Source organism: Rissa tridactyla, chromosome 13 (genome assembly GCF_028500815.1).
Source record: "Rissa tridactyla isolate bRisTri1 chromosome 13, bRisTri1.patW.cur.20221130, whole genome shotgun sequence".
Classification (NCBI taxonomy): Eukaryota; Metazoa; Chordata; class Aves; order Charadriiformes; family Laridae; genus Rissa; species Rissa tridactyla.
The window spans coordinates 11208282-11326196 of record NC_071478.1 but is presented as its reverse complement, the minus strand read 5'-3'; the positions used below and the strand labels follow the sequence as shown (position 1 = coordinate 11326196).

The following is a 117915-nucleotide window of genomic DNA, read 5'->3' as shown; positions in this document are numbered from 1 at the left end:
TATTGCAGAGGTGTTGATGGGCCTCAGCCACTGGGCTGAGTTTGTGGGGAGAGTACACAGGGCAGTTAGTCTGATCCCATCATCTAGTGAGCAAATGGACCAGGGCAGGCTCTGGAGGCACCAGGAGCTTCACCTTCAGCCTTGCCGAAGGTGCCCAGTGTGCACCTTTGCTTCTTTTGGCAGCAGTGTATTGCACTAAGGTAACGTAATTTTACCTCAAGCTCCAACATGTTCTTGACACACTGAGCTACCGTCTGTAGAGCCTACTTCTCTGACAGTGAAGCTGGTTTCAGATGATTGGTATCAGTCATGTTTGAGGAAAAAAAGGTGGTTGCTGGTTGAAAGCCAGCCCTCATAACAAGCCTCAGGATCCTGGGGGTGAGGAGACATTCCCAAAGAGCACCATCATTTACACATGCTGTACACATGCTTTTCATTCAGCAGAATAAAGTTGGAGATGCAAATCAAGGAGCCATCTTCTGAGAAGACAGAGATCTCCCTGCTGAAGCAGGATTCATGACAGTCTGGGGCCAGACTAAAGAAAACAAGGTTGCTGCCTTGTCTGTGGCAAAAGAGCACATTTGTGGCATGAACAGCATTTCAAGCGTTGTGTTTTCTCCATGCCTCCTTTTCTTCAGTGACGCTTTCCATTGATTGAGGGGGAAGAAAAGAACATCATTGGACAGAAAGCCAGACATTTCTACTCAGCAAAGAAAAGCTAACTAAGATAATGACCCTCAATTTATCACTCTTTATCTCATCTTCTAAAAATATAAACTAAAAGAACCCTAAACATACACCAAACTCCTGAGGCATTCTCATGCTAGCGTCCTAAGCATCCTCCTTTGCCTTTGTCTTTACACTGTTCAAATTACATCGCAACATACTCGAGAGAATGCCTCCTTCTGCTGGTGTTTGCTTGCAGAGCACTGTCTACAGTCACCAAGCTCTTATTGTAATAAATAAGAAGTGCATTTTGCATTTCCCGACTCTAAATTAAATTCAAACCATTGGACAAGTGTCCAAGAAAGTTTCCAAGAGAATGCAACCAAAGGCCAAACTGGATGTATTTCATACACCATTCATCTTCTCCTCCAGTCATGTTTATTTATAACCCAGGAATATCAGTTGTCTCTATATGATAATCAAATCATAAAATTATAAGCAACATGCTGGGAATTTATTGTTCAAATCTTCTAAGAGACATGGCTGTGAGTTCCACAGATTTTGGTGCTCATGATCCATTTGTCTCAGTACAATTTTTCAGAAGCTGAGAAATACTAACCTTTGCACATTGTTTTCCTTTGCACACAAACAAGTTTTCTTTATCGAGGGCTCCCACAAAAATCAAGTTTGTATAGTTTTCAGACATCTGAAAAAACAGATACTCAGAAACCGGAAATTTTGAATAACTTCTCATTCATGTCTGTCTCTCTTCTGTTATTTCTCAGAATTCAGAATGAAAGTGAAGCCTATAAACTCCTCTGACGCAGGAAAACTAAACTCTGCTTCTTTTTCTATTGAAATCAGAAAGGGAAACATACTCTAAAATTACTCATGGACTTAAGTTCCACTGCGATTAACATTTAAGTACCTTCTGAATCAAGGCTTTTTTGTTTTCCTGTTAATTTCAAAGAATGCCAGGGAACAACTCTCCTGGTTCCAGCTGAGAAACTTGGCAATACTTCATCTTAAATCTTGAAAACACACTTCTGGCTGCAGCTGTATTGGTTACACAGATTCTTCCTACAAGCCCTGAAAGAGTTTGAGGATGATCACAAGCAGTCCCATATGTTAGGAGTGCGCAGCAGGGCAGTAACAGGTGACTGGAAGTGGGTAAACCTACGTCTTGAAGAGGACATGTATTAACAGTCCAACGCTTACTCTGGGACTCTTTTCCTCAGCCACACTAACTTTCAGTTTCACACTGTGGGAGATCTTTCTTTGTGGGCTCCAAGCACGAACAAAGCGAAAGCACTTGAGCAGGACATTTGCAGGACGCGCACCATTTCTCACATCACTGAAATCTACAAAAGGACCCAGCAGAATCTCAGGGACTCCTATATCTTTGTTGAATTTTCCTACATTAACTTTCCTGCTGGTTACAAAGTAATGCCTGAAAGAAATGCTCTGTTAAACCCAAACCTAAAAATCCTCTATTCTTCAGTTTGATCAACGTATTGAAAGTCAATTATTTGCACGGCTTTACTTACTGGGACACACGGCACAGACCACTGCTCAAGGGAAACTCTTCTCCATCAACTTTATTTGATGAGCATATCCAGGCACAGCATCAGCATTTTATTCTTTCTATTACAGTGCAGCTACACTCAAGATTAAATTAACAGTGAAACCTTCTGACTCAGTCTTTAACTCTTGAGTGCTCTTCTGGAGCAAATCCAGCAGGAGATGTTTTCTTAAAGACTAAACCTCATTAATATAATTACTATAGCGGCTGAAAGTACTGACACTGGAAAACAAAAGGGAGCTTTGTGTGCAACCAAAGACACCAACAGTAAACTCTGTCTGAACTCTGTATTGACTAAATTAGGCCAAAGTATTATGATAGTGACACCAAAGGATATCCGTGGAGGGTTTTAACTCACATGAAAGTACTAAACTCACTGCAAGTCCTAAACATAACATATTTATAGTTAAATGCACATGTACCTATATGTATCAACCTACACAGCTGCCATCATATGCTTTGTAAGATCTCAGTGAGCCACAATCAGTGGAATCATGGTTCACTGCCATGCTCAGTTCAAGAGTTGCCCGGATCAGGGTTTGCTCGCTGGGTCCTGTGCAGCCTGGAGGTCCCTTGGTCTGCACAGAGCACAGCACGAGGCAGCACAAGCCACTCTGAACGTATGAGGGAAGCAGATCAGCTGAGGAAGCTGATGCATGATTTTGCCAGGGATCTCACAGAGTGAAGAAAGCAACATACCCAAATCTTGAGCTCTTTAATGCCAAGAGCCGTAGAAGGATGTTCTGAAAAGGGTGTGCTGGTTGAAACACAGTTGGCAAGTCAAAAAGGAAAACAATGAGGACAAAAATGCACTCTTATCAAATCTCTGGCTAAAACTAAATTAAGGGCAGTGGCTGACAGGACGAGCAGCAGAGCATCATCCACAGGGACCTTGATGATCTTCAACAGAAAAACCTCATGAAATCTGGTAAAGACTGGGCAAAGGTCTGCCCCTGGGCACAATAACACCATGCTCAGCACAGGCTCTCTTGTGAAGGGCCTAGGCTTGCAGCAGGAGCCAGGCTGACCACGCACCACAACACGCTTACGCTGCAAACCTGGCCAGCAGATACTGGACTTCTTCAGGAGTGTGGTTAGCAGATCAAGGGAAGTTATTTTCCTCTATTTCAGGCAGCACCTGAAATAATGCGATCTGCCGTGAGAGCTGAGCCCTGGGAGCTCAGGAGTTGAACAAAAGGAGCCTGTTAAAAGTCAAATTTCTGGTGAGAGGAGCTGCAACAAGTGCAGAGGGGAAATACAGAGGTATCTCCCTGCCTGGGCAGTGGTGAATCCTTAGGTCAGCTTGAGCTGTCCTCTTTAACCTCACACAGATGCTTTGGAAACTCCTCTGGTTTCAGTACACCCATTGCCAGGGGAGGCTGAAAGACCTGGGCTTGGAGTTGGGCTGGGCTGTTCTTCATGGTGGAGAGGGATATATGCAAATGAATAAATACTGGCAAGACCCACAGGCTTGCCTCTGTGTCCTCTCCTAAGCCCTCTACCTGCTTCTCCAGCCCCTGTCACCCTGGTTCCTAACTCCGTCTCCACAAAGCAGTGACTCTCCCCACCAAATATCCCCCCCTCTCCCACCCCCTGCCATCCCCACACACTGTGGGTCCCTGGTCCATGCTCCTGCCTCACACAGTCAGCCGATACACGCTAACACCACACAGGAGATAGAGGGCAAGCACTCCATAGGCTGCACATACTGAGCCTCAAGCAATTGTGATGTTATGTCTGCATTAGGTTTTTGGTGCAGCTAGTACAACTCTCCTTTTTTTTTTTGTTTGCTTTTTTTTTTTTAAGTTCGTGATACATAGAAACAATAGGGACTTTTGTCTTAAGAGACCATCTAAAAACAACCTCATCCTCTCAGAAAGAGGAGCAAGGAGGGGAAATATTTTTTTAAAAATCCCCTAAATGAGAACTGAAAAGAAAATGAGACCAGGCTTTTCTGGGATTCCCAGGTAAATGACAGAGCTGTACTGTTGCACAGCAAGCATTTCCAAAGTGCTTAACCACACTGAAATCTTTGAGTCAAGAATAAAGACATCTGGATTTCATCTCCTCTCCAAAATGAGCAGGAATGCTTAATCAGAGAACAGACAGAGCCAAACAGATCCCACTTCCCCCTGGAGACAGCAGGCCCCTTCTCTGCCTATCCCTGCAGCTCTTCCTGAGAAACGAGAGCACACACAGAGCATCCCCACTGGAGTTTTGCAGTTTCCTACCATCATCTCATTTGGAGACAGTGACATCCACCAGCATCACAGCTGGTGCTGAAAGGGGGAAGGAGGGAGAACCTGTGCAGCTGGTGCAGAAAGGGTAGGAACGGACCAGGACGTGCCACTGGGAAGCCACAAGCTGCTGGAGAGACTCACACTTGCCATAGACTCCCCTCCCATGGGTTCCAGCTTAAACACAGCCTAAGCACTCAGCACTGCTGCCCGCTCTCTGCCACACTTCCAGATCTTTGGGAAGGATAAATCCTGGAAATACAAGCCAGATGTGTGAGTGCTGGAAGTCAATAAGGATCTCACGAGAATGAGCGCATAAACAAACACAGTGCAAGCTGAGTTTCTCTGCATGGGAAGGGGGTAAGAGCAGGTTCTTAACCGCCCTTGTGATCCTCATGTAGTTCACAAGCAAAGGAATGAAGAGGCTGACAAAAGGAAAAAAGCAGCTCCACAAACAGCCCGTGCCATGTCCTGGTGCAAAAAAAAGAGGGTTTTTCTGATTGTGCAAACACAGACATAGTCTCATAGCTCTGTCGTGGCCCCAGAGATAACAGCATTGCTTCAAAATGACTTCCCTTCCTTCTGAATGGCCCTGGGAGCTCGTGTGATACAACCCTTTTCTTGTGCAAGAATACAAGAAAGTGTTTGTTTTCTTCACCAGAAAGTGGAGCAGCAATATGCAGGAAGGGAGAAATTCAGTCTTCTGGAGTTTTTTTTCTGTCCTTTTTCCCTGCTCATCTTTCACTGCTGTTTTACTTTGGAAATTCCCCAGTGTTCAAATCCTTTCAAGAAATGGTGTTTCCAGGCTCTTGCACAATTCCCTTTGGAGCTGTTCTACTATTTATCCTTAACCACTTTCCCACACAGTGATCACTGCAAATGGCTTCTTTCTTCCTTCAAAATTTTACACCCTTTCCTCTAGGGACGCACTGATATTATAGTCCCAGAATTTACTCAGCTGGAATGTGGGGTAGAAATTACAAATATTCAACTGTTGCTCATTCATGAGAATGAGCAATGGGAATAGAGAAAAACCCTGCCTCCCCACATTCAGAACTGGAATATTAATCTTTGTTGATGTTAAATATGTAGTGTAAGAATATCTGAGCTGAGCTGGATGAGTGCTACATATTTTTATTTCAAGAAAATAAGGTGTTTTCAGAATTTCATGCATGTTCTTCCCTTCTTTTCTAAATTGTGTATTTAATTTTAAGACCTTTCTTTGCACAACAGCTGGTTAGTTTTTTTGTCATATTGGAGTAAGACATTTTCAGCTTATCAAATTGGAAAATGCAAGTAAGTTATTATTAGCAATAAATTCTAGACAGTTGCAATTTTCATAAGCCCTCCCATTCCCTCCCTTTTTTTATATCCAAAATCTGTATTTGCTACTCACACCAGCACTTAGGCTGGTGAATGCTGTATGGGATGCTATGCATAGTACTACAGAATTGCCAAGACAATGTTGGAACATGCCCAAAAATATCTGAGCTGATAAATACATGCTGAATATTCTTTCAGAGACAGCAAGAACCTATACACCTGTTAACTATAGATAGTACAAATGGAAAAAGCAGAGATATGGAACACAGAAACATTTAGAGCAGTAAATACAGCTCGGTGCTTGCCACCTCCTGCAAATCCCATGAGAGCGCTCTTGGCAAGTGGAACAGTGCAACAGCAAACATTAAAAAATACAGTCCTGAGCAAGACTCCTGCTGGGTAAAGAAATCAAAGTCCCAACAATGACATAGTCCCTTTCCAAATCATGTGGCAGTAGCTATACCAGAACTGTATATTTCATCTCTTTGCTTTAATTCTGCTTTACTCACCACGGCCTTCTCTGGATTCAAACCCTAAACTAGTAATGCACAGACTTCCACAGAAGTCATCAAAAGAAAGGTAAAAAAAGGTTGACTGAAGAAAACCTAGAGATGTTCTTTTTTCTTTTTTTTTTTTCATAAAAAGCAGAGCTACTCACAGATGGGAGCAGCAGCATTTAACAAAAGAAAAACAGACCAGTTTCTACATGGTGCACCAGGGTCAGTGTAGAAAGGCCATAAAGTAAATAATGCACACAGAAACATCTGGGTTTTGTCTGCTGCAGATTAAACGACTTCCAGCAGTGACCGGTCAGGGGTTACTATTTTAATGAAAATTAAATTAATTTGAAAGCTTTGTAGCACAGAAAGAGGATCTCAGCGTGCACCTCCAGAGCTTCATGCTAGCAGTCAGAATGGCACTGAAACAAAAAGGAAATTGACTTGGTCCTTCAGCCTCACACATCATCCTCTCTGGAAATCAAGAAGCCAAAACCCAACTCCAGGTGCCACAGGCATGGGACTAATTGTATCTTGGTTTCCTTTCTGGCCCTCTTCCCTGTCTGCACCAGCAGCTTTCACAATACTTCCACTTTTAGTACTTAGTTCAGGCAGTGTTTTGGATGCTGTACACCAGTAGTGACCAATCTTTCTGTCACTTCAGGCCCCAGGATTTACAGAGGGTTGAGATCCACAGCTCTCCTATCAGGTGACTGCAGGTGCTCCCATCACATAGACAGCATCTGTCCTCCTCCATGCTGCTTTCCTGAGATCCACATCATGTACACACAACCTTGCCAGATGGCAATCCCTGGTGCAGCCTCTTGAGTGCTGCATAGCATTAACACCGCCATAAAGCATGCAGTCCCCAAATCCATGTGGAATCCATAATTGGTTATGGACATCCTCTGGGTTGCCCAAAAGCATGAGCAGTGCCTTATTATTAAAATTTCATCTCTCTTTTTTTTTGGTCACTTGGTGCCTGGGGCACTCCCTCCCTGGTAACTCCCTCCTGGCCATGCCTCTGCCGCAGGGGCATTTCTTTATTTCAGTAGCTCTGCCCAGCATCTGGAATGAGGAAACATAGTCCTTCAAACCCAGGCAGCCATCACCAAGGGGTACTCCAAGTCCAAAAGAAACGCTTCTTCTGGACTCAACCCTCAGCAGGCTCTTTGCTCCTGCCAAAAGGCAACCACCACTTTTCTTTCCTTCATTTGCCTGTTCCCACTCTCCCCAGCCTGGGGTGACTGAGAAGAGACAAGTGATGCTCAGTTCCTGGATGTCAGTCTCTATTTTCATGTCAAGTGCTAAAAAGGTGCCACTTATTAGCCTTGGAGCCAAGTCAGACTTCCCCTTTTCTGCTTCTTCCTCGAGGTCTGACATTTGCTACAGAGCAAGCCCAGTCTCTCAGCAGACTGTGCAAGTTTTATATTTCCTTTCCTGACACTGAAATTTAGTCAGCCTGAACAGTGTTGGACACACACATAAACACATACATCACACACACATTAGTGGCCAAGATTGCCCAACACAGTGTTTAGAGGTTTGTTTATCCAAAGCCAAACAAACAGCCATTTTGAAAATATAAACTCAGTAAAAGCAAAAGTGCTTATATTCAGAAAACTTCTCTGCTCTCCTGACATTGCTTAGAAAGAGAAAAAATATTAAAAAAAAAAAAAAAGAGAGTTCAACATTCTAATGTAAAGACATTTAGTGCAGCCCTGTCCTGGTTTCATGGTCATATATACTGTTTCATCTGAAGAATATTTGTCTCATTTGCTTGCATTCAGTTTCCACCATTTCTATACAACAGGCTTAGATGTTGACTATATTTATATATGAACACAAAAACAGACAGATGGGTCAAACTGAGAGCCCCATAGCTCAGTATCCCAGTGGATACAGTGGATGCCCAGGGAAGACTATAGCAGGAAGAATATAGCAATGAACATGTAATGATTTTTCCCCTAAATGCTCTCCCAGTCTCCAAATACTTGCAACTCAGAAACTTCCTGAGCAACAAGTACAGTCTTTATATCTGGTAGCCCTTGATAATTTAGTTTCATGAAGCTCTCTAATTTCATCCAGCTTCTGATTTACTGGATGCTGAAGGTTTTCAGAGCAAAACACCGAATACATAAAAACTTATTGTTTATTTGAAAGTTAAGGAAACTGCGTGGTTTTTATCTGTTTTTTAATGCTGTTACAATTCCAAAAGCCATAGCACCACAATAAAGCAGCTTAAGTATTACGCAACATGAGCTATCCCTACCAATTAACTATTGCCTTAGTATCTGCAAAATTGTATTTCCTTTTCGAAGTCTCAAAGGCAATCTTGTGATTCCTCTAGGCCCTATTAGAAGACCAGTTTCTGGATTTGGAGATGAAGAAAGAGTGGGAGTGACCCACTTAAAAACACCCAACGGCTATCACTCCATCAGCATCGAGCACTGCTTGAACATGACCTGAGACTTGGTTCGTTCTGGGCTCTATAACAACATCTATAGTAGAACATTAACTGGGCGCGTGGAAGCCAGCTGGTACAGAGCAGCCATGTCCAGGTTAGTTCTAAAACCGAATGGCGGCAGCAATCTGCCTTTTGAGACTACTTCCTTGACTTCCCTAACTGCCAACCCACACCCAGGATATCTCTGAGGAAATTGCTGGTTGGAACAGGCCAAACTCATTATTAGGAATGTGCTGGCAAGTTTGCCAACACCAATGGTCATGTTCCAGTGCCTCTAAACCCACCTGGTTATGCTTGAATTTATAGAGAAACAGTCCACATCTTCACTGTGCTGCATCCCTTCAGGCTCTTCACCCTAGGGCCCCTAGACTGCTGTCATTCCAGCAGCGGAACAAGTGGCAAGTCTCCCCTTTAGAAAAATAGGACCTGTCAAAGTTGCTGTATTTAACCTGAAAGGATCACTGTCTCTTCTCTGTTTGAGGGGACTCTTGTGCTGTCAGGCCTGTCACCTCCTGCTGCACCTTCTGTGAATCCAGGACAATAAGGTTACCAGGAAAAAGCCACTCTCAAAGCAGCACTAATACTTTTACTGAAACCCACTCCCCTTTAACACCCTCCAGTCTGCAGCATTTTGATCCCTGAAGGAGGAGCCCATGAAAGGACCTGGAATAAAGGCTTTGGGAATGTTACTCTAAATGAACAATCAGAGAGAAAGAAACCCGCTGAGACCAAAAGAGCTGCCTGTACTATGAAGGACCCTTTAGGCAACTGAGCCAACTTTTAGGGGCTTTTCTGAGAAACAAGTTGAAGTACAGTCACAGCCCAGCAGGAGTCCTGGAATATGAACTAAAAAGGCATTGATAAGAAGAAAGAAAAAGGGAGATTTGAGTAATCACTTAGGCATCCAAAAACACACGCTTTATCTGTTCAACCATAACCCTGCACCTACAGTTAATGTTTAGCTCATGCCCTCATGGATGTGTTGGCCAGTTAAATGGTATCTCCTGATAAATGCAAATATGCCATAACAGAACAGTTAACAGAAACATGGAACCATCTCAAATCACAGCTTACAAATGATAAACTTAATTTCCCACGACTCACTAGAAACCCAAAAGCAAATTCCTATCACAGTTATATTTATGTTGACACTTGAAGTCAACTGAGATTAAAGGTGTTAACTGATGAACTGATAATCACAATAGAGGCAGTGACAACATATGTGTCTCACTGAAAACACATGATGGACTGGAAATCATTTCCGACAGAGAATAATATTTATGTCATACTATAGTTAAGAGCTACTATCCATAATAGCCAGCTTCCACATGAAATTAAAGACGAAACTTGCTTTTGAGTCCAATTAGTTACATTGGTGGTTCTTCACTGATTCAGCAAAGTGGGGATTAACAGTGACTACTTGCTGCACAGGACAGGTGTCTACATTTTTAAAACTACTGTCACAGTAGTATCCTCAATAACAAGGCTAAAAGTTGGAACTAGCCTCAGTCTCCTCCTTGCTCCCAGCTGATGCCTATTTATTTGTGACAGCACAGCATGAATTCTCATCCTGCAAATATTGTTCTTGTAAGAGAACAGAAGCTTTGTTTTTCTTGGGGTTGTAATTTGGCATCTCTGATCAGCCATAAAGTGTCAGCAATAGTAAAATGATATAAAAGAAATGGAAGTATTTAAAAGATAACTAGTGAACTTGTGATTTTCTTCAGGGCTGATTTAACTATGCTCTAGCCAGAATGTGGACAAAGCAAAGGGATTCTTGTCAAGGGGCTGGCTTTTCAAGACACTGCCAGGAGCTCCCTAACAAGGAGAAATGCATATGACCACAGCTTTACATATGCTGAAGAACTAGCACTCCAGCAGCTCTGCAATACACAGCAACATTCATGCAATCTGACATCAGAGAGTCACCTTTTCTGTGCTCCTTGGTGTTTAGTCACTTCCTTTTACAGAAGTAACAGGAATGTTAAATCCAAATACTCTGAGAACAGCAGAGAGCAATATAAAATGGCTGGCAATAGGTAAGGAATCACAAAACTACAGTTCGAGGATGGTGATAAAGCAATGTGAATGCCTAGAGGTTAAACTACCAAGGGCAGGAAGTAAAGAAGCATGAACTGGAGTCTCTCAGCACGCTAGATATATGAGACATGAATACTAAAGGCTGAAAAGCAGAACACATTTCTGGGAAATAGAGAAGAGTTTTTTTAAAAAAAGATGCAGGCTTGAAAACAAAGTTCATTAGTGAAACTGGGAACCCTGCCCTCTCCCTGGACCTCTGTGCAATTCTAAATGCAATTTGATAGCAAGGTCCTTTAGAAGGATGCAACGAACTTAATCTCTGTTTACATAGGAGAGTAGCTCTGTCCCAAGAAAAATGAGTGGGTGTTGAGGTTGTATTGTGTTAACCCTGGTTGTGCTAGGGGAAAATAGTCATGGCGTCTTCTTTCCTCTCTAGCAGTGAGAGCCCTAATCCTTTGACTTGGGTGGATCCCCGCCAGGCATCGAGGGCTACTGTGCAGGCACAGTATACCTCTGGTTCTAGTTACACTTCCAGTGCACTGTGGTGCCCAGCCTAGTGCTGGCATGCACACCATCCACACTTAGCACAGGAAATACAACTTAGAAGGAGCCAGAAGGGTACAAAGCTCAGATTGAGGAGGTCTCCACTGTCCCAGCCTCAGAGCCACTTGGGCCTACCCCTCACCTCCCTAGGCTGGCCCTTATCCATGCGGCATTCCAGTTCCCCAGGCAAAGGATCACTCAGGGGAGAGCCCTAGTAGGAGCACTCACTTTACTTTGGTATCCCTTTGAACTCCACACTTACTACATGTCTTGAATTCTCATTCTCAGAGCCCTAATCTTGACTCTAAACCTAGACTGGGCTCTAAGCCAGGATCTCTAAACCAGGATCTGGAATAGGCTGCCCAGAGAAGTGATGAAGTCTCCGTCTCTGGAGACATTCAAAACCCACCTGGACGTGTTCCTGTGCAACCTGCTCTAGGTGACCCTGCTCTGGAAGGGGGGTTGGACTAGATGATCTCCAGAGGTCCTTTCCAACCCCTACCATTCTGTGATTCTGTGATCAGCCACATCCCCAGGTCACATAGTGTTGAGGGAACCCTACTAAGAGCCTTCCAAGTATTTTGGCAACCCCTTTTGAGCGCCCCTCTCCGACTGCACATCTAGGATTTCACTTCCTTAGATTCCTAACCCTAACCCTGTGTCTGCAGCAAGTCTTCTGCAATGGCATATACCACAAAACTTGTTAAAGTTTAGGTGGAGATGGACCCAACAGTCCCCAATGGCAAAGCTACTGCTGTTCTCTAGTAATGCTTTGATGAGTACCCTGCACTATCAAGTGAGTTGTATTATGAGAAAATCTATGCATGAGCCATCAGTGCCTCAGTGCATTTAGAAATTAATATTCCTTTTAGTTAATAGATTGTGAGATGAGGACACCCACACGAAAAAGGCTAAGAGAACTTCCCCAGGCTGTTCCTTAAGTGTTGCTTCGATAACATTGAATAATTTTAAAGGCACCTTTTGCGACATTCACTATCCAATATTTCATATTCAGATGCACGATTATAAAGTTTTAGTATTTTGGAGAACAGAACAATGTGATGTTCCATTTTTATAATATTCCTGTAAGCCCTCAGAAACCATCCTGCACCTGATATTATCCCACTAACCTCCCTACATTTAGTACAGGGTGACACTTAGTGAAGAACTGCAGGGTTTATTTTAAATCTGGTCTCATGCTACAAAATAAACTTCAACCTGGGAAATCTGGCAATTGAGAACTTCATGTGCATAAGATGAATTGTTGGTTATCTGCTCCAGCTAGCTCTGTGTCATTGCTTTCACACATGGCAGGCATGAGCCTGGTGACACTGGCTGACAGTTTGCTTTAGGTTGGCTCTAACACCAAAGGGTGCAAAGTAATAGAAGAACAGGTCATGTCCTGCTGGGTCCCAAATTTTAATTCTGGGTATCATTTCACAATTATGTTCAGTACTTCTGGAAATACACCAAGAAATATGGTTCAGGATAAGAACAGCCTGTTCCAAGACAGTTTCTCTCATCTCAACATTTCAAATGCTCTTGAATGCTTGGCTCTGCATACAAAGCAGAAACTTTTAATTCCATTCTAACGTTATGCAAGTACTAGTCTCATACGACTGTGAAATTTTATCATGAAAATTTTGCTTAGAGACCTGGGCACTTGGGAAAAAAAAAAAGGCAAATAATAGATAATGTGAAATCTGATGCATTAAAAGTGGTGTTACATGACCACCATTAGAAAAGCAGCTTCAAAACATAATTTCTCTTGTACTGCAATGAAACACATCCATCTTTCATTTTCAGGGAACAAGAAAGTACCAGCTTCTGAAAAGAAATTACAGATCATATCAATCCAAACTATCTTCAAAAATGTATTTGCCTGAATACAAATGTCCAAGCCATTTCTGTAAAGATCTTCATGCAAGTCTGTGCTCTCCCACACAAATAATTAGGTCAAATAAAGAAAAGAGAGTGGAGAATAAACCTGTGTAAATCTTTGAAAGCTGAATCAACACCAGAAGTTCTGAAATGCAGTGCTGAGTTTTCTAGAGGAGCAGGTGAGGGGAGAGACAGAGTCAAATCAACAGCATCCATCTCACAAACTCAAAAGGATTGAGAATCCAAGCTCAAAGACAATACTGAAACTTATATGAAGTGATTATCTATGACAGATGTTCGTTTCTAGGTCAAATACACATATACCCCCAGTATTTCACTGGTAGTCTCATAGTAACTGAATCTATATTCTTCTAGTAGCAAGATGTCTCGGGATGCAGAGAATCTACTCATAGTCCTTTCCACACATCCTTTCAACTGACCAGCAGTAATGCCAACTTCCATGATTGTATTGCAAGATGCGCAACATATAAAGTTTCTTAGGGATGCTACACAGAATTTAAAAAAAATCTAGAATCATAAATGCTCCCCTGACTAGGAGCACTCAGATCTAGTAGTACCAAATCAGAGTCAAAATAAAGTGTCTCTCCCTCAGATATCAGGGATCCCAGTCCCAAATCACAGTGGTGTAGATCAGTGTAAGCGAACAAATTCCAGAAGCCATTTCAAGGCTCCCCTTCCTAAAACTATTTCCAAGCTAAGTTAAGCTGCTCAATAGCAGATGCTTTTACTTAAGGAAACTTCTGACAGAGAATACTTAGCTTCCTTATTCCTTATCTTAAAAGGTCCACAGGCTAATAGTGTTGAAGACAATGATCTCCCAGTACTGAGATCAACTCAGGTTCTTCCACTGGTTTCTGCAGACCCAGAGCCCCATCCAATATTCACAGAAGCTTCTTACAGGAGTCTCAAGAAATAATTCCTTTCTAAATCAGGGTATCTTCTTTATTTGCTCTTTTTTTTATTTGCTCCCACGGCGAAGGTGTCAGGAGGGAAAACCGTGGTTTGTTCTCACACTCTCTGGGAACTGCTTTCATCACGCCGTGAGCCTTGGGGCACCAGGCTTTCCTAGCAACCCACACTGTAACCCATCCTCCTTCATGAGCTCTGTGCAAGTTTCCATTCACGCATACTTCATCTTGCTTGTCAGGCTGAAGCACCCAATACCTAAGGCTTTCGACTGTCACCTCCTGGCCACTCACCCCAGCAATTTACATTGATTTCTTTCATCTTGACTGCCAGGAGCTAAAAACTGCATGTTCTAAGAGCAAATGCTTCACATGGGTAAATGACTGCAGAATCAGAAAGGATAAAGATGAAAGCCTGTTGGCAGACAGCCATTAGTGGGAGAGACATTCTGCTTCCCAAATACTGCTTTCAAAAGGAAAGAGGAAATTATTAAAGGTATCATTAAATAGATTCACTGCTCTTTAAGAACGGCAGTATCTGGTTTTAACTGGAAGGATAAAAATAACACGAAATACTTTATCAGTCACAAAACCAACCAGCTATGGCTTACTCCATCCATATTATGGCTCTGAACTGCCTCCCTTCCTAAGGCTATTATTTATTCTTTATTATATTTCATTTTATTAAGCAGCTTAGAGCTGCATTTACTTGTTTAGGGTTTTTTTGGAGTCCTGGAGTTATAAAAGGACCTGAATGCTAAACTAATCCAAAGACATCTTGCCATGGTGACGGCTATATAGGATCCTTGAGAAAACTCAGCTACAACACATCCCCTAGATAGAGAAGCTGCCTTTCAGGCACACAGAAAGAGCAATCACATTTGCAGGTACACAGCACAGCCTAGCAAGGAATGTCACCGTCTCCTTTGTTGAGGGACACTGTTGAATATCATGCAGTTATGGAAGACACTAGAAAATGTGTCGGAACACACAGAGACATTTGTTCTAAATGAGGACAATGATTACCTGACAGTCAGATTCTCTCTCTACGGCCCAGGCTCTACAGCTGGAAATGCACAGAATTTAAAGACCGATTTGGGGCTCTGTAACAAAGTCCCCAGTCAGAAGAGTGTTTCATAGAGAGCTCACTCCTCCCCTTAGTATTACATGGTGCAGTATGCACATCCAGTTGTATGATGGAGGTGCAGACAAAGGCAATCCTCCTTCTTCACAGTGCCCACATCTAGCCCTGAGTGTAGAACTGCAACTCAAATAAGAAAAGGTGACATTGTGGTCAATGGCATTTTGCAGAAACCTGGTGAACTGAGCAACAGGAACGTCAATTTGGCAAAGTATAAATAGCAAGCAGAACTCTAACTGCACGCTTCAAATATTAATCAATACTGAGGAATTCATGCTTATCTTACTGCATCAAGATCTTGCTGGGGAAATATCTAGAAACAAAATGAAACCATAGTTACCGGCTTGAAGTGTCATTTCCTTCCAAATCAACAAGAAAATCTCGCAAATGGAACAAAGTGGTTTTCCCCCCAGGCTAACTTTGCTAAATTAAAAATCAGAATACGGATCACCAGCAACTAGAATGGAAAATGGTACATTAAGTGTTGCTTTACTTCTCAAAGCCCAAACCCTAGACTTCAACCTCTATATTAATAAAGCAAACCTCAGAAAGTAGTTTCCATAGTAACGCTCACCATATTCAAACTTCCTCAGACACTGGGTTCAAGAGTTACTGTAGCTCCCTGCATAACGCATTGTGTTTATATGCTCTTCCACCAGTACTCATATTTTATCCCAAGTGTTGAAATCTTATTATTACTTATGCCTCAAGCTCCTGCATTCATGTGATTATGCAACAAATCCAGTTTTAATTAAAAACAAATTTCTAGCACTTTATATGAGAAGAAAATCTTCAAAATGGGACTGTTAAAGTTGCAAAACTCGAAGTACACATAAAAAGGCACAAAATACACTGCTTATTAAATCAGACAAGACTGTGGGAGGCAAACTGGAGTTGGGACTACTGATATGCTGTCAGGCAACATTTTAAGCAATCTCTCTTTGGAGAAGCTAGGCAAAAATGTAACAAAATTGCAGAAATTATTAGGAGAAATTAATGCATATACACCAATAGAAATTAACTGATACGTAAAAAACCTCTGTCTTCTTTCTCTCTCTCTCTTATATATGGTGCAAGACTTGAAAGAACACTTTTCCCTGCAGAGCTGTCCTATTGCTTTCCATCAACCCCTGGAGATTACACATCTCAGCAGGTAGCCATTCCAATGCACTATTGTCCTCTGCTTCTGCGTCTTTTCAAACCAAAAGTTACTGCAATTTTTACTTTATATTAAAAGACAAAGAAAATGCTCTCTGATCTAATAAAAGAGCCACAACATAAGAGATAAGCTAGAGCAATATTTCTATGAAGCCTTCCATTTCTGTCTGAGACTGTCCTGGCATCAGTAGTGCACAACTGCAGTAGTCTCATATTTCTTAAGGATAAATTTTTATAATCCAGAAAGGAATCCACAAAAACTCTTATCCTTTGAGAATCTATTAGTTTTCTGTAAGATCCTGCTACTAGGTATGTATTTAACCTGAGAGCGAAGTTTAATATTTAAAATATTTGTCCTGGCTAATTAAATGAAACGTACAATAGACTGCTCAAAGAGCAGTACACTAAAAGTAGGCAGACATACAGATACATTGCCCTGCAATGGTTAAACATATCCTGAGAGCCTGCTGAAGTTTCATTCAGAAGAGAAGCCGTTATACACAATGAGTGGGTTAATGTTTCCTCAGGCTACAAAGGAAGTCTCATATTTATCCACATGAAACTTTGACTTACAGCCTTAGCAGGTCTGTTCATGTTAGGGACAGTATAATGTTGATGTCTGCATGAGCTGGACAGCTTTGGAAAAAGAAGTTGCTTCAGTTGGACCAGAAAAATTATCACAGTTCTGAAAATTCCCCTTTTCTTCTCACCTATGTGACTCCAGGCTCTGTTCCAGCTGAATTCTCATTAACTGGTAATCTGGTTTTGCTCCCATCACAGCTGAACAGACTATATGTTTTCTAATCATTTCATCCACCCCTAATATACCAACACCCAAACAATTCTCCAGCCAAAACAAAACACTTGACAGAGTTCTTTGGTGTTACGACACTCTAACCTGTCCTTACACGAAGAGATTAAATTGCACAAGCAACAAGCTCTATCCAATTTATCAGAAACCTATGCTGTTAAATTAGATTCTTTCTAATTCATCTTTTTCTCTCAGATTCATTGATTACCCTAATCAGGTTAAAATTATAGTAACTTGTTCCCAGCGTGGAGTTGTTTGTTGCATCTCAGTCAGACTTCAAGAGAAGCTGGAGTGCCCAAAAGCTTGTCTGTTTCTCCCTCTGATATCCATTGGCTTTATAAAACATGGCATCTTTCGCTACAAATACTGCTTCATTTTAAAGTGGGTAAGCCACTTACTAAAGCGTTGATATAAAACTCTTCCTGTACCCAAACTTCCCACTGAAGTCTGTAAAATGCAGTGGAGGCCCCATATGATTTAATTCAAATTTTTTAGTACTGCTTTCAGAAAAGAAGGCTGTATGAGCTCCAGAGACAATATTGCGAGTACCAGAACCACACAAGTCTGGTTTCTTACATATCCCAGATGTTTAACCTGAGGAGCAGTAACGGTGCAAGCTGCCATCGGAGGATTTAGTCTCTTTTCTTAGTGGATTTTCTAGTGATGAATGTTGCATTAGCTCCCTCTCCTACGCACAAATTGCTTGCGCTCTACTGAGTCATTCATCTTCATGGCAATTGTATGAGCTTAATTACCTCTGTAGAGTTTGATTGAAACTGTAATGCTGTAGTGATTACACCAAGGTGGCAAAATACTGGGTTACCTTTGAAGCTACCTAGGAGAAGTGTTGGTATGGCAGAAGTTAGTCATTTCAGCTGTGTACTACTTTGCCTAACAGAAACCTCTCTCACAATGACTGATAAAAACACATAGCAAGCACCAAAGCAGATTACTGAATGGAATTCATGCTTTCATAAAACAGCTCAGTCTCCCACTACCTCAGGAATATTCCTCTCAGGAAAAACATACCAACAAACCAAAAAAGCCCTTCTTGTTGCTGTGGCTTAAAGACAGCTTTAATTTAGGAGAAAAGGAAAAAGGAAACCTAGGTAAGTCTGGGCTTCCGTCTCTCCATCTGCAAAATGGAAAAAAATACACATACAATTGTGATAGATACATTTGAAAATGCTATATGTACAGGTGGATAATGGACCTATACCATTGATTTCAGTAGACTCCAGAACAGACCTATAAATATAAACAGACTGTCATTCCACAGTTGTCCTCAGCAGTTCCCCTAGTTCTTAAAATAATTTGATAAATTTCTCTCATGCAGCTATTTTATTAATGTGCACAAGTGTTGCTGAGCCATCCCTACCAAGCACCTCCATTGTTCTGTTTCCACTTCTTCACGCGGTCATTTATTTCTTGTTGTTTTCTTTCTCCAATTCTAAGACCTACTGAACATACATGAGGTCTACTGTTTCCTTAACTTCTGGAAATCATACCCATAACTTTTATAGCTAAATAAACACATTGCAGAAACTTTGCCAGCAAGTCCCAACAGCTTTTTGTGGAGCTAAAATAGCTCTTTATCCCCACCTTGAGGAGGGACCGACCCTTCAAAGAAAAGTGTTCAATCACTGCCATACACAGACTCCATTTGAAAATGCACTTTTAAAACATTGCCCGTATTTCAAATATGTATATGCATCACAGCAAACATAGCTCTAACAGTTCTATTCAATCACACTTTTATACATGTCAAAGAACTCTTCTGTCATCCTTTACCAGCTTACTATATTCAAAATACTGGACGTTTGTTTAAAAAAACCATACATAATATAAAAAAGGAAAGGAATAAACAAATCAATTGCCTGGTAGAATTCCAAATGGGGCCATCTGTTAATTTGTCTTTTCAGCAGTCAGGAACTGGATTGCTCTACTGCCACTGGAGCTGCTGCCTTCCCTCCTCTACTGGCAGCCGAGATCAAAACGCAGTTTTGAGATCCAGTTAAGGAAAAGCAGATTGGAATGGAAGCACATGATCAATACCGAGAAATAATGTACCATTTTTAATTCTGATCCTGTAAACTTTTATGTAAGTATTGAATCATTTTACACTGGTTAATAATCCTATTAAACTGGATGAATAAAGTCACCTGCAGGGTCAGAGCTGATGTTACAAAAGGAATTCCTCTGTCATTCTCTCTAACACAATTTTTTACGCTTTGTTTCAGTATTAATGAGAGCAGTGGAGTATGAGGCCACAGCATTTTGTTTGGCCTCCTACACAACCTAAACCGTTCCATTTCATTCAACTATTCCTGCACCTCCTCACGTAAAAGAATCAAAATGATCAAGAAAATCTACATTTACCCACACTGATCTTTTCTGACAAACCCTGTAGATCTTGTCACAAACAAAACCAAACTTGTCTGGGCAAGATTATTTTCTGTAATCACATTTACTGGTGTTAATTATATAGCTGTCTTTAGTATTTAATAAAATAATTATTCTTTTCTAGACCTCTGACTGGAATTCTCTCTCTGAATATTGGCATAACATGAGCATTCCTTTGGTTTTATGGAACTTCCCCAAAATTCCCAATTTTTAAAAAAATGAGCAGCTCATAGTTTTCCTGCCCATTTATTTTTCTTGCACACAAATTACTGGAGCTTTGTGATTAAATATATCATCTTGCTTCCTTCTATATAAGAATTATAGGCATGTACCAAACTCTTTTGCATTATTAGCAATTTTAATTTTACTTTGTGCATCTACCAGTGGGATATTACCACCATAAGGATTTATTTTGCTCTCACATTGAGAAGCGATTCTCAAATTGAGAAGTGATTATCCTTACCTCTGTAAACGTGTATTTTTCCTGGTGACTTCAGCTTCCCTTATAAATTCTCTTAACGTGAAACATGTAATTACTGTTTCCTATTGCTCAACTGATGTAAGCAGCTCTCATTTCTAACAGCCTCATGTCATAGCTGCCTATTTTCTGATGTGGTTTTCTGACCATTTAATACACTTCTATTTAAAACCTCTTACTTTTCCTTCATAGTATTGTGATGTTCTTCTAATACCCTGTTTTTACATTCACCCATAGTTTGGATGACAACTGTCCTTTTGAACGGTCAGGAAGTATGTATTATCAACGAGGCGCGTCTTTGTCCACACTGCTTTCAAGTCGGTCACAAGATGCTCTCTCCAAACACCAGTTATCTGAGCAAACGATGGCTTCACCCTCACCACCACCCAACCCCGAGCTGCCGTGGGCTTGTCTGACCGCCGTCCCTTTTGCCTGGCGATTCCGTTCATTTTTAACAGTTCTCCAGATACGTCCGCAAAAGAAACCCCCGCATCCCCCCACGGAGATTCTCGGGAAGGGGCTGAAGCCACGCGGGCCGCGGGCAGGACCCTCCCTCAGCGCCGCCATGTTGGAGGGGGAATGGCGGCGGCCCCGTCACCATGGCAACAGCGCCTTTCCCCCGCTGGGCGCGGTGGCGTCACGGCGGCGCGCCGGGCGCCAGCGGTGACGCAGAACTGCGGTGCCGGCGGCCGTGAGGGAGCCGGTGCCGCGGCGCGGGCGGGAAGCGCTCGCGGCCGCTTCCGCTCCTCTTCCCGCAGCGCGGCCCCGCGGCCGGGGGGAGCGGCGGCATGGCCGGCCCGCACCTGCAGCAGCCCAGCTTCCTGCTGGTGGGTGGCGAGCGGGGAGGCGGGGCACCGAGCGGCGGGCAGGGATTGCCGGTTTCTGGTTAACGGCCGGCTCTGTAGCGTGCCTGTGAAGTTATAAGGTCGGTCGGTGTAACTTCAGCATGTCAACAGAAGTGCTGCAGCGGAGGAGCGGCGTAATTTGGGGCGGGGGGGGAGGGTTACATCATGGCCATGATAAGTATCGGCCTTTCTGGCAACGGTGATGTGATTTCCCGTATGGTTTCTAACAGGCCACGTTGAAGGCAGATTGTGTGAACAAACCCTTCGTTCAGAGGTGCCACGACCTGGAGAGGGTCATTGAGGAGTTTCCTGCCAAGGTGAGCAGTCCCTGCCCTTTCAGAAATGCACTGCCTGGTGTATTTCAGGAGCATTTGCTTTTTTCATATCACTATTTTCTTTGTTGCGATTTCTCTCATCAAGACTTTTGAGGCCCCCAGGTGAAACAGTGGGAATCCAGTATTTCCTAAGAGTTAAGAGCCTTTTCTACTCATTAAAAGATTGTTTCAGTTGACTGCATTTCATTTATAACTTTCAGCCTCGATTTACAAGGAAAACAACTTTTGAAAACGTGACCAATAGTTGCATGCAGTGCTGATCAGTATCCTTGCAACTTTATTTGGATCAGAAATCAGGATAGATTTCCTGTTACTGCCATATTATAATACAATCTTTTGAATGGAAGCTCTGCCCAGACAGTGGTAAGCTGGCAATAATCATAACTAATCGTGTACTGTTAATAGCTGGCAGACAGTATCTTTGTGCACTCTTTTTACTGCCCAGATGAGGAATTGTACACATTAACTATTTGTGTCTGTTTTCCCTAAAGGAACTACATGGCATCTTCCCATGGCTAGTGGAGAGCATTTTTGGTAGCCTAGATGGCATCATCGTAGGCTGGAATCTTCGCTGTTTGCAAGGAAAAACAAATCCTACTGAATATCCTGTGGCTTTGGATTTCCTGGATCCCAGGTAAACTCATTCATTTCAGCACAGATTAAAAAATGTACAGGGAACAAAGAACCAGCGTTCGACCTTTTTCCATTGTGCAAACATATATTCACAAAAGTGAGACAGGAGAGGGTACTTACCATGGATTTTCTTTCTGATGCTTGCTTGCAGCGGCCCAATGATGAAGCTGGTGTACAAACTCCAAGCAGAAGAGTATAGATATGATTTCCCAGTCTCATATCTTCCAGTGAGTAACTGAAAAATTTGTAAGAAGATAATGTAGTTGTTATTGCAGCTATTGGAACTTTGTGCACACTTTATATGTACAGATCAATATAGGCCAAGGTATATCCTCAGTGCTCCAGGTTTAAAGCATACTCATTTCTTTAAAAGGTTGCTAGAGGAGTAGAGTTCCCAGCCATAAAGTCTGTAGGAGATGGTGGTTGTTAGTGCCTAGACATTTGTGCTGTTCAGCGAAGAAAGTTGCGTTGTTATTCTTATCCCATCCCCAGAGAAAGTTGTGTGCTTTATCTTGGTTGCCACTAATTGCAGGATTGAAAATAGTTTTCCAGGGTCGTCACAGAGCAGTGCCTTCCCTGGCAGCACTTTGTGGCCTTGTGTTTGAAGACTGACTGCTATCCTGGATATGAAGCATGACATTTCAAACAAAAATGTGTTATCTGCAGAGTTGTTTTGTTATGTTTCTTCCATTACTACCAGCTACCTGCTATCTAGAAACTGATTCAGATAGTTCCACAGCCTTTAACAACAGGAAACATCAACTGAGTGTATAGTAATTGCTGGTCCACAGCTCAGTTACCCTAAAAAAACCATCAGCCATCAGGCAAATGGTCTTCTGATGCTCCCACTCCAACTGGCAAAGTCTTGGTGAAGGCTGTTTGTTTGGTTTTTTTCTTATACTGAATACTCATATTCAGTGAGGAAGTTGGCAGTTATCTAAAGAGTATTCATTTATACAAGGAACTACTGCAATGCAGTAAAATCCCACTGAGCTGAATGTAGATATGATCCCAGAATGCTGGAATGCAGCAGAACTTCACTATCTGAAAACATATTGTGTGCTGAGTAGCCTGATTAGTATTTCATTACTCTATCTTTCAGGGCCCCGTGAAGGCTTCAATACAAGAGCAAGTCTTACCTGAATGTTCTTTATACCACAACAAAGTCCAGTTTCCTTCATCTGGTGGTTTAGGTTTGAATTTGGCTCTTAGTATCCTTTTAACAGTTGTATATTTAATTCCTTTTAAATATCTAAAACTGAGAGATTGCGAGCATTTCTGTTGTCTGTTCATTGTGTGTCCATGGTAAATCACGGTCATGCTAAAGAGTCTGGGCTGATTAGAAATGTTTAGATTCCAATGAAAAATAAATTTATCCTCCTCTTATAAACCCTTGTGGGGGAATTTCGGGCCTTATTCAAGTCAACAACAAAATTCCCAGTAGTTTCAGTAGATCCTGTATTTCACAATTTTTGTTTTCGTAACTACTCATAGTTTATATAATATGATAGGAAAAGGGCATGTTAACTTTGCAGCTAGGGTACTTGTTGGAAGCAGTCTAGCTGCAGCTGCACTGGTTTCAGTTTGAGATAGTGAAATGTGCTAAGAAGAATAATGCAAACACACCTTGTCACATAGAAAAAACCTCAGTTACCAATGTTTGAGTCAGGTTGGAAAGCAAGAATGCAAAGCCAAATCTACTCTTAAGCTCTAGCAAGTTAATTTAGCATTGACAAAATAAAAATTTAATGTCTCATCAGCATCCCCAGATATCTAACAGCTGTACCTGTTTCTTATTGTCTGTTCCTTGACTCTGTTCTACCAGATCCATTTGAATATTACATGTTCTACTTTGCAATTAGTTTGATTACACAGAAGGTAAGTACCATTCACAATTTTTCTCTTAAAATAGTATTAGCCTTTCTTCACAATGCTTTAAGGGCTTGCTGAGATGCTGTCCAGCTAAATTAACAATAGTTTTATTTATACTTCTAGAATTTGTTATTGCTTTGGTTCGGTTGATGATGTAAGACTGGATAATAAACAAAATACCCACCTTAGATATACCAGTAAGCAGTTTGTCCAACAACATGCCAACATGGAGCAGCCAATGGATTCCAAATGGGTTTCCTACCCCTCTGTCCAATAACACCATTTAGACAGTCATAGCTGCAGTTTTGTGCTCTGGTGTCTGGTTATTTGGTTCCTCTCCCTGTTGTTACCTGTGCTGTATAACTCCTTGGAGACAGAAGTAGAGACAGTGGCCAGTCCAGCCCGAACCATGACAACTCTTCTCCTAATTGGTTACATTCACTACTACAGCAACACTTCTTTTACAGTTAGGTAATTTACCTTTGCTCCAAAGTGTCTTCATTTTCAGTTTACCCTTTATAACCACTGGGCTTCTGCTTATTTATACTAAATGGCTCTGGCTGTGTAGCAGACACTCCCTAGCAGTGCCTTAAAGTAACAGTACTTAACTCCAAGTATATCCTTGTGTCTGTTTCAGAACTCAGCTGTCACCCATCATGTCAGCCCTTCCAACAGTGCTTATTTCATCTTGGTGGACACGTACCTGAAGTGTTTCCTACCCACAGAAGGAAGTGTCCTTCCTCCACCTTATTCAAGTCCTGGGGGAGCCATCCCTTCCCCAACTCCCAGGTAATGACTGCAGTGACAGAGGCAAATTGGGAATAGTGCTTACAAAATACGGCTTGTTGGAATGAAATATCTAACAAGTAGAAAACACTGCTGCTCTTTATGATCCTTGTACTTATTATATAATTACAAAAATTAAACAGACTTAGGTTCACTTAATTTTACCATAAAGGTTTCATTTGGAAGTCTGAAAGGTAGCTATTATTGGAGCAGAAAAGGCACATACAAAGCAACAAAAATTCATCATTTCAGCAGCTCCAGTTGTGTTTTGTGCCCTGCAACTGGATTAGGACAGATCTGACTGTAACTTCACAGTAGTTTTTACTATTTTCAGATACATATGGTATGTGGTAAAGATGGCACTGGTATTAACCACTGTTATAAGGACACTTGCAACTTTCATTAATGTTGCTATAAAGCCAGACAACTTGGCAGTTGGCCATTTTGTTTCAGTTGCGAGCTTGCCATCCTTAATTGCGTAATGCTTTCATTACCTATTCTGCAGTTCTTTGAAACTGCTGCGTCAGGACCATGTCTGTGGTTATAGATTTCTTAGTTCATAGGTTTCTTAGTTCATAACTTCCCGATATAAAAAACCAAGACACATTCGTAATCAAATTGTATAATGAGTGACTGCATTTCAGGTGACATTATGCATGGTAATAGATCAAGCTATTTAGCCACAACTGGAAGGAAGAGCATGGAAGATTTTTGACCACTTACTGGAGTTGTGTGTGTCTATGTGATAATGGCATACAAACAAACTCACAAAGTTGAAGTGAAAATTCTCCAATACAAGAACCCAGTCTTTCGTTCTTTGTAATGGCTAAGTGTGTGAAAGTCCACATTTTCAAAATTGGTTTTGCTACTCAAAATTATAAAATGTTATCAATATTAGCAGTTTCATACTAATGTAAAAATAAATAGCCATTCTATTTTCTATTTTTAAATACATTTCAAATATAATTTTCGATGGTCTGTTGAGCCCTAGCATGTACGTAGGAAAATGCAGATCAAATGAATTATGAATATGGAAGGAAGAGTGAAACCAAATAAACTGAAAAGGAGGAAGTATAAAATCATGCATTACTGAACATCAGGTCTGTGTTACACTGGTTTAATGCAGTATGCATAGTGATACAGTGTTTGTTTATAGTTAAAGTGACCAGTAATTATAACATCTTGCAGAAGTTTAAGGTATGTAATCAGTCGTGCAAGTTTTACTTCTCAAAGACTGTTTTCCATTTTATAATCCAGTGATTAAAAGCAATGATATATTTCCCTGTACTAAGCCTTACTGACCTCAGTATTTCCATTCATTTGTCTTTAAAGGTCTCCACCAGTGCCTTTCACTTCCTATGGCATGCATCACACCAGCTTGCTGAAACGGCACATTGCCCATCAGCCTTCCGTGAATGCTGACCCAGCTTCCCAGGAGATCTGGAGATCAGAAACACTGCTTCAGGTAAGTTGGATTTAAGGAAGAAAAAACCCCACAACATTTCTTGATGCTTAGGAATCTCTTCTTTTTAAACCAGAGACAGTTATGCTATTTGCTTTAGCTTGGTTTTGGAATTGAGCAGTGCAGCTGTTGCTTTCTGTTAGTGAAACAAAGCGGCACTGTGAAACGTTAAGCTGTAGTTTAGAAAGGCACTTAATATCTTTTTCTAGTCTGCGTATCTAACAACTGATCTCAAGCATTTGAGTAATTTTTTCCAGAAAAGTTTCTAAACCTGATTTCTTTTCCTTCCCTTTCCCTCCCTTTCATCTAACATCAATTCTATGCTCTAAGCAAAGGTTGAGCACAGAGAAGTTGGTTCTGTTCAACCTAAAGGGAAGGGAAAGGAGAATCTGGACTTAACAGTTGTTCTGAAGCAAGTTCCTACCATGTTGCTGAACTGAATTATTGATGCTTAGCAGGTGCTAACTGTCTGTTTACAAGTACAGCTTAGCTTTCAAATTATATACTGTGGCCTTCTCTTATATCTAGCTTGTGACTGACACACAGTGTCAGTGGATTATTTCTTTTTCCCTAGCTGAGCAAATATTTGTTTTTCAGATCTTTGTTGAAATGTGGCTTCATCATTATTCACTGGAAATGTATCAGAAAATGCAGTCCCCTCATGTCAAGGTAATAGTTTGTACTTAATTCATGAGCATCATCTGACGGTTGACCTCTTATCTTGCGGTAATCTCTTATTCTGTGGAGAATTTTTTTGGTATATTGGTGCAAAGGAAAGAAATAACTTATCAGAGTACCTACATGAGAGCATCAGAATTACTAATCCAGTTATGAAGAATGTTGTGAATAAGTGTGTCATCCAGATTTGCCTTCATTGCAGAAGTTGTGTTGTTTTGTTGTTTGGGTTTTTTTGTGAAAGACGAGTTTGTGGGATGGTCACAACAATCTGAACACCAATCATCAAAGTACCAATGATGGGGAAGATGCCACTATAAAACCATAGTATTAAATCCCACTGGGGTAATATGGATGCTAAAAATTATCTAAATTGATTTTCAGCAGTGATAGCAACTGTTACCGAAATACCAATTAATAATTTCTAAGATTGGTAAGCACTTTTTTTAGCATAAATCCAAATTAAAAAAGGAAATCTTACTAAACTGTCCTTCAGGTTTAAGTGAATAAACTGGTTTTTTTCCATATTCCAAAATACGCTTTTCACCATAATGGTGTCAGAAGCAGTTCTGTAGCTACAGAATTCAGAATATCTTACAAGCTCTTGCTCGGATAATACACTGTTTTAAGCAGTTTGTGGTGGTCTGTTCACCAACAATCTACTGCATGTAAAAACTAAGTAAGTGTTGGGGAGGCTAAGATCAAAGCACTATATGTGTAAAGGGAATTTAAAGGAGAAAATGTTGATCCTCTGAATTCCCTCTGCGTCACAGTGGGACTTCCACAGAAGGGGAGAGAAATATAAAAGCCACTCAGGATTTATTCCTGTGTGAAGGAGTAATAAGAGAGTTGATTGACCAAGAAATTCGGATCCTTTGCTCCACAGGCTATAAAATAACAAACATATTTATATTTTGCTAGGGGAAAAACATTGGAGAGCTGAAGTGGGATGGGGTTTGTCTTTTATTTTTGAAGTTGAGGTCAAAATGCAAACTCACTAATGTTGCAAAGTCTCCACTTGGGACTCCCAGCAGCATGGCTGTGCACCTGTGATGGAAAGGCTTTGCTTGAAGTACCTTTGGTTTGTCTGTCTGTTCAGTCTCTGTGCATCAAGCGCTGTGCTTAGGCCAGAAATTATAATGGCTGCTTTAAACTTCTCTCCTCTGTTCACCCTCTGTATTTCAGATGCTCTTTTCTAACACTAGGGAGCAAAAATTTAGACAATGACTATGAATGTTATGGTCAAATAGGGCCTAGGTAGATCTTAAAGTTCTCTAAAATCATCACTTCTGGATCCTCCACAAGGTGTGTTGAGCCACAACATGAGGCCATAACTCCCCTAACAATATTTTAGTTTCATCTTTGATGGGGAGCGTGTAAAATAGGAAGTCTTTGCTCTTTGGGAGTTAAAATGCCTGAATAGGCAACTGGAATTCCCCATGACATCTATAAATGGATGAAGAATCCCTCCTGCAGGTTCCAGAGCAGTTGGGGACAGGACTGTTCATGAACCTGTGATGCTTAAACTAAACTTTGTAGACTGGTCACAGGGTGGGCTGAAGGAGTATAGTCTGCATGATAGTTCCTCAAATGAGAATGCAGAAATCATAGAATAGAATCATAGAATGTGTTGGGTTGGAAGGGACCTTTAAAGGCAATCTAGTCCAACCCCCCTGCAGTAAGCAGGGACATCTTCAACTAGATAAGATTGCTCAGAGTTTTGTTTTAACATGAGGGTTAAAGGGCTTGACTGGAAACGCAAGATCACCTTAAACCTTGTTCTTAAAATTATTAATAGTTACGCAGGTTCACTTGATTCCATTTAGCCTTCTGTGCGTTTGGAAGGAGGGGTAATTAGTGATCATTAATCCCTGGATCTAGACCTGTTTGACCATCACTGACTTGAAATAGCTACATACCTGTATTGGAAGGTGGGATGACATTCCACAGAACTTGCTCTTTGTCCAGCAGCCAGACTTGTTTGCTTGGATGGGCCAAGCCAGATCCCAGATGTGTAACTTGCCTGTGAAGTGCCTCAAGGAATGATAGATTTTTCTTAAACCTTGTTAATGTCATCACAGACGTCTCTTTACAAGTAGAAGAGGGTGGAATGAGAATGAGTAATAAATAATTTCTTTTGAGAAGATGTACTACTTCTACTGCTTTGAATTCTTTTTGGGTCTGGTGTGAACCTGAGGTTGATACTACTTGCTACACTGAGTTTCACTGTTTTCCCCATTAACTCAACTATTTTCCTGTTCTTTTACATTGTCTGTTCACTTTCTCTTTCTCAGATCATCCAGAGCCCAAGCGTGCAGCATCTCTTTCCCCATTCCCTTCTGCTGTAATCACAATGAACCCTTAAAAAGAAGTTGTTTGATAAAACTTTATGTAATGCTTCCTGACCTTCCAATGCCAGGTGCCACAGACCCCAGCACTGCATGTGGAACGCCCATTAGATTGCCGATTCCTGTGGTAGGGGAGTTGATTATGAAGCAGACGATGTGTTCGAGCTGCTGGGGAGCTTGCAGTAACAATCCTGCCACTCTTCGAAGAGTGTAAAACCAAAAGATACCAAACTGGCACTAGAGGAGACTGGGTAGGGGCTGTTCAAAGACAGCAGAGGTGTGATCTGGAGAGTTAGTTTAGACGCCTGACAATAGTCATTGGGATCTGTGTAGTGTACATTTTTTGTTTTATGTTTTTCATTAATTTCATACATGTGTGTCACTGTTGCTACAGTATCCTCTTCACCATCACATTGTCAAAAAATACTCTCCCTTATTCATCCAAGAAGGGATCTGTCTGAGACTTGCAGAGATTTCAAGTGTTAAGGCAAGATGCCTTTTGCATCAGCATATAACACTGATGTTATATATGTCTTTTGCCTTTTTATACACCTCAAGTTTCTCTAGTAGTAAAAGTAATTTCCCCTTTTGAGGAAATTCACGAGACCTGCAGCCTTCCCAAATGGCCTTTAAATAGAAGGAGGCAGAGGATCTCTCCAAATCAGAAACTTACTGGACAGGCTCACAGTGATTACAAATAGCCAAACTTTTTTCTTCCTGTTCCTTGGAAAGAAGAAAGTATCAATTTGGATTTTCTTCCCAGTATACAAACCCCCCTTCTCCAGCAGCATGGGAAGAAATGACAGTTTTCAAAATAGTATTGAAAAAGCTTGCAGAATATTGAACTCCTTTACTCTGTTATTTAATGAAACACTGTAACAGTGTGTAAATCCTTGTTGCTGCAGTTCAGTTAACTTCTGGAACAGGGAGTTTATTTGGCAAAAGCTCCATATGCCCTACCAGTACTTGCTCTACGGTCAGCAAAGAGAACCGCCACTGCCACTTACAGCTATACTTTTTTGACACCTGGTCCCAATTGTATTTCAAAGTTGATAAAGGGTATAAAAGGCTCTGGAATCAATCTACTGAATACCAGAACGAAGAGGATACTGTGGCTGCAGTTGTTATTGTGATACATTGTCCCTGACTGTATTTGTGATGGTCATTTTTTCCCCCCACCCTTCTTCCTTGGGCTCATTCTCACTTTTTTTTTCTCTTGCTCTCTTCTCTCCTTTTTTCCCTCCTCCCCTTCCTTTTTGTTTCTGTTGTCTCAGCTGGAGGTTCTCCACTACCGACTCAGTATCTCCAGTAAACACCACGGTAGTCCTGCCCAATCCAGCTACCAGGCCCTCCACGCATACCAAGTATTATCATCTTTTCATTTTGTTTCCTTTTTAAAAAATCTTGTTCCATCATATAATCTGCAAAGTGTATTGGTGCTAGCTGTACAACAGCTTTTTCTGCTAAGGTGTGGGTTTACAACTTGATTAAGGGCACTGCATTGAGATTTACTAAATTTTCAGTGAAAACAGATACTGAGAGGTATTAGCAAAGGTCTTGGAGAAAAAAGTTAAAATCTAGCATATTATGAGGTCTAATTGGGAACTCCATTTTTAGAAATGCATTGTTGTAATGCATTGTAGAAAGAGGTTTATCAGCTATGCTGACATTTTTTTGACACCAAAACTGGCTTCACCGATGGCAGATTTCTGCCCCTCACAGCAGTCATTTCAGCAAACCTTGCATTGAAGAGGAGATCAGAATTTGCATGGCTGTCCCCTAAAATTAAGGTAGGTAACATCTAGGATTTTTTAGCCAGTGAAATGTCATTGGTTAGTACTAAATTTGTAGTGGCAATGTGAACTTGACTGTTCAGTTTTGCAAAAGCACAAGTGGTACATTTGCAGATTGTTCAGGAAATGTGCATGCAAAAACATTCCTGTTGGAACAGATTGCTGATTCCTCTTTTCCTACTTCAGCCCTTTATTCATTGGGTCTTCATTCTGGGAGAGGGGAGGGCTGAGCATATGTACTATAAAGCTCTTATTATACTATAAAGCTCTTTAGCACTACATGGAATTTTCCTGCTGTTTAATCCTTTCTTTTTTTTTTTTTTTTTGCTTAACTAAGTGCTATGATACCTCAAGGTACTGCTTAGAAAGGAAAACAGGAACTACTACTTGTCTTTAAATCTTTTTTACTATTACATTTATCTAATTAATGTGTTTAAGAAAAGAACGGTGTACCTCCATCTTGTAAGCTAAAGTTTGACAACAAAAACATCTGTGAGGAAAAATACTTTTTAAACCAGTATTGTTTCTAATGGTGCTGATCCAGGTGAAGAGGAAATTATAAGAATTGCTAAGTGGAAAAACTACTAGCATCACCTGAAACGATGTACTGAAATAGTGGTACTGGTGGTTTTGTAAATTCAAAAGGTACCTTCAAGGGGAGCCTAGAATTTTTTACAATTCTGCCCTTTCAAGGCCTATAGCAGAGTACTCAGCCTCTCTAATTGCTTTTGGAGATCCCAATCTAAACTCCTAGGACCAAGTAACTTCTCAGAGTTCTGCCCTCATATAGAAGCTCTCCTCGGAACTGTAGAAAACATGCTGACTTACCAGGAGCTGTCACGAACACAAAACTAGCCTTCATTAGAACTGGTAACAGGTTATCCACTCACTTAGAAGAGGCTCAGTTCTACCTGTACTACATGACTATATCATCATCAAGCTTTGACTCTTTTCCTGGAGCGTACTTTACAGTGTATTAAAAATCTTCAGAGACTGTAAAACCACTTCTGCTTTGCCTCAGGCATTGCAGAGAAAAGATACAGACACACACTCCCTCCCCACGCCCAGCAGTGGAAATGATACAGACACACACTCCCTCCCCACCCCCAGCAGTGGAAATACTGTTGATTGGATTTCAGAAGTGGAAGCTTTTTGTATAAAAATGCCTGTCAGTCCCCTGCAGTCATATTCAGCATCTTACCTCAGCATGGAACCCTGGAAACATCTTGCAGCTATTGTCTAACACACTCTTCCAGCATCTTCTGTTATATTTGCAGCTGTAACTTTTTGCAGCTGTAACTTGTGTTTCATGTACATTCTTCCCAACTTCTGAGAAACATGAGAGCTATGAAACTTAGAATACAAACGATATCTTAAAATCTGCCTTCAGCAGTGGATTGAGTTTAGTTCTCTACTCTTAAAGCAGATTACAGTAGTAAAGGAGTTAGTGCTTTGTTCCCAGATTCTGCAGCAGACCAGCTGTGGTGCTGGGCATCCAGGAGAACTAGCTCTTTTTTTACCTCATTCATCTCCCTGCTATATCACACACTCACTCATTTATTAGTGACATCACTGTGGCCCACCATTGCTCCTTCTGCTACTCCCCCCCAGGCTGCTTCTACCCATAATACCAGAAGCAACAGGATCACGCAGGACTTGAAGCAGTTCTTACTCTTACCATAACTCTTTCTAGAATTATTCTTTCTTATAAGGCAGATGAGTACCAGCATAGGAAGGAGAATTCAGTAAAGCCAGTCAAGAGCATAAACAAAGCATCTGTTGTGCTGTCCACAGCAATGAACTTATAACTGTAATGAAAGGCTGAATATTCTTTTTTCAGGAAGGGGTAAGTTGAAATCTACAAGTTATTCTGTTCCTTAATGCTAGCCTGAAATTCAATTCATTAGAGTACTGTAGATATTTTTTCTTACAATCACATTATCAAAAATATGCTACTGTTTCTTAGTGAACTGATGTCAGATGATTGCTGCAACTTGTCCTGAGGAGAAAGTCTGTCTAGAGTCAGGTGGCTCCAACTACAGTGAAGAACCTATAAGGAAGAGAGCATTTCTTGTATTTTGATATCTGATTTGAGCATATAATTTTCCTGAACTATCTCCTGGACATTTAACATATGATACTCATTGTCTTCCTGTCATTTGCTTTGAATCTAGGAGTCATTTAAGCCCACTGAAGAGCATGTGCTAGTGGTAAGGCTGCTTGTGAAACATCTACATGCTTTCAGCAACAGCCTGAAACCAGAGCCTCTCTCCCCTTCAGCCCACTCCCACACAGCCAGCCCACTAGAGGAGTTTAAAAGGTAGGTACATGAGCAGCCAGTCTCTGAAACATACAGAGCTTTTCCCTGAGAGGTTGAATTAGGTTGTTTTGATTGCTAAATACAGAAGTACATTATTAAAAGTACATGATAGCAAATAGGTTGTGTTTCTCACATGCACTAGACTGGGGGGGATGCGACAGCTTCAGGAGGGGGGATGTCTTGCTATTGCTCTAGTCTATATCTTGGCACAAGAAAGAAAAGAAAATGCTACTAGAGGATTCTGGCCAAGCTTAGTGCAGAATTTTGTATTTATGTATTTCAGTTGAAATTCAGTAGCTAGAATCAGCTTCAGTTAAGGAAGAACTCTCTGTATCTGCGTTTGTGGAAGCGTGTTGGGTTGTAGGTTGGTGGGGTTGGGCTTTTTGTTTTTAAAATTTGCTGCTAGTTTCTACATGTGACTGTCTTTGAATCTGTTTGCAGGGTTGTAATTCCTCGGTTTGTCCAGGAGAAGCTTTATATCTTTCTGCAACACTGTTTTGGTCACTGGCCTCTGGATGCCTCTTTCAGAGCAGTATGTACCTGCTTCTCTTTCTAAGTCTGTACTCAACATAACTGGTAATTAGTTATTGCCTTTTAGCAACTATTTCTTGGTCTTTAAATCTTTTTTTTTTTTAGAGCAGTGAAATTCTCTATATAATATGTACATTTAATGTTAGAGAAAGTGCCAATTAGAAGTAAGAAGGAAGTTGAATCGATCTTGGTGAGAATTACTACAGGTTGTTGGCTGATTTTTCTGACACTGAAAATGACTATTGATTGAAAGAAGTAGGTATTACTCTGAAAACAGATGCATTCTTATTAGGTCCTAATTTCTTAATATCCTATCTAATACAATAGGTCATAACCAAAAGTAATAAACATTATTTTGCAATAGATACTGCAAATATGTACTGCAAGCAGGAAAAGAAATATATCAGACCACGACTCTTGGTAATTAATGTAGGAATTTGAGTGCAGAATGTAACAGGTCTAGATGTTGCTCACTAGACCTATAGTTAGCTATATCCCAGTGTTTGAGGTACACATGTAAGGCAGAATGTCAGAAGAAAAGTGGCGAATTTATTCTTGGCTTCACTGCAATCAGGACTCCACTGTGTTTCTTCAGGGTAGTAGGTCCGTCTACGCAGAAGACAAGAGCTGAAATTATTTTAATGTAGCAACTTGTTTACTCAGTTCAACAGAGATTCAGTGAACACTATCAGAGCTGTTAAATGCACCTCAAATATAACCACCAACTAAGTTTTCCTTTTTTGTAGTAGCTGTTTGAGTGCCATCTCATTTGGGTATTACAGAAGATCCAGATTAGTCCTAATGAACATGCACATAGTTTTTTCCCTGTTCTTTTTCAAAGATACTCAGATTACTAGAGAGCACTTTATTGCTAAAAAACTTTTAGGTGTCATTAACGTTGTATTCACTAGTTTTAAAAGAAACAAACCAAAAAGCCTTTCTGTCTTCCTCTCCAAAAAGTATTGATGCTCACGTGATTTTATGTGTGATTTTGCTTAGGTTCTTGAGATGTGGTTAAGTTACTTGCAGCCTTGGAGGTACGCTCCGGAAAAGCCACCACAAAGTACAGAGTCTTTACCTCGCAGCGTATCGGAGAAATGGTAAGAAGGAAAGCAGCTGTGAGTAATCTGAACCAAACCTCAAGTTTATGCAGATCCCAAATAAAACAGCAGGATTTCAAGAACCATCTGCCAAACTGAATTTGCTTCCTGTACACGATTAGAGATGATTTCTAACAAGCTTTTGTTTTGAGAGGAATATTCTTTTGTTTCAGTGCAAGTAAACCATCTTTCCAGAGACAGTAGAAAACATTCCCTTAATGACTCATTTGGCAGAAGACAAAAAACCAATTATTTAAATAGCTGTACTCACAAATCCTGTACTCACTTTGACAGGGCTGCCTTCATTCAAGAAAACCTGCTCATGTATACTAAGCTGTTTGTAGGATTTCTGAACAGAGCTCTTCGAACAGACTTGGTCAGTCCAAAAAATGCTCTCATGGTGTTCCGAGTAGCCAAGGTCTTTGCTCAGCCCAATCTAGCTGAAATGATCCTGAAAGGTAAATGGATATTTTGACATCTTATGCTGTCCTGTCTCAATCTTTCTTCACAATGGCTACATCTTACTTCAGAAGGTGAATAGACTTACTCCCATTTTCCATGCTATTGTACCATTCAAAAGCTTGTGTCTTCACTAATGTTTGTCATATAGGTTTAATATGTCTATAGTTCTTTTCTAACCACCATCACTTAAATGTCATTCCACAACTTTTCTTCAAAGAATAAAGAACACAATATTGTGTGTTTACAGTAAAGTCAGTTTTTCTTACACTCGTCTTACTTGATTATTTACCTCAGGATTAAAACTTCTTATGTCTCTATAGGTATCTATACTTAGCAAAACCGCTAGTCATGTATACACTTCAGGATAATTAGGATACAGTAATTTTGGGAGAGGCCAGATTTCACAAGTATCAATGTCTTAAGTTTCATGATTATCCGCTGCCTTTGCTGAAAAACAAGTTACAGGCTTAAAATGCTGTCTGTGTGGTCTGCATTTAAATGCACTCTGACATTTTCTGCTGTGGGCAGAGACGATTAAATGAAAAAAAAAAAGGCAATTAATGCCTCTTTCCTCCTAAAACTACCTGCCCACCTAAACGCAAGTTGCCCAGCAGACGTAAGATGCTGTGTGGCTAGACGTTCCCCAGACAGAAACGGGAGTATCACGTAACCATCTTCACTACTTTTCTCAAATTCCAGGAGAACAGTTATTCCTGGAGCCAGAACTTGTTATTCCACATCGTCAACACCGACTCTTTATGACCTCCACACTTGGCGGGAGCTTCTTTTCATCATGGCCTCCAGCTATTACAGATGCCTCATTTAAAGTGAAGAGTCATGTTTACAGCCTGGAAGGACAGGACTTCCAGTATAAACAGATGTTTGGCACAGAAGTCAGAAATTTGGTAAGCAACAAGTTTTTTGTCGCGCATCTTTCTGCTTTGACAGGTGTTTGCTCAATGCTGAGCATTCATATTACGAGAAGTTAAGAATGGAAAACTTTACACCCTGCACTACTATAGTTAAAGTTTACTGATGGTGAATTCTGGAACCTGACAGGTCTCAATCCAGCACAGCTGTAAAAATCTTGCTCTTTGCTAAAAGAAATTAATGTAACAGCCTGCTGCCTTGGAGTAGTATATTGCAAGTATTTTCTTTCAAACATGCTTACTGTGAACTTCTGATCCATTGTATTGATTAGTACCCATCAGCAAGTCAGATAAAAATCGCAGGAAGGAAAAAAAGCACCTGAAAAAGTTTTTTTAAATGCTTCACCAGCAGAGAACTACCTTTGCCCTATTGGAAACGCAACCAACAGTCTTAGCATAAGTGCATATGAACTAAGAGAGTGAGTTTGCTGGGTTTGCTCTCACCGCCAGGTATCAAGGCACAGTTTTATCCATGTATTGATGCTTAGTAGTCTTTTATCTTTGTCCCACACAATTCATTTTCTTTGGTTTAGGTATTAAAACTGGCTCAGTTAATTTGTCAGGCGCAGCAGACGGCAAAATCCATATCAGACCATTCTGCGGAGACAACGGCTAGCCAGTCCTTCTTTTCGTGGTTTAGATTTACACCGTCGGAGATGAATGGTTCCTACACAGGCAATGACCTTGATGAAATTGGGCAAGACAGCATCAAAAAAACAGATGAATATTTAGAGAAGGCACTGGAATACTTGTGCCAAATCTTTAAGGTACGTAAGAACTTTCCCTATGTGGCAGTGTGACCAAGAGTCAGGATTCCTTAAACGTACCTCTGCCACTGTTGTACATTGTGGGGTCACAAAGACAGCCAGAGACCCTGCTAGCAAATTTGTTGTAAACACCTTTCAGGCTTGACTTTACCTGACCACTTCAAAACCACTTTCAATATAGATAGAACTAGATGTTCTGTTCTTAATTTTTAAATATTAAGCCCACTTTGTTTCAAGTGAGCACTGTCCTGGCCTATAATTTATAATCAAACCTGTCTCTTGTACCTTTTCTCATGTTTACAAACAGGCAAGACATGGCTTAAATTTTAAAAACAGTCCAGTATCTTCTAAATGTAAAGAGGTATAAAAATACAACATGTAACTGCAGCTATAGGTGAATGGATGAAGTAGGCTATTTCTTTTGTTAAACTTAAAAGAAGATTAATTTCTCTGTCTGCCACACAACTGACCTAGGAGAAGGCAGCTATTTGACACCCTCGAGGCGTAAGGGACACATAAAACAGAACACCTCTGTTGGATTTGATGAGCAGAGACAAGGATTCTGGAGACTTTTATCTCCTTTTAATGTCTAACTGAGGTGCTGTTAAGCAGTTCATGGTATCTGTGCTGGCTGTCAAAGGGTTACAATGCTAAGGAGTTTGTGAAGGGAGAAGGAAACAAAACAGGAGGGGGCAGATCAAACACGTGCTTTAGAACTGTTTTATTCTTGGGTAGCTGAATGAAGCCCAGCTGACCCAGATGATGATGAAGTGTGGGACAGCTCAAGATGAGAATGGAAAAAAACAACTTCCAGACTGCATTGAAAGTGAGGATGGCCTCATTCTTACACCCCTCGGCAGGTACCAGGTAAGAGAAGAAAGATTTCATATAGCTACCCTAGATGGATCTTAAAAAAACAAATTGTTATTCTACATCAAGAGAAGTGCAATTTATCCGGGGCAAGAGAGAGATGCCTGTATAAAGGCACTTCAAATGGGAGCTACAAAATAAAGAGTTTATTTTCTTGTTTCTAGATCATAAATGGCTTACGTAGATTTGAGGTGCAGTATCAAGGAGATACTGAACTTCAGCCCATCCGAAGCTACGAAAATGCCACTCTTGTCCGCCTCCTATTTCGTTTATCCTCAGCGCTTAACGAAAGGGTAAGTACAGCACCGCCTCCTTCTATATTTTCTGTTGCAAATTCCTGTTCTTCACTGTGCCTGCGCATATATGACACTATGTTCTTGCTCTGTCTCCTTTACTGTTGTCTAGATGGATATTTCCTAATAGTATCAGCTTCTATACCTGTAGTTCTGCTTTTCCTACACAAAACATAAAGAATACATTTAAAATGTTATTTATTAATGTTTGACAAACAAAGGGAATATCATTCAAAATAAATGTTTCTAAAGCAGGAAAACCAAATCCTTTTCTTCCTATAGGTATGACAGATAAAAGGCAAGTCTGCACTTAAAGCAGTTCTACTATTTAAAAGTGTGTTTTGATATTTTTTTCCCCTCTATTTCCTATAATCCTCATCCTATAAATGAAGAAAACTGTAAAATAAGTTACACTTACTTTATGACAGTATTTGCAGTAGAATACTAATATTTAAACTTTTCATACCTCAGTTTGCTGATCAGATGGATGCGCTTTGCTCCAGGGAAGATTTTGTTGGTAGACTTTGTCGCTATCATCTTACCAACCCCCACCTCATACAGAAAATCAGGTATAGTCCCGTGGTGAAGGACAGAACAAACCAGAACTGGGGACCAAGAATCAGTCTGAGGTTTCTGGCTAGCTACAGGACTCTCATTTCTTTGCTAATGATCTACTTCATTGCATCCTGGTTTTACATTGGGCCAATAGGCTGCACATTCGTTATCCTGATTGGATATTTTCTTTATGCTGTAATAATGACTTTTTTCTCTGAAGGATGGAAACCACATGAACACTGATTTCCTTCTCTGAGCTTACACTTGTAAAAATAAATGTTTTAAGGATGAGCCTGGGATTCAATGACTAAAAATGTTTGAATTATCACATCAGATCTTCCTAAAGTATTTTTTAATATTAAAGTTAATGGAGTTTTATAAACAACGATGTGGTCTTGTAGAGTGAGTATAATCAATGTAAATTTTATTTTTATAAAAGTGTTCCTATGGAATGTAGCGAATGCCTTTTCCTTTGAAGGGGGGAATGAGCTATCAGTATTTATAATACTGAAATGAACAATGCCATATGTAGAAACATTTCTGTTTGAGCAATGACTGCATTGAAGCCTTTTGCACTGTTCTAAAAAAAGAATTAGCTGTAGGGCTTACAGGCAGAGAAGTTACAAAGGCAACAGAAACTGCAAGTGGACCAAGACATTTATAGGAAGTTGCACCAATAGGGAAAAAAAAAAAAAAAACAAACCACAAAAAACCCACAAAACAAAGAAGATGGGACAGGGCAGCACAAGTGGCATCTCATAGCCCAGCGTTGGGCTTAAACCTCCTCTTCCCTGCCTGAGGCCTCCCTAGTCCAGGCAGGTTTATGCCTTCTACCTCCATAAGCCACTTCTCCATATGTTTGCACCTCTTGTGTAGCCACTGTGCTCAATGGGGTATTAACACCCACCTGCCCCCCCATTTCTTATTATTATTCTTATTTCTATCAAGACAGATTACAAACTGTCTTGGTGCTGCTGGCTCTTTTGCCCTAAGGAAAGAGTCGGCCATGTAACAGTACTGGTTAGAAAATGACATCTTTCATTTGTAGACACCATTGCTAAACTCCTGCGCAGGTCTTCCAATTTGCTATAAGAACAGTAAAGACAGTGTTGCATGGGATGAAGAGCCATTTATGACTTCCTCCTCTAACCTTCAAAGCCTACAAGTTTTCCCTTACCATAGAACAAAGTAACCATCATCCAACAGACACAACACAACTAGTATCTAAGGATCAACGTGGGAAGAGCAGTATGATGTTAGCATCCAACACAGGAATAATAATAAATTTATTACAATAGAAACAAACAGATAATTCATGTACAAAATACTGATAGCATTCTGCTGCCTCAGTCAGTGCTTACTAAGTACCCACAGTTAAGAACATCCTAAAACTGATGACACCACACAGATTTACGAAAGTCATAGCTGCTCTTTAAGGTTTGCTGTGCAATACAGGGAGATGGACTGGGATATAATGGGAACATCTGAAATTTGAAATTATTCTGCATGAGGAAATTAAGAGTGAGCACCTTATAAAACAATCACACTATGCACGACATTAGAATTGCTTGTGGCAAATGTTTTCATTAGAAGTGCCCAACAATAAGGCAGCTGATGACTGACTTGAGTGCCCAGCATTGCCCAAGGCACAAAATATTAGTTGTCAGTTCTGCTCCTGAGCTATGTTGATTTTCCTTTTGTGTTTAAACAAATGTATGTAGCATAGAAGCATTTTCACTGAACAGCATCAACTTCCAAAGGAAGCCAGACACCACAGAGAGACTCTTAGTATAAGAAGAAATGCAGCTACGAGCTTGCTGGATTGATTTGTATTATACGGGCTTTATATTGTTGTGTTTCCCCCCCACACACCTTCAGGTACACATTTACTGAGTTTATAGAGGAACTCAGTGTGCACATTAATATCTCTTCTTTCTAAACACCTCACTCTTTTGGAGTGAGAAACGTGGTCCATGACAACCAAAAACTGCTTATAGAAAGTAGTGTTTAAAATAAGCTATAAAATACATTTTTTTTTTCTGTATTTGGTTCCCACCCCAAAGTATAATCATCCAGATTTATCTATCTATCTCACATATTTGAGGGATGCCTTCAAAGGCTGTAATTTATCCCATCTCTGGGCAAAGGTAATAGGCAAAAAAAGATTCCTGCAACCACTGAGAAATTTGCAAGCTCATTCTAGTTGCAGCCAATTTATTTCTGGGGCAGCATCAGGTCACAAAACATACAGTGTGAAAGGAATACTGGCACTGAGCAAACTTTGAAGCAAATTAGGACATTCTCTCCCTACTCCCTCTTATACCAGACTCCCTGATGGAAGTCCACAAATAGTTTCTTCTCTAAGAAGACAATAAAAACTCATCCTAATACAGTCTCAAGAACCATATATACACATTCTGTATATTTGAAAATGCTGGCAAAAGTCCACAGAGGCAGAAGATAAAAAGCATGAAAGCTAAATCTAACATCAGGTTCTCTACCGAACCTGACACCTAGAAACAAAACAACATAAGGCTTCTTTCTTCTGTAGTACCCTCCCCAAAATGTGATTTTCCAGTGGCATGTGGAAGAGGCCAGCTGTTGAGACCTTCTTTCTTGCTTCACGATTTAGAAAGTAAGATGTTATGCAGCAGAGAGGCAGGCCTGACGAATACTTTGTGCCCAGGTGTTCAAGAGTGCTGTGACTGAATGCTTGTCTGGAAGTTGCAATAGTTTTGAAGTCATGTACCGATACACTGACTGCAAAAAGGGATTGGCTGCTGGAAAAGAAAGAGAACAGATAAATGGAGTTATAATAAAAATAATATATAAAAAAAAAGAATAACATTAGGTGCTGACATTTCCCCACTATTACCGCATACACATGCCCAACAAATGTCACGCTAGCATCCTCATACCATACTGTCTAGGGTTTTTTATCCACAGAGGGCTCTGATCTGGATAGTCCGCTGGAACACTGAGCTGTAGTGGTGGGACGTTTGGAAGATTCTTGTCATCTAGAATGCAAACACACTTCCCATCAGAACAAAGCATTCCTTGCTGGACAGAGATGGGTTTTGTGCATAATTCAGCTTGTTTTCTAGCCTCTGAACCCCAAGGAGGAACCAGGCTGTAATCTTCATTTTTGTTGGAAGGTGGGCTCGTTCTCATTTTAACAACACTCTTAAATTCTCAGAAGAACCTGGCAAACACAGCTCCATCTCTCACATATTTCTTCACCTTGCCAATCTCAACATTTCATCAGCTGAACTTCACTAAGTTATACACCTAATTTTTCAAAATTAAGTGCCTTATGTACTAATATTCAGGACAAAAGCAGTTCAGATTTTTTAAATGAAGGGGAGGAGGAAAGAATCTATTTTCCCCATTGGAATCCAAGTGCAAAATAAGCTCATAGACTATAACACTTTATGCTTCTTCAGCTGAGATGAAAAAGCGATGCAATTTGAATTTCTATTTTAAACATACATCATTGCCGGTAATCATTAGTACAAATTGAAGTAGACCCAAAAATTAACTCAGCATTTCTCTAGCTCTGTCCTAGTTGTTGGAGGCAGAATGATTCTTACGTATCAGTATAGCTCAAATCAGGAATTAAGATTATTGCTAGCAACAAGTAATTTTCTAGACACTAAATGAGATTACCAATTGCAACTTCAGCACAAAGAAAGGATCAATCAGCATGAACAAAACCTCCAGGTGTACCCTGAAGCAGGCTGTGCCGAACATCATGACTAAGCAGTGCTATGAATCTGGTAAGTACAGACTTCACGCAGAAGTCACAGGTTGGCAAGATTCAAGACTGTCAGCAAAAAACTCTTCAATTTCTACAATCAAGCTCAGCACTTCTTTCTGAATTTGTCCCTTAGTTTTTTCTTGCTTACCTAGCTTGCATATGAGATGAACTGTGCCATTATTACTGCAGTGGGAAGGGTCCAGGTTCACCAGGAATTTAGGATTTAATCTTGCAACTTCCCCTTGTAAGACATTTGGTATAGTCTGTCTTTCATCCTCTTCATATTTCCGCTTTCGAGGGGAAACAACCGGGGCCCTGTGGAAAATACAGTCCACAAATGGACTAGCTGAAAGTGTTATGCCAACACTGCATTTGTCAAATACTTTACAGGTGTAAAAACACACACCCACCCATAAACCCATTTATTCTTTTAATAGTTTCCACAAATAAATATTTTTTCCTTAAACAATGAACATTTAAGACAGACAGCAGGTCAAGGATACATACGTGATCGGTGGTCCATGAATTGCAGTCATAGCTGGCATAAACGTACGGTAAAGGGAATGGTTGAAGACTGGTGAACGGATGTTGGCCAAAACAGCATCCAGAAGTGGCTGACACAAGTACTGCTGCTTGGTGGGGGGCACTGGGGGAGGTGGTGGAGTAGGCTAAAACACAAGAGAAGCCCCTTTTCTTTTAATCATCACCAAAAATGAAGTCTCTACTATTGATCTATTGATTCTGCAAAATTTTATAGCAGAAAACTTCCAATGCATAAAATGCAAAGGATTCTCAAAACTGAGAGGAAAAAAAAAAAAGGGCAAAAAAAAAAAAAGCAGTCTGCATTTCGGAAGCAGACTTCATTTAGGAAGTCTGTCTTGAAATCAGCTGCAAAAGTTCATAGAAAGAATTACTCAAGTCTTTGCACAAAGCAGAAAAATTTGAAAGTTCAGTTAAAAGATATATACAGGTGACTTACATGAAGTAAATGCTTGCCCATTTTTTCCTGTTTTCTTATTTTGTCCAACCTTACTTGAAGTCTTAACAGCATGAGCAACAAGAAATGCAAAAAAATTATCTTGCCAAATCATAAGACCTTTTGGAATTAATTCCTTATCTCTTGCTAGCACAAAGCATTACGTACCACAGCCATATCGTTTTTCAGCTTCTCCAGAGCAATTTCGCATTTCTGCAGTGTCTTTAGAGGGCACCTGCAGAAGAGGAGAAATTTCATAACCACAAAATGGTCTCCTTGGCTGAAGTGTTTCTGCTACCTGAGTCCCACAGCCAGCTTCAATGCCAACACGGCTGGATGCTAAACAACAAATTTCTGGAAAAGCTGGCAAATCTGATGTCTAGACAAAAGGAAAAAGAGTTACCGTTTGGAAGGGTCAGTCAGGATATCCAAGAGACTCTTCATTTTACTCAGATCCTTCTTTCTATCTGAAATAATATCAGAGACACAAACACTGACTACACGAATAACTTCCGTACTTGCAGACAGAAATACAGTATACTGCTAAAAGTGAAAACATGAGCCAACGCTGAAGAAAGTAGTGAGGATCAAAGATCTTTCATCTAATCATAAGTATATCCATTGTGTAAGCTCTATGCGTCTCAAAAACATCAGAAAAGGAAAAGTGATGAGAATTTAAGGATTTTGCTTCACAGTAAAATCCTTACAGTCATAGGCAAAAAAAGAGCAACTAACATTTACTGCAACTGACGTTCATGTTTAATCCCTGGAACAGAAACCATCACAAAAGGCAAGGTACTGCTGCTTTCATCAGAAGAGATAGTGGACAGAGAGAAATGCATGACTAAATATAGGGAACCTCACCTTCATTTTTATCTATTTTATTGATCATCCTCCGGAGTGGCTCAATGTATTTTGATAGCTGTTTGAGTTTCTCCAGATACTGTTGCTCCTCTGACTGGCTAGAACTGGCTGGACTCATGACAGAATTTGGATTTCCTGGCAAGAAGTAAAGACTGCATGTCACAGAGATGATAAAAGATACTGCAGAACAGCATTCTCACATTTCAGAATCTAGATCTGAAATGTGGCACTCTCAAAGCGTAGCTCACGTCAAATATCCAAATCCACAACTGGATGCCCTCCTCAGTTTAAGTGCTTGTCCAACCCTCTAATCTTTGTGCAGAAATAACATGTTCTGTAGACAGAACAGCAATTCCCATTTAATATAATTTTTTTCTGAAAAGGTCCAAAGTTTCATATACCCATTTTCTAGGTTCTCATTTTGCCATCACTCTGGTGCATTAAGCACTAAATCAATACACTGAATTTGCTGCAGTTTTCCTTAAGTCGGTGCTTTCCAAACTGCAGAGCACACAACACTGGTATGAGAAAGAGCCAGTATGTTACTTCCACTCACAGTATCAGAAACTGCTTATTACATCTGGGAGAGAGAAGAGCACAAGTGTCAGAGTACCCCTAGGAAGGTGTTTTGGAGCAAAGCAGCCTGCCATCCGTGATTAAGTGGTTACATCCTTTACAATTGCATGCTGTTGCTAAGGGTTCCTTCCTGCATGGAACCAAGGAATCATTATGCCTCTATAAACTCGCTCCATTAAATTAAGTATCATTCTTCTTTTCAAAAGATTGGGGAAGTCAGATAAACCCGTTACATAGCTCAGTGATGAGAAAAGAGGTTTCAGTTGATTTGGATTTGAGATATCCATGTTGTTGCGTTATGTGGTGCGTGTGACGTTCACTACTTGCAATGCTGGCTGCTTTGTAGAGCTCTTTAAAGTTTACATCATGTGAAATAATAACAGGCTTCCTGGGAACTATTACAGTTACCAAAACATACACCAACTCATGGTCTGCAGTATAGTTCTCAGATCATTTACCTGGAGTGTTTAAAGGACCTGGGGATGGGACACTGAAGTTCTGGGGTGTTCGTGCAGCTGCTGGGCTCTGGGATGGTTGTGGAGATGGACTGGGGAGAAAGCTGCTGGGTGATGGAGCTGGGCCAGAGCTGAAAAATAAACATAAAATCAAACCTGTGAGAATCTGGCAAAGAAGCATGATCAGCCTGTGAGCAGATATCCTTTTAGTAAGCATCGCTATGGCACTCTGTAGCTCTGCCAGTAGACTTTATTTAAAATGAGGATTTTCAGAGTGTCTTCGGCACAATCCCACCTGTGCTTTCACTGAAGTTAAAATTCATTCACTTCATTGGAAACAGAGTAAGATATACTGAATGCTTCTGAAAACCTCACCCTTAACAGCGTTGACAAAAGTCCTCAAAAGTTGCAGTCTAGCTCACCTGACATTTGAGTTTGGCTGAGAATTTGGCTGGCCTGGCTGAGGAGATGGCTGCGGCTGTGGTGGCGGAGGCATTGATTGGGGTGTTTGAGCTTGTTGGACAGGAGACGGGGATGACATCATGGTAATATTGTTCTGGCTGACCTGAAATGTGGAAGAAGATAAGATCAATAACAACAAAAGGGAGTACGGTATGGGAACTTAACTAAAAGGCTTTACCTATGGAGAGAAGCGTATCCTCAGGCCTACAAGAAATGAAAGTGTTAGTTTCCTGTTCCTCCCCATAATGACGGTCCAACCTGTTTCACTCTTGAGGCTCTCAGGGTAGTACTTCGTATCAGCTTTACTAGAAATAACCATTAAAACTGCACGTAATTTGAATAACTGTATAATAATTGTTTTTCATTTCCCAAACCATCATGTTGCAATTAAAATGTCAGAAGTGCCATCTGAAAAACCTGTACTTTATTAGAACTAGAGTAAAGAAGAGCAGAAAAAAAAAAAGACAGTTCTAACTGGAGAATTAACAGCCATAAAACCCCCTCCTTATTTTGACAATTTAATTACAGTCTTCAAAGGTCTGTCAGACTTGACTGTAGCTTCCCAACTGGCTTTCTTTAGGAGGAAGAAAATAAAAATAATTAAGTAAGCCAAACCACCAACATCTTGTTTAAATACTCAGCTTTGAAAATCTGGGTGGAGACAAAACACTCCAAACTGAATGGCTGGGTGGAAAAAAAAAATGAAGTAGCTTTCTGACCTTTGGAGAATGATGAGCTGTGCCTGAAGGACAAAAAGACGGATAAGAATGTTTCCAGAACAGCACCAAACTCTGGATAACAACTAAATTTATTTTGTACGCTTTAAAGTGTCAGAGCCAGATGATGCTCAAATTATAGCAACTTCTTGCATTTGTTCTAATGGAATTTTTTACCCTTGATCGCTTAAAACCAAACAACCAAAAAAAAAAAATCATGGCCAGGAGCATGGTATAGTAATGCAGTTATTAAGTGATCATGTTTGTTTAAGGCACATGCAGAGTTCTTATGACCTGAGGCTATAAATAAGTACATACACAGATAAACTGAATTAGCCCACAGAGGGCAGTAACTCATGCATCCATTCTGTAAATCATTGATTAGCACCTTTATGAATTAACAACTCTGTTTCCCTCAGTCTAAACCATTTTTAAACAAAGGTCCCAGTAAATCCAAAAGTCCCAGACACTTCACAGGCACTGCAATTTGGTGTTGTCCTTCACTCACTCCTTAAATCTAAATTATCCAACTGTTTCCAGAGGACATGATATTTAGCACATTAAAAAGAAGTAAGTATTGCAAGGTCTGCTTTTGCAAGTACACACTGAATATGACAGGAAATGCTTTGCTTGGAATACCACATTACAGCTATGCAAGAGGTCACACTCCACTAAATAAAAAAAAAAAAATAGCCCAAACAATCCCAAGCTAGTTGGAAACGTAAAACTACTAAGCTTGAAGATATTAGTTTATCATCCATTTAAATATAGTTTAAAAATCAAATGACATACTATGATTTTTTTTTTTTCAATCTTCAATAACCCCATTACCTTCACAGCCTCTCCTACAAAGATAATATCTAGAAAAGCGAGGCTGAAATGATGTTTTAAATCAGCCATTACATCTTCCTTTTCTCCACAATCAACAAATACTGAGACTGTGCTTACTGTTTTTCATAGGAGGTGGATTCTTCAACAGCGTATCTCCTCCTCAACAGCTGGAAAAGCATTTCTGAGATTGAAAAGCATGATCTGCCTCCCAAAGAAATGAAGCATTCACCACTGTTGGAAGGAAGCGTGGCAGGGGGGTTGGAACTAGATGATCTTTAAGGTCCCTTCCAACCCGAATCATTCTGTGATTCTATGAACACTGCAAAAGGCACTCCCTAATTTTTTTACAATCTATTTAACATTCTATTGAACAGCAAGTGATTTAGAACTTACTCATATGGATGCTGCACCCATTTTTCACCAAGTCAAACTAAGACCACTTTTGAGTGGTTCATCACTTCCTGAAAATCAGGCCCCTTTTAAGTGTTTCAAGTTGGTTACACAAAATTACTTCTGAAAACTTAAATCTGTGTTTTGCGAAGGAAGGAAGAAGGATTTCATTAGGTTTTTTGCCCAATTTAAGCTTCTGTATCCATTTCAACACTAAGGTCCCTTCACATTAATTTACTAATGTTGCCGAAAAGCAAAGATAACATGCAGCATCTACTGCACACATAAGCATAGAATGAATTAGGGTTTGGGGTTTTTTTGCATTACTCCTTCTCATTTAATTACATGCATAGGCAAACAGCCTTCCTTCTTGCAACAGGTTTGCTCTCCACCGGCTTCATTTCAGAATACCCAAGTCTAATATCTAAACTTCAGCAAAATTGAGACATTTTCAAAAACATGCACTCAGAAGTATGTAATTCTGAACTTACTGCCTTACTTTTCTTTGAAAGCAGTTAATTTGCTACATAGTAATTTCAGATGTCTCTCTGTAGAATAGATCTAAAGATGCTTTCAGCTTTAGATTTCTATCCTGTTTGCAGGATACGGATTAACAATTTAATGACATTTCAACTTCTAGGGAATACTCTTTCGAACTGACTCCCACTAAAAAGAAGGCTTAAAAAAAAAAAATACCCAGTAAACCCCAAGAGACAAAAAACCCCCTCCCTCTGGAGCTTTAACTCCATTACACTCATTTAGCTCCTTATTTAACCTTAGAGTTATGCCATGGTTACTGACCATTTGTACACCCTTCATCTTCAACACGCATAAGGAAATGCAAGTACACATTTTTTCACTGCAGGATGAGAGTTTCTGCATTTACAAGAATATTCATGGACAGCTATCACACCCCACTGAACATGAATTTCCTTGGTGACTCTGCAGTGACCTGATCAAGCCCTAATTTTCTAAAGTCTTGCCCAAAAGATATTTAGGCTTGCATGACAAAATTTTGCACTTAATACACACTAAATGAAAGCTGTTCTTAGTGTTTAGAGCATACCATGCTGGAAGATAAACTTAATTATGAGACCTACCTCCAGTTTGCGGAGTCTCAGGCAAGGAACTGACTAGATAAGGCTAGCAAAAATTTTTCAGCTCCTGGTAGCAAGAGTGTACAATATGCAGAAGCTAATGGCAAGGAAAAGGAGACTGCAACAAGGAAGTGATGGGTAATAAGGAGGAACAGTAGAAACATTTTCAGTCTAAGGGAAAACTCTAGAAAGCATTTAGACTACTGTACTTTCAGTTTTAGTGTTAAGCCAGTAAGCACAGCCTTGCCTACTCCATTGCAAATTGGGTTACTGCTTGACATGAAAAAAATGAAATTCTGCAGAACTTCAAAAAAGTTCAGCTACAGGTTTCCATATTCCCAGTCAGGCCTGTATCCCTTGCTTTATTCTAGTATTAACTCAGTTTTATCCCCTTCCCTCCCCCCCCATATTTTCAGTTTGCTGATGATTTCTGTGCCAACAATAAACTGGAAGCTCATACTATTGCAGACTGCAATAAATTTGTGGACAGAACTGGGAAGGTTTTGACACTAGAAATACAGGAGAATGATTGGTATTAGCACATTAGTTATCTAACTGCCAAAGCAAAAGCTGAGTATTAGTTTAATGTTTTAAAATTTCAAGATCAGCAGGTTTCTTGAGCCAATCCACATATGGTATACGAAACTTCTCTTAGGCGTTCAAAAAGTGCCACTAATACTGATTGTAGTTCATGTTAGGTAACTATTCAGGCACAAACTTCAGCTAAGAAAAAAAACCAAGTCAGTTCTAATTCTCTGGCAATTCAAAAGACCCAGAGATTGTGGAATACAATGCCATATCAGTAAATATATCCTTTGGACTGAAAAGACTGCAACAGCAAAAAAAACCCAACCAAAAAAAAATCCCACTGCAGAATCAATGAAGCCTTGTGACAAAAAAGGACAGACTGACATTTATGCCATATGAGGTAACAATAAATAGCCACACAGAATTGATAACACATCTGGTCCTTTTGTTCAAAGAGATTCTCCTCCAGTGCAATACCAAGATGCTTTTCTAAAGAGAAAAGACACTCTGAATTACCTATCACCAAGCCTAATGAAACAGTAGTTAAGGAAATGACAGACTCTTAAATGAGTAATTAATAACCAGATATATGCTACAGCCCTTTACTCCTACTGTGAACAGCTGCAAGGGCTCTTATGAGAAGGTAGTTATATCAAACAGACAATATTATTTAAGCATTTTATGATATTTAGAGGCGCACATTACAACATTTCTAATTTCTAATCCACCTAGAACCTGAACAAAATGTTTTGGCAGACAGCACTAGATATTCATGCTGATACAGAGCTGTCAAGTATATGGCATGTCAGACTGGCTTTAAAAACATGCTTCCCACCACCATTAAACTATGACTCACTCCCTCATCCTACCACCTGCTTTGGAGCCATTTTCACTCCAATCACTTTGTTCATAAAGAAATTCCTTTTCTTCTTCTGCCTTCTCTAGTTGTTCAGTCTTCTACATCATTTTCACAATCCTTGGCACACTACTGAGAGCGCTCCTTGATGACCAATTCACTTGGTGTCAGAAATCAAAGCTCCTCAATAACCACAGACAGGACAGTACTAAAAGATTGGCCTATGGCACTGAATGCTCAAACTAGGGGTCTTTTGTTATGACTCAAATATAAATATAAGCCAATCTAATACTTAAATATCTATTGGAAGCTCTCATCATCAAACTAAACATTGTGAATACTTCATATGGGAGATGATTTTCTCAGTATATATAAACTGCCACAGCGAATAAGGCTCAAACTAAATTCTTTGACTCAACAGCTATGCCTGGGTTTTATTTCAGTTAACATGTAAGCAATGACCAGGACTGAAATGACCATCCATCTTAAACCAGAAACAACAACAGATGTGTTTGCCTAGGTATATAGAATCTTTCTGGTCACTGTATCTACTTTAGCAAATTCCTGAGAAGAAAAGGCTGTGCCTACTGAACTTGGTGCAGCAGCACTAGGAAGCAGAGTTGCAGACATTCCACAGCCCCACAAGCAGCTTGCAAAGGAAGTAAAATGCAAAAAGTGAAGAAACTTTCATTAAACCTAGGAACAAAATGCAGTGGTATTAAGAACTAAAACTGCACCTGCTATTAAATTTGAAAATCAGCATCTAGAAGAACAAGATACGAGGTTCATGAATAACAGATAGAAAAAAAGCAGTTAAACACTATTCCACCATCATAATATGATACGTGTTTAAACCAACACCAATCACATCAGGCTCAGCAAACTTCTGCAGAGCAGACCAGTACCTTGTCTTGTGACTTACTGGTAAAAACTCAATTCTATCTCATTCTGGTTCTCCCCATTCCTGCTCCCCCAAAATGACACATTTTGCTTGCAAAACATGACTGTGATGTCTTTAGCAGATCTGGACCCGCACCAGGCAGATGCAGCACTCTGACCTCATGGAACTTCCAGCAACAGCTGGAGAGGTGCTGCCATGCTGCCTATACAGGTTCTTCTCTGATGCAGGTACAAGTGGAATCCTTCCGGCAGTTCCTCCTACACAACCGTGAAAGAAGAGAACAGCTCCATTTTTCTTGGTCCCTGATAACATCCCAAGAAACTACTCAAACTGAAATGAGCCAAGTTTACTATTAAAGAAAGAAGCACATGTACAGAGTATGAACACATGACAAGTAAGGTCCCAGACACAACTCAGCCAGTACAATCCAGTACTGACTTGCAATACTCTCATGAATGCACACTCGTGGAGCACAGACAAAGACTAAAGAGAAACCACGGAGTTCTAAAGTGAGACCTGAATCAATTATGAACATTATAAATGTTTTAAAGATCTATACCGCTTTAAAAATGCTTTATTTGATATCCCAAGGTCTCAGAAAACCTATTCTTTAAAAAGAAAAAGGATCCATAAAAAAAACCTAAACAGACCAATACCCTGAGTAACACCAGCAAGTTAGTTGTTTGATGAAAAAGTGAACTTCCCCTTGCTTGAAGGCAAGTGCTATACAATCACGTATTGAACGCTTTGCACAATTCCTGACACAATGTGCTTTGACTCAGTAAATACCTGTGGCATTTGCTGTCCGCCCAAAGGAATGGAGCTTGGCGGTGTAGCAGACACAGCGGTGGTAGGCGGGAACCGTGGTCTTATTTGCATCCCACCTCGGGCCATAGGTGCGGTGATCATCTTTGAGGACAGAGGGACAACAGACAAAAGTAATCGCAAAACAAGAAATGCAGTGCACTGGCAGGATGAGAAGCACATGCAACCTCCAGGAATTAGGGGGAAGAAGAGCATGAAGGGCAGGTTAGTGAGCTTTTCTCTAAAGGCTAACCTACCATGCTAGCTTGTAAATCAAACTCCTTTTTATCCCCTTTTTATCCATTTTTAGAAAGCATCTAGTGAATTCTACTTATCTTGAGAGAGCTGATATGTAGATTAAGATTCATGGGTCAAGGGTTGACTATGCTATCAGTTGCATCAAGGGCTTTTCCTAAATTTTGCCTGACATCTTGACTTTCCAGAATTCTTGGAAGTAAGTACTCCGAGACTGTTGTCAAGAATGCTCCATATAAGAAACTACATAATGCCATAGGTTTCTGACGTGCTTTCCCCCGCTGGGGACTCAAAGAATTTAGCAGTATTTGCATATTTTTGCATATTTCATTGCAAAAGAATTTGGGAGACAGTTCAACAGCAACTATCAGTAGGAATGCTCCACAGTGAGCAAATTTCAGACCAACCTAACCTACGACAGTATAACAATGACAAAGACAACAAAAAGTACTTCTGGGTTTGAAAAAGCTATTTCCTTCCTTTTATAACCCACAGAATAAGCCAAATATATCCTTGCAATTTCCATCATTTTGACAAATACCCATTCCTCTATTACTAAACTGTCCTAAAAATATTCTGAGTCCACAATCTGCCTCAAGCTAGTTCATGCACTATTTGATTCTTCTGATGTATAGACTGAGCACACCCTAAAGTACAATCATTTAGGACAAATGATGAAGGTTAGCATTAGAATCTGTTTGTATTTTAAAATAGTATTAGGACTACGCTACTCTGCAGTGTCTAGAAGTGCCTTTCAGAACCATCAGCCTGCATGAGCCACATAGATTTAATCATACATATCTGTATAGCTCTCTCTTACTTAAAATTTGATATTACACCATATATGCTGAGAATTTACAGAAAATATAGCATATTTTTGAGGTAGTATTTGGGCAGATTCACTTATCAGTAAAAGAGCTTCTGTTTGGTACTTCAAAGATCTACAGTAAAGTTCTCTGGGCTACTTTTTTTTCCAGCATACATATTACCAAGGAACCTACACAGGCCCTAACTAACCTATGAGTTAATGAAGTCTCCTTTCAGTAAATGGTTTGGGGCATTCTTGCTTAGTGTTCTATGTAAATGGACTGAAGCAGCCAGCAACATGTCTTTAGAAAGTCAGAGAATGCATGTGCTTACAACTGTTAAAAATAAATAAAATTAAATACAACACAGCAGGACTGAAAAAGGAAAGCAATAACTGATAAAGAAAACAGTGTCAAATTCAGCACAGCTGTTAGTTCACAACATCAGAGCAATGCAGTCCCTTTCCATCCAGGCAAAGAGGGATGGTCAGAGATAGGATTTCAAAAGGGCAACAAATGAGAGCGCTTCAGACATCATACACACATGCGCATGTATACACACAGCATGCAGCAGCCACCACAAGCAAACACAACAACCCAGCACTGGCACAAAGCACAGGTGGATGCTACAAAGTGCAGTGAAGAGCTACAGTATCAACATGAGAGCTGGTGAAGCAACACAACCCTAACAAAAAAGAAAAAGGGGAAAAAAAAAAAAGGGACATTGCTAGAAAAAAAAAATAAACATATCCTTCCAGGCACAATCACCCCATCTTAGACCCTCGTGAATGCACATGGATGTCTGGGGTGTGTGAACCCAGGGATGTTATGGTGACCCACAAATCCCATCTTGGACCTGTTTTCTCAAGCCACACCACCAAAGTGTGAAGATTCAGATTATTTCCTCAGAGGTCAAGGAAATTAGAAGCATATTCACAGTTTAAGTGCCTGGCAAACCACTGAACACCAACGTGACAAATTCCAATTCAAAGGCTTTCAGCTGTTTGTTATTTTGTGGTTGGTCAAACACGTATGCACGTGCATGCAACTTTGGTTTTGATTTTTTGCATTTTGAAATGTGTGCTTTGAAAAGGAAGTGTACATATAAAATGACACAAATTCCACTCTCTTAACAAAAGTAGTCTATTTTTCCTGTTCTCCAGCTGATTTATGTTTATGAAACCTGTGACCTTGTGACAAAGGACTCAGGAAAGGTGGTTCCCAAGACTGCATCTGTTTTACGCAAAGCAATAGATTAATGAAAGAGGTTTTGTCAGTCTAAAAACAGAAGACAACCAGAAGTGTTCAAGTTCTTTTGAAAAAGATTTAAAATGAAGGCAAATCCTCCTCTGCAAGTGAAATTGATTTATCTCAACTTACAGAATCAAGAATTTTACCCCATAAAAACACAGGGCAAGCAGAGGAAGAGAATCTACCTCCACCGTAAGATACAAAACCCATATTTGATAAAAATGAAGTAGAATATAACAATTAGAATCCTGAACCTGTAATTTTCTTTCACCTAAAATACAAAGATTCAGAATTCCAAAAATATGCAGCTTCTTGTATGCATATAAGTACTGTGCCGCTGTCAATCCACTAACGGCAGCTCTGATTTCTAAAAGCAACAGCCAATCTGCATTCTGAGCACCTGAAGGAGTTGCACCAGAACAGTGATTTAAACTTTATTGATACTTAACTCCAGTTCATTACAGATTTTCTCTTGGTGCTGCAAGCACTTGTGTGGCACTCTGTGGTCACTAGGACACTACTCACTTTAGTTATCAGCTTCACCTGTGAGTTACATGCTCACAAGGACTAGACACCCAAGCAGGGGAACATTGACATGCATAGTGTCTTTACAACTTCAGAGAACAACTTCAAAACTCAGGTGGATCCATGTTTAAACCTGGGATTGCTTTTACTTTTATGTAGGAAGAATGAACAGAAACTTTGCGGAAAAGGAAAAACACAGCCATAACAACCAAAATTCCAAGTTTGAAAGCCCCTAGAGATTAAGTTTAAATGTAAAAAGCAAAGATTAGGATAGGGTTTGTTTATAACAAAAGCTTCCCTGAACCAAATGAAGAAATCAAGGCAGATTTATTAAAAATGCTGGTGCTAGTGAAAAACTTACTAAATACAAACCAAAATCTACTCTTAAAAGAAACTTCTTATAGATTAAGGAAATTCCATATACACTCTCAATACCGAAGCTGCATTGTAATACTGTACACTGCCACAATCTGAAAACTAAAGATTATATACAGAGAGTATTTACACAAGTACAAGAAACCCATTTAATTATTGGACTTCACAGTGTTAAATGAATTTTAGTGGACTCATATTGCAATGGCATGAACACAAATGGAGTAAAATCTGTAGGTGGAATTTTCTAAACTCCATCCATGATAGATAAAGAGCAATCCCTGAGTCTACTATATGTCTGAATAAAGCTGCAATACAAAACCCACTGTCAACCATCTTATCACCTGAAACTTTTCAAATGCACCATGCTGTTAAGCCACTGGCATATGAATTCACTAAATGGGGCAAGAATTAAGTTGACTACATAAGCACAATCCATCTGCTTAGGAGTTGAAAGAGCACCGTTAAGTTAGTAAAAAGAAAAAAAGTCAGAGTCTCCTTCCAGTCAGCCTAAGTCCCTGCAGCTCCCACCTGGAAATTATTTAAGAAATAAACAGAAGTTTTAATTCACATTTCAACTGTAGAAAGAGAATTCTGCATCGCTGCCAGTATTGTACCAACTGTACTTACCACTGCTCAACTTTCACATCCTGTGTTGACACAAGCAAAAGGACCAATACAGAAACGGAACTTAGCCACCAACAAGGATGTACAATGATGGTACAAGGCACTATTCCTGATACAGGTCTGGGAGATGCATCTTGAACAACCAATTGTTACCACGGTCCATGTAAAAAGCTTCCAAATGTCTCACTACAACTATAGTATCACTTGTGCGCTGAAGGGGAAATGGTGCATGTAGACATGGAATGTCTGGGTATATGAAAAGAACTCTGCCATTAATCCTAGTAAACCTCATTTCACCTGTCTGCTTCAGTCTCTTCATCTACAAAGTGGTGATAATTGTACTTACCCATGTCTGTAAAATGCCTCAATATGAAACACTACAGAGGTAAGCCACGAAAGACTATTTCATATTCTTGTGGAAAATGGGATGAGAGGTTCAGCTCAAGCCATTCCCAATTTTTTTCCCCCATGTCTCCTTCATACCAGACACACATCAAGGAACAATCACTGGGGCTACAAGTGTATTGCAGGATAAGAAAATTGTGTTAGACAACAAGCTTTCACCCAGCACTTTTTTTTTTTTTAATGTAACTCTGCACTTGTGACACATGCCATTTTTTCTTCACAATTCACATCCAGAACAAGAGCAATCTATACTGCCCATTTCACTCAGAAGAGCAAAAGATGAAAGGAACAAGAGGGGAGTGCAAAGAGATTTCACTGTCTATACTATTTTTATGGTTGATACATAGAGATGGAAGGTAAATCACATGTGAGTAAAGATAGCAGGCAAAGATTCACAGTACAGAAATCAGTTTACACAACAAAGCAGTCACCTAAGAAAGTTTAACAAAGGAAGAGGTGATACACTCCAGGTACCAACAATCAGACTTGTAGTGTGACCACAGTAGGCCGTCTTATTGACTGTGCATTCCTGTGTCAGTACAGGAAACAATCTTACCTACTTGAGACAGAGAGCATGCACAGAGAGATTGTCAACGAAATCCTGCCTCTGACTCCAGGCAAAGGAGAAACAGCATAAAAGCCCATATACCCTTTATAAAGGGGAGGACCAATGCTAGACCCCCTCATCAGAAAGCCACCATAAACCCACCTCCATGCTAGTCTCTAGCATGCACTTGCTACAGGCCTGTAACTAGTGACACTGGCTCCTGGGTCCTTACCTGCCCTGAAGCTCCCATCTGAGCAGCTTGGGCCTGAGCTGCTTGCACTGCTGCCGCTGCCTGCTGCTGCTGGACCAGCTGAGCTCTTACCTTGAGTACAAAAAGGAAGAATGAAGTAAACATATGTACCTGATCAGGGCACGACACTTCTTTTACAACTACACTGACTACACTCAAAAGGGGTGTGAAGACAAGATCAGCCTCACATACATACTCTTTCTAAAGACTTTTTGAGCTTTCATTATGAAAGCAAGTTCCGATGTTTCTAACATTTGGAACTGTCTTCCTACAGACTGTGCACCCAAGATTTGATTTCTTCTTGCAACTTCTTTCCGGTTCTATCAGGTCTTCCTACAACAATACTAGATATGTCAACTTTCTGGCAAACATAGTTAACCATGTAACTACTGACTTCCCTCAAGCACACTGTATTAAGCACCTACCAATGACCAACATTTCAAATGTCTATACATTCATTATGACTGTCAGTGTGATGAACATGACATTTCACTAGTCCTAGCTTAGCTAGCAGGAGCACACAGTGGATATATTAACTCATGTATGTGGGGTGAATAATTTCTCAAGTATGGCTGACACTCCTTCCCAGCTAGGCCCAAAGAAAAGCAGGTCTTGGGATTACATCTGAGCTTCTGCTCAACAGCACAGAAAAAACTGACTGTAATGCAACAGTTCAAAAAGCTGCACCATCAAGAGGATGACCCAGCAAGAGGTTCAACACCATAAAACTATTGTCTTGTTCACATTCTCTTCAAGGCATGGTATCTTAACCTTTGACCAAAAACTCTAAACATGGCAGCAGAAGAAAAGCCAGCATGCTAGAGAGCCAACATTGGCTCCAGTCACATGTACTAGGCACTTCAAAGCATTTGCTCATGTCCTAGAACAGCAAACATCATGGAGGTGATATTTCCTTTAACCAGAGTTTGTTTCTTTTTCTTTTTTTTTCTTGTCCATTCAAGAGTAAGACAAGAAATTATTTTTAAATACTAGCTTCATAAATGGTTTTATTATTTCTCTAGAGTATCATAATGAACCAACAATCAGCTGGTCACTAGCCCTTACCTGCATTGCTTTTAATTGCTGGGGCGTAAGAGTAACAGGCATAACCTGACTAGGAATTTGTCCTGAGATTGCCTGTGGCTGAGATACCATGGGCTGAGGTTGAGGCTGGGATTGTGGTGGCAGCTGAGACTGTTGTGCCTGAGCAACCTGCTGCTGTTGTTGCTGCTGCTGTTGCTGCTGCTGTTGTTGCTGTTGCATCTGTTGCATCTGCTGTTGCATTACTTGTTGAGGTGGCTGTTGCTGTATCTGTTGTTGTGGTATTTGTTGCTGTTGTTGCTGCTGCTGCTGTTGCTGCTGCTGTTGTGCCTGCATAGCCTGTGCTGCCTGCAGCTGCTGCATTTGGGCAATTCGCTGTAGTTGCTGCTGCTGCTGCTGCTGTTGCATCTGAAAAGCAGGAAAAGCCAGATAGCTAAAGCTTCCAGCAACGCGATAGCAGCCTTATTTTTATAGCATAAACCAAGAGCAAAGAGAATCCTAGTACACCAGCCTGAGGTTTTAAGCCCAAAGGGAAAGCCCAAACTTTTTATCCACTCACTTTTCATATATCTCAACTCTACATAGCACACGTCCCATGGTTTCAATATTACAAGCTTGTCTTGCTACTAAAACAGTTCTCAAAAGCAAAGATGAAGTCCATCAGCTTCCCCTGTACAAATGGGCTCAAAAGCACTTCTTCAAATGTAAGCAGCCTGCATCAGCACCACTATTTACCAGAAACTGCACTAAAACATGACAGCTGAAGTTTCCTCTTCTGCTTTTATGCCTAAGGATGATACTTTTTTTTAAAGTGGCAATGTGTAATTCACACAACAACAAAACAGCCACTATTTCTAGAGTGCTTTTGGTTCCTTCCCACATCCGTTTTCTTAGAATGAAAGACTACCCTGATATTTATCAGATACATTTAAAGACATCTTTAGTATCTTTAATATCTACTATTAAAGTAGACAAAGAAACAAAGGTTTTAGTTGTCTATTGCTATGACAGAAGAAAGCAACCAAATGACTGTTAAGCCTTTCCTCTAGGAATGTAATATATTATTGCCAATTAACTTGCCAGTCTAAACTGAAGTCCTACCCTAAAGTGGAAACGCATTAATAACTGGCAGAGCTGATGTTAAGTACTTCCACGCAAGCCAAGCCTTACTTGACAAGTAACTGACCACAGATCACCTCAATTGCCATTGTAGTTGTTTGTCATCACCTGCTGTTGGTTTTGCTGCTGCTGCATCTGCAGTTTCAGCATGTGCTGTTGCTGCTGCTGGACGGCTTGCAACTGCTGCTGTTGCTGCTGCTGCTGCTGGGCCGCTGCAGCTGCTGCCGCCTGCTGCTGCTGGACCTGAAACTGTTGTTGCATGGCTGACTGCTGGGCTTGGAATTGCTGCTGCTGCAAAGCCACCTGCTGCTGCTGGAATTGTTGTTGCTGCTGCTGCTGCTGCTGAGCTATCTGCTGAAGCTGAAGTTGGGCTAAAAAGAAGGTAGACTCTACTTAAAACATGAGACCCGAACAGTGCGAGAGACTGTTACCCAGTATAACTCATAATAATTGAAGATAATCCCTAAAGTACATTAATGTTATTTGTTAGCAGCATATACTTTTCCTTCCCCAAATGGATGAGGCACATTAGCAGCAGAATTAATGACACTTCCTACTACCAGCCGTTAATTCTCACTGCCTATATTGAGTCAGCAACCTAGGTAAAGAATGTAAAAATGTGCAGGAGGAAATATACATAGAGGTCACCAGCAGGAAGCACCATACCCTTAGAAAACATGGGTGAGCTCTACAAAAGCAAAGTTCTGATGTTGACATCTTGTAGGATGAACGAAGCATTTTCTCATACGACAGCTAGACTGGAATACATTTATCCCATTAGGTAGCAGTATTTGAAATCAATTCTTCCTGCAGTTCACTTGGCTGATTTAGCCAGAAGCATGAAATCTCTTCAGCACCCCTTCCTTGTGGAAAAGATTTATGTACTGAAAAGCTGATCTAACAATTTCAGTGGTTAAAGCAAACCAAGCACTTACTCGGCTGAGTAGCTGTAGAGACACCAGGCATACCATGAGGGGCCATTCCCGAGGTTCCAGGAGGCTGCTGCTGCCCTGGAAGACTCATCTGTTGTCCCATTGGACCAAGGCCACTCATCCCACTCATCGGTGCTCCTTGAGCTCGGGAAGCCATGCCCATTCCAGGCGCCCCTGCTGGGGGACCCCCAGTTAGATTCTGCAGGGCATTCATTGGATCTACAAAGAAAATAGTTACCAATATGCAGCCAGCCATGCAATTGCCTCCCCAAAATCCTCTGTTCTCCATCATCCACTCTCTGATCTGTCAGCTTCAGACCATGACTAGATGCAACACCCCGAGAATATAGCATTCACTGCTCTGCCTGTAAGACCACAAGAAGCTTCTCGCACATCTCTGCCGCTCTGTAAACAGAGTGGAGATTATTTCAATTGCTTCAGATTGGCAAAGTTCCAAATAGATTCTAAATATATTAGAGAAAAGGAACTTATTAGCCACCTCTGAATTTATATGCAAGTCAAAACCAGCTGCCAAGAAAATTCCATGAGGATATACAGCTCGTAACCTCAAAAATCAAGACTCCACTGTGGATCCAATTAGCCTGTTCCTCCTGAGGTCAACATGGAGAAGCAGTGCTCAGACCAGAGGAAGTACTTTGCTACACAGTTCCCCCATAACATCAAGTTTATTATGCAGTGGATAAAATCAGTGCCTTTCAAGACAATTGTCATAATCTGAATCCTGGGCACTCAGAAAAGAGAAGTCAACAAAGGAATGGCAATTCAAGAGGGCAAAACACAATATGGGGCGCAAAGCAATATTAATCAGGTAAAGAACGCAACATCCCGTCTTTCTTAATACTTTATAAAATAATTTCCAAGTGTCTAGGCTGGATGTTAATCAATCACAGACATTGCATATTTAGCCTACAGAGGGATAAAAATAAAGGATCATACTATGTTCCTAACATACACAGCTGTAAGAATTATCACTGAGGCAGAAGGCATGATCAGATTTAACCTCAGTCATATGGCAGAGTGCATACACCCAACAAACACGTGTACCTCTGCTGCAACACAATGAGGAACCCAAAGCTGGTAACAAGAAGAAACCTGGACTGCTCAGCAGAACTCCTGTTCTTTCAAGAACCTTAAGGCCGTGAGCTAACAAAAGTACAAACAGGGAAACAAACAAGTCTCCTGCGTTACATACAAAGGACTGTCCAAGCCTGTCACCCGCATCACTGAACAACTCCAAGACTACCATGCCACCTTTTGTCTCCTCCATCAGCATTTAGTATTCCAGCTAGGGAATCCACAGCCTTCTTATCCTTAGTACACCACAGCCCTGATTTCTAAGCTATTCTATTTAGAAACGAAACGGGGGGGGCAAAAAAAAAAAAAAAAAGGAGCTCTTACCACTGACTGAGGCTTGAGATTTCTTATTGTCTGCAAAGGAAGAATAATTAATTGCCTTTGTTAATCTTGTCATGTGTAAATTTAGCCCTTCTGATATATTCTCTACAAGAAATACATTTACATAATAATTTAAAAAATTTTAAAAATCAGTCTACTATAGTTCTAACAAAACACATTAATCTAAGCCAATTTGGTAACCAGAATGCTACATAAACAATGTTAAGAAAGCAAAAATACAGGAAAAAATTAGGAAGGTGGAAAAAGTAGTAAGCTTAAATAATTTCTCAAACACTTTTCAATTATTGACAGATGTGTAAAAGAAACACTACTTAGAAATAGGCATGTATATTACAGGAAAAATATTTTAAAGCAACTTGTCACATGCAGAACCATACGCACAAACCCTAAAATTTACTTTTTTGGGAGGATGGGATGAGCAATCCCATTACTGAGGGGGGAAAAGAAAAAGCCAAACCGAAACAATTACTTACGAATATCTCGAAAATGGATAATAAGTCTGGCCACAAGAGAAAGATATTCTTCCTAAAGGTGAAAAAATTAGTATTTTAGTATAGGAAATAAAAACATTGCAACCCTGACTTTCTGGTTCTTCAGTATTCTTCCTCAACATAACATATTTACTTTACAATGGCTGTGGGCTTTTCAGAGGAGTTCTCTTGCAAGGAACAGCCTGTTCATTAACTGAACGACAATATTCTTATTAATAGGTCATTGCGGTTGATGGTACAAGAAGGCCAGGAAACCACAAAGTTCACTGGAAAGAACTTTCATGACAGTTACAATACCAGGATCACAATATGTGAACATAATTATAAACCAATACATCCATTTTCCACTTCTTATCCACTCTAATTCCTTTTTTAAGGATTGAACCTGCTTACATGGTACACTGACTGACTTCAGTTCTTCAACTATGTCACATTCATACTACAAGAACTTTTTTTAAGTTAAGTTAGTATTACAACTACAAGTTAACAACTTTAAAGACTAACATATGATAGAAGCATCAGAAGCAGAAAGACAAATATTCTTTGCAGCATTTTATTAGCGCGCTTCATAATGTGTAAGAGAAACTGCACAGGGCTGAGACAGCCTTCCTGCCCATGAAACACCAACTCACCAGTGAGGATGACATAAGTTTGTGACATCATCATTACAAAACTTTGACCAAGAGAAGTTTTATCTCAGAATTGGCTAATTTGGAGACAGCAACAGTATACAGTTTCTTATAACACTGCTCCAGGAAAGAAGTTTACATTTGGGTAGAGTCTAGAGTTGTACCTGATAACCAGACTTTCACAGAGACCACAGCACTTCCCTTGGTCTTACTCCTGACACAGCCTTTTCATTGATATCTTAGTCTCTCCTGACACCAAACTGGTCATAAGGAATGGTGCCACACTGTAGATAAAGGAAATTGTATGCAATTCACTACACCCAAGTCTTTGGATAAGAATTAAGTGTGGTCCCACATACGCATTAAGTGTTGCAGATATCTTGGACTGAAGTCCAGTTTGATGCATATATTGGATGGAAAACACCTCACTTCCCCTCAGGGTAAAAGTAGCACATACAAATTAAAAATTTTGCATAACTATGTACTCTTAAACAGAAACAGATAACTAAATGCATTGAGTTTTCTGTTTCTGCGGGTTGTTCCAAATTTCTTTTGATACTCCAGTAACTTCTGGAAACAAATAGAGGTACTTTACCCTTGTTTTGGCCTTCATAAATACATGACTCTCCATATCTTTGCTGGATTTATTATGGGCAACACCAGCCTTCCTCATAGCATCATCACTGCAAAACAAGAGGAAAAAACAAGGCTGGGTATTAATTGAGGACATCAGAAAACAACTTCTGTAGTTAGGAAGGTCTGTAAAACTGCCTTTTACCCCTCTCTCATTTATAGATTTAAAAACAAACAAACATTAAAAACCCCACAACACCACTACATATATTACTTAAAATTGCCACCCTTCAAAATTTCTTCAAATGATGGAGAAAAAAGCCAACTAATTTCTAAAAGGCAACACAAATCTTCTTTGCAGAAATTCAAGAGTAACTGCTAAGCAAGTCATCATTTTACCTACTGATGTATTATTTTGACAAAATACCAGGACCTGTTCATTTGAGGAAAGCTGAATGACAGGAATTATGTAACCCATGTTTGGCAAACAACGGGCTTCAGCCTGCTTAGCTTCAGGCATTTTCAAAAGAATCCTCTAAACATAAGGTGGAAGAATTTAAAAAAAAAAAAAATAAATGCCTAAAGTCATAGAGGTTTGACCAATGAGCGAGAAAATGAGTGGAAGCATTGATCAGGGGCAGAGAAGAGCAGAGGTGCAGTGAGGGAGTGGATAACCGACATGAAAGCAGCAGGTGAAGCAATAAGAGGAAAAGAAGGCCCTGTTGATGAAAAGTTGAGGGGAGAAAAATTACAGGTTTGGTAATAAAAAGCCTTCAATTCCCTTACTGTACTTTCCCATTTACCAGCCAGAATCACAGGGACTTGCTGTCCCATGACGAGTCCTCCATCACACCTCTAGTAAATTGGATCTAGATTTGCCCTCTGCTCGGGGATACTGAACATGCAAGATGAAAAGGCAAGAAAAAAACCAAAACCAAAAACCAAACACACAGAAAACCACACATTGCTAAGGATATGGGTGGAAAACAAGGGGTATTCTCAGTTCATGAAAAAGTAGCAAGCAATTCAACTGTGAAACATGCAACAAGATAAAGATGTCCTAAACCGAGGAGTTCAGTCAGGTGAACAGCCCTATTCAAATCCTCTGGGCACTCTCATTCTTGGAAACATTTCACTTCACTGCAAAACCTGTTCTGTTTTAAAGCAGCCTAGAAGCTACAGTCTAAATTCCACAAACAAGTTACCAGGAAATACTTTCACCTTGTAATTAACATCTCAGCAACTTATTTCTCAGTAACTGCTGTTGCACGAGCAGCTACCCTACACTAAATGCCTGTCAGGGTAGCGATCCCTGAAAGTTTTGGCCAGTCTGAAGGGGGACTACCCTTTTCTTCCCCCTGAACTTCTACCACCTCCCATGCAGCAGGAACGGCGCTTGTATGAGCAGTAAGCTGGTTCAGCTTCCTGAATTAACTCAGTAACACAGTCACAGAAGTGAGAAGAGCAGATGCTATAGCCTTAAAATGCAGGAGCTTAGGCTGCCACAACTCGCACCCTTACCTTGCAAACTAGCAGCATACAGCTAACCTGTTGTAGCCTGCAAAGTACAAGACAGTAGAATGTAGCTACCTGCTGCAAGGCTGTCTCATGGTAGCTTGCTCATGTGGTATGGTAGACACAAAAAAAATGCTATTTATTCAGAATGAAAACTGAATCAGAATCCAAACATAATACAGAATAACTAGCTTTAAGGTGAGCTGCTCATATAGAAGCGCTGCTGCAGAGGAAGAAGCTATATCCACTTCTTTTTTGACACCTCCCTTTTTCAGTGCTTTCCCTTTCAGAAAGGCTGCCTCTAAGTCCACGCTACTCTCTGAATCCTCCTTGACTTCTCAGTCCCATAGTACAATGACAATGCCTCTCCTTTGGAGAGCACCAAGAACTAAGCAGGCAGAAAACAGGAAAAAGATTATGCAGAGGGAAGTAAAGGATGTAACATGTAGGTAGTACTGAGCGGATGTCATACAGACAGTGATCAATGTGGTATCAAGAACTTAGGAAACAAACACAACAAAGAAGTTAACTACTTTTATATGTAGCTACCCTTTCCTTTTGATGTTACACAACATGAAAGACATTTTATAATGGCTACATCTGCATTACCAATAATGACACTCCAAGCACTCCATGTCACATCTGTTAACATTCCAATACAGGTTTAGACTAGGAGGAAGAAAAAAAAAAAAAAAACAAAACATACAACTTGTTCTTCGTTCACATATTCATCTGCAATCAATATATAAATATTTATGCTAAAAGACTGGGAAAGTCACTAAAAAAAAAAGTCATAGCTTTAACATAGACTTAAGGATACCAAATAATGTATCGTATCCTTGCAGAACACAAAACTCAACAAAACTATGAAAACTAGATGGTACCAGCCAATTCAACCTTCGTCTGCCTCATAAGCACTTACTAAACACATCATGAGATGTGGGCTAAAACTCTGCCTTTTTCATTTCATGCAGAACACTCAAAGCTGTGGCTTCACAAGATGAAGCATTCAAGACCAACATCAGCTTCAGGAATTCCTCGTCCATTTCGAAGAATCTTGTTTCCAGCCCAACAATGTGCAACCTCTCACTCAGGCCAGCTGGTCTAGTTGAAAAAAATCTGGCAAAACACGTTCTCCTTCAAAACTATCCCAGCTTCCCCATCCAGTTCACACCACAACTGCACGAATCAGTCGTTCCAATGAAACAAAAAGGCAATGAGTTACAGAGCCAATACCACATTAAGCATCACCAAATGCTCCTTCATGAAATGGACTATTTCATCACTATAACAATCAGTTCAACAAACCTCTCCTGCTTAAAACAATGGGGGCGGGGGTGTGTGCTGATAGGCCCTTAGCCACATCTATCCATATTACAAGGTTTAAAAACCTCCAAGTAAACATCAACAAATATATTAAGATTTCACTACTTGATTTTGTGCACATGATGCTGTCCCACACAACATTGCTGTTAGTGACAGATTGGACGTAACAAGTTTCATCAATACCAAACCTCAACGCTGCAATACTCACGTAACAACACAGACTAGCAGAAGACCCAAAGCAGAATCATCCGTATTACTTATTCACATTTGCTTGACAGAACACATAAAGACCTGAAGGGCCTTGGTCCCCAGAACACCACCTTCAGCTACAGAGAGGGAAGCAAAGGACCATCCAGCCTCCCTAAAGCCTTGTTCTACCATTACCTTTCTCTCCAATTCTGCAGGGGTAAAAAAAAACAAACCCCTTCCCTCTACACACATCATCACCTCTTCATAGCTTCACAAGCACATCCTCCAGCACAAGTGATATCCTCCAGTGGAGGTGTCTAGGTAAGAAGCTGCCCCTGCCAAGTTATGTCTGTGTGGCTGCACCATCAGCAGTAGTGAAGAACAACCAAGGTTTAAAATAACCACTTTTTCTGAGTTATTTTTAACTTTGAGACATTTCCCCAACAGGGTGACTGCATGGCAACCCAAACACTTGCAATGAAGAGGTACTGCAGAGGCAGTAGCTTCTTCAGTTCATAGTTGTGTCAAAGTAAGCATTTATAAAACTCATCCCTCACTATCTACAGTCCCAGGAAGGGAGAAACATCTGCCGCCTTGGCCTTTTGAGCCTGAATTGTCATCAGACAACCTGAGCTGGAATATAAAATTAAGGCTGCTTTATGAACTGGTTTTGCAAAGTGTGTCAGGGAGTGCAGCAATGCAGATGATCTTCCTTTTATCAAACCCTCCCACAAAAAAAAACCGAAAAAACCTAACAAAACAACTTTAGCTGATCCACTCATCTCCTGCCTGCTTGTTCCTTGGTCTCCACCTCTACCTCCTTTCATGTGCTCTCCACATTCCCATCCTTATGTCTGTTCACGCATGCTCTTCTTCTCATCTAGCTGAACCATTATCCTATTGAACCTATTCAATCTTAAGTGAGAATATACATATCAAAACTTCAAGTGAAAAACTGAACACAAAACTAATGGACCATCACACAACTTAAGTTACATCCCTTTTCTTCACTCAACACGATTCCCTTTTAACATAGCCTAGAAGTAGCTTGGGGCAGGAACTGTACTCAACTGCATACTGAGTTTCCTACCACACAACCCAGTTCAGATTTGTCCTTTAGGCAATACCAACATTTAAAAACATATTAAGGAATGGCCTTTAGAAAGGAGACTCCCGAAGCACCAGTATGTGTCTGCTCCCTATAAGGGCCAGAATAAAGGTAAGCACAAGTATATAGTCACACTCCTACATCACCGCTGTCTCCTAGAACAACCTGGGACAAGCCAAAGGTGCTCCCTGGCCTCAGTCATCTGAGCTCATCTAGCAACAGTATGAAAGTCCTGCTTGGACCTGCAGTCACACAAGAACCTAACACCAAAAAAAAAAAACCCAAACCATAAAAAAACCCCAAACTTACAGTCAGTGTTGTAAAGGAAACCCAAGGGTGAAATAGCAACACGTTAAGACTTCTGTATCCAGAAGCTATAACAAGGCACTCAAAATGAGTTATGTGCATGTTTAACTTAACTTTTAAGACCAAGTGCTAATATTTATCTTGACAAATATCACTTGTTACTTGCAGGATGAACTGGAAGATATATATACATATAAGAAAGGGTATTTTCGTAACTGTTAGGAACAACCTTCCCACAAATTAAGAAAACTTTCAGATGATTCACCAGATATTTATTTTAATTACCTCCCTCTTCTACCTCCTACGTAAACCTCACTAATGGTAAAACTGGAAGCTCATGGAAATAAATAAAAATTCGTTGCATACAGAACTCCAGTCTTTTTAGGCAATATATTGCTTCCATTTATTATTCAATAAACCTATCTATTATAAACTCTACTTCTGGCTAGCTTCACTTTATTCCAAGTACCAACATGAAGCCAAGCCAAATTGTTTTCTGATATCTAGCACATATTAATCACTTTAAAAAAAAAAAAATCCACTGCAGTCATTGTACACTTACCCAGTAACAGGTTTGTTTGCTTTTTAAACAAGATAGTGAATACAAACACACGATATATACTATAAAACTGGATGGAGTGCAAGGAAGAAATATCACTTACAGACACAATCTTAAAAAAAAAAAAAAAAAAGACTGTGTCAATACATCTGTAACAAAAAGCACACAGGTTATATACAGACATCTGCGCACATATGTAAAAGACAACAAACTGAGGACATTTTATTTCTACTTTTACACAGCAAGAATAAAAAGTTTAGGATTACTGTCATCTCTTCATATGGCATTAACCTTAAAGATTTTATTAGTCAGTAGTAGTAATTTTTTAATCTCTTGCTGTATGCTTCCATTGAAACATTTATCAGCAGCGTTTCCTGCTCAGAGAGAATAAAGCAGTTACAGTTTGCAGGTCAAACACAAAACCAAAGGTTTATTGTGTTAAGGTTTGTATCTGCTTACTCATATTTATTTCTTCAAAGTTACACACCATTTGAGGGCACTTTAGTTTACCTGTTTTCATGAAAGAGTCGAAGAGGAGGAGAAGAAAAAGCAAGGGACTAATCTAACAACATGAATAACCTTGCAGAAAGTTTAGAAAGTAAAACATCAGTTCCGAGCACCAAGAAAGTTTGCACGGCTTTGACAGACACACGATTGTATTTCTTTAATGAATACCATAACAGTTTAATTCTGAGACAGCACCTTAAGCCTACAGCTAGGCAGTAAAACCACCTGCAGTCAAACAGCATACTGTTTATGTATCATTTAAAAAAAAAAGACAGCCCGTTTTTAAATATTGATTCTCATACGCAACAAGGCAAAATCGAGCTTTTCACACAAACATAAATAAGGATTTCAATGTTACTTCAGAAGCACTGAACAGTGCTTTCACTTCTGTAATAACCATCTTTTGTAGGGTAAAAGAGCCTTCCATAAAATAGAAAAAGCATGCGTAGCAGCAAAGTCGTTCAAGTAAAGTGATTGTTTCATAAACAACTGACAAGGCAACAAGCTGAGCTTTTTTTAACAGCCTTTTAAGCACCAGATAGATACCAATTACGAGTATGCTTGCTAAAGTAAATCCCTGTCCAAAATAACAAAAAAATTAAGTCACCGACATTTTTTATTTCATTTTTGCCCTAAAAAAGTGAGATGCAAGATCGCAACAGTGAGTTTCATAGGACAGAATATGTCAAAGTTGGCAACACTATGGGCACTGCCAGAATCGACCCTAAAGCAGATGCTGTCAAGCCGGACGAGAAGCCAGTATTCCTGGGGAAGAGGGAAGCGAAAGGGAAGGCGGTGCGGAGAAATGAAGTCAAAGAACAGGCCCGGCTACCCCCGCACAGGGTCTGAGCAAGTCCTGCTAACGAGGCCCCCTCACCAGGGGACGGCGAAAGGGCCCGGGGGAGAGGAAACACCGGGGATCACGGACAAACCCGGGCAGCAAGAGGAGGACCAGGAAGGACTCGCAGAGGAGCGAAGACGCGTGGGACGCGTCCACCCGGGCGCGGGCGGCCCCGGGGGCAGCAGGAGCCACCGAATCCCCTCTAGCAGCAGCGAAGGCCCGCCTGAGGCCTACTTCGCGCTGAGGCCGCAGCCCGCACTCACATCTGGCTGACGAGCTTCTGACGGAAGTTGGTGCTGCGCCAGTCGGTCTCGGGCCCGGTCACGTCCATCCCTGCCTCCACCGCGAGCGCCGCCCGCCGCTACCGCCGCGCTCCCCGCCGCCGCCTCTCCGCACGCCACCGCGGAAGCGTCGCGCACCCACTTCCGGTGCGCTGAAGGCTTGGGGGAAATGGAGTCCCGGCGCGGAGACCCACCAACTCTCGCGAGAGGTGCCCGCCGGCGCGGGGCCCGCTGGTAAACGTAGTCCCGCCCTGGGCACCCCACCTGCTGCGCCGGCACCGCCGCGGTGCCGCCGCCCGCAGCCCCAGGCCCCGCCGCACGACCGGGCACACCCTGCTCAGGGTCACCACTGCGCCGCCGGGGCCCCATGGGCTGGCGGGTGCCCGGGTGACGCTGGGGGCTCTCGCCCCCGCCGCCCGCCCCGGTTCCGGCCGCTGCCGCCCCGCCCTCGCCGGGCGGGCGTGTCACGCGCCGTCGCCGCCGTTTCCGGGTCGCATATGAAGGCGGAAGCCGCCGCCGCTCTCGGTAGGTGGCTGGGACGGCGGCGGAGGGGGGAGAGGGAGCGCTGGGCCGCCCGCCGCTCCCGGGGAGGCGGTACCCCGCAGCCGGCCCCGGCGTTACCTGTTCCCGCTGGGGACAGAGCGAGTACTAGGGCAGCCGGCGAGAGCCTGTCCCGGCTCGGCGGGACGAGGCCCGAGCGGGTGAGGCGGTGTCCCCCCGCGGGGAAACCAAGGGGCGCCGGCGGGCGGGAGGGACACGGGCGAGGGGTTGCCGGGTGCGACGGCCAGAGCGGGTCTGGGGGCAGCGCGGCGGGTACCGGCGCTCGGTCTGCCGGCCCCACTGCCGGCCAGGGCCGCCCCTTGCCGAGGCCCTGCCGCCCGCACGAAGCTACGGGGGCCGCCCCAGCAGCCAAGGCCCTGCTGCCTGCACGGAGCCCCTGAGGACTGGCCTGGCGAGGCCGACGCCGAGACCTCCGTCCCTGCGCAAAGCTGCCCGGGCTGCCCGCACGGGGGGCGGGATGAGCCGGGGGCGGGGGGTACCGGGTTTCAGGGCCTGCAAAGGCATTTTCAGCAGGGGAAGGGAAAGTAAAACCATAAGCATGTTTGAATGGCTTTCACTTCTTCGTCACAGGGTTAGCCTGCAGTCGGGCTGTCTCTTTTAATGATGTCCCATCCCCTGCAGAGAACACTGCTCATTCCCTGTTCCTGATGGGAAAATGTATCAGTTACAGGGAGGGGGATGACAACATGACGATTCTTCCATATTACAATTTCTTGGTAACATTTGGGCCACAGGCCACCTCCCAAAAACACTCTACAGAAAACTTTACAATTTATGAATTTGGGTAAGTTGCAAGTTACTCATAGATAAGGCAAAATGATTCAAGTTAGAAAGCTCATACTCTGTAGGTTATGCTACTGTTCATGGGAAAAAGATTTTTTTTGTGTATTTAAACATAGATACATTTCATGGGAGTTTTGTCATATACATATTAAATATGAGATGTTTTATTCTCTCTGTGCTCTAGAAATAACTTCTAATAGGCTTGGAAAAACAAACACAACTGGTGTTTGCTTCTGAAAGGAACGAATGCCAAAGTTTGTGAGACAGCATAGTTTGCAAAAGCTGTTTTCCAAACTATGCCCTCACTTCAAGTACACTGCTAGTGCTAGAAACTGAAAGTGGCTCAGAAGTTCAGCCCAGAGTGATGTGCTTGCGTATTTCCATTAGTGACTTAAAGAAAGATGGTGTGTATAGACCTATCAAAAGCATCTCATCACTTGATGAGCATTCAAAACTAATGTTGAGATATTGTATACTATCAGATGTCTGTCTTTGTTTCTTTCTTTTTGTGGGGACCTCGGTCAAAGGAGCTGTTTGGGTTGTTTCCCCTATTTGTAGAAGGTTCCTAAAGTGAAGTGGTATTTCAGGAAGAAGATTTTAATTTTTTTTGCACGGTTGTGAATGCATAGAGGCATAATTCTGAAAGAAGCACTGCTGAGAAAAGCTTCTGCTTTTCCTTCACCCCTCTTCTCTTTGTTTTTTCTTCAAAAAGCATGAAACTGGCTTAAAGTCTTGTCTACACCTAATGGTGTACTCAGTTGTCTCTTATGTAGCAGAGTCTTACAAGGGCCCATTACAAATTATGGTATAGTTAGTGAATTATGCCAGTATTTGCACTGTAGTTAGAATGAATAGTTTTGCCTTTCAGTTTACATTGTTTGTGGCATCACATCTGTTTTCTGCAGTATTTTGGCAGGCACCCAGCTGCCTCCCCATTCTGCGCACTCCCAGACTAGTTGATCTATTTGTTTGCCTGCCCTCTGCCCTGTTAAAATTCTGGTATGTGGCCAGGTTCTGCCTATTTGCATTTGCAACCCCTGAGAGTCAGCATAAACTAGCATCCTGCTCTAGTCTTGTATCTTGTCTTCATGTCAGGCTTTCATCTGAAGCCTGGCTTAGATCCTAGTTCTTGTTGCTCCCTAGGGAGAGATGAAGGTGTGGGAAGCCTTAGGGCACAGATTTTAAACATCCTTCAATGCACTAAGACTTTTAAGGGCCTAATGTATTTGGATCACAATCAGCACGCCATAGTGGTTGCTCTGTATTAGAAAAAAGCTACGAAGAAGCTGGCCTGCAAGAGAGAACAGAGCTGCAACTGAGCAAGCTTTAAGAATGGACTAAGAGGAACCACATAAATTTCAATAGCAAAAGCAAAGTCATGCATCTGGGTGCATGCATGGCTCCATATATCAGAGCAGGTTGGAGACAAGCCTGGCTAGAAGTCAGCTTTACAAGAAGAGAGCCTGAGGGTCCTGATGAGCAAAGCTGAATATGATTCCTCCAGTAGGGGCCAGCTTCATACTGGGCTGTGTTAGCAAGAAACTGGGAAATTGGGGTAATGGGAAATTATTATTTCCCACTCTGTTCAGCACTTATAAGTCCACAAAACCTGAATACCCTGCCCAACTTTGAGGTCCATGCTGAAAGACAAACCTGTGAGTTCAGTGGAGGACCACCATAGAGGGCAGGAGCATGTACAAGGAGATACAAGCACATGTAAGGCAAGAAGGCTGGGTTTGTTCAATCCAGAGAAGAAAAGGCTAAGGGAAGAGCCAGTTGCCATTTTTTAAGCTCTCTAATGAGTACAGGGAAATGTAGAGCCAAACTCTTCTTTTGTGGAGCACAGTGCCAAAGATGAGGGGCAAATGTCACAAATTGCAGGAAAAGAAATTCAGACAGGATAAAGAAGAAAACAAATTTGATGGTTAAGCAGTCAGTTTTCCTATTATTGACAAGGTTAGAGATTCTGCACTTGACTAGACAAAGCTCTCAGCATCCTGACCCAATTTTGAAGATTTCCCTGCTTCGAGCAGGAGATTGGACTAGAGACCTCCCAAGTTTCTTTCTAGCCTAAATTATTCCACAATTCTAAGAAAGCATGGGCTCCCCACCAAGCTTGAACCACCTGTCCATATGGCAGTAAGCTAAACAGATTTGGATACCCGACACCAGCAAGCTCTAGTTTATTTTGGGCACAGCTGATGCACAAGAAAATATCACTATCTGCATAAAACACATCTTTGTAGAGATGTAACTGACAGCCATGAGCTCTTCAATACAAAAATGTCTGAGTTTCCATAGAAACTAACTTCGGTAATCCTTCCTGTATCCAGCCATTTCTCTATAGTAGAGAATCAAGGCTGTCATCACTGATGATAGTAAGCATCAGTGTATGACATAGATGCTAGTCGTAGAAGGGGTGAATAGTTGTCTAGGTATCATACCGTGCAACACCAATAACAGACTTCAGCACTGTAAATTATCTACACTATGTTTAAAGCACAGGATCAGTGCACAGCATATCTCCAAAGACGATAAAGGCTGAGTATATCTATAATGGCAGCAGGATGCATCCAGGACATGTGCCCTGACCCAGCTGCTGGGAAGCGCTCCCAGGTACAACACAGATATATTTCTCAGGGAAGCAGGAGTCCGTTCTCGACCTCAGGAAGCCATGCTGTAAGCCATATGAATTCCCACTCCCCAGAATGTTCTTTACTGGAGCACCACACAAACACCTTCATGTAACAGTTGCTCTGCACTTAAAAACTTAGGTAGTACAGACACTGCATTCTCTTCCACCACATCTATTTTACCATGCCTTTAACTTTTCCTTTCCCCCTTCTAGTTCAGCTATTCCATTCCTATACCCTGTGTTCTTAAAAGGATGAGAATTTTCAGTGAGCACAAGAGCAAGCCAGCATACCAGTCTCTTGCTGTTTTGCCATTTGAATGATCAAGCCACAGTCCATTCCTCCTGTCCCAGTGCCCAGTCCCAGGAGGTTTCCTCAGTCATAAACCACATACCTTTGCTGTGAAAGCAAGTATTCTGTCATTGATTAGAGGAGGGATTTTGTTAAAAAAATGAACCACAACTCTTTTCATGTACAGATAGTTGAACAGTCAGAAACCTCACTAAGACTTGCACTTTTTCGTACAAGTAATCTGCAGAAGCATGTTGTGGCAATGGAGGTTGAATACAAGACAATCACACTGAGCTATCATCAAGCCACTGATGCCATAGCTTCCACTGTGTTCATAGCTTATTAGAAAAGACCACACTAAACCTTGAATGTAGTACAGAGAATAGAAGGAAATATTAGATATCCTTCATACTCCCTCCCTGTCTATCATTGCAAGGCATGGCTGCTTTCTCACAGTTCCTAAATGGAATCCAAATACACAACACAGAAAATTTCAGTCTATTGAAAAAGAGCAGTCTTGTCTTTCTGCCCTCTACAACCCTCTTGTCTGAGGGTTTTGCTGTTTATGGGGGATTTGTTTGTTTTGTTGTTTTAACTCCTTGATGTGAAGTGACCAAACAGTGCAGGTCTTCCTACATTAGCATTGCCTATAGAAATGCACATACAATTACTGACCGCCTTCTTCCTCTTAACATACTGGACACTCAATTGTAATACCCTAAAATTAATCACAACATTAACCCATGTCCTCTAAAAGATAAACGCAAACATACATAACTTCAGTCTCAAGTACCTTGTGCAGCCAGCTAAGAAAATCTCTAGTCTGATTTTCTCTGCAATTTCAACGCAGTTAGAACAAGGACTTGCCTTACCTTATTTCTGAAGGCAACATCCCACAGCACATAAGACGATACTTCTTATCTTTGCTACTGTTAAAGAAACTGAGTGAACAGAAGGAGTTCCTTGTCTCTTCCACCTTAGGGTCAGTCCTGCAATACTCGGCCACTGAATCCCATTGTTAACAGCTGACCATCAAAGAAAAACACGCACAAGGCCGGGTGGGGGGGAGAAGTATTACTTAGATTTCTAGGAACTTGGCTCAGTCATAGAGCAAGTTTCTCAGTAAGAGAAGCAAGAGAACAGAGAGGCCTCAATAACATCCTCCAAGCCCCCTTCTGGTAGAGAGGCTCAGGACTGAGGGAACTTAGCTGCATGGTTCAAAGGACTGTGCATTTACATTAGCTAACAAGGGCCTGCCTACAACTCCTTCATCTACAGGGACAGATATGCCAGTCTGTGAAAATAGCATCTCAAGCCTTAAAAGCCAGCAGCAGAGTTTCTAAGTGGTCAGGAAGGAAAAAGAGTAAACAGAAGGTTTTCCGCAGCATGCAAGAAGCTGAACAAACCTGTTCTGTCTCTCCATTCAGAGCTGTACCACTTGTACTACATTTAGCTTTTGTTTTTTTAAAGGACAATAAAGATTAAGCACAATAGAAGTTTGAGGAGATGGGGTTAAATTATTTTCAGCTAAAAATATACAGAGTTTATTCAATAAAGTTCCTTGCTATTTTTAAGATTGATGGACACTTAGAAGGCATAACAATTCCTAGGTACATTAACAGTCATTCCCCCCCACCCATCTGGTACACCACACATAAAATAGCACACTTCTACTGTTTGGGGTACCAGACAGTAACAAAGGCACAAAGGACACAGGAGAAAGGTCAAAGTTAGACCACACAGCCCAAGAAGCAAGGTGCTGTGCCAACACCAATATCACTCCACAGCAAATTTGTAGTCAGCATTTAGAACAACATCCAGAGAGATACGCTAAACTCACCAAGCACTCTGCATTTAATCCGGAAAACTTCAATGCCAAAACCACCACACTTCTTTCAAAGAAGCCCACAACACAACTCCACTAACCCTGATTCAACAGCTACTCGTTGTAACTTCCTACCCATCCAGCCCCAGCTGCTCCTTGTACAGCTATTACAAAGCTGAGGACAGTCAGTAATCAGCTAAGTGAATCTTGCTGGCCACCCCCAACGCCTGCCTTGTCTTGTCTTGTCTACCAGCTCCTGAGAGTACCTAGGTATGAGTTAAGAGACTTTCCTTAGCTTTTGGCTTAAAGAGGACTTAACCACCTATGCCAGTCAGACATCATAGATTAAAACCATAAATGCTTACCTTTAATTTTATAAGTAGGCAAGAATTCATAAAAATAAGCAGTGAGAATTTTTCTAAAGAAGTGTGTTACCACTGGTTAAAACTATAATAATAGGCATTCATAGTTATTTACGAGCCTTGAAGCCTGATTTAGGAGAACAGGGAGAAACACACACCAGGATATAGGTTCTCAGAGTAGCCACCGTAATTAAGAAACTTCATGTATCTGTGTACAAAAAGAGCTCATGGGTGCTGGCAAGTTTTAGACCATGTACACTGTACCTGCTCAGTAGTATTCTACGCTTTTTCCACAGCAACATTGGTATTCAACATGCAGCTAACTGGTTGGCAGCTGATAAATACAGATGGCAAAATACTCATCGATAGCTACAGTGTTGAATTTCCATATCATAGTGTCTCTGTGCTCCAAACACACAAGACAGCTCTTGTGTTGATATACATGCATGAGTGACCACCCTGAGGACAGTCCAGCCCACTAGTGATAGCCAAGATACAATCCAGGAGCAGAAGTTGAGAACAAGAAGTAGGGACTGCCAAAATTCATAAAATAGAGCATAGCAAAATACCTGTTGGCTCAGCTGTTGACTAGCCAAAAATCAGCTGTGGAGGATGGTCAAACTTCTTCATACTTCTTCAAACATACTTCAGCTGTAGTCCCAGCATCTATGTTTGACCACACTGGGTTTACCACAGGTCTGCTAAAAGGGCCAGCTTGTTCAGCTATTGCTAACAGTTGTGGGATAATTCAAATCCATGTCCAGTAGAACTAGCAGAGAGATTAACTCCCTACAGATGTCCAAGACAGCCCCATTTGTCACTGAAAGTCCTGTAGATACTAATGTTCATACAGCCTTCAGAATCTCTAATTATTTCTGATTTTTTTTAAATTTACTCTCTTTCATAATACTATTTGATCTTCCTGGTTCTAGTTACCATATTTGTAAGATAGGATCCGCCTAGGGGCATTACTTGCTGAAAGCTTCACCCCCTTTCTATTCCTTTTTAAGATTATTTGGATACAGAATGTATTCTGAATAGTAACTGTCCACAGTTATACTAATTAAAGGTAGATTTAAATAAAGGCTTGTCGTGATTATACAGGTTCCCCACTCTACTCTGCACGTACCTCTCTCTCAGGAAGCCACTTCTCCTACAATACAGTTCTTTGCTAACAGTTGTTACACAGGTTCAATGGCCCGTGTAGTTTAATATATCTCACTTATTTCTCCCTAGTCTCTCTTTCACCAATGTCTACAAGATATGACATGCTGTAAGACTGTATCAAAGGCCACGCTGTTTCCACTACCCAACAAAAGTCTTTGAATTCAGAAAATAGTTCATTTGTTACATTTACTTCTGCTTTTTGATGCAATGATTTTATTTTCATAGAGACTTCTTTTCATATAGCTCTCTAAATAGCTGAAAAGATGCAGCCTTTTTTGGGGCATTAACCACATTAACTCTGGAGTGTTAACCACATTAAACCATGGTTTATCTGAATCTGTTCCTCATTTGGACCATATCTCACTCTAGTTTGGTTTTGGTACGTTTATTTCCTTCTAGTGAAATGTGAAATTTCTGATCAACATCTAGTAACACTCCTTCACTTGCCTTTCTTAATATATTATCTCCCTTGCCTCAATCCATCACTTTTAATATTCCCCAGGAGCAAATCAAATGATACAGTAATGTTTTGTCTGCTTCACAAGCAGTCATCTTAGTTCTAGGAAAGCATCTAGCTATCACGAAAAATAATCCATTACTCATCTCCTCAGCTGATGATGGATAGTTTCCTCTGTATAATCAACTTGAATGTGCTCCCTAGAAGGCTGTCTCATCAGAGCTCCTCTTCTGAGCTGGTTGTCTTCGTTTTTCTGGCAAAGAACAGACAACCATTAATATGCTTTTTCAGGTTTTTTTCCATCCCATTTACCATGCAATGTCACCTAGCTTCCTTTTGTTTTGGACAGCGTAGGGTAACTTGTCTCAGGCAGAAAAATAAACATTTTCATATTTCTTGGTGATATCCAGATAGCTCCTTCTTCACTGACCATACACAGAATACCTTGCGGTACTTTGAGAGATTTCCAATGCTGCGTTCACTGTCTATGGCTGGTACAATTAAACAGTGGTTCCTTTTCCTTATTCTTTGTTTGGATTTGCTGGGTTTGTTCTGCTTTTGCTTCTCTGACTGCTGATAACCCCTTGTGACTATTCCTTGTGCCACTAAGCTATTTCCCAGGCTGCATAACTGTGTCTTAAGCAGCCATATCAGCTAAGTTATTTCCTTTTGCTAATGTGGTTTTTTTTAATGCGCTCCGACAACTGGATAGAGTCTATGAGCTCTAACTGCTACAACGTCTGACATTCTTCAAAGACAATAGAAAGGGTAAATTACAGGATGGTAGAAGAGGACTCATGAGATTTTGAGAGCTTAACCATAGACATGAAATACAATCACTTCCAGCTAGCTTTTTACAGGTGTTTCCCCATGTGCCAGAGGGGACTTTCCTACAGCGTCAATGGCAGCCCTAGAAAAAGTTACAGGATAGCCCTCTACAGTGCCTACACTGGAGGAAATACCGTCTCTCTGCAGGGAATCATAGCGAAGTGAAAAGCAGTTGTGCGTGCTAGCTTGAAGTTGTCACAACAAAGAAACTCATTTTGAAGCCCACAGTTTCATATAGTATTTTATAGAATGATAAATGGAAATGTGCTCAGCTAAGGAAAATGAAAAACGAGACAGGGAGAGATGAGAGCTTTCGGATTCTGGGGTAAAATATCAAGAGAAGGAGTGAAAGTGCAGTTTATATTGCAGCAAAGTTATCAGAGGATATTAGGCAACTTGGAATTTGGCAAAAATTATGTCAGTCTTGTTCTTTGTTATAAATTATGCAGAAATGCAAAGGGAACTAGGTTCTGGTAATGGGTTGGGAAGTTAAACTCTTGCTAAGAAAAAAAATATTCCTACATGCTACATACTCTGACTCTTAGACTGAAAACCCAAGAGTCAGAATATTTGCTTGAAAAACCATGTTCTGCCAGTTTGGTGTGCTGACATACACCTGTGTATTTCCAGTGTCATCATTCAGAGTAATTTTTTCAGGGTGGAACCGTCTCTCCATTGACTGAAGAGTTGGTTTGATTTATTAACTGTGACAGGCAGGGGCCAGAGGACCATTCATAAAGCAAAAGGTACAAACCTTTGCTGATTCTGTTGTCTCACAGATTTCATTCTGCTACAGCTGGTGGCTGAGCATTTCTGCCTGGGATGGCGGAGGATCAGGAGCTGACTCAGCCACACAAAGCTCAACTCGAGCCCTCCCTTCAGCAGCGCACCAGCAACACATACCGCAGTGCAGAGCACTCTCAGGCCTTGCTCAGTGGCTTGGTATCTCTCCGAGACAGCAGCATCCTCTTCGATGTAGTTCTGGTAGTGGAAGAGAAACCTATTGAGGCTCATCGCATACTTCTAGCTGCATCCTGTGACTATTTCAGGTACACTTCAGTACAGCAGTAACAAGCATGTGTCTGAATGTTACCCAAATCATCCAAATCTTCTGTCTTGGCGCACTTCTTCTGGATGTAAAATTAGACCTGTAAGATGGAGCTGAATGTGTTTCAAAATACTAAGTATGGCTTTATTCATCTCTCTGTTATGTCTCTACAGAAATAAAGCTCTTGTTCCTGCACATTGAGCTTACCTCCACTAAATTCACTGCGTGTGGTACTTGGAGGTATATAAAGAGACGAGACTATCTGAACAGGTGTCTTCTGCATAAATGCAGTCTGGGTGGCTTTTAACATATCCTTAGCATTGTAAGACTTTGTCCATTGTGGTGATCACCTCATAATACACAAAAAGACACTGGAAGTGGGTCACTCCTCTGTTACATGCCTGTAGTGTGACTCACTGTCCATTAAATCAGGCACTCCCTGGTCAATTTGACTAGCAGTTTCTTGAACTGACTTTATTTTCATAGAGCAAACAAACAAATCTCAAGGCAATCAAGCCAAATTTCTAACTGGAGGAAGAACTGCTCTAGCTTAGAAAAAATTCCTACAGTCCCAAGTTCCTCTGTTTTTCGTCTTGCCCCACACCCAGAGTATCTGCCTCTGCCCATTGACTATCCATATGTACTGGATCTGTACTTAAGTCCTTCAGCTGTGAATCACACCTTTCAGATGCCCCCTACTGTTTTCCTGCACAATGAAGAGTGTTTTTTTCTTAGGTCCTAAAGGCCTGTGCTCTTTCTATCCTTGGCTTAAAGAAGAGGTAATCCCATAAAAGAGTCTGGCTAGGATTTTATCTTTCTGAATATTTTTTATGTTCCCAGGACAACATAATATAAGCAAACTGAATATAGCTTCAATGCAAATCTGCCATAGCATGTGCCATTGTCTTTTTTACAGAGGAATGTTTGCAGGAGGACTGAGAGAGATGGAACAAGAAGAAGTCCATATTCATGGCATCTCCTACAATGCAATGTGTAAAATCTTGAACTTCATTTACACTTCTGAGCTGGAACTCAGTGTGAACAGTGTACAGGAAACCTTAGCCGCAGCCTGTCAGCTTCAGGTGAGGTACTGGGAGATGTGACAAAAAAGAAGCAAGAAGCAAAAGCAACAATGAAAGAAAGAGAAGATACAGATATCTAGTTAAGTGGAGGGTTAGGGGGTGAAAAAGAGCATGGGTCAGATGAGAAGAATTTCTTTGAGATGCTGTATCCACTGGAACTAACTACGGAAGGGTAGGAACAATGAATGAGTGCATGCATACCTCATTTGTGCCAATGCTTTTATTACTTATAAAAATTTACCATTTCAGCTAGAGGACTGTTTTATACAGCACTCATTTACAGTGATCTGCTTATGACAGCTTCCCTAGAATAGAATACCTCTGGCCTATGGTAACGGACAGGGCTTGCTGCTCAGAAATTGCTGTGCTGCTCAAGCCTGCCAAGAACTTCCCCAGATTGAGTCCACAGGTACATAATCTCCTCCGGCCCCATCACTACAGGAAAACCTATCACTGTGGTTTCTGCACTAAGTGCAGAGTTCATGTGCCTTTAAGACAAGATTTTTTTCTCAAATTTCCCCTACAGCTAATTGCTGCACAAGGCTTTGGTACTAAATCTTGAACTTTCTGGGTGCTTGCTTTGGTTGCTTTCTACACGCTTAGCACCACCTTATTAGCAGAGGGGCTCTTGGACAGCAGTTAGTTATTTGCCAGTAGTCCCTCCTGCTAGATACAACTTCAAATCATATTCAGAAGACAACAGTAAATATTAATTTTCCTTTCAAATGGCTTCCTGTGCTCTTGAATGATACAGATATATTTGCTAGAGATACAGTCTTTGATACAGTATGTCTATAGTGCTCTGAAAGAACAATTACAGAGTGGATGCAAAAACCTGGCTTTCACCATGTGCTTCATGCCTTCTGTTTACATGACTGCCTCCCAGGCAGCCTGCAGCTTGGTGCTATGCTAACAAAGCAGGCAGCCTGGCTGTTTGGTGTCCCATGTGTCTTGGAAGACACACTGCTGCTGCACCTGAAGCCAAATTCATAGGCTTGCAGTATGATGTGGCTAGAAGATCTATATTATATTCATCTACATACCCATGTTGAGTTGTTCTTTTTCTCTGGAGAAAGGTGAATTGGGTGCCAGTGAACATGGTGATCAGGCTGTGAGGAGAGCAGTCATCTTGTGGACAACTTTCTTACAGTCATCCCAAGCTTCTGTCACCTGTCTCCTGAGTGGGAGGCAAGTAGTGTCGGGAATGAAAAATATCTCTCTCTTGCAGATTCCAGAAGTCATTAAGTTCTGTTGTGATTTTCTCATGTCCTGGGTAGATGAAGAGAACATCCTCGACGTGTACAGACTAGCTGACCATTATGACTTGAGACATTTGAGTGATCAACTGGACTCCTACATTTTGAAGAACTTTGCAGCTTTCTCAAGGACACAAGTGTACCGACAGCTGCCCTTGCAGAAGGTCTACTCCCTTCTCAGCAGCAACCGTTTGGAGGTTAACTATGAGTTTGAAGTTTATGAAGGGGCACTTTTTTATCATTATTCTCCAGAGCAACTGGAGACAGATCAGGTCTCCCTGATGGAGCCCCTTAAGCTACTTGAGACAGTTCGTTTTCCTCTGATGGAACCCCAGATCCTGCAAAGGCTTCATGACAAATTAAATCCATGTCCTTTAAAAGATACAGTTGCAGATGCATTAATGTACCACAAGAATGAATGTCTTCAGCCAATTCTTCAGAGCTCCCAGACACAGCTGAGATCAGAGTTCCAGTGTGTAGTGGGATTTGGAGGGATGCATTCTACTCCATCCATTGTCCTCAGTGATCAAGCCAAGTATCTGAACCCCTTGTTGGGAGAGTGGAGGCATTTTACAGCTGCACTAGCTCCCAGAATGTCCAACCAGGGGATCGCTGTTCTCAATAATTTTGTGTATTTAATTGGTGGAGACAACAATGTAAGTGGTTTTCGAGCAGAGTCAAGGTGTTGGAGGTAAGATAAGGATAATCCTGCTATTGTTTTTATTACCACCCTGTTGCCCATCTCTGAGTCAGTAAGCCAATAGCGCACTCTGCATGCTTGCCAGCCAAAAGATTAGGAACGGAGCAGCAGCCTCACTGAAAGAAAACAAGAAATAAAGAAATGAGCCTGATAGTAACAGGAAGCTTACAGCAGTGCTTATGGGACAAAGCCAAGCCTGACAGGGTAGAAACAGCTACTCATTCAAGAGTATTACATGTGCTGCCTTTCTGCCTTGTTGGAGGGGGCAAGTATTAAAGGCATGGGAAGCAATAATGGACTGGGGGTCCCTAGAACCCTAGATTTTCTAGATGCTCTGAAGCTAGAATTTTCAAGAAGTCTTCTGTGTGTAGTTTTGGTCCCAATACAAAGGGATTTAGCTGACAAAAAGGATTTTTAAATAAAATGCTTTTACTGGTTGATTATCAAGAATTTGTGTGCACAATAGCAGTATTCCAGGGTCCCCTTATATGCTTCTGTGCCAGGGAAAAGCGCAGGAGGAAGGATCAATTTTAGATCTTAATGCCCATTACATTGCAAAAACAAATACAAACCCTTTTGTCTTTATATTGTGGTTGTTTTTACTAGTTTTAGCTGAGTTGCCCTTATTTTGTCATGTGTAGTTTCACTTCACAACCAGTTTTCTCTGTAGCGAAAATTTCCAGACCAGATAGATATTTTGACCTGAAAATTCATCATGAGGTTCACTTTGGGCAGCAGATATTTGAGGAAAATACACATATTTATGCCCTTCTTGGCTTCTTGAAGATCCAGATTCAGTCTTTGTGCTATTTTTAGACTCTTTTACTTCGTAGAATGGCTTTGTGCAAGCAGAGACTTTGATGTATAACCTGACAGCAGTGTATAAGATAATGGAAAACCTAGGCTTTTATAGCATGATTATATCAGCTAAAATACATCTTCTAAAAATAGAATAAAACAACTCTGCTAATAATAAAATGCTGACAAGGCCAGATTTCACTCCACTTACAGCTGAGCTCAATTTCAGCCAAAGACAGTACAGTAACCCACATCTGTGGTGCTGTCTGGTATTCCAGCAATGATTCTGTGGCTGTACAAATAACCTTCTTTGATCCCATTCTTTTACAAGGTATGACCCGCGACACAACAAATGGTTCCAGATCCAGTCCCTACAGCAAGAGCATGCCGACCTCAGTGTTTGTGTTGTGGACAACTATATATATGCCGTCGCAGGCCGCGATTACCATGAAGACCTGAGGGAAGTGGAGAGGTATGACCCTAAAAGCAACACTTGGGAATATGTGACACCTCTGAAGAAGGAGGTAAGGAGCGCATTAGCCACACACACTACTACAGTTCCCCAATTCCTGTTTCATCTTTTTAGATGCTTTTCTCACGTGTAGCTTTTAATTTGCTGATATTCAGATGGGAAAAAGTAGCCTCTGCATATGGGATAAATGAATATCAAGAAAGGAGAATAATAATATATGTAAATTCCATTTTGAGGTTAAATGCTTATTTTTCCCTGTTTTCCTGTTGTTTTCCCCTGCACCTTTATCATGTTAATCCTTAAAACCATTTAAAATTGAGCAAAACCTCTGGGAACAGGAAGTTCCCATTTCTCCTAGGCAGGTAAACTATGAGCCACAGTAGTACAAGCTTCTCATTTACAGTCCTGACAACATGCTTTACTCCTGATCAGAAGAGATAATGGCTCAGTAAGAAGGTACATCAGTTTCTATAGCCTACTTAGTTCCTGCACACAGAACTGAGATTGGGTAAGAAGTTCCAGTGACAATAGCTGATGTGATGCAGAATCACATCTCAGTCAGCTAACGTAAGACCATTACTCATTTGAAATATGTGAGTAATAGCTATCTTTTGTCATCAGTACCATTTATCCTTCTAGAACAGCAATTGCCAAACTAGCAGTTGCGACCCCAGGAACGAGAAAATAGTGTAGTGACATGGGAATTGGGGTTATGAGTGGAAAAGTTTGTTCTAATACTGTTAAAAAAGGCAAGAATTTCCATTTTCAAGTTAAAAGTGTTGCAAAGGAGTAAGATAAATACAAACAACTGCTTGATGAATCTTGGTTCGGGAAGAAAACTAAAATCCTGAGTTTCCTTTCCAGAAACTATGTTGATTTCTACTACACCTTTTAAAAGCGTTCAGTCAAGTGACCAGCACAAAATAATATTTGTGATTTCATAATGCCTCTTAATCAAGAATCTCAAGACACATTAAAAATATGAATATTACTGCCATTTTACAAAAGGGATGCAGAGGATAAACAGCTTGCATGAGGTCACAAACAATAAATGTGTGTCAATGCTGAGAAAAGCCTTAAGATCCAATTGAGTTCCAAGTAGGAAATCTTACCTTCTTGATAACACTGCTTGCATAAGAATAATCTCCAACAGAAAGGCTTCCAAGTAGACTAGGGAGAAAAGTAATAGTATGAATGATCTTCTAATCAAGGAACAAAAAAGAATAAGAACCCACGACAGTTCTGGAAGTTTTAGAAATTCTACTGTATTTCATTCAGAAATTCACACTTATAGCATAATCACCTAGAAAGGAATTGTCTATAAGGAAATCCTTCCAGATGTTGATACCTGCGTAACTCATGAAGAATGTCACTCCCTTAGTGTCTATTCCATACTTTGAAACTGCGAGAAGTACATAAATCCTCTTGCTTCCTTGTGGTAATACAGGTATACGCACATGCTGGAGCAGCACTGGATGGGAAGATGTATATTACTTGTGGGAGGAGAGGAGAAGACTATTTGAAGGAGCTACAATGTTATGACCCAAAGACTGACCGCTGGGATGTTTTAGCAGATGGTCCAGTGAGACGTGCTTGGCATGGGATGGCTGCACTGCTAGGAAAGCTCTATGTAATTGGAGGAAGCAACAACGATTCTGGCTACAGAAGGGATGTTCATCAGGTGAGACCATGTCATACCTGTGTCTTTCTTGGAAGAGTCTCTTTCTTATGAATGCTTGCACTCTGACGTAATGTCTGTCTCTTACTAAGTATGCAAATAAAACTGTCTGCCCAGCAACAGCTACTGCACCAGCGCTCCCCCACTCAATTGCAGAATTTGCAATGATTTATTTACTGTTGTCTGTCTTGAACGAATGCATTGTCTAACTCACAAAGCATTTAAAGCTCTAGCACTTGAAATTCCTACCAATTTTAAAATCTCTTTGAAGGATAACATTCACTGGGATGCACATACCTCATAAGTAGCACATCAAATTTATTTTGCATTGTCTTCTCATGTGCATTTTTTCCAAGGACTTTTGACTTAACAATGTTTAATTGCAGGACACAGTTGTATACTTAAATATACTGTATACTTATACAGAGTTGTATAATTAAAAATACAGTACCTGATGATAAGTGATGGCTGGAGAGAATTCTCGAGTCTTATTCCAGCTTCTAGAACTGCTACAGACATGAAAAGAAGACACAATTATAAAGCAAATGAAGATGGCAGAATTAAATCCAATTGAAAAGCGTATCTGAATGATAAAAAGGTGCTTCCAAATAAAGTAGTTACGCAAGTAGGTACCCAATGAAATCTAAAACTTCCCATGTGTTTATGGTGCAGAGACAGCTTAGCAGATTTGTCACATTTGTAAGTTCCGGCACGTTTTTTCATAATGCAAACAGATGCATTATGTCTGATCTTATCCTAGCATGTTTCCCTATCTCTTTCACTTTTGTATACATTTTTTGAATGACATACAGCTGTTACTCCAGCAGCTGGGTCAAAAGTTGTGATTCAAAGCTATATGGCAACTATGCACAGTTTTCTGCTGAGTACTGTACTTACTGTACTTCTACTACGTAGTGATATGCTCTCTCCATTATCAACACCCTGTCAAAAGACTGATGATATTGCATGGCTTCCTAAATAGTTTGCCATATGGCCAGGCTCTGTCACTAAGATACAAGTTCGATTTTGGCTAATCTTTCTTTTTTTTTTACAGGTTGCCTGCTACAGGCCAAGCACTGATCAGTGGACAAATGTATGTCCACTACCTGCAGGACATGGAGAGCCAGGTATTGCAGTTTTAGACAACAGGATCTATGTCTTGGGAGGCAGATCCCACAACAGAGGAATCCGCATGGACTATGTCCACATTTACGATGCAGAGAGAGACTGTTGGGAGGAAGGACCCCAGCTGGAAGATGATATTTCTGGGATGGCTGCCTGCGTCCTCACTTTGCCTAGGGCTATTTTAATGGAAACAGAGAAATGGTTCTCAGAATGGCATGCAGACCGTGTGAAGTATCACCTTGACTTTCCATCGGAAGTTATGAGCGTATCAGACTGGGAGGAATTTGACAATTCAAGTGAAGATTAGAGAACTTAAATATTTATTTTTTGCCAGTGGATGAGGAAATTAAGGCTTCAAGAAAATACTTAGATATTTTATATGTCTTTCTTATATATGTAAATCAGTATTTAAAGGTTTGAAAAATAAGTGTTCTGCACAAAATGCCATTCACAGTCAATAACTGCCCATCTGCAAGTGTTCTGCACAAAATGCCACTTACAGTCAGTATCTGCCCACCTGCCAGAAAGCAGCGTTTTTAAAGTAACCACAGAACTGCCATTTTATCCCAGTTAAAGTATAGAGGTTCTTTTGCTTTAAAGGAGACTTTTCTCAACCTTCAGCATGGACAGAAAAAAAGGCACAGAAGGCTCTGTTTGACTAGCTTCTTCCCTTCCAGCTTTTAGCTTGAAAGAGCTTCTTGAGATTTTTTTTTTTTTGCTTTTCTTTTTGGTAATAAAACTTCCTAGCCAGCTTAACATAGGAAGGTGACACCTCGTGTCTTCCTCCTGTGCCAGGTGTCAGACAGCTTGATTGGGTTTTCAGCAAGATTGAGCATATGGAAACAGGAACAGTAGCAAGAAAGTCTGAACCTTCATCTCATCTGGGCATGCAACCATCTTTGTAACTGGGTTAGAGTCTGTGAACTGACACCCACTCCTGAACTTCTATACAGCAAGTTCTGGCAACACAATGGAAAGAAGATTTCTAGAAAAATTTCTGTACAGAGTATGACAATCTCATCATTCAACTGTGAGACACATTTGTTCACAAGCATAAATCAATAAATTCTTGTCAGAACTTTTTTCTTTTTAACCACTGTCTCAGTTTTATTAACCATGATGTGAAGTCTGAAAGTTAATGAGTTTAATTAGATCCTGTAGTACTACATTAATACCAGTGAAGTTACACCAGCTTGGGAGATGGGCAATTTTTTTCATTCTATTATTATATGCTTTAGAAGAAGATAAAGAGAGCACAGATTGGCTTGCCATCACATAAGAAAAAAAGCAATAATGAGATAACTAGAGGTATTGAAAATTACACTGGTCCAGGACCCTGCAGTAGCTAACTAATGCCAGGATCGTAATACAGAATTATGATAGCTCAGAAAGATAAGGCATAGTAAATCCTTCCTTCATGAGGCCTTAAAATAATCGGCTTCTGCCTACCATCTTGCTTAACATTAGTTTAGAAGCTGATTTAAAGTATGAACCAGTGGGATACCTGAATAGTATGGGATCCTTCCTCTTAGAAGGGCAGGAAGTAAGCGGTGCCACCAGAAAATCATGACAAACTACCAAAGGCTTTTAAATCTCGTAGCAATAATGGGGGTTGCAGGAGAAGGGCAAAACCAAAGTGACAATCAGAATGATATGCTACTAGTCAAGTATCATCACATCATGACAAATAGTGTGCACATTGACTTTAGAGAAACGGAAGAAATTCCTGGATATTACCATTACTTAGGGATATTTTGTTTATGGAAACAAAGATGATTTCAAAACGGACCTAGATGACTCTACATTAGTAGACTGGGCTCCTGGAAAAGATGCAAGAGTATTTGCACATTTCTTCTAATAAGCTCAACAGCTTTTTATTGGCAAGAGGGGCATTTGTTGAATTTTTTTCTCCAGCACTGTCAGTTTTCACCTCAATCTCTGAACATTTGCCAATTGGCAAATAAAACAAAGGACCTGGTAACTGCAGAAAACCCTGTATATAAGCTTCTTCCGAAAATATTTGTTTATAATGAACTCTGAAGTGCACATGGAGTCTGGAAATACAGACTTTATTACACTGCAATATTGGAGACTGATGAGTATTCCTCTTTTGCCTACAAAGTTACTTTTAATGTGCAGAAATTAAATGTAGCCCTCAGATACAAGGACAGACCTCTCTGACCTGTACATCACTAGAACCACTCCTTCCAGACTGCAAATGTTGCAGTGGCAATTTGGTTTGTCTGCAAACAACAAGCAATTCAAGACTTCTAATGGCCCAAGTCATATGCTAGACCCAGTTTTTCTAACTGAACTCAGAAATCTAATGCAAGTTTAATGCTTGCAGTGCATTTTCCATTTTAACTAGCACTTCTCAACAAAACAGTGATATCCTATGTTATACAAGTGAAAATGTTATTTAGCCTCTTTCATGATAAAAAAAAAAGTAATCATTCTTTGGCTTATTTTTCCTATGTATACCACTAGAGGGTATTACTTACTATTACAAATAACGAAGCTGATAGGCTAATTCTTAGATTACATAGGAGAATGTAAGACATTCATGAGTCATTAAGCTAAAGAAACATCTTGAGAAAACTCATGGGGTTTTTTTTCCAGCTTCTACTCTATCACTCCTTCTGTGTTTGAATACTGATTTTTAGATGGTCAGGTGATCTGTTTTTCCATTTATCAATATAAGCAACGTTGTGATTGCATTATTTATTAAATGTTGCAGTTGGATGCTGTGTACAGAAAATAAATATAAGGCTTAGAATGCAGTTATAAGGAAATTACTTGCCCTTAAAGCAGACCATCTACCTTAGAGAGAAGTGCTGCGTTATTTTTCTTTTTTCTTTTTTTTTTTTTTTTTCAGTTACTGGTGTAATACCCTAAGTTACATGAACTAATCCCAAGGGCAGGTATACGTTTTTTTATTTGATAGAAACAAAACTTCTGTTGCTTTCACCCCCAAAATTTCTTTTCATCTGAGCATATTGTGACTGTTTATGATATGTACTACCTTACTTGCATGTGTTTTGTTTAGGTAAAAACCCACAGGGTTTAGTTCAGCTTAGCTCAAACCATCCTAATCATTTAGCAGTAGCTGTTTTAGTCCTATGTGTACCTTTTCAAGCTAACACGTAGGCTAAACAATAATAAAATTGCTTTGCTTTACACTTGCGCATTTTATCTAACTCAGCAGATAGATATAAAGAGCTTTGTTCTTGTTTACTACAGTTACCTATATAAAGAAATTGCAGGAGAGATTACAGATTGATATACAGAGCTATAATTACTATTGATCAGTTTTCCTATCAAGATTGGTGCTTCAGGAACTTAGCCTTCAAGAGCCCACTTAAACTTTGTGTTATCTTAAGAAAAACATGTACTCATAGGGATTCTAGATTGATTCCATATTTTTTAATTTATAAATTATCTGATCTCCTAAATATGTCAGTCTTACAGTAAAAAGCATTCATTTTTTACAGCAAGTCCTCAGAGACAGTATAGCACAAGACATTGTGGACAGATGGACAATGAACTAAGAAAGCTTTAAGTTATTTCTGGTTTCTAAGTGAATAGCCAAACAACTCTTCCATAACCGAGTGATCAAAATACCAACACTTAAATTGCTGATACATTAGGAAGTCCAGAAGAATAATAACTAGGTTTCTTGATGATCTATTTTCCTATTTCCTGCCAGCACAGAGGTAAAGCTGTATAGGCATATTTGCTAGACTTGTAATTAGTGAACTTGTATCCTAAAGTATTTCAGGCTTCCACATTTGGAGAAGTGATTGTAATTGCTTCAGTTTTTGTTTCATAACTGCTTTCACTACTGTATTTCTTCTCCAGCTGTCTACCTCCAAATCCAACATATCCTTTCCCATTTCCTCATGGTTTAAATTAGGGTCATTAATTTTGCATTGGAAGCATACCCAGTACTTGATTTGAAACAAATAAGGATTCTCATTCTATACCCTTGACAGAAATGTACTTCTCCTTACTGAGAAACCAGTCACATGTACAATTTCTTTGGCATTGAGCCCAACTGATGGGGTCAGAAGCCTCTGGCAAAAGGAAGAAGGAGCAGCTGGGCATGGAGAAAGAGGGACGGGATCTTCTCAAGGGAATATTCTGCCAACTGAGTTTTTATTTCATCAGCAGCTGATGCACTTTAAGAGCTCCCCACCTCCTCAGTTGTGCTACAACTGTTTGGCCATGCTCTGAGGGTGGAAGCTGCCAACAGGTAAGACAAAGAGCATAAATTTGTTTATATGTAATAAAAAGGTGAAGTGGTACCATAGATATTTCTCCATTCTTCCTAAACCAAATGTAGTTGTCGGGTGCAATACACCTGACATGATTGTCTGTAGTCTAGAAGTTGAAGCCTACTCTGATAAGAGAATATTAATCATCTTGAACAAGTCATCTTTTTCTCATATGTAAGAAGGTGGGATCTTTTACCTGGAAGACCTGGCCTAGTTCAACCAGTTATTGAAACTGAGGGGGGAATTACCTGAAGGATGCACACAGCCTGCATGAATACAAGTTCAGAACAGGTAATTGTGCCAGTTACAAACTGAAAGCCTCTCCATGCCTTAGAATCCTCTCTGGATGGGAAGGTGGGTGTGCTGGTTCTCCAGCATCAGTCCAGCCCCATGCAGTACTGCACAAAAACTGCTTCATAATTAAATACTCTTTATTCCTGACATGTTTCAACTCTTTTGAGATGTTTGTACTATGCATACAAAATTGAAGCAAAATCACTATGTATTTGACCTACTACATTTTTTTATTATACCAAAAATTATAATTCAATAAAATGCAGCAATAGGAATTTTTATTTCCTTTTAATATACTATGTGTTACTAATTTTGCTAACTTGTGGCTTTTGTAATTACTTTTAAACATTATTTAGCCTGTTATTGCAAGTCCAAGTACTATCTTTTAATCTCTATTTTGGCCATGACCAAACAGAAAGTGATCCAAATCTGCTCAAATGACAGAAGAAAACATAGTAACCTTCAGAATCTATTGTAGCCTATCTACATGTGTTTAAAACTGACTCTCATTGGCAGATGCAAGCACTTAAAGCAGTAGGAATGGTATAGCTACTAACAGTATAGCTACTGTGTAAGCTTCCCTAGCAATGGATGAATATTTTTGTATGTAGGTGAATTTTCACATGGTATTATTCATCTCTGGGTCTACTGTTTTGCTAGTGTTGCTGTACATGACTAAACAGCTGTTGTTTTCCACCCAGGAGATGGCTGTACTTCAGCGGCTGGTAAAGTGATACCTGTACATATATTCAGGACCTACTTTAAGATCCTTTCGTGTTAGTGATGTTATAAGACTTTCCTGGATGATTTTGTCTAAATGTAAGATGACACTGGATGAGTCTTCCATTTTTGAACTCTGCTAAATGTCTACACAGACACAGTCCATATGTTCCAATCCAAACACCTCAGCTGGCATTAGCTGCCAACGTAGGAAGAAGAACAAAGAGAAAAAAAAATGACCATGTTGTGACTGAGCTTTCAGAAAAGGCAGAGCATGAAAGAAGACAGCAAAACTGGAATAAGACGGCACAAAAGTCCAGTTAGGCGCTTCAAGACAGTCATCTTAAATCTATTTCTCCATTTTAAATGGCTTTTGTTTTCAAGTGCTGCTTCATTTCACATTGCCAGCCCCAAAGCAAAAATAAAAAACAAAAGCAAGATTAAACAGAGTCATGAGGCTGAGCTAAAAATCACACTATTTGCAAAGGTTTCTAGCATGTCTGGGGAACGACTGCAGTTATTTTGTCACGCCCTTGCCTACTGCAGGCGGCCACGCTGACTGCCACCACCAGCCCTCCCAAACGTGAGTCAGACCATGCAAAGGCCCACGCTGAGGTCACCCGACGCCAACCTCCCTCTAAAATTCAAACCGCTCATGCTGCACCACCCGCCAAGCGCTCGCCCAGCCCCTCAGGCCTGCTGAGTCCTTTCCGGGGTTTCCTTCCTCTTCAGCGGCTGCAACACCATCTTCCCTCCCGCCCGCGCCCTGACAGACAGGGCTTTAACCCCCCTCATCTGGGAACAAGGCTATACGAGACAGGAAACCGTCTCTTAGAGCACGTAGGAAGTTACCTCGAGATCAGAGAAGATTATGGCAGCGGCCCATTTTGTTCCTTAAAAAAATAATCAACTAATAAAACAAAGAAACCTCAGGGAAGGTGACTTGTGCCTCCAAACCAGGGGGCCTTGCTGTGGGGCATCCCACTGAGCTACGACCTGTGGAGTGGGGAGGGAGGCCCAAGGCAGGCTGAGGCAGGGCAGGAGGGACCCTGGAGGGAAGCAGAGTGTGCCTCAGGGTGCCATGGCAAACCCGAGCAGAGAGGACGTGCTGAGAGAGCGCTGGCGAGAAGATGGAGGAGGTGTGTTGGCGAGCCACCCTCTGATGTCTTCAGCCCAAGGTCCAGGCGAATTTTTCGGGGGGGGGGACGGGCCTGTGGTAAAGCGGTGCGTGAGGAGCACAGCCCTGCTCTCTGAGGGGTTGCAGAAAGCACAGGGGTCTCGCACCCCACCGTACTCAACTCGCCAGCGGGGCCCTTCACCTTCATTCACCCCCCAGCCAGGACGGCCCTACCCGCCGGGGAAGGTCTGAATGGCCCGAAGGGACTGGGGAAGGAGAGGGCGCTCCCCACAGGCACCGAGCCGCGGCCATCCTCCCGGCCTGCCGCCTCCCTCAGCGACGCCGCCCGCTCGCTGAGGCGGGCACTGCCCCGGCCTCCTCGCGCCCGGCCCCCCCATGGCGCGCGCGGCAGCACGCATGCGCGGGGCGGTGTCTCCGGAGAACTCCTACTGCCCGGCGCCGCCGCCATTTTGGTGCTCGGCTCTGAGAGGGGAGGGAACCCATAGGAGAAAACGGGAGCCCGGCGCTTCTGCCTCCCCCGCCCCCCCTCCCTCCCCTTCTGGCTCCGGCGCTGAGGCACCGTAGCAGGCTACCTTCGCCGCCTTCCTGGGCTGCCTGTCCTTGTCAGCCGCCGCTGCTCTTCGCCACCCGCCCGGCCGGGCCCGCCGCAGGCCTGAGAGAGAGGCGGGAAGGATGCCCTGCACACCCCGCCGCTGAGGGAGACTCGGGGGCCCTGACCGCCGCGTCTGGCCAGCCCCACCCCAGCCGCTCCTCGGTCCTCCGCCTCCAGAGGCACGGAGCTTGCTTCACCCTTATTCCCCTTTCCCTGGGCTTCCTATCTGCTGGGCTGAGCGCTAGCCGCTTCCTCCTAGCCCCCAGCCCGCTCCGCCTCCCAGGCCTCCTTGCCCAGGCCTTCCCTTCTCCGGGTCTCTCCCTCTGCCTAGGGCCTTCGGGCTCTTCACCTTCCTTCCCCCTCTCCCTTCCCCTTCCCTGCCCGGAGCCATGTCCTCTGCCGCTCGTTTCGATTCGTCGGACCGCTCCAGCTGGTACGTGGGCCCGGTGTCTCGGGCGGAGGCGCAGACGCGGTTGCAGGGGCAGCGGCATGGCATGTTCCTGGTGCGGGACTCCTCCACCTGCCCGGGGGACTACGTGCTCTCGGTGTCCGAGAACTCCCGGGTTTCCCACTATATCATTAACTCCTTGCCCAACCGCCGCTTTAAGATCGGCGACCAGGAGTTTGAGCACCTGCCCGCCCTGCTGGAGTTCTACAAGATCCACTACCTGGACACCACCACCCTCATCGAGCCTGCGCCCAGGTGAGTGCCACCCTCCCTCCGCCCCACCCACTGCCATCTTTGCTCGAGGTGGCGCAAGGAGGGAGGGTGTCTTAGTCCAACCTAGCAGCTCCAGGATCTTAATATTGGATGTAAGGCCACGCTATGTATACTAAGGAAACATTTGGTTACGGCCCTTGTGTGAAACGGTTTCTAACAGTGGTCTTTAGCCCTCTGGATCTCAGTGACCATTATGGCTTGCTCTTGCAGTCAAATCAGGTCCTGTCCTTATAGTGCATGTACACATATTTAAAGTTGCCATGTACCTCTTTACCACTGGCTGTAATTGCATTGCAAGAGGGTGTGGTCGTGCTTTGTGTCAACCTTTTCTTCTGGTATTGTTCTTCTGTTCCTAGGGTGGTTGAGAAGCTGGTTCACAAGTCTTATCCTCAGTGACTGAAGTACAGCCACTGAGCTTAAGTTGCTGTCTGCCCCTGCGTCCACACTGATTACAACAGAACAGGCCTTTATGTGATTAGACTGCTTCACCATGTTAAGTCAGCTTTAATACGTTCTAGAACAGCATTTTCTAAACTTCTAGAGTGGCATTTCCACCCCCAAAAAAATGTAAAACATGTATTTATTTCTCACAGTTTGGTTGTGGCACTTTTCATCTGTATCTGCATACTGCATGCACTACACTGAGAAATGCTATTCTAGGAGGATGGGAAAATGTGACTTGGCTATGAGATCATTCTTTGTCCTGTTCCCAACATGGGACATACCTGCAATTTGCATCAGTAATCTGCTTATCAAAAGCTTGAGAACATATTCCTAATTTTTAATTAATAAAGCCTTTCCCAGCATCTTATTTCAAAGCTTTTGGGCTTCCTGGATAGAACGAAGTGAAATAAACGCTAGAAAAATAGTGATACATTAAAAAAAGAAATTCAGATTGCTTTGCTTCTAAATTCTGCAGTTTCAAATCTTACTATGTTTTGCACAGAAAACAACTAAGTTTTGCAGATTAGAAAGTTCTAAGGGGGGAAGAATAATTTTGAGGTTTACAGTCACAATTTAACCTTGGCATAGGCCAGTCAGTAACCTGTCAAAGGTTGACAATAACTTGTCAAGTTGAAAAACTCAACTGGTCAAAAAGTCTTTCTGTAAAGCTGTCAGGTGATGGGAGGGGTGTGACAGAAAGCACTAGCTTCAAGAACTCCTTGAAGTTGCTGAGAAGTCTTCTGTGTAGTGATTGTGCTGTGGCTAGAGAGATATGTAGGTGGAAAAAAAAAAATCACTGTCACCATTGCAGGAACCCTTAAATGGAGGTGCCCAGTGTTATGTGCATGCTTAAACTTGTGGACAGTTGGGAGGGAAAAAAGTCTACACTGAAGCAATCTTATCTCTGTTCTCCTTAATCTGGATGCTGTTGTGCCTTTCTGGATGTAAAAACTTGTTCTTAATCATTTATGGCAATGACTGACTTGGCTTTCTCAAAACACTTGAAAACTTAGCAGATTCCACTTGCTTACTTGGTATTTGTTAGGAATTTTGCATGAAACATTTTATAAGCATTTTACAGTACCACTTTACTTTCAAGGTTTTGATTGCATATTGTTCTCTCAGCATACAGAGACAGATGGTACCTAGCCTACCATGAAATGACAAGCTTTTTTATAAAGCAACAAATAGGATTGACTAGGTGGTTTTCCTTAGCATGATTTTTATTCTGAACTCTTTTTAAAAATCAGTGACATGGTTGATGGTTTGAAATTCTGTTTGAAGGAGACTTCCTGTTGCAAGAGGGAGGATGAGAGGTAGCATTTCTGGATATGTTTATTTTTAGTTAATGAACTAGATTTAGAATAGGGGTGGACAGGTTATGTGCCTCAGAACAATTCTTATTTCTCTGGTATTTTCAGGGGAACATCACACGCAAGTGCTTGAGCTTTTGAAGGCTGTTGATTCTTTCAACTTCATAAAGTAGTATGGAGAGGTGGTTTTTGTGGTAGGATTAAGTAATTTATGTATATAGCCATACAACACTTTTAGCCCTTGGAGATGACATTTTAAACTCATAACCAGTTGAAAACCAACTGTTTTAAGCTTTCTATTTGTTTTGTGTCAATACTGAGCTCTGACCATCACTGCAGATGTTCCTGAGCTCTTGCTTATGCACAGTGACTGTTCTCTAAAGGGTTCCCCCTCTCCCCTGGCTTTAGCTGCTGCAGGGTGTCTTAAAGAAGCATGTATCTTTCTGTTTAAGGCTTCTGGCATACCTTGCAAAAATCACAGGGATTTGACTTCCATCTTATTTCGCAAGCAGCAAAAGAGAATTGAAGTAGGCTAATGACATGCATGCTTGCTATTGTAGCTTAGATAATAAGTATCTGCTATGGCCTATATATGTTAAGATTTCTGACAGCTGCTGTGAATAGAACGTGTAAAGTTTATGGTGAAAATAGACTGCAGTGAAAATAGTCTTATTTGATGAACAATCTTATGTGTTATCACAGACAATGAAATGACTGTATTGGACAGGTGATGGGCAAACTAATAAACAATGATGTGAATAAATTAAAGGTAATATTATGGTTAATAAGGCAAAGAAATATCTCTAGATGGTTAGCTTTTTCGTTCCTTACTCCATTCTTACCGGTGGATGTATTTCATATTGTCTTTTATGAAGATGTCACCGTTAGGTTATTAGGTATTTAAATATGCAGTAAAGATAAATGCTTTTTAACTAATAATTTTGCTGTTCTATTATAACAACCCTTTGAGAGTAGAAGTTGTAAAATAAGATTAGGGAGCTCAATTCCATATTACTTTCCAGAAAAGAAGGAAAAACTGTTGTCTTCTAAAATAACAGGATCTGCTTATCTCTTTTCTTAAAGAAAAGAGTTTCTGTATAGATGTGACTGGTTGTCCCCAAAATTCTGCATGTAAGTAGTAGGATTCAGTTAGAAAGATGCTGTAACACTAATCAGAAAGACAACATTGGACTTCTACCTTTTAGTTAGAAAACTATAAGTTTTTATCATACCCTCCTCTTACTTTTATTCCCTTTTTCCACTATGGTCCCTCAAGTCTGGCATTTAGAATTACTGAATTCTTTAGAAGTGGATGCTAAAGTTAAAAATACAGATGTGATGAACTGAAGAGGATTATTTAGCTCTCCAAGAGCCTCTCCATCCCAAGTCACCCAAATAATTTTTATTTGTTTTTATGTATTGTGACTTTCATAACTTAAGCTATAGAATTAATTTTATTCTATAGTTCCTCACAAGAATCTAAAACAGGTGAATGAAGATTTTTGCATTATTCCTCCCAGTTTTCTGCATCCATGATAGATTTTTACCAGGTTTCAGGGTTTTTTTATTGGGTTTAATATGGGTATTTAGGCTAATTGCTCGAGAGCATGAGTTACTCATTAAATGCCTCACAGTGCTACCAAGCTAATACTTTTGTTACAAAGCTGAGTAAGTAATTCTCCTCTAATTGGTGCTCCTACTGTAAAACTGGTACTTAGCTTTGTTACTGGAAATAGAAAACAATAGCTATTGATTATACCAAATCTTTTTTAAACTTAGGTATCCAAGTCCACCAATGGGATCTGGATCTGCCCCTGCTATGTCCACTGCAGACGAAAACGTGGAATGTGTTCGGACTCTCTATGACTTTCCTGGCAATGATGCTGAGGATCTTCCATTTAAAAAGGGCGAGATACTGGTAATTGTAGAGAAGCCTGAAGAACAGTGGTGGAGTGCCAGAAACAAGGATGGTCGGATTGGGATGATTCCTGTTCCTTATGTAGAAAAGCTAGTCAGATCTACTCATGGGAAGCATGGAAACAGGAATTCCAACAGTTACGGTATTCCAGAACCCGCCCATGCTTATGCTCAACCTCAAACCGCAAGTCCCCTTCCCTCGGTATCCAGTACACCTGGAGCAGTGATCAATCCTCTGCCATCAACACAGAATGGACCAGTCTATGCCAAAGCTATCCAAAAGAGAGTACCCTGTGCTTATGACAAGACTGCGTTGGCATTAGAGGTAAGTTTTTTTCCTCTCAAGTCATATGGTTTTCAATTGTTTTGTAAAATAAGAAACTGAAAATTGTTAGTGGCAAAGTTGTTGTGGATGACTTCATGTGGAGTCTGCTTATCTATATCAAGGGACTGCAAAGAAATTAGGTTACATTCTGAAGAAAGATCTACACAAATTGCTTCATCTATACCACTTCCTTTAAGAAAAGTGACCAAGTTACTTCAGGACCTGTATTTACCTTCTCTTCTTGCCTGTTCAACATTACAAGTATGTTACAAGGGTAGTGGAGTGTATACATCCTGCTCTGGAAGTAAGTGCTAGTGAGAGGATGACTTTGCTTCTCCACTTAATCTTGGTGAAGGAAAGACGTTTCATTAATCATTGCAGTATTCCAGGTTGAGAACTGGCAGTAGCATCCTTCAGAGAAAGGCAAGGATTGCTGATAAACATGGTCTTTCTGATCCTCAACTGTACTATGAGATGCACTTCAGTATCTGGTGCTGAAATCTGGGCACAAATACATCAGAAGTACTCAAGTCCCTTTAACTTTGGTTTTCAGAAGTGGATTTTGAGAAATCTTAAGATCTAAACTGGGGGCAACAGGTTAAATGAAAGGCTGTTGTGTAGTCTCTAAACTTGAGTTGAACCTTTAATAAGTTCTTGTGCTTGCCAAAGCATTTTTTATTTTAGTTAACCCATAGTTCAAAAACATCTCACCTGCAAAAAGTGCCAGTCTCAAAGATGAAATTTGAGCATGCTACAATACTTCAAGGAGCAAATGCAAGGAAACAAGCAAAGGAAGCAACAGCATTTTAGCAAGTAAAATAACAGTGGTTTTAAAAATATTTTTGAACTTTTCCTGTTGTTTTTGCTCAGTTACTTTGCAAGCTAAAGCTGTTACCTATAGCTGATACTGCTGACTGAAATTTGAAAGGTTATATTTGTGACTTCCAGTTATTCATAATAGTTGCCCCAAGTGTTTTTCCTCCTGTATTTGTAAAACCTCTACAGGTGATTATTCTTACGGGGTTAAAAGTTAAATATGTATCACTGGATTTTTCTTGAATCTTATGAAATCTAGCAGCTTGTTATTTGTGACCAGCATGTGAAAATTATCATAGAGCAAAGTGTAAATTCACTGCCAGCTGCACTGTACAGAAGATTCCTGCCAAAACTACTGATGCTTCTGAAAACAAAGCAAGGCAAGCGATTGATTTTGTTATGTTATCAATGTGTCATGGAATTACTTCAGGGAACTTGCTTTGCTGCAGGGTAGCAGAACCACTTGGAAGGATGGCCCTCACAAACAGATTTTTCTGACTTGCTCTTTAGTGGCCTAATTAATCTTGTATTTTACCTAGTCTAGTGTACCTGTAGGATTAATTCTGTGACTAACATGTAGGTTTGAATTGTTCTGGAGCTTCAAATTGCAGAAGCTTTGTTTGAGAGACTCTTCCACTGAGTTCTAATCACTTATTGCCTCATGTCTTTGTGTCTCCCACCACTGGCGTATTTTGTCTTCTGATGTAGTCTGTTTTCTTTGCAAGTGCACCTGAGCCAGATTGTGGCTTCTCAAGAGGCTTCAGAAACAGAATTCTGGGAACTGATCTACATTTTCATTTAAATCAGTGTTTACAGCTTCTCCATATCTATCCATGCATAGGGAGCTTTATCAACATCATTATAGCAATATTTTTTTTGTCACATGTACTACTCAAAGAAAAAAATTGAAATTTTTTTCATGATCTTCCTTCAGATTGCGTAACACCTGCTGGGCCCTGATGAGGTATTTAATCCCAACCTTGTCAGGGCTCTACATCTCACTAAATGATGTGGACCGTTTGAAGCTTCTATTTTGTAAGAGCGCTGAAATTAGCTAGTGGTAGAAAAAGAACAGGTTATGGGAATATTTTGGGGAAGAAAGTTAATGGTGCTCTTGCAGAATAATAGTATTTGACAGTACTCCACCTTAGTATAGGTGTACTCTAAATCACAGTTCAGCTTGTACCAGTAGAACACCTTCTTAGTATAATTACTGTGTAATCTCATTTAAAGTGATAAAACAATATAGACCAAAATATCTGTTTGCTGGCTCTAGCTTTGTGTGGTCAGCTCAGAGACAGTACTTAAAAGGAAGAGAACACCATCTGGAGTAAATAAAGCTATTGCGTAGTAATCTGCTTGACTTCCTTTTAAGTGGAGGGATGTCATTCTCCTGGGTTCAGCTTGAAAATGGGACAAGCTCTCTGCTTGCAAGTCTAGTTTTTCTGTGTCATGCTATTGTTTACATAAGCTGTCAGAAGTTTTCTTTAAGGAAAGATAAAGATTCGTAGCCCATTACAGGTAAGTTTGTTTTGTAAGGAAGGTATTTTTTTTACATTTCTCACATTAAAAATGTAATTTGTGAAACAGGTGAATACTGAAAATCTGAAACAAGATCTGTTTGGTTAGATAACGATGGAGTGTTTTAACTTTTAAATAGTATTTGAAGTGTGACACTTTAAGGGCAACTACAGTGTTGTTCCTGTAAGGATACTAGTTAATGTGGCATTTATTACAATTTGGACCTTGCCTGGGCTAAAATTATTTAGCATTCTTATTGGTAGTATTGAAGTGACTAGCGTCTAAATGTTGACTTGGTCGTACTGCATTATATGCTCTACTTTTATTCTCTAAAATAAAAAATGGAATAGTAATCTGTTTGTAGGCTAAAATAAAATTTTTTAGTATAGCTACTATCTCAAAGCATACAGTTGGTATAAATATAACTTTGAGCATCTCCCTGCACCACTACTGTCAATTAGTAAAGTCTATGATAAATTATATGTATTTCTAAGATTTATGTACAGTGGTGTTAGTTGAGTTAGTTACCTTGGCAGTTCAGATTTAATGTTTTTAAAGAAATTATTGAAGTCTGCAGTTCCTCATTACAACTAACTTTACTACTAACGTGTGTAGTATTTTCATGGGTACTGCATTAAAAAAAAACAAAAACCAACAACCAACCAAACCCCCCACACACACATACCAAAAAAAAAAGAAACAACAAAAAACCCAACGACCCAGATCTGTTTCTTTACTTTTGTGCTTTTAGCCAAGAAGCATTTCCTTCCTTTCTGGTGCTCTAGAGGAAGGAATATGAAGGACAGGGATACAGTCTCCTGTATTTACTGGGACTAGAACTCTACACGACAGGGTTTTGTACTGCTGTTCTTCAGTCCTGCTTTTCTTTGGGAAAACTAGGAGGGCAATTCTGTGTTCAAAGGTTATACAGGATAGAACTTTAAGAAGGTGATGAATTCTGTAAGAGCAGAGATTCTTTGGCACTGTTACTATGATAAAGAGCAGCAAAGTCTACCTTAAAATTTCTCAGCATTTAATAACCTGTAGTTTTATAGCCAGCAATAATATGCTAATGAGGCCTTGTTTTAAACTGGCATGCTCTAACCAGCACGTGACAACTAGGCAGTGCCCAGCAGGCTAAATCCTGGTATGTTTTACTTTAAAGGAGCTTATCTCTTGGTAGTTGGGTACTTCTGGTTTGGATCCAAAGTAGTAGATTGATTGCTAACTTCTATACAACAAAGTTCTTTATGTCCAGCATAGGCAGTAGATAAACTGTTGGTGGATAACTTCCTTAAAAATTAGTCAACTGTTTGAAGGTTGATTCAGGACATGAACAACAAATTCTAAATTCACTTATAAAATGGAATGAAGTGGTGTAAGGAATCAGAAAATGGGACCATCAGCAGCCACTAGACTTATGTCTGCCATGTATTTACAAATCGTCCTTAAATATATTGCAAATGCTGTAGCAAGCATCATAGACCATTTTGAAGGCTGTAGTAGTCCTAGAGTTCATCTCCAGACCTTAACATGACAATGTTATGGAATCTGAAGATTTATTTTTTTAAAACAAAAGCTTCACTTACATAGCAAATCTTTTATACTAATGATGGCTTTTTCTACCTCTGTGCCAGCATTATAGTATTAAGTAGTTTATCTGTTCATGATATATTAGACATATACATGAATGTTTGCTCTGACAGAGTTAACCTGTCACTGAAATGTTTTGGTGAAATAAATACCCATTGACCATAATTGTATAACTGACTTGAAGTATTTCTCTTGAGCTCGTTACAATTAGGTTACAGTTAACTTTTCTCCTCTTCAAAGGAAAGTTGAGACAAGTAGGCCAAAATGTGCTAGTAATAGAACTTTCTTAATTAGGAAATTAGGCTACTTCTTTCACTAGACAGCAAGCATTGTGCTTTTCTTAAGCCAAAGAAACTTAGTATTGCTGCTTTAAGCATTAAAATGCATCCAAGACACAAGATCTAGATTTTAAGCAAAATATTGAGCCTGTATTTGTGACGTGTCAATCAGGGAGCTTTAGTTCTGATAACTATCGAACTGAAAGTGACATTGGCAGTAGGATTCCTGTGTCTGTGCTAACATGCACCAACTTTTCAGTATGCTACCTTTGAAAATACAACTCCCAATTATTTCAGAGATTTTGTGTGCAATCTTAATCTTCGTAGCTTCCTTTTCCAGTCGAAGTTGTTGATGGTTCCCATCATGATAGTGCTGAGTGCCTCACAATTTAATATACATTTACCCTCAGAACTATTTGCGGAGTTTGCTTTCAGATGAAACTGAAAGTGACGTGGATCACCTAGAGGAGATCCTGTACTGCAGTGAGGTTCATTGTGGCTCAAGAACTCTATGGGAGTTTTGAGCCCCAAATTCTGTACAATCAGGACAGCATGCTTAATCAGATGGAGACAGGCTACCATCATTTAATGAAAAGCAGCACTTTATCTGTAGTGCTGCAACCCCAGCTCTGGCAATTGTCCTAGCTATATTTGAAATGCAAACTTCTACTGCTTTACTCTGTTCCTAGGCTAAGCTAGATTAATTGCATCTAGGACTTCAACATTCTCTGCTGCCCTCTGACATGCTTTCATGTCTCAAGAATAGTTGAAGGTCTTTTCACTGAACTACTTGATTCTCTGGTTTGGACATCAACCATTATTCTGAGCAACAACATCAGAAATGAAGGAATTAAGCTGTGCTTTCAGCCTGTTGGTTTCTTGAATCTTTCAGTACCTAAAGCTACTGGATACTTCAGTGTCACTTTGTCCTGTTTGCAGTGCAACTGAACTCTGCCTCTTTTGTGTAGCTCAGCTTTATAACTTTTGGGGACAATGGGATATCAGGTAATTTCTTAGAGTTGAGCCTTATTTATTCTTCTTCAGAACAGGCAGCTGGTTTGAACAGTTGTTTCATTTTTGGTACTAGTGCTAGCGTTACCAAAGAAGGTAAGTTGTGACACTAATTAGGATAATGACTGAAATTCGGCATCCCATAAGTTCCAGAGCGCAGTATGTTTTCTACAGCTATTGACCCAGTGGGCTAAAATGACAATTTAGAGTTTTAATGCATTTTTATTTCCTTAAACTTATATTACAGAACTCTATCAACCGTAGAACTATTAATATATAATTATTGGAATATCTGTAAAACATGTTGAATTGGTTGACTGTGTGACTAAAATGGCATGCAGGAAACCTTTTGCAGTGTATGAATCAGCTTCAAATGGAAGACAGGTATGGGAGAGTAGAGTGAATGAAGTAACCCTTCTGACTGGCATGTTCCACAGCTTGTGTTTCCCCAGGGCTTTGAATTCATGCTGTAACAGGGACATAATGAAAGGATGCTACCTAAAATACATTTTGATTTTTATCATTTGGGTGGAACCAAATGGCTGCATTTCAGAAGTATTACTCACTTCAGCAGTTGATACTTCCATCCAGCAATGCTGGCATGCTTTACAAGTGAATTAACTTATCTGAGAGATGCTGAGACTAAGGAAGCGTTATCCTAATTTATAGATAAGGGCCATGAGCTGTCCGGAGTCATACAGGAAGTTTGTGGCAGAGATGAGAATAGAACCAGATCTCCTGACTCTGTCCTGTGCCTAATCATAAGACAGTCCTTCTGACTGGCTTAAAATGTTCTCTTAAAAAAAAAAAAAAAAGTGTGTTAAATAATTTTAGTGGGAGATCACACCTCAGCTGACCACATTATAGATGCATTTACCAAATATTGCTTTTAGTTAGTACTTTGGGGAAAAATACAGAGGGACTACTTAACCAGATTCTTCTAGACATTGTCAAAATGGAGGTCTTTAACATAAGATCCATGAATTATTCTATCATGACTATCTATTGGTTCCTTCTCCAAAAATCTTTTTTCAAAATTCTGTTTCATTTAATCTTTTCAGGGGAACTGCAGAAGTGGATGTTCAGAAGCTTTCATTAAAAAAAACAACCAAACAAAAAAAACAACACTCAAGAAAAATACAATTATTACAAATCAATTTACTATTCTAGTGGTTCTTGGCATATGGGAGTATTTTTTGAGTAGCTTTTGTCAGCTAGCACTCTTTAATGGCAGATACTGATTTGTAGCAATTTTGCCCACCCAGCAGTCTAAAGAACATTTTAGGTTGTTGATCTACATGGAAGTTTGTTGCAATGCAATAGACTTATATTGTAAATATTTTTTTTCACTCAGCTGAAGCAAGACTTGCAAACCTATTCATATTGTAGAGATCTTCGGAGTCAAATTGAAGGATATCTTTTTCTAGAGCTTCAGAATGAATAATGGATTGATCTCTACTGCACGTGAGCAAAAGTAAATTGTCAGACTCTCAGAAAATGCAAGTCTATGTTTTTGATCCAGTGTAGTACAGATTATTATTTTTTTCTTCCATGAATAAGAGTAAAGTGTTTGAGAGTCGATTGGTTTTAAGGTGTGGTGCAAATGCAGCTTCTTGTTAGGTTTTAACTGTTGTTGATGTTGGTTGCGTCATCTTGAATTTGGGTCTAAAACAGAACTTGGATCTGTCTTCAAGGGTTATTTAAATCTAGCAATGTAACACTGAGTATTTATAGATGTTATCAGCCTTTTCCTAAAGAGACATTTGTTAGGTTCCTGTTTAGGTCATCTTGTTACTATTTAAAGCTTTCTCTAGCCTTTCTATTCAGTGAAAAGTCTGAGAAATTGTGCTTTTTAGCAAATAAGCAATTAAAGCATGCTGTAGTAGTCTGTGAAGAGATGAAAACCCGTCAAATTAATGCTCTATGTATGTGCTAACAATCATGGGCAGTGCATAACTACTTAATAGTATATGCTGGCTTTGTGTTTGAGTTTAGGAACAGCATAATTAAAGATGTCCACTTAAGAAAGTAATACAGTCTCGGTTATATCCCAAGAGCTTATGGGAGTTCAGAGGGTTTTCTCCTCTCTCAAAAGCACAAGATTACAATTGTTCCAAGCGTGACAGTCTCAAATTTGAGGTGGGGGAAGCAACACATTTTGCTTAAACATCTAATTTCATTCTAATATACAACCTAAAGCCTAAATCTCTGAAAAGAATTTCGAAGTTTGAGAAATTTTATTTTAAGAGATATAACACTGAGCGACTGCCAATGAGTTTATTACAGTATCTTAAACTTCACTTAAGGATTCTTGCTTCTGAATTATCTTCAAAAATATTTATTGGAGTAATGGTAACTGGTTTAAACGGGCTTCAAATCATCTAGGACAGGCACACTATTTTGTAAACTCGGGGTTTCTTTCTTTAAAGGAAAAATATACATGTCTTACCTGAAAAGTTTTAATCTAAGGCCCTTGGCCAAGGTTCTTAAACTATCTGCATCAGTTCTAAATTTTAATACTATTTAAATAACGTAGACAAATTGTTACACATACTGTATCAGGACTAAAATCTAGGGTTTTCCTCAAATAAGAAGATCAAAGCTAGTTACCTTTGGATTTCACAGAAGTGGCTTGGTAAGTTGGGACTCAACTACAAAGAGCTTGGGACCTAGTTTAGGGAAGAAACTTACTAACTGTTTGCCATTGGTCATAGGCTGGTTCTACTTTTTGTGAAATTAGTTATTAGCTGCTAATGTCACTTTTCTAATATTTACTGTAGTTACCACATAGAGTAAATGAAGTAAACAGGAAGGGAGGTGTAAAGTTAGAGATCTGCTGCAACAGACCACATGTTCAGTTATTCTGAAGAATTTAAGGGAGAAATGACTGTTTAGTCAGTCTTAAATGCTACTCGTCACATTGGGTATTTTGCTAATACTAATTAAATACAGGTATTGAACAGTGATAAGTGTATAACTTATCATCATTTGGGCTGATGTTTCTTGCTTGATCATAGTTTAGCTCATGTCTTTGTTCCCGTTTCAAATTCTTTGGCAGGAAGTAGAGGTAAAAACAACAAATAAAGCTAGAATCTGTGCATCTAATACCTAAAAAAAAAAAGTTCAAGATTGCTTTTGCCTGCTTTGGAAGCGTACCATTATTTTAGAAACTACAGAAGCTTCTTAGATTGCGATAGCGATAGTCAGAACTAGGACTTCAAGTAATGGTCTCTTTGCCATAGGAATCTCTCTTTGAAAAATCAGAATTCCTTTGAAATAAGCCAGCTGATGCTAAAACCAGTATGAGTACTGTGCTCTTTTGAATGGATGTTGCATCTCATTACAGATGGTAGCTTAGTGATGTTAATTTATATCTAAGCTAAATATATATTTTTGCATTAAGTTGTAAGATTTCCTCCAGGAAAAGGTGTAGTTCAGCAATTTGTCTGAATATGTAAATATACATTTAGTTAAGAGTCTGAAAAAGACTGCAGACAACATTATCATGTTTAGCAGTAAAATGTTGGTATTTTAGTTAAGTAAAAGTAACTTTTCAATTGAACCTTAAGTCAAGAAGAAGGTGGGGCTTTTTTCCTCTATGATGGGCTTGTATTTGTTGTTCCTCTTCATTTGATTTGTATCAAAAGTGAAATTCCCATGTTTGATAACTTTTTTCTGATTTTTTTTTTTTTAAACTATGCAGGTTGGAGATATTGTGAAGGTTACAAGGATGAATATAAACGGTCAGTGGGAAGGAGAAGTCAATGGTCGAAAAGGGCTCTTCCCATTCACACATGTCAAAATATTTGACCCTCAAAACCCAGATGAGAACGAATGATTCCCTCTGCCCAATTTACACTGCTGCTTCATTTTCCTGGCTATCATTAGCATTGTTTGAGGTGGGATGATGACTTAATGGCACATTGCTAGCATTGCCCATTTTCCAGCTTGCTGCAGTTTGATGGTTCTTTTAATATACATTTGGAATACATTCAACTGAAGTCACTGCCTGACCTTCATACCATAGTTGCGTCATCCAGAATTTAGTTTCACTTTTAAAACTCTATTGGGCCTTAAGCTGGAGAAGACTGAACCAGTATATAGCAGAGAAGTATGGGAAGAAAACCTTTCCTGTTGAGACTCCCATGGACTTTTTCTGGCTTGCTCAGTAGGAAGAGCCCTAATCTTAGATCAAACATGCAACTTGTGCATTACTGTCCAACAAAAAGCAACAATAAAAATGCAATTTTAGGACTGAAGAAGACTTAGTTTTAAGAGAACCTGTCCTAAGGTAGTACATTTAAAATGATGGTCTCTTTAAAAGACAATAATTGAAGCTTATGTATTCTAAGCAGTTGTATTAGAAGCTACTCTTTTCTGTTAACTCTTAAGCTTGTTGTTGACCTTCCTGAAATGGTGTGTGTTAAATGCAAATAACCATTGATTGAGCTGCATTGAAGCCAAGACATTTATTTATAAGGAAACTTAGGAGGGGTTGATACTTGTAACCTGGTTTTGACATACTTAACGCATTTCAGTTGATTTTTGCAAGCACTAACTGTAGAAAGTGAGCTTTAAAGGGAAACACTTTGGCCTGGTCTACATACAGCTCTTCTGCAGTGTTGAAACTGTAGTTTTGTAGTATAGAAGTCCTTGTCACCAAGCTGTTACTTGGTAGACAGACTGATCAGGTTGCCATCGTGTGAAGAGGTAGGAAAGGAGTGGGACAGAAGAACTTGATAAGTACTGGTAAAATCCTCCTATTTAAACATACACCTTTTATACCCATTTCTCTGCAGGCTCCCTTACCTCTCCAAAGTTTCCTAGCTATGCCAGCCCCAGCTTGTTGAAAGCTTCTTTTCAAACACAGTACCTTTTTTCTAGGGTGTCTCCACATTGCTCTGCTTCTTTTCCAGTGCTGCTTTCATCCTTTTTTTTTTCCTCTCCCTCTTTTTCCTTGCTTGAATCCTAAGGCCTCTGCATGCTGCCATCTTTTTTTTTTTTTTTTTTTTACCTTTCCAAATGAGTTGGCTCTGGTTTATGTATGTCCCAGATCCCTCCCCCTCCCAGCACCCTCTAGAAAATGGTTAATTGGGGTCAGCTGCCTGGGTTCCCCATGTGATAAATTAATGCCCAGGCTGGAGGAGGCCACAAAGGTGTCTATTATCAGTATAGCTTCTTTCCCTTTTTCTGTACATAAGCTATACTGCTGTAATTGTACTTACAGTAGGGAACTATATGGCTAGAGCTAAATAAATACAATTCAAGCCATGCAGGTTAAGTCCTTAGCCTGTGTACAGGATATGAAAGCTTAGGTACAGTGGTATCCTCTGCTGCCTTCTTTAAATGTGTTTTGTAGGTGAACTGGAATGCTCTTTTAAAAATAATGGAACACTGAATTAACAGAATACACGTCTGCAAAGACTACAACTACACAACCTCCCTTTTCAGACGGCCTGGTTGAAGAAAAATGTCTGGTGTGGAAGCTGACAGGAAAACAGCAGCCCCCATTTTTCAACTTTTGAAGGCTGTCCGTTGTAGCAAAATGAGAAACTTCAGACACCCGCAGAATCTCACCAGTTCTTATAAATGTCAAATTATATAAAAGTTGTTGTCTTAAGTTCCAGCATGTTTTCTTGTTGATTTGTGTTGCTTGATCCTAATAAAAGCACGTTGTTCTTAGCTCATGTGAAAGTGCCATGAGATCCTTAATTGGAAGGCACTGAAGAAATGCAAAAAATGGCATTTGCAATGAGACATTAAAAATGCCGGGGTTTTTAAAGAAGTCTCTCTGTTCATCTGTTAGCTATTTTCTGTAGTATTGATCAAGTGGCTGACAGTCTAGACGTTCTTGTAGAGCATTTTACTACCAAATTAACTGTGAAGTAGAGTAGCATTGACTGAAGTGTTTGGTGCTGTAAGAGTAATTCTTGACAATAGGCATTGACATTTTTGTCTTGCAGAGAAAAGCTATGCAGCTCTCTTAACTAAAGAAGGTCATGTTTTTCCTGTGTCCCAACTATACCTGTACGTTTACTACATAGATTGTACTACTGAAAGTCATCTTTTGAATACAGAAACTGCACTAAACTCAGTCTGCTGCAGAGAAATCTGATTTCAGACCTGACATAGTTACAGGCAGCTCTTCAGAAGACTGATTGTAGAATTCTTCCTTTGCATGGTAAATAAATACTGTGAGATTTGAGATCTTGAGCACAGCTTTTGACCTTGATTTTTTTTTTTTTTTTCACTGAAATAAACATCTTGACTGATCCCCTTATTGAATAAGGTATACACTTTGAACACAAGCATTGTTTTAGGTTTAATTATGTTCTGATACTGCAGGAAAGCAAAATATTTTACCTTCAAAACTATGCAAAATTTGTGTGTAGTGGCATCTGATGCAAAGAAAGACAAGAATTCTTAAATTTCTGTGAACCTGGTTTTGGGCCATGGACGAACAGCGTTTTTCTGAGTAGCAGCGGTGTGGTTCAGGTATGTTAAATGTGGTTTAAATGTAGCATACTGACCAGCCTAAGCTGATTGTAACCTTGCTGCAAAATATGTCTTTGCTATTTTACTACGAGACAAGTATTTTCCTATAAAGACTGCCTTTGATCAGTTTCTGTTTCTCTCGAAGGACTCTGGATTCTCAATCGCTTGTTGCTTGCTTACATGTGTGCCGTCTGTTGCTTTATGAAGCCTCTTAAATTTGAGTGATAACCTGTCAGTGTAAATGTTCCTTGGGCATGTAAGGTATACTTAATATGAAGCATGGGAGCCTACAAGCGATGGCTTCAATCTATGCACCATTAAAGTTGTCCATGCCTTTGAACTAGGAGCTGGTGTAATTACCCGGTGCCACAATAGTTAACTATCATGAAAGGCTTACTGTTCGACTTCCTCCTGTTGTGTACATGTGTATATAGACATTGAAGCCTCTGACCAGTCTGAAAGTTTAAATGAAAACTGTTTTAATCAGTGTCCATCACTGGATAAGCGCTAATTTAATTCAGGATTGTTTACAAATTGGGAAAGAATAAACAAAAGGGAATATCCTGTTTGCGTTGGGGCTCTGAAGAGCCCGAGCATTATTTTTGTAAAGGGAAAAACAGCATTCTTTGTGCCATTTCATGTGCCTGTAAAATATTTTTTATATTGTATTAACATCCTGGGAACGAGAGGGCTGCCTTTGTTTTCTAGTCAAGTTTTCAAGCATTTTCCTCAATACCTGCATTTGAAAGTGAGACCTGCCTAAAAGACTGCCTTTTGGGACCAGTGAAAGCATTCTTGTATAGTTGTCATTTTTTGTTTACTTGCGTTAAATGAAAGTGTGTTTTGGGACAAGGATCCAATTACTGCAGTGGGAAAGGTGGCCTTGTATTTGAGACAGTCTTCACTGTGTAAACTTTAAAACACAATATGTAATTTAAAGACCATGATCTTCAGGCAATAATATTGAGTGTAAGCATTTAAAGTTTATTTTGGGGATCATAGCTTGGTTTTATTTTTTGTGCTATAAGATTAACAGTATTAAATGAATTATATTCTTAGAATATATGGAGTGTTCTTTCTTAAGATTAGTGCCTTTTTAATTTCTTACTCCACTTATTTCATAGAACTGGTCCCAACATCAAGCCACTGATTTTTTTATTTTTTTTCCCCCCCGGTGCCCTGTTTGTACAGTCTAAATAAAACTTGCCTCAACTTACAGTATTATTTGTCTTTAGTCTTAAAACTGTCATGATATTAGCAGATTATTTAAGTCCTTACTCTGTCATTATGATGCCCTGTTTTGTGGGTGAATGAGAGTGCCAACCGAAGCTTTCCAGAATCAAAGGAAGAATTAAGCAGGAGAAAAGGCTGTTGCCAGGCTGAATGATCCTCTCCTGCTCCCTCCTCGTGCCTCTTCTCAGACTACACTGCTGTGCTCTGCAGGTTCACCTGAAAAAAGATGCATCTCTGGTTATAGCCAGATTATCACTGTCTCCTCCACCCTCACACCCGGCACGTCAGTGCTCTTCCTGTCACTGTATTTAACGCTGCTCTTTTGCCAAGGCCTTTAAAGGTCTCTGTAGAAACCGTGACCTTATTTTACTGTGATACCCATGACTGTGCTTGTAAGAATGACTGGTTTATGTGTATGGTTTGAATTTAGCTTGTTACTGTTTGAGTAAATAAGGCGTAACCTGTGCAGGTACTGGAGAGTGGAATGGCTGATATTCTACCCACTGGTGAAAGGTGTCAGCGTAATATGTCAAATATCTACTTTTGCAAGTCAAAAACAGGAGGTTGTCTTTTGCCTTTTTACAGTCAATCCCGATCAAGAGCAGCACTAACTAGAACTTAAGGGTTGTTTAATATTTGGGATCATTCAGTTAAATCATTAACAACGTGTTGAAACTTGAGATTATCTTGTGTAGGAGAAAAACTTAAGAGGAACATCGGACACTCAACTGCTGCAAAGTCGTCTAAAAAAAAAAAAGCTTGCGTTGTTCCCCTGGACTCTGTAGGTATGTTCACAGCCTGGTGTTTGTCTTCTCTGGAGTACACATTTCCATGTGATGTTAATAAACATTCATAGCCAACTCTGCATAGTGTCTTATCATCAAATATTCACACTTGGGAAGTTACTTTTCAGAGAAAAACAGTAGTATTTCGGATACACAAGCAAGAAAGGTAAGGTGCATGCAGCAGCCTTGATAATCGCTTTTGAAACTACCTTGTGTGCCTTTAGCTTTCTACCAAAAGCTGGAAGTACTCGCCCCTTGCTGCAGCTGCTTCTCATGACATCTTCAGTAGCTCTTGCTTTACTATTTACCCAGCAAAACCAAGCGTCCCCTGCTCCACCAGCCGTCTGCTTCCTACAAACTAAATGACAACCCTGACAGCAGCAGCAGCACTGTTCCTCTCTGTGGCAAGACATGTACAATGCAAATGAACGGAGGTGCTGCACACCCACGGCTGGGCCACCAACCGTGGCTGCGTGAGATGTCCTGCCACCATCCAGGCTTCTCTCACACAAAACTGCAGCATTTACACGCGCTTCCATTAGGCGGTGAGTGGGAGATGAAGTGATTTCACAGACAGGGGCTGGGGGAAGTCTAAAATACTTGTCTTCTGTACAGAAGAACATTTTGTGTGCCTCAAAATGCATGACGTGCCACCAAGTATAAATCTGCACCACTTTGTATTGATATAAGGCCAAAAAATCTACATTCCCTTGTTTAGAAATAACTCCTTTCTACCACTTGACCTAGGAGGGGGTTGCTGGGTTGCTTTACTGTGGCACATTCCAATTATTGGAAAGGACAAATTCCATAGTCCAAGGTGGCTGCAAGGAACTGTGATTTGTCCCTGCGTTTTAAAATGCAGGCTGCTTCCTGCCCTCCCGTAGCTGATTCTGTGTTGTCTGCCCCCAGCGCCAACCTCCCAGGTTAATTTTCCAGCTGGGGATCACGGCTCTTAACACTCAACTTCTCCCGGGGCTGGCACGGCTCTCCCCTGGCTGCAGTCAGGACCCGGGTTTTGTAGCAGGGGTGCCCAGCTCAGCAGCTACCTAAAGCTCCCACAACAGCCAAGTTCACTCAGCAAAAAGTCAAAGGCAACGAAAAACAAGCAGTAACTCAAGCTGCTTTATTTCTGCCTTACCTGCGTACAGGCTCTCGCTAATTTAAATTTGAACTAGTTTAGTTAGGCCAGTCCAACACCAGCCAGCCTAAGCCTTAATTTTTAGGTGCAAGCCAGCTGGGATGAGCTGGGCTTACCAGTTTGTCACCCGCATTTAAATTAAAGGTTTTATTTCTAATCCAGTGCAATAATAAACACCCCTTTAGATTCAACCAGAGGTATGCCTGTTCGAGCTTACACCAGTAGGAAACGCCTAAGTACACTCAACTAAAATGCTGCCACAGCAAAAGAACACATTTCCTTGTAATTTTTTACATAATTTACAACAGTGTGGACTCTGCACATAGGAAAGCTCTTCAGGCTTGTATTCACCAGCAGAGATGGCTCACCTTGGAGCTGCTGTAGTGGTTTCTGTCCCTTATGCTGTCCCCTCTGCCTTTTTTTAGAGGGCAGAGCAGCTGTTCCCGTAGCAGCTGTTGAACCACAAGTCACACAGCTCAGCTCAGCATGGTAAGGTAAAGCAGTTCCCATTTCAGCTTACCTTAATACCCTGAGCTGCAAACTCTGGCGGTGCCTGTGCAAACAGCTGAGCCCTCCTGCAGCAGGACTGCGAGTCCGAGAGGGACAGGCAGGCAGCAGGGCAAGAACCCATCACAGCTGGCCCAAAGTGAGCCTCCTGCTCCGAAATTTGAGCCCTAAGAGCTTGTCTACAGCCAAAGTTGCACTGATAATTGTACATTACTCCAGCTGCAGCACCCTCCATGGCACCCATCACTGCGACTCGGACCCATCTCCGCTTCGCAGGGGCTCCTGGTCCGGACTGGCACAAACTTCCGGAGCTAAAAGCGGAGCTACTGACCCTGATCAGTGTGGTGATGGCGGCTCGCTGGGGAACCCAGCAGCCTCTCATGTGCGAGACACAGCCTCACCTGCGGAAGACGCCATCCACGCTGCATCTGAGCAGGGAAGGGGGAACGAGAGGCAACAGGGAATCAACGCAGCGCTCTCCTCAGATAACCTTCCCAGCACCTGCTCGCTTCATTCCAGGCATTTTGTAACCAGAACCCTCCCTGCACGAGTTATTAGTCTAACCCGCCGCTGGCGCACCAGACAATCGGGATCAGAGCTAAATCTGGGGTATCCGTAGGGAACCAGCTCCTGCGTTGTATGTCCTGGCTGGTCCAACAAGGGCAGCTGAAAGTCAGCGCTGAGAAATCCTCCACTTGTAATCTTGCATTTGATCTACAAATTAAGCACCAAAGCGCAAGAGAAAGGATGGATCCCGGGGACTGTTAAGACCCCTCCACTGTACCATGTTTCCCCATCTGCGCCATCTAATGAATCCTCTCCAGAGCCTGGGGCAAGAATAGCTCTCACACAGAGGGCGGCGGGGGCAGAAGAGCAGCGCTGGACGTGCTGCTTTGCCTTCCCCAGGCTGCCTGCACCCGAGATTTGGCCGATTCGGGGGGAGCGGTGAGTCAGAGGAGAGTATGCTATTTTGAAAAGACAGAAGGGACTGACATAAGCGAACAACAGGAGCTGGTTTGAAACTCTTGGCACTCTGCTCCTGTTCAGCCCACCAGCGCTCGGCAGCCAAGCCAGGCAGCGAAATCCCCAGGGATGCTCCTGACAGAAGTGACAAACCCAGACAGGTCTTAGAGCGCAGCCACTATCCTTAACTTGTCATTAAAAACATAAAAATCAAGCCTGCCCATTTTTCATTACTGTAAAGTAGTGGCACTGTGTATTTCTAGACTCTAACCCCATGTTTTTTTAAAGTATTTTATGTTACTTTACTAACTTGATCTGGATTATGAGGTAGTTCAGGGGAATCTCACTGGGGACTTCCACACGCTGAATCCATTTCTGTAATCTTGGACTGTCTCTTTTCTGCCCTCGTCTTGTGACCAGTGATATCATTAATCCACTGACCTTGAAGAGAAACAGCTTTTCTCTTTCCAGGTATCGCAGCTGGTGCTCTGGCTCCAAGTCTGCAGCGACGACCGACACACACGCAGCGCTGGGCTGGGTTCCTGCTGAGCATCCAGCCTCACACACTGCGAGGCACAAAGGAGGTGTAATTCATCAGACTCGGTCGTCTTGATGTACAAAAGAGTCATATCCCTCAAGAATCTAATACCTCCCGCTGCCCCCGACTACCTGGAATAGCTGTGGCTACTCAGCACCTTGGAGAATTAGATCTAAACCAAAGATAATTTTCCTGCAAGAAATAGCATCTTGGCCTGGACATGGGACACATCGTGGAGAGTCTGAAAGAGAAAGGCTAAAACTGGCTCCAGTCTGGGATTCTGCTGAATGGGCTAACACAGGTCTGACCCGCAGGTAGGACACCAGCACTATTGGAAACCTCTGGCTGAAACCATCCCAAACTATAGAACATACCCCAGTAGCAACAGAAAGGTTACTTCCAGTACTCAGTAGCAGCTCCTGCCTGTATGGGGCTGAGTGACCCACTGTCACCATCACTAGAGACCATCTGATCGAGGCAGCGGTAGGCGATAGGACAGAAATAGCTCTCCAGCCCGGGTTTCTAGCAAGGGTTTGTGCTGTAGAGCAATGGTAGCCCACAGACCTCCACAGCGGTGTTTGTGGTATCAACGCTGGCCTAAATTTAAATAGACAAAAATAAAGACACATGGGAGAGCAGCCCAGGAACAGAAAGCGTGCACAGTCCTTGACAGGGCAGTGAAGATGTAGGACTTCCATCCGCCAGACGTGCAGGGCTCATGCCTCCCTCGCTGCAGTGCCCTGATTTCAGCTGCACATTGCAGTCCCACAGCCCAGCGGCAGCACGGCATCGAAACAGCTATGGAAAACGGAGGGGAGCAGAGGGAGGAGACGACGTACCTGGAGAAGGACAGGCTGATTTAACACCCCTCCCTGCCGCTAAATGCTCCATGGGCTCTGTAGTCATCACCCAAAATAGAGCCGTAGTCTGTGCCTCCTCCAAGAGACAGTCCCTGCTGGAAACATGTCAGGGCATTGCTGGGGCAGCAATTTACAGCACAGGGAGCCACTTCGGGAGCTGCTGACACCGCACCCCACTGTACCTGGCTCCTTTCCCTTTCCCCCACCATTCAGGCCGCCTGTTAGTGCTTGCTGTAGCCTGGGAACCTGACACAGGGCTTGACCCAGCGAGGAATGTAGGCAGGGTTTGGGCAGAAAGGAGGAAGGGTCCTGCATTAACCTTGGGGTGCGAGTCAGAATGCCACCAGACGTGGCTGTCATCTAATGCCCAAGACACCTTGACACAAGGGGTCCCTCCCAGCCCAGCCCCAGCCTGGCAGAGGCTGAGCAGCTCCAAGGCAGCCCTTGCGGCAGCCTCGTCTCTCTGGGACCAGCCACGCTGCCCCAGTGCAAAGACACGTCCTCCCATGGAGAGCAGCATGTCCTGGGTAACCACCTCCTCCTTCGCTTGTTTTGCTGCCAGGATCCCTCCCAAAACGTGAGCTGCTTCAGCCCCAACTTGCCCTTGACTCAGCGCCCGTCAGCACCTGAACAAGACGGGTCACGCCAAAGCCCCGCTCCAGACATGCCGCGGGAGCTTCGTCCCTCACGCGCTTCAATCACAAAGCAGCAACGCGCCAAGTTTCTTGGGTCTCCTCATATTCTCCATCTCCTTGGGACGCCCTCGCTGTGGCTTCCAGACCTCAAAACCTTTGTGGCAAACCCACCGCAGGCTGCCCCAGCTCTGCCCCAGCTGTCCCCTGGCAGGTCACACGCAGTCACTGGGTGGCACTGTGCCCCTGCCTGTGCAGCCGTCCGGCTCCATCCTCCTCTGCTCCGGTGCCCGGGAGGAACACCCAGCCGGGGCAGGGGACAAAGGCTCTCCTCGCCAAAGCGCACCCATGGGCGGCTGCCAGCCCCGCTCAGACACGGTGGAAGCTGACAGATGCCCGGGGACCCCGGGGGCCCGCAGGGAGGTGACCCCCAGCGCCCAAACACGGGCTCCCACTGCTCCCTACCAGGCTTTCTTTCCCCGCTATGGTTATATTTTCATTACCATGGTAAAAGGAGATCAACTGCATCTTTACAATATCCCCCTCCATAAAACTAATAGTCCAGGCAATTGGGACGGCCCTGTGAAGTACTTTATAGTCTGGACTCGAGGAGTTCGTGCCGCAGCTCACAGGCTGTCCCAACCCCAAATCCCGGGAATCACAGCATTATTTCTGCCTGCTGTCCCCTCTTTTGGGCTGGGAGCAGTGTGAGGATGAGCGTGGCACCTCGTTGCCTGCCTGCCTTCGCTTGGAGCTTTGCTCAGCTCCAGTGGCATAAGGCTACTTGGAGCATCCATAGGGATCAGGGCTTCTTCTTTCCAGGGCACCGTGACGCAGCTCTGCCCTGATTCTGGGAGCTTTTACACCATCAGGGTGAATCCAGGGCCAAGACACTGGGCCACGGCAG

General features: G+C 41.1%; 4 protein-coding genes and 3 long non-coding RNA genes across 19 annotated transcripts; 3 read left to right on the top strand and 4 right to left on the bottom strand.

Moving 5' to 3' along the window:
- Positions 1 to 20844: 20844 nt before the first annotated feature.
- SMPD4 (sphingomyelin phosphodiesterase 4) lies at positions 20845 to 39114 on the top strand. 3 transcript variants are annotated; one of them, XM_054219559.1, is made up of 19 exons: positions 20845 to 20980; positions 21229 to 21315; positions 21825 to 21967; positions 22118 to 22193; positions 23069 to 23177; positions 23792 to 23844; positions 24476 to 24627; positions 25957 to 26089; positions 26684 to 26755; positions 30384 to 30473; positions 33077 to 33222; positions 33664 to 33754; positions 34753 to 34853; positions 35148 to 35311; positions 36015 to 36220; positions 36778 to 37011; positions 37747 to 37878; positions 38046 to 38174; positions 38646 to 39114. In XM_054219559.1, exons 1-19 carry the CDS (start codon positions 20942 to 20944, stop codon positions 38970 to 38972), a joined length of 2484 nt encoding a protein of 827 aa, XP_054075534.1. In that variant the 5' UTR covers positions 20845 to 20941; the 3' UTR covers positions 38973 to 39114. The 3 variants fall into 3 exon arrangements, with proteins under 3 accessions (XP_054075534.1, XP_054075535.1, XP_054075536.1); XM_054219560.1 differs by lacking the exon at positions 30384 to 30473; XM_054219561.1 differs by lacking the exons at positions 20845 to 20980; positions 21229 to 21315 and having other exon boundaries at positions 21904 to 21967; positions 23069 to 23159; positions 23727 to 23844.
- On the bottom strand, positions 21961 to 26007 carry LOC128917049 (uncharacterized). Its single transcript, XR_008469156.1, has 3 exons — positions 25927 to 26007; positions 24023 to 24204; positions 21961 to 22201 (listed from the first exon to the last, which is right to left on the bottom strand). It is a non-coding gene; the product is annotated as an uncharacterized LOC128917049 (long non-coding RNA).
- Positions 39115 to 39980: 866 nt separating the features above from the next.
- On the bottom strand, positions 39981 to 70005 carry MED15 (mediator complex subunit 15). 4 transcript variants are annotated; one of them, XM_054219563.1, is made up of 18 exons: positions 69817 to 70004; positions 63225 to 63312; positions 61983 to 62034; positions 61492 to 61521; positions 60076 to 60291; positions 59249 to 59511; positions 58046 to 58429; positions 56963 to 57052; positions 51928 to 52047; positions 45780 to 45922; positions 45361 to 45488; positions 44327 to 44461; positions 43866 to 43929; positions 43631 to 43697; positions 42994 to 43154; positions 42635 to 42801; positions 41648 to 41746; positions 39981 to 41506 (listed from the first exon to the last, which is right to left on the bottom strand). In XM_054219563.1, the coding sequence occupies exons 1-18, from the start codon at positions 69882 to 69884 to the stop codon at positions 41373 to 41375; spliced, it is 2409 nt and encodes an 802-aa protein (XP_054075538.1). In that variant the 5' UTR covers positions 69885 to 70004; the 3' UTR covers positions 39981 to 41372. The 4 variants fall into 4 exon arrangements, with proteins under 4 accessions (XP_054075538.1, XP_054075537.1, XP_054075539.1 ...); XM_054219562.1 differs by having other exon boundaries at positions 39981 to 41509; positions 69817 to 70003; XM_054219564.1 differs by lacking the exon at positions 41648 to 41746 and having other exon boundaries at positions 39981 to 41509; positions 69817 to 70005.
- A 99-nt stretch (positions 70006 to 70104) lies between these two features.
- Positions 70105 to 87993, top strand: KLHL22 (kelch like family member 22). 3 transcript variants are annotated; one of them, XM_054219568.1, is made up of 7 exons: positions 70105 to 70359; positions 79538 to 79790; positions 80706 to 80871; positions 82100 to 82818; positions 83957 to 84149; positions 85545 to 85778; positions 86830 to 87993. In XM_054219568.1, exons 2-7 carry the CDS (start codon positions 79564 to 79566, stop codon positions 87205 to 87207), a joined length of 1917 nt encoding a protein of 638 aa, XP_054075543.1. In that variant the 5' UTR covers positions 70105 to 70359; positions 79538 to 79563; the 3' UTR covers positions 87208 to 87993. The 3 variants fall into 3 exon arrangements, with proteins under 3 accessions (XP_054075543.1, XP_054075542.1, XP_054075544.1); XM_054219567.1 differs by having other exon boundaries at positions 70106 to 70359; positions 79521 to 79790; XM_054219569.1 differs by lacking the exon at positions 79538 to 79790 and having other exon boundaries at positions 70106 to 70359.
- Positions 82812 to 94034, bottom strand: LOC128917048 (uncharacterized). Its single transcript, XR_008469155.1, has 4 exons — positions 93899 to 94034; positions 86227 to 86284; positions 85210 to 85267; positions 82812 to 82943 (listed from the first exon to the last, which is right to left on the bottom strand). It is a non-coding gene; the product is annotated as an uncharacterized LOC128917048 (long non-coding RNA).
- Positions 93784 to 112445, top strand: CRKL (CRK like proto-oncogene, adaptor protein). Of its 4 annotated transcripts, none has more exons than XM_054219573.1 (4): positions 93784 to 94621; positions 98176 to 98638; positions 107561 to 107600; positions 109309 to 112445. In XM_054219573.1, the coding sequence occupies exons 1-4, from the start codon at positions 94308 to 94310 to the stop codon at positions 109380 to 109382; spliced, it is 891 nt and encodes a 296-aa protein (XP_054075548.1). In that variant the 5' UTR covers positions 93784 to 94307; the 3' UTR covers positions 109383 to 112445. The 4 variants fall into 4 exon arrangements, 3 of the variants coding, with proteins under 3 accessions (XP_054075548.1, XP_054075549.1, XP_054075547.1); XM_054219574.1 differs by having other exon boundaries at positions 109217 to 112445; XR_008469151.1 differs by having other exon boundaries at positions 93787 to 94621; positions 107561 to 108148; positions 109217 to 112445.
- Positions 111673 to 116422, bottom strand: LOC128917047 (uncharacterized). 3 transcript variants are annotated; one of them, XR_008469153.1, is made up of 3 exons: positions 116356 to 116422; positions 115420 to 116113; positions 111673 to 111801 (listed from the first exon to the last, which is right to left on the bottom strand). It is a non-coding gene; the product is annotated as an uncharacterized LOC128917047 (long non-coding RNA). The 3 variants fall into 3 exon arrangements; XR_008469154.1 differs by having other exon boundaries at positions 115420 to 115544; positions 115648 to 116385; XR_008469152.1 differs by having other exon boundaries at positions 115420 to 115544; positions 115891 to 116385.
- Between the last annotated feature and the right edge of the window lie 1493 nt (positions 116423 to 117915).

Bases quoted from the DNA above. Each gene is read 5' to 3' on its own strand.
- SMPD4 (XM_054219559.1), top strand. From the start codon at position 20,942: ATGGCCGGCCCGCACCTGCAGCAGCCCAGCTTCCTGCTG. The intron at 33,755-34,752 runs GTATGTACCTGC...GATTTTGCTTAG, and splicing joins TGGATGCCTCTTTCAGAGCA to GTTCTTGAGATGTGGTTAAG. The intron at 35,312-36,014 runs GTAAATGGATAT...CTCAAATTCCAG, and splicing joins AGCTGAAATGATCCTGAAAG to GAGAACAGTTATTCCTGGAG.
- MED15 (XM_054219562.1), bottom strand. From the start codon at position 69,884: ATGGACGTGACCGGGCCCGAGACCGACTGGCGCAGCACCAACTTCCGT. The intron at 60,292-61,491 runs GTAAGAGCTCCT...TTTTCTTTGTAG, and splicing joins ATCTCAAGCCTCAGTCAGTG to ATCCAATGAATGCCCTGCAG. The intron at 43,155-43,630 runs GTACGTAATGCT...CTTGTGTTTTAG, and splicing joins TGAAAAACGATATGGCTGTG to CCTACTCCACCACCTCCCCC.
- KLHL22 (XM_054219568.1), top strand. From the start codon at position 79,564: ATGGCGGAGGATCAGGAGCTGACTCAGCCACACAAAGCTCAACTCGAG. The intron at 79,791-80,705 runs GTACACTTCAGT...TCTTTTTTACAG, and splicing joins GCATCCTGTGACTATTTCAG to AGGAATGTTTGCAGGAGGAC. The intron at 82,819-83,956 runs GTAAGATAAGGA...TTCTTTTACAAG, and splicing joins GCAGAGTCAAGGTGTTGGAG to GTATGACCCGCGACACAACA.
- CRKL (XM_054219572.1), top strand. From the start codon at position 94,308: ATGTCCTCTGCCGCTCGTTTCGATTCGTCGGACCGCTCCAGCTGGTAC. The intron at 94,622-98,175 runs GTGAGTGCCACC...TTTTAAACTTAG, and splicing joins CTCATCGAGCCTGCGCCCAG to GTATCCAAGTCCACCAATGG. The intron at 98,639-107,560 runs GTAAGTTTTTTT...TAAACTATGCAG, and splicing joins AGACTGCGTTGGCATTAGAG to GTTGGAGATATTGTGAAGGT.